Here is a 103,953-nt window from a genome sequence, read left to right as displayed (position 1 = left end):
TCCTGCTGCCTCGCCAGAGTGTGCCCAGAAATGGCTTTTTTCTCTTTTTTTGCCCTGGGGGGCGAGCGGCCGCCACCTGGCCAGAGCCTCCGGCTTCTCGGGAACGAGTCAAGCTCTGGGGCCGCCGGCCAAGCTGCGGTTCCCGTTGCAGTGATGGTCTCAAAGCTCGGGCAGCAGTGGAACGTCCCCGCTGCGGAACGACGCCTGCGTGAGCGTCTCACCACGCCTGCACGTGCCGCCGTTCCCCTTCTGCGGAATTGGCTTTTGGGGGAAAACACTTGCCTTTGTTTCAAAGAGCGGGCCCCGCTTTTTAAGGGGGGGGATCCCTTGCAAATTCAGGCAAATCGAAAAGGGCGTTAGAAGTTGATGTGGTTTATTTTTTTAAACAGAGGGATAAAACTGCGATACGAAGGATGTGTGTGTAATACGTGAGGTTAAGGTGAGGTGCCAGCGCCCTTTCCCTCGGGGATTCTCTGCGAGCAGCAGGGACCTTCTCGTGTCGCTGCGGCCTGCTGGCAGCTACCTCGAGCGCGCCCGCGCCGCGGCTTCCTCCCCGCGGCCCCTCTGTGCCGCGCGTTCCTCCGGCGGGGAAGGGAGAGTCTCGCTGCCCGGGGCGCCGCTGTAACCGTGTGTAAAGCGGGTGGGATCGCAGCGGTGATTGGGGTTTTTTATTAAATTACTGTGTTTTGTCAAGCCCGTGTGAGGCTCTTCCCTGCGTGGCGATGATGGGGGGGGCGGGGCCGCGTGGGGTGCCCCGCGTGGGCGGGGGGGAGGGCAGCGTGGGGCACCCTGCGCGTGCCCGCGGCGCCGCCCGTCAAAAGCGGTGGCGGTGCGGCACTACCGGCGCCCCCATGGCCGGCGAGGGCGAGGGCGAGCCCGGGCGCCGCAGGCACTGCCCGCAGGACGCGCTGGGTGAGCGCCGCGTTGCGCCACGCCGGGGGGGCCCGAGCATCGCGCCGGGGTCGGGGGGGTTCTCAGGCCTCGCCCTGGGCGGCAGGACGGAACTGGGCTGTGCACTGGGGCGGGGGGGGGGGGCGCGACAGGGTGACACTGAGTACTGTGGGGCCGGGGGGGGGGAGGGAGCGAAGGTCCCTCCTGAGTGTTGCACCCAAGGGGAGGGGTCCCAGGCATTGCACCGGGGGGGGGGGGCGGGTTGCAGGGTGGGGGAGTTGTCACTCCTGGGCACTGCACTGGAGGGGGGTGAAGGTCCCTCCTGGGTGTTGCACCGGGGGGGTCTTCATGGGGTGGGGGGTATCACTCCTGCGCTTTGCACTGGGGGGGCATTGCACCTGGGGGGCAGATTTGCCTGGTGTGGGGGGGATCCCTCCTAGACATTGCACAGTGTGGGGGGGGGGAGGGTCCCTGCTGGGTGTTGCACCCATTGGGAAGAGTCCAGGACATTGCATGGGGGAGGGGCTTTGCACGGGGGGAGGGTTTTTGCCAGGGCGGGGGCCCCTCCTGGGCTCTGCACTGGATGCGTGGGAAGGTCCCTTCGGGGTGCTGCACCCAATGGGAGGGGTTCTGAGCCTTGCAATGGGGGGGCTTTCCACGGGGGGGGGGGTGGGTCCCTCCTCAGCATTGCACAGGTGGGAGGGGAGGAAGGTCCCTTCTGGGTGTTGCACCCACGGGGAGGGATCCTGGACATTGCACCGGGAGGGGAGGACTTTCCATGGTGGGGGTGTTGCACCTGGGGGGCGATTTGCACAGTATGGGGGGGGGTCCCTCCTGGGTCGGGCTGCAGCGGGTGCTGGAGTGCATGAGCCTGGGAAAGGGGTGGGGTTTTTTTCGGGGGGGGGGGGGGAAGCAGGGGCTCCGGTGCGGCGCCAGGGCTGCAGGGGATCGAACGCGCGGTGCCTCCCAGGCCCGGCATGGCCCGGCTCAGCCTGGCCCGGCCCATCCTGGCCGCTGCCTCTCTTGCAGCCGCTGCCGGGGAGCCGGAGGTGCGGGGCGAGGGCCCGCGGTGGGGCTCGCTCTGCGACCGCCGCTGCGCCGCCATTAACGACCCGCATGGCGACCTGCCCTCGGCCTCCCACCCCCATGGCATCCTCGCCCCCCGCATCCTCGCCCTCCGCATCCTGCCCGGTAGGGAGCCCGGCGGCGGCAGCGGTGAGGGGGGTCCGCGCAGGGGGTCCCTGTGCCAGCGCCCACACCCGCTCGCCTCTCGCCCGCAGTCGTCACCCACCAGCAGCACTTGAACGAGGTGCCGGCGTGCGAGAGCTGCGGTTCAAAGACCACGCTGACGGCCGAGAGCGCGGTGGAGGCCAACAAGCTCTCCAACGACGACAAGGTGGGTCCGTACCCCCGCGGCCCATGCCCATCCTGCTGTGCGGGAGGGGAGGGGGTCTTTTCTTTGGCCGCGACCTTCTCCTCTCTGCAGTTCGGCTTCAAGAAGTGGAAGAGACACGCGACCGCCCGGCCCTGGGAGGACCGCTCGGAGATCAGGAAGGAGCTCTACTCCAACCTGAACGTCGTCCGCGGCTTTGGAGGTGGGCGGCCGCTGAGGCTCTAGGGTTCGCGGCAAAACCCTGTTGGGAGGAGGGAGCCCGGTTAACACCCCCCCTCCCCCGCTGTGCACGTGGCGAAGCGGCTGGTGGAGCAGCGGAGGGGCCGGTCGCTGTCTGCAGGCTCCACGGTGACGTTGGGCAGCGTCCTCTATGCGCTGCTCTTCGGCTGGTGGCTGGCGCTCCTCTACGTCCTGGTGGCCGCCGAGATGTTCCTCACCATCGTGGGGGCTCCTTACGGTGAGTCTTCCCCAGGTGCCCGTCCCCGGTGCGACCGGGCCGGGCTGTCGTGGTGGGAGACGGGACGTGCGCGTCGGGGTCCTGCCCCGCGTCCCGATGCCGCTGTCCCCGCAGGGCGGCTCTGCAGGGACCTGGGCAGCTACTTCCTCTGGCCCTTCAGCAAAGTGATCCAGCGGGTGGAGGTAACGGCCGGGTGCCGTCCGTACGTCCGTCCCCGCCAGCCCCTCCTCACTGTCCGCCAAGGTCCCGCCGCGGAGGCCGACGGCACCCGGGAGACCTCGGCCCTGCTCGGCGGCCCAGCGCCCGGCCGCTGGTGCCCCGCGGACCCTGGCTACCGGGTGAGCGCCCGGCGCAGGAGGTGCTGGACGGGGCCCGAGGGGCGGCTCTTTGGGAGCCCGGCTGCTCCCGTTCGGGTTTTTCTACCCTAAAAACCTGCCGCCACCGGGCCGTCCTTGCAGCAACGCGCTGCCGCCGCCGCCGCCGCGTGGCTCTGCCTGGGCTACCCGGCGCTGGCACTGGCCCACGGGCTCGTCTGCTTCGTCGCCTGGCTCCTCTTCTTCCTCATCCCCATCGCCAAGATGAGCACCCGCACGGCCCACCGGGTGCTGCTGCCGCCCCCGGAGCTGGTATGCATCCGGCGCCCGCGCATGGTGGGTGGCCCCTGGTGCTGGGGGTGGAGGGTCCCCTCTCGATGGGCTGGCTTTTGGCGGGGGGGACACCCAGACCAGTGTCACCCGCTTGGTTTCCATCGCCCCGCTGCCGCCGCCGCAGACGGACGTGCCGCTGGAGGCGGAGGTGATCAAGTGCTGCTACCGCGCCGTCAACGCCTAGTACTACAAGTACGCCGTGGACGGCATCAACGTCTTCGCTGTCAGTGTCCTTTTCCCCCCTGCTTCCTTTTTGTGTATAGGGGGGGACACGTCAACTGGGCACCACCTTGAGGTACCACCCCTCAAAAACCACCGCCCCCCCCAATTCGGAAATGTCCTTGATGGCCGCCGCAGACCTGCTGCTGCTGGTGGTGGTGACGCTGGTGCCGGGCTACGTGGACGGGCGCAACCAGCTGACGACCTCGCCCGTGAAGTTCGCCCTGGCGCTGCTCTCCATCATGCCCCTCTCCTACTACATCGGCATGGCCATCGCCAGGTGAGCAGCTGCCTGGTGCCGAGGCCGCCCCGCGGCGCTGCTTCCCGCCCCGTTGACCCTCTGCGCCTCCCCGCAGCATCTCGGCGCAGAGCAACGTCGCGGTGGGGGCGGTGGTGAACGCCACGTTCGGCTCCATCACAGAGCTCACCTTCTACATCAAGGCGCTCATCAAGGGCGCCCGCAAGTGCTACGAGGAGATCGTCAAGGCAGAGCTGATGGGCACCCTGGTGGGCTGCGTCCTCCTGGTCCCGGTGAGCCCGGCGGGGAGGAGGCGCTTGTGTCACGAAAGCCCCCGTCCTCCAGCGTGGGAGGAGGACAGGACCTCCTCGCCGGGGTCACACTGACAGCCATGTTCTCTCCGAGGGCTTGTGCACGGTCATAGGAGGCATCCGGCACCAGGAGCAGAGGTTCAACAGCCGCTCGGCGGGTGTCAGCTCGGCCCTGCTCTTCCTCTCCGTGGGAGGTGAGTGCCCCGGCGGCGGTGCCAGCGGGGGGAGGATGTCCCGCGCCGCGGCCTGGCGCCCACTTCCACCTCTCCTGCCAGCAGGCGTCTTCGCCCCGATGCTCTTCTCCAAGGTGTACGGGAGGCTGGTGTGTGGCGAGTGCCACAACGTCACCCAGAACGCGCTGGGCCACTACCTCTGCCAGAGCTGCCACTTCGACCTGGTAAGCCCCCAAACCGCGGCACCCACGGGCGCCCGTAGCCCGCCCGGCTCCTCGCCGGCGGCCCGCAAAGGGCGCTGCAGGGTGCCCAGGGCACGGCCATGGCGCTCGCCCCGCTGATGGGCTCTCCGTTGCAGGTGCAGAACAACGGCATGCTCTACTACAGCCACATCCAGTGAGTGTCCTGGGGTGGACCCGGTCCCCGTGTCGGGGGTGGCACTTCGTGGTTGGCTCACAGGTCCTCGGGGAGCTGCCTGGTCACGGGCAGGGCGTCCCCCCTCCTGGGGATGGCACCGCTGTGCCTGTCTGGTCCCAGGGCTGGACCATGCTGCGTCCATCTCCCTCTGTCCTGGGACAGCCGCCGGTGTTCTCAGCCCTGTGGGGTGCAGGGGAACGCCGGGGCCTCCAAAGGGCTCTCGCGTGGGGCTGAGCGCCGTGTCCCGCAGGCCCCTGGTGTACACAGTGTCCCTGCTGCTCCCTGCCGCCTACCTCATCGGCCTCTTCTACACCCTGAAAACTCACTCGCACATCTATGACATCCACATCAGCGACTGTCACGATGAGTGTCGCCCTGGCTTCGCTCGGCGAGTCCCCTGCTCCCCTTCCCACACTGGGAGGCTCACGTGGGGTTTCTGACTCCTCCCTGCTCCTTTCCCCCAGGGCCCAGCCACCACCACAGCGCCGTGGTCCACTGGTCTCGGTGGAGGGCACTGGTCATCCTCCTGCTGTCCACGCTTTGCATGTTGGGGGCACTAAAAACGACTCTGAGATACTTTCCTCTCTGGTAGTTTTCAGGCTCGCCGGGCACAAAGTACAAAAGCCACCGTTCTCCTCTTCCTCTGCTGAGGACAGGCAGTGACGACAGCTCTGAAAGTTGATACAGGGTAGATACCAGCAGAAGGGCAAGGCTGGAGAACAAAGCAGGGGCTTTGGATGGATTTATTGGTCAGAGCATTAAAAAAAAGAAAAAAAAAGAAAAAGAAAGCAAAGAACACTGGGCACACAAATACAAGCAAGTACAGCTCCTGCCCCCTTCTCCCTCCCCAGCCCTTCCTCGCTCCATGGGGAAGTCCTTCATCATAAAAAGCAAGGGAGGAAACGAAGCTCACATGTTGCAACATGCACACTGGATGCAAAAAGGACCCGCAGCAATCAGAGAAACAGGACAAGCTTTACAAACTAAAGGCAGGAAGGCAACAAGCAGCAGCCAGGGTCCCTCTGCCATGGCTCGAGCGAGGATATCGGCTCATTCATGAGTAAAGGTTTAGCAATTTCTTTTTCTTTTTTTTTTAAGCCTTACTTATTGATTTATTTTTCCCTCCCTCCCCTAGTATAGCAGCATTACGGACAATGCTGTTGTCTTTAATGCAGCTCTTCGTTTGGGAACATTCCTGTGCAGGTATCAAGAGCTGCCTGATGGCAGCAAGATAGCCTCAAGAGCACAGGGCAGTAGATAGCATTAATTAAAAAGGAGAAAAAAAGAAAATGGGGGTAGTGTGTGTGGCGGAGACACAGAGGAATGTGATAGCAGCTAAGCAGCTCATCTGAGGCGGAACAGGAAACATCTGCCTTGGGCTGAACTGGTGTGACAGAAAGCTAGGCTTCACTCTGGAAATGGAGCCAGCCTGAGTGCTTTAAAAAGAAGGGCGCTGGCAGCGCAGCGAGGAAGAGGAGGGGGTAGGGCTAATGCTGCACTTCAACACACCAGTGTCTGGCACTGCTGGGCGGCAAGATGAGTTGAGCAGCACCTGCAGGTGTCTACAGGGAGGGGAGCTCGGTGCTGCGCAGCTCCCTGATGCTCTGCAAGCCGCTCAGAGCAGAGCCAATTATGGGGCCAAGGTAGTAGCAGTAACTAGCAAAAGCCTCTTCTCCTCAGGAAACCAGCCCTGCTCTGGCAAAGGTAGCAACACGCTGACATCATGGAAGGTTTTCTTTTTAAAAGGCAGATTTGCTCTTACAAAGGAGAAACTAGTACTTTAAGACAGCCTTGTTTGAAGATGATGGAGCCAGGCCTCCAGCAACAGCAGTGGCAGCCGAAGCCAAGCAGGAGCCCGGGCAAGCAAAGCCTGGAGTAATTTATCCCCCTTCCAGCTATGTGGCAGAGCTAGGTCCCAAAGTGGTAAAGGTCACCCAGCTCGTGTGCGCCAGCAGGAACCTTGAATCATTCAAATAGTCAAGATGCACAAAAGCATTGCCTTACCTAGCAGCAAGCCCTCAAACCAGAGCTGCATGCTCTCCAGCGCTGCCTCTGAAAACAAGTCAGTTGTGGGGTGAAGCAGCAAGGCGCTTTACTCAGCCTTCAAACACTTGTCCCCATGCTGCAGCAGCCACCCCAGGGCTCTGGGAGGGGAGGGATGACCTGCCCCGCACGCAGGCTTAGAGGCTGCTGTGTGTTCATGCACACATGATTTTGGCTTTGCACTGTTAGCAGAACCCCACCACCACCGCCCTGAAGATGGCTGCAGCTTATTTTGGGGGATGCTTTTGAAGACAGAAAGGTGCCTCCCATCACTAGGAAAGATTTGTATCACCTTTTATCAGCAAAGCAAGTCACTGACTGTTGCTCTGTAACATTCGCAGCCCTGATGTGTAACACAGGCTATGACGCATGGCTAGAGCTCTGCCAGCAAAACACTTGAAGGCAGCAGGGTGGCTCTACTGAAGAGGTGAGCTATGAGCAGTTGATGGATGCACCAGCAGCTGCTGCTGGAGGAGAGGGCCACTCTCCAGGCTCACAGCACTTGCTGCCCATTAAAGCTCCAGCGAGCAGAAGAGGTTTGGGTGCAGGTAGATGGGTACCATGTCATGGTGAGCTAGAGGTAAATAGGTACCTTGCAAAGTCTTCCCCAAGACCTGGTCCCCTCCCACCTCTGCAACACTGAATATGGTGCAGTTCAAGTGTTGAAGACAGAATTAAGAAACTATGACAGAGGGAGAAAGCAGCCAGACATGTGCCCTGGAACCAGAATGAGACCCTGACACCTTTCCTCTCTGCTTTGATCCTGCCTTAACACAACAGCGGTGTGGCTGTATTCCAGCTTAGGCTGTCCCTTGTAGGATGACCTCGTAAGGCCACCGGACCAAGGAAGACAGGCAGCAAACCATTGCCCATCCTGGAACAGAGTCCCTGGGGCCGCAGAGCAGTGGCTAATGTAGTTGGCAGCACAGCACGTAATGCTGTGCCTTGGAGCCTGTCCTGGCAGATGACCCTGCTGCTCGCCTTCCTGCATGGAGAGAAATTTGTGCTCTGGTTCTGTCCAGAGCTCTACTTTGGGCATGACGTGCAGCCCTGGGTGTTTTGTTAGGGGGTGATGTCCATATCTGTGGATGTGACCCCAGTCAGTGGGACCCACGTGCTTCTGCTACAGAACTGCCTTCTGCGGCAGAAGCAGGTGCCCAACTTGTCCGGCTGAAATGGAGATCCTACTCCCCCTGTGCTCATGCCACCTCCCCGCGGTGTGTATTTGCAGTCCACGCCTAGGCACCCCAGAGTGCTCTGCCCAGAAGGCAGTGCCAGGCGGGAGGAAGCCATCTTCAGAAGCTGGAGCACCTACTGAGTGGCCTGGGAATGAAGTGGACGAGAATGCCAGAGCAGTAAGTGTCACTGCTGGGGGCCCTTCTTTTCCAGCGTGCTTCCTGCAAAAGCCTTGTGCTATGGGCGCTGGCTTCCCATGGGTTCACTGAGCCCTGCCCGACATCGCCCAGTCCTGCCTTCAAAGGCGCCGGTGGTGAATGTAGTTTTGGAATGCACACGCTGTTGCACCTTGCTCTCCGTGAACACACCAGCAGAGCCTCTGGGGCCCTCCTGCTGGTGGCACTGGAAGTGCTGGGCCTTTCTATGATAGAAAGTGAAGAGTTTCTGCTCAGCTCTATCATAATTCAGATGCTTGGTTCAAGCAGGAAAGGGATGTTCAGCCTTTCTGGGCTTCCCTTCAGGGTAAAAGGGTGCTGACAGGAAGGCTCCCAGGAAGGCTCAGAGCAAAGTCTGGGGAAGAACCTTCCCTTCTGGGAAAACAGAGCTGCCATAGCCCCCACTGCCCCCTCCTGTCCTCCCTAGCAGGACTGCCCTGCACATTGCCCTAGAGTTCAGTGAGCTGCCTTCCCCTGTGCTTGCCTGCCTTGACTCCTTCATGCTCTTCTGGATCAGCCTTTTGGCTCTTCCCTTGACAAAAGCCTGCCAGAACATTTAGCTCTTTGCCCATATTCCCCTGCAGCTGCTCTTGTGTGGAATGGAGGGGCTGCTGTGAGCAAGAGCAATGGGTTTTCCTGCAGTTCTGCGAGGCAGCTTCTTCTCTGGAGCATGGAAACATGGGCTGCCCTTGCCAGCAGCAAGAGCCTTTCCTTGGCAGCATCTCACCTCTCTTTCTCACCTTTGCAGATGAAAATACACAGGGATTCAATCCCGACAGCCACTAAAGCAGCTTTGATTGTGTCCCTTGAACCTCTTCCAAGTATTTTTCCAACGTGAGTACTTTCCCTTCCTTCTTTCCCCCTGCCTCACAAAGGCAGCAGCCTCTCCGCACAGGTTTGTTAGGGCTGCATTGCCAGGGCTGGGCCAAGTCTTCCCAGTGGCTGGGTCCCTCTTCTAGTTAGATTCCCGGGGGAAATATGCCCAGGTTGGCAAGCCGGCACAAACTCACTCACACACACACACACACAAACACTCTTTAGGAGCAAGCAGTTTATTAGTAGATACTTACGAACAGACCGACCCAATGGTAATCTCGAGGACCACCTCAATGCTTGTCCCAATCATCTGCATGATGAGAGAGCGAGAATCGGCAGGTACAATCTTTTCGGATGTCCCCGAGGAGGCAACGTGGTCCTCTGTTGTGTAGCAGCCTCTCTCTCCTTCAGAAAAACTCCGGTATTTATGATTACTTGTGGTAGGCGGGAGTCCCGGCACCTGGGGCCAGCAAGTGCAGGGAGTCTAGCCCAACTCCACCCCGGTTGCATAACCAGGCTATGATACTGCGCACGCGTGCAGACTTATTTCGGGGGCCACATTTGGCTTTGGGGGTCGCTATTTCACTACTCTTCAGCTTCTGACCTTCATGTTGACTGCTTCTCATGGTGATTCTGTAGCTGGAAGCCACCGAATCTACATGTAACCAACCACTGTTCTTTCTCACAGATTCCCAAGACCTTGTCAGTTACTTATTTGTATCCCGCTTAACACAGCGGTATTGTTCAGGCACTGAAAAGTTACAACACTAGACTATTCCCACCAAGTATCAGGTAGTACAGATACAAAAAGTTACAACACGGACCATTCCCATCAAGTGTCAGGTAGCAGGGATACAGTCGCAGTGACCTGCATGCATGCTCTGCCTACATGTGGGCTCTGAGGGTGGGGAGAGGGTTCTGCAGAACTCTGTGATGTCGTCCACCTGCTAAGGGCTTTGTGTGTAAATGCTTGATGCCTTTCTCCTTCTTTGACACTGGGTGCCCAGCAACAACCTATTGCCCACCCCTGAACACAGAGTCTTTGGGGCCACAGAGCAGTCTTGTGTAGTTGGCAGGACAGCAGGTAATGGTGTGTTTCAGAGCCTGTCCTGGCAGATGACCCTGCTGCTCTCCTCACTGCCTGGAGAGAGTCTCCCTTGGGCTCCTGGAGCTCTCCTTCAGGCATGACGTGCAGCCCCAGGTATTTGATGGGAGGTGATGCTCTGATGTGGCCCCAGTCAGTGGAAGCCCTGTGCTTCTGCTGCAGAATTGCCTTCTGCTGCAGGAGCAGGTGTGAAGCTGGTGAGGGCCAGGTGGGGACCCTACTCTCCCTGTGCTCATATCACCTCTCCGCGGTGTGTATTTGCAGGCCGGTGCCAGTCACCTCAGAGTGCTCTGCACAGAGTGCAGCAGCGGGCAGGAAGAAGGAACGGAGAGAAGCCCGAGCACTAGTGCATGTCCTCTGAGCGAGGACCATCAGAGGTCTGGAGTGGTATGTGCTCCTCATTGAGACCCTTCATGTGCCAGCCTGCTCTCTGCCCAGGCCTTGTGCTATGGGTGCTGGCTGTACAAGAGGCCTGCTGGGCCCTGGAAGGCTTTGCGCAGGGCTTTGTTTTCAGAGATGCCAGCTGTGCTCTACTTCTGCAATGTATCTGCCTCTCCAGCGCTCTCTGTGAGCAACCCAACAAAGCCTCTGGGGCTCTCTGCTTGGTGGCTGTGGAACTGCAGGGCGTTTCCACGCTAGAAGATGGAGAGTTTCTCTTCAGCTGTGTGATGAGTAAGATCTTTGGTGTGAACAAGCAAGGGATGTTCAGCCTTGCTGGGCTTCCCTTCAGGGCAGAAGGGTGCTGACAGGAAGGCTCACAGGAAGAGTTAGGGAACAGGCCTTTCCCTTGCAGGAAAAGAGACCGGCTCTGGCCCCCACTGCGCACCCCTGTCCTCCCTAGCAGGACGGCCTTGGCCTTTCTGCCGCAGGAGGGCACAGCCTGTTCCTTTCTGCCTCCTTCTCCAGGGGGAAGAAGAGCCATGGGCGGAGACAGGGACAAGCAGGAGAAAGAGCAGCAGCAGTGGCAGTGTCAGCGGCAGACCCGGTGGCAACAGAAGACAGAGCAGCAGTGGCAGGGGCAGTGGCAGCATCAGTGGCAGCCACAGTGCCGGCAGCAGCCCCACTGGCAGTCGCAGTGGGAGCCCCAGTGGCAGACACAGCGGCAGCCCCACCGGGAGCCCCAGTGGCACTGGGAAACCCACTGTCAGACAGAGCGACAGCCCCAGTGTCAGCAGCAGCCTCACTGGCAGTGGCAGTGGAAGCTCCAGCTGCAGGCACAGCGGCAGCTCCAGTGCCAGTGTCAGACAGAGCGGCAGCGGCAGTGGAAGCTCCAGCTGCAGGCACAGCAGCAGATCCACTGGCGGTGGCAGCAGCAGTGGAAGCCCCGGTGGCGGGCACAGCGGCAGCCCCAGGGGCAGGCGCAGTCGAAGACCACATGTCAGACAGAGGGGAAGCGGCAGTGGGAGCCCCGGGGGCAGCGGCGGTGGCCACAGCAGCAGCCACAATGGCGGCAGCGGCGGCAGCAGCAGCAGCAGCAGCAGCTCTGCTTGTGAGCCGCGCGAGCACCCAGGAAGTTCTTGTGTGCTGAATTAAACCAGCTGCCCCAGGCCGGGTGGCTCTTGGCGGGGTGTGCGGCGCGCTCGCCCGCCTGCAGCGCGGCAGCTCTGGGGAGGCCTGAGGAGCGGAGCGGAGCAGCCGGGGCTCGGGGCCAGGAAGGCTCCTCCTCACAGCGGCTGCTCCCGCGAGGCGCCAGGGAGGGGGCGGGGCTCGGCGGCCACGCTGCCTGCTGGGATTGCAGTTCCCGGCGCGGGGCGGCAGCGGCATCGCTGGGCCTGGGGGAGGGAAGGGGGCGCGGGGAGGGGCCCAGGCGTCCGAGCCGGCGCTCGGGTAACGGGGGGCGGGGGGAAGGGGGGGTACTCGGACACCTGGGCCCCTGGCGTGGGAAGGGATGGGGACTTCCTGGGCACGTGGAAGGAGGGGCCCAGACGCCTGGGCCCCTGGGGTAGGGGGAGGCAATGGGGTGTCCGGATGCCTGGGCCCTGGAGTCAGGGCGGGGCAGAGGGATGCCCGTACGCCTGGGCCGCTCGCGTAGTGGGCAGAAGAGAGGTGCCCGGACACCTGGGCCCCTCGGGTAGAGGCGGGCAGAAGAATGCCCAGATGCCTGGGCCCCTGGGGTGCAGGGGGGCAGAGGGGTGCCTGGACCCCTGGGGTGGGGGGGAGCAGGGGGGATGTTGCCCCAGTGGTCCCCATTGCGCTGCATATGTGTGTGCGTGGGGCTGCCGTGTGTGTGTCTTTGCCTGTGAAAGGCCCAGCTGTGTCGTTGGCATGTGCGTGTCGGCGTGTTTGTGGGGCAGCCATGTTGACGTGTGCATGGTTGCTGCAGAACAAACCAAGGGTGATGAGCTCAATTGAACGTATTTGCCATGACACTGTCTGAAATTAGCTTAAAACTCCAATGCAGTGAGTTCCCAGCAAGACATACAGGTTGAACCAGGTGATGGGATGTCTCCTCCCTGTCAGAGGTGCTCATCGTACATCATCCATAGCTCCAGCATTTCCCATGGCCAGTTCACACTGCGCAGCTGTGGTGGTCTCTGATAGGGCTGTAATTAGCTGTGCTGTCACTTGATGGCACTGGCTCAGTGGAGATGGGAGCAGCCATGAGAAAGGGTCACCAGCAAGGCTGGGAGGTGGCCTGGGAGTCCTAGTCCCCTAAGGGAAGGAGCCTCCTTTGGAAAGGTGTCTGCTCTGTCCTTCCCTTCTGCAGCACCCCATTGACCATGCAAGATTGGAGCTCCCTCCCATTGCTTCCCCTCTCATTTCTTTTCTGTTTTGCTCTCCCACAGGCTTTAGGGGCAGAGAACAAATCCCCAAAGAATCTGTTCAAATGTTGGCAGTGACAGGTGAGACTTTTGGGGGCAAAATGCCTCAAAACCAGGGGCAGGGGCTCAAACACCCACTCTAAAACACAGCATTGGCCCCGGCACAGCCCCAGTTTGAATTAGACCTTCACACGAGCCTCTGCTTTCGGCTAGATGCTGCCATCACCCACTAACAACAGAGAGGACTGGGTGCTCTGTGGTGCCGTTCATTTCCTCCTTGGGTCGTGCTAGCTCAGGCAAACCCCTCTCTGAAGTGGCTGCTGCTCCATGACCTGTGAAGCAGCTGAAAGAGCACCAGTGTGTCCACAGATGACTAACCCTTTGCTTCTGGCCTCCCCAGGGGAACACTTTGTTGATAGGCACCGAGTGGAGCTGGCTGAACGCGTTGTAGAAGTGAAAGGTGTCCTGGACCTCCTGCTCGGGGACATTCTGGACTTTGAGCAATACCAACGAATTCTGGCGGAGAAACCATCCCACACCATGATGCGTGAGCTGTTCAGGCTGATGCCGAGCTGGACTTCCTGGTGCAAGGATCGCCTGTACGAGGCCCTGAAGAAAAAGCCCCCACGCCTCGTTGAAGTCCTTGAGAAGTAATTTGCCGAGGCACTGACTGCTCTGTGATACAGAGGAGTTCTTCCATGGAGAAGCAAAGTTCCTCTAGGCAGCTCACAAGTGACTTCACAAATGGCAGCATCACCAAATCACTGAATCAACGCATTGCTGAAGTTGGAAAGCACCCCTGGAGAACATCTGCCTCCACCCTCTTTTCTTTTATACCTGGAGGTATACCTGGAGCATGCTGACTGAGACCGTGTCCAGTTGGGTTTTGAGCAGCAACAAGGATGGAGACTCACAGTCCTGCTGAGCAACTTGGTCCAGTCTTCCATCGCTCTTGCAGCAGAAAATCTTTTCTTACATTTCAATGGAATTTCTTGTATTTCTACATGTGCCTGTTGCCTCCCATCCTGCCACTGGCTGTCACAGAAGAATCTGTCTCTGTCTTCTTTATGCCATGTCCCCATCAGGTACTTCTGTACATTCAAATTGCCCTGAGCCTTCTCCCCTTACACACTGAACAGGCCCAGCTATCTCTGTCTCTCCTCATACAGGAGATGCTCCAGGCCCTTAGTCTTCTTTGTGGTTGGACACACTCCAGTAGGTCCATGTTTCTCTTGTGCTGGTGGACCAAGCTCTCCAGGTGCGGCCTCACCAGTGCTGAGCAGAGGGGAAGGATCACCTGCCTCCACCTGCTGGCAATGCTCTTCCTGATGCAGCCCAGGATACCATGGCTGCTCTTTGCCACCAGAGCACATTGCTGGTTCATGGTCAGCTTGGTGCCCACCACAGCCCCCAGGTCCTTCTCTGAAAATCTCCTTTCCAGCACAGCCAGGTATCAGCACCCCTCCCTGGTTACGCACCAAGTCCCTGCTTCATCAGGACATTGTTGAAGAAGCAATGGGAGACAGCGTGGAGCCCTCCTGGAGGCAGCTGCACAACACCTGCTGCTCTCCCCTCCGGCACTGAGCTTGCCAACACCCCTGCTGCCTCCCCAGGCTGGTTGCTCCCTCCCAGGCACTAACAGCAGCTTTGTGGCCACTGGTGGCCTCTCAGGTCTTGAGGCACAAGTGAGCTCACTAGCAGAAGCAGCAGCAAGGTTCCTCCTCCTGGCTTCCAGGTGGGTGGGGCTGGAATCACCTCCCTGTCAGCACTGACACCATTTTCCTGCTGCGAGGCTCCCGGGTGCAAGGCACAAGTGCCCTCACACTCAGCATCAAAGCCTTGTGCCTGCCAGTGGCCATGCTGGGCTGCACTGGAGGGTTTTCCAGTGCATGAGGACTGAAGTAGGGGTCACAGAACAGATCCAGGAGCAATGTGCTCAGTGCTAAGAGAACGCTGAAAATGCTACATGTCTGTAGCAGGAAGAGAATGGAAGGGAGCAGAGGGACTGCTGTGGCTAAAAGGCAGCACCTGACTTGAGCAAGACCACACGTGTGCTTCCATACAAAATACTTAGGCAGCTCCATCAAGCTGCAGAAGAAAGGTTAGCCAGTTGGTTACTCGCACGAGAAGGGACATGGACTTTACGGTGCCAGACATGCTCCGTATCCCTGCAGACTTGTTAGAGGGAAGTGCCATGTGCCTGGCAGTTTTTGAAACCCCTTGGAGTTTAGGTTCAGCCTGCGGCAAGGATTTCTCACAGCCAGACCACTTAGTGGGAAACCATTACCGTGCTGTGTAAAGCAAATATTTTTCACCAGCATTGCATTGTATTTTGTGCCGGTCACATCCTTTCTGCTCAGAATATCACAATGCCTCTGTATTGCCCTGGAAAGTGGCATTTGCTGCAGATCCTTCAGTAGATGCGTGGAGGCCAACACATGTACTTCCAACTTCACCTGCACCTGGGAGAGGAGGAAAAAAAAAACCCAGTGTTAGTTTTTCAGCACACGTAGCCCAAAGCGTTTGTGGAAATAAATAGTACATGGGACTGGAGAGTGCAAAAATGTAGAGAGAGGTAAAGCCCTCAGAGGAACTCAAAATGAAAGGGGCCCACACAGAGGAAGACATTTGATTTTTTGTGTTTGATTATCACTCAACGGGCTCTTGAAAGAGAGTGAAGGAAATTCCACTGGATATCCTCGTCAAAGGGATGGGGCCGAACTCTTTTCACTAGTGCCATGCAACAGGACAAGAGGCAACGGGCACAAACAGAACCAGCGGAAGCTCCGCCTCAATATGAGGAGGAATTTCTTTCCTGTGAGAGTGACCGAGCACTGGGAGAGGTTTCCCAGAGACATTGTAGAGTCTCCTCCTCTGGAGAGATTCAGACCCTGCCCGGATGCAACCCTGTCTAACATGGTCGAGGTGACCCTGCCTGAGCAGGGAGGTAGGACTAGATGATCCCCTGAGGTCCCTTCCAACCTTACCCATTCTGTGATTCTGTGATATGCACCACACGTTTTCAGAAAACCCACCGACCATATCTACTTACACCACTGCCCAACCTGGACTCCTGCAGGTTGGACTCCTGTCTCCAAGCATCCCATTTTCCTTCACAGCTCAGAAAGGCAGTTTTATGGAGGACAAATCTTTTAGCCGCTTTCTGCTGAGCCTTCTCGATGGAGATGTATATGCATACACAAACACACACACGGGTACCACTTGCCCTGTCGAAACTTCCTTTTTTCCAGGGAAGCTCCTCTACAGGACTATGTAAACCAACCAAGAAGACCCTCACTGTCTTCCTGCATCGAGCACAATCAGATAAAGTCTCAGAAGCCAATAAATGACATTGCTGCCAGTCAGCACGGATGACATTCAAAAATGCTAGTGTTAGGCAATAGGTTTGTGGACACGCCAGCAAATGTTGAAAGCTGTAGAGAAACAAATCACAGTGCTGGGTGAGGAAAAGATCCTGGAGCAAAAAGGACCTCTCTGATGAGCTCCGTGCTTTGAAATAGGTCCTGTCACAAAGCAGGGACTCCAGAGGAACCAGTTTGCCCTCCTCCTCCGCCCATCCCTTTCCTTTGTCAGAGCCTGGGAAGCACACTGCATACACGAGTGGAAGGCCCACATCTCCAGTGGATCTGAGGAGCTTTCCTTCTCTGACAATACCTATGCAGACTCTTCCTGGGCCCTTCTGCGAATGGAGCCATTAGGAGCCACAGTCATCTCAGTGTGGCCGGGGACACTGGTGGGGAGTTCTTGTTTTCTTCTTGAAATTGTATGAGTAAAGAGAAAAGCAAGAACTCAGCCCATCCAGGAGAGCTCCTGCTGAAGGTGGCAGCCCAGCATGCCAAGAGGCCCACTTGTGTTCTGAGGCCGTACTTGAAGACCAGGCTGAGAAAATTGTGGGCTTTCGCTGAGGACTTTGGCTCCCCAGTATGGCTTAAGGCCTTTGTGATGAGGAGTTCCCGCACCCTTTTCCGATCTAAATCATGCTCCCATACAGGCAGCTGACTCTCTGCTGTGACAAACGTGGTCTGGAGGAAAAATCCAGCCCAAGATGTCTTTCTGCCTTGCTTGCTTCTGGTAGGGATCAATCTTTTCAAACAAACCAAAACCAGAACCTCTCATTCCTCTCCATGTTATAGGCTCCCCAAATAAGAGCTACAGAAGGACCAAAGCACAGGGAATGGCTGGGCAATAAAGTGCCAGAGGGTATTTGCTGCAGGAGGAGTAAGGCCTCTTGGGGAGTAAATGACCACATCTGAACTTTGTATGCACCGGGGCAGGCTGTGAGCTAACAGCTCTTGGTCAGGAAGGAGAGGCAAGAGAGAGGTCGCTGAAAGCCGCATCTCCTTGCCGTGCGGAGGTGAGAAGATGCCCAGCAGAAGTGCTTTGAAGAGGAAGAGAGAAGCCAAGCAAGGAACCGCATCTGGCCATGCCACACATTGACGGTGTGCTTTCAGCCGAAGGTGGGGGTGCGCTTCTGGAAGGACCAAGCGGACAAAGGCTTTGTGTCTCCTGCCTCTGGCTGAGGAAGCTCCCAGGCCCCAGGCTGCTGGAAGAAGACCCTGTTGGGGCAATCAGTGCATTTTTGGCTGTTCTGCACCTACTTGCTGCTGTTCCAGCCTGTGCTAGAAACACTGTGCTGAAGCACCAGCAGCTCTTGGAACACTGACCTCAAGCACTTAGTGAGCTGCAGTTTGCAAGCAGAACCTCCGTGTACTTGCTGCTGCTCCAGCCTTTGCAAGAGAGGCCTAGGCTGGAGTAACATCTCATTGGAATCGGACTCTCTCCTAAGCCAGAGGTCTGTCTGCAGAGAAGGCAGTGCCTGGCCTGGCCCTGGGGCCTGTGGGGCAGAGGCTCTGCGGGCTGGCAGAGGCCATGTGGGGTTTTCTGGGAGGAAAACATCTGCACTGGAGGAGAAGAGAGCTAAATTCCCTAATTCTCCCTCCCACCACACTTCTGTTCTGCCTTCCTCCCCTTCTCGCACCATGGCTCCACCGCCTGCTGCTTTTCCTGCCAGCACCAAATGCCCTCTCCCATGTCTATTGCCTGCCTTAGCCAACACACACCAGCCCACTTCTGGGGCACTTGGCTGTGCCCCAGAGAGCCCTCCCGGCAGCAGGGCACTGCCTTGGGGCACCCACCTCTTGGCAGGTGCCAAGGAGCAGCTGCCACAAAGGCTCCTGGGGCCAGCAGAGCTGCTGCTGCTACTGCTGCTGTGCATGGGCAGAGCAGGGGCAAAAGCACTTTCTGAGCTTCCCCACAGACCTGCTGACCCCTCAGCAGCCTCCCCAGTCTCCAGCTCTTCTCCAGCCTTGGCACCTCCTTTTCCCTTCCCCCAAAACAACAGCGTGGAACAGAAAGCCAACACTCAGGAAACCTCCTTGCCTGTGGAGTCGTCCCTGCCTTGACTTTCCTCCGGGCAAGCTCCTGGGGCTGAGCAGCAGCTCTGAGCAGCCTTGCCCCACACAGCCTCTGATCTGGGACAGCAAGATCCTGCCCTTCTGTGGGCTGCTACTTCCCACCATGGCTTCTCCACGCAGCCCTGCAGGCAGTTGCCCAGGCGGGCTGAGTGCTGACCAAGGCAGGTGGCAGAGGCATGGCCCTGGGCACCCTGACCTCCCAGGACACTGCTCTCAGCCACAGCCCTGGGCACACCTGGCTGCACGCACGCCCTGCTCGCACAGCCCTGCCGCCCTCCCCGGTAGAAGGGAGCCGTGCCGCCCTGTCCCTCGGACACTGTGGCAGCAAGTCCCTGCCCTAAAGCACCAGCTGCTCCACCGAGAGAGCTCTCTGGAAAGATGGCCTCAACCATCACCTGCGCGAGGTCTCCAGGACACCGCGAGCAGCCCAGCAGCACTGCCCTGCAGCCAGAGACTTCCCACTGGAAGGGCTCTGCCCATTTCTGCCGCAAGGAGCTCTCAGCTGCTGCCTCCCTCCTGAGCGTCCGGAGCTTCCCTCCGTTTTGTCTCAGCTCAGCTCAGCACAGGCAGGCAGTGCCCTCAGCACTGCGGCTCCTGGCAGAGGAGCTGCTCCTGCACCCAGCAGGAAAGTCATTTCCCCAGGCTTCTAGCAGTAAGTGAGCTGAGTCAGCCTGGGCCCCTCATTTCTTTGGGGAGAAGCCCTCCAGGTGGTGGGGCAGACATCTCCATCCCATGCACGCCACTAACCCCCAGGACGGTTGTGGGATTCATCCTGCTTAAGCTGCCGTGTGCCCAAAAGAGGTGCACAGAAGTGTGCGAGCTCCTTGTCCCCCCTCCCATTTCCAGTCCAAGGTGGTGGAAGGTGGGAGTCAGCTGCTGCCGTGGAAACACTGGGTGACACCAGAGGTGCCAGAGGTGATCCAGGGCATGCGCAAGTGCCTGCGAGCTCTCCCTGGGCAATGTGGAGAGACACAGACCCGTGTGTGGCATCATCTGGGGGCTCTGAGGGACATTCCCAGAGGCAGGATGCACCAGCTGCCCACGCCTGGCAGGAGGAAACTTCTCCTTCGGCACTGAGCCAGGGCTTTGCTGCCTGCCAAGGCCTTGCTGGAGGTTTCCCTGCCATCGGTCCGTTCTCAGCACTTCCTTGCACCGGGGGCAGCAGGAGCCGCAGCCTGTGCTGTGTCGCCATGGGTGGAGGCTGGTGCAGTGCCCCACTGCCCCCCTCCCCTCGCAGCCAGGTTTCCCGCATGGGGCCATGGCCGGGCTGAGCGCAGCCGCAGCGCCCAGCCCAGCCGGTCCCCCGGTGGGGTTATCCCTGCCCCAGGACCTCCCAAGTGCGGGGGTCACGGCAGCCCCACAAGTGCCCCGTGCAGCCCCTCCCCACTGCAGGGCCAGCCCTGGCCGGGGCCCCGGGGGTCCCGGTCCCCTCTGTGACATGGGCTGGCGTCACAGGGGACATCCCTGCCGGGTCACAGCCACCGCTGCCCTCTCCCGCCCACCCACGCACCCTCCCCACTCGTCCCGCACAGCCCGCCGCAGCGCAGGCGCTGGGGCTGCTCTGGGCACCGCTGTGCTGCCAGGAGCTGACGAGCCCCAGCGGGAGCTGGCGACGGGAGCCCGGGGCAGCGCGGGGCTGCGCTGAAGGGCGCAGCAGGAGCAGCCGAGCGGCCAGGAAGCCTTTGCAGGGACCCTCCCGCTGCGCGGCCAAGCCAGAGCGCCCGGCACGGACATGGAGCTCCGGGACGCTGGCCGCGCCACGCAGCGTGAGCAGCGGGTGCCCGTCATCCCCCCGCGGGGTAAGGCCTTCGCGACCTCCTTGCCCAGGATTGCTGTCGAGAGGCTGAGCGCCAAGATGGGCTGTAGATGCCCGGGGGCTGTGGGGAGCCTGGGCAGGCTGGGGGTGCCCCAAGGGTCCTCCGCTGATGGTGCCTTGTGGTGCAGGGGGCATGACGTTTCTTTGCCTTGCTTTGCAGTGGCCGTGCCCATCTGGGAGGGTGTCTCCAACTACATCCAGGAGAAGCTGGTGCTGAACAAGGTGGATGTGCCATCCTCTCCCTCCCCTCCCATACCCATGCTGGAAGCAGCACTGACCCCTCGGGGCCATGGGCCGCAATAGTCCTGCCCCTCCTCTCCAAGCAGAAGCAACCTCCCTGCAGAAGCATGCTGCAAATGACAGCTGTGCCCCAGACCGACTTCTCCCAAAAGGGAGGTGCCCAATGTGCAGTGCAGCTGCGGTTGCTGGAAGGGTGGGAGGCTTTCTGGGCCCTCTCTGGAGATCCTGGCAGAGTGCAAGGCCAGAAAGGGAGCCGTTCTGGGAAAGCCTTTTCTTCGTGTGCTGGAGGGGCGGCAACGTTGCCTTTGGAGGCTGAGGAGGAGGGGGAGGAAACTATGGGGAATGGCCTTCTCAGGGAGTTCTCCAGGGCTTCCGCCAAGCTTTCCAGAAGGCTCTGTCTTGCCCCTTTGCATGCCAGCCATGGGCAGGGCACCTAGCACCGTGGCCATGCTTGGAGAACAACTCTCTCTTTGTCTGTCTCCCATGCTTCTAAGGCTTCTCTCTACTTCTCTGGCTGCAGGATGTGAGAATTATTCCCCTTGGCACCTTCAGTGTTGCTACAAAACAAGTCGTTGCTGGCAAGAACGGTCCTCTGACTGTTCAGAGACCCGCATTTCGCCTCTCAAGCAACCTTGTGGATCTTCATGGCCTCAGCCATGAGGAGGCCTCTGTTGCTGGTAAGAAGGCAGACTGAAACCTCGGCTTCCCCTGGGGACATCGCGGGGCTGTGGCTCTCTGCTGTTTCCCAGGGGCTGTTAGAAATTGAGACTTGCTGCCCCGGGTGCTGAGCAGAGCTTCAGGGTGTTTTGATTGTCACAACATTATAATGCAGAATCCAACGAGAGTCTCTCGGTGTGTCTCTCTCTTGCACTGGCTCGAACGCGTGGCTCCATAGTGGGGCTTTTGTGGCTGCTGCTTCCAGTGCCGTGTAGTTGCCACTGTTGTTCCCCGTTGATGCCACAGCAGCCGTCTGCTCAAAAGGACAAGTCCTTCCTATTGCTTCCTAACACCGATGGATTAAGAGGCAGCGTGGAAGGCTGTTGTGCAGCCCATGTGTTTTCCTCCTCCTTTGGAGCCAGCGTGACATGGCACAGCTAAGGCTCGTCAAAGCTGGCATGGCCTGAGTGCCGGCACCATTCCTCTGTGCACTGCCTTCTGCTGGCAGCTGGCCCCCTTGCTGCTCTGCTTGGCCTGCCCTCCTGCCTCCCGCTCCCAGGAGATGGTCAGGGCTCGCTCTTGGTGTCTGTGCAGGGAAGGAAGCCCTGCGGTAGCCTTGTCCGAGGAGGCTGCAGAGTGCTTTGAATTTGGGTCAGGGAGGGCTGACAGGAGCCTCCTGTGGGGGCTTTTGTGGGGGTTAAAGCAGAGAGCTCTGCAGCTCCGTGCTGCCGCAAGACCTTCAGGCGCCCAGCACTGTGTGGGAGCCTGCTGAAGGGCTCCGTCCGTGACTGTGCTGCTCTTTGCTTGTTGCCTAGGGCGCAGGAAAGCTGAGACCCTGAAGTATCCTCACGTAGCCGTGGCCATCTCCGTGCCTTGGAAAACAGTGGCGGCCTGCGTGGAGGAGACCGTGTACCTTCTGTCTTGCTGCCTGGCCAATGGGAAGAACGTGACCCTTCTTTTCAAGGGCATTGGCGTGCTTCTCATTGAAGGCAAAGAGGTGACAATGTGGTTTTACAGAGGCTTTCTGTGCAGGCTGAATGCCTCCCCACAGCTGCTCAAAGCTCTTCTGGATGTAAGTCTGCCTTTTTCCACAGCTCTCCTTCTCACCCCTTTGCAAGCCTGGCCAAGTCCAAAGCAACCGCTTTCCCCCCACTGCTGGGTCCTGGGAGTTCTTTCCTGCTAGGCTTCCTCCAGAAGTCTTCCAGAAAGTCAGCCTTTCCTTGGGGTCTTTGTGTTAGGATCCCATTTGTCTCCAGGCCTCCTCTGGCCATGTTTGGGATTGTGGGGCAGTGCGTCCAACAGCTGCTCCTCAAGTTGCAGAAGACTCTCGGGGTTTGTCACAGACAAAGTCATTGCAAGCCAGGGCCTTTGCCCAGGTCTCCAGTGCAGCCGTGTCATTCAGCCTGGGCTTTCTGGTGCAGAAGACCTCTGCTTGCCTCCCTTGACTTCTCCACTAGGCAACAACTGCTCTCCTGCATCAGCCTCTTGGCTCTTGCCCTTGACAGAAGCCTGCCAGTGTTTCTGGCCATCTGCCTGTATTATTCCGCACCTGCTGGTCTGTAGAATGGAGGTGGGGGTGGCTGTGAGCAAGAGCGAGGGGTGTTTCCCTCTTTCTGAGTGGCAGCTTCTTCTCTGATTAGTGGAAACATGGTCTGCCCTTGTGCACAGCAAGGTCCTTTTCTTCGTAGCATCTCACCCATGTCTCTGCCCTTTGCAGATGCCAGAGATGAGGCATTCAGTTCTCGCAAGCACCCAAACAGCGGCTTCCCTGATCCATTCTGGCTCTCTCATTGTCTTTCCAACGTGAGTACTTTGGTTTGCTCCTTTCCACCTGAGTTCCGGGCTCACCCAAAGAGCAGCTCCTCACTGCAGGTTTGGTCGAGGTGTGTTGCCAGAGCTAGTGAAGGCTGCTCAGAATGTGCTTGCAGAGCAAGTCTTCCGAGGAGTTGGATCCCCGTGTGCTGCAGCCATGCCCTGGCTTTGTTTGGGCTCTGTGTGGGGGTTCTGCTGAGCTCTGTGCTGGCTCCCACCTTGTGAAGGCCTTTGTTCCACTAGGGGCCCAGGAATGGAGGCTGTTCTTTGCAGATGCTCTGCCCTGAGCTTGGGAGGGATTGCAAGGGCTGTGGAGGTCTAGATTAGAATTTCCTAAGAGGGTGGAAAGCTGGAGGAAAGGGGCCTTGTCTGATGTGCCTGCACAGGAGCCTGCTCAGGAGCTGTCAGACAGGCTGCAGTGTTGACCTGGAGGGTTTGCTTTGGAAAGCTGAGAAGGAGCTCTCTCCCCAGGGGTAGAGGGAAGGCCTGGAGCAGTGTGAGGAGGAAGCTTGTGGGCCTGCAGGCAGGCATGCTGGGTCCCTGCACTTCCTGAGGGAGTCCTGCAGGAGATGAGACCTGTCCTGCATATTCCCCCTTTGGGAAAGGCTGCTCTTCCTAGCAGCTGGGCCATGTGTCTGTTTGCCCAGAATTCACAGAAGCAGCAAAGGACACGCGGGGCCCTTCCTTGCGAGTGGTGTCTTTCTGGTTTACAGGTATGTGCTTGAGAGTGCCCCTCCAAGACCGTCTGTGGGAGCTGTGAAGCCCACGTGGGAAGAGGAGAAGGGACTAGATGTTGCCAGCAGCAAGGAAGGTAATGGAGTGGCTGATGCCTGGCTGGGCTTTGCACCTTCTCTTTTGTTGGTCCTTGGCAGGGCATTGGAGCCAAGGCTGCAGCACCGTGGCTCGCCTAGCATGAGGCACTAGAGGCAAGGCAGCTCAGCCCTGATGGGGAGTCGACAATCTGCTCACTTGTGCCAAGACTTCCTTCCACCTTCAAAGCAATTTGTTCTGCCCTTGCCTTCTGTGTTTCTCCTACACATTCCCAAAGCACAGCCTTTGGCTTGACTGTGTGTTTTCTTCCCTTCTGATTGCAGAGCATGTATCTGGCCAGCGCCTCCTCCAGCGAGAGAGGCAGCCTGAATCCAAAGTGGTGGCTACCAATGTGGAGGAAGGCACGGTGGAGGAAGAGCCTCGAGGCAGGTGAGACACTTGGGGGAATGGCGGAGGGTGACCCTGTAGCCTTGTGTGTCTTGGAGGGTGATGTTTCCCTTGGACACAAGGTCCTGAGGAGCTCTGAATGCCTTTTAAGCTCTGCCACGAGGACTAGGCCTCCCTCGCTGGTTGGGCAGACAAGAGCAAGTGCCTGGCAGAGCCTGCTCTTGGCTTTCTGCCCCCGCTGCCTCTGCTTCCAGCTTCCAGACCTTTGGGCAACTCAATGTAATTGGTCCTTTGGGAAGAGGAGGGCCTTTTCCCCTAGCCCATAGATGAAAGTAAGGAGAATGCTGCTCATCTGTGGAGAGCAGGGCTGGGTGTCTCAGGGCAATTTTGGAGGCTGAGGAAGAGTCTGCATGCCCTTGTCAGGCCTTGTGAGGAGCTAAGTGGAAAAGCTCAACTGGTGCGAGGTGCAAGAGGGGTGTGCAGGGAATGCTGCTGGAGGGGAGGATGCCTTGGGTGAATATCTCCCCAAAGCTGTGGGGTTTCCCCTTGGGCAATGCCCTTCCTTTGACTGCCAGCAGCAAGGAGGAAGGAGGGTCATTTCCAGGCAGCAGTCAGGGGTGGCGAGCAGCAGGCTCGAGAGGGTGTGGCCATGGCTCAGGCAGCCCTTAGAGGCAAGGACGAGTTGTTTGGGCACTTTGAAGAGGATGGGAAGGAGGGACATGAGTGCCTGAAGACGGAAGGACTGCAAGGGACAGAGCAGTTATTCCCGGTTCCCTTTCTGAAGCTTCCAAGAAAGCTTGTCCTTGGGGGCCACACAGCAGAGGCTACTGGAGTGCTCAGGACAGTGGGTAATGGTGTGTGCTGGAGCCTGTCCTTGGAGCTGACCCTGCTGCTCTCCTTGGTGCCTGGAGAAAAAGTCCTACTGTGGGCACCCAGAGCTTTCCCTCGGGCACGCTGTGCAGCCCTGGGTGTTTGGGTGGTGGAGAGTCTCTGTGTCACACTTCCCCACGGTGTGTATTTGCAGCATGCTGCCAGCAATTCAGCCTAGCTCTGCAAAGGAGGATTTAGTGGGCTGGAGGAAGCAGCTGCCAGAGGCCAGAGCGGGAGCTGGCGGGCCTGAGATTGGCTATCAGAATTCAAGAGAGGTAGGTGCTCCTGATGGAGGTCCTTCTTTTGGCAGCTTGCTTTCTGCCAAAGCATCGTGGTGTGGGCGCTGGCTGGACAAGAGCCCTTCCCATGGGTTCCTCTGGGCCCTGCGTGACTGTCCCCGGGCTTTGCTGTCAAAGGCGCTGCTTGTGCTCCACTTCTGCAGTGCATCTCTCATGACTCCTTCACTCTCCATTAACGTCTCCCAGCAGAGCCTCTGGGGCCCTCGCTCTAGTGGCCGTGGAACTGCTGGGCCTTTCTGCTATAGCAGATGGAGAGATTCTGTTCAGCGGTGTGATTATTCAGATGCTTGGTTCAAACAGGAAAGGGATGTTCAGCCTTGCTGGGCTTCCCTTCAGGGTAAAAGAGCACTGACAGGGAAGGGTCAGAGCAGAGGCTGAGAAAGAACCTTCCCTTCTGGGAAAACAGAGCTGCCGTAACCCCCACTGCCCTCTCTCATCCTCCCTAGCAGGACTGCCCTGCACATTGCCCTAGAGTTTAGTGAGCTGCCTTCCCCTGCACTTGCCTGCCTTGACTTCCCAATGCTCTGCTGGATTAGCCTCTTTGTGCTTGCCCTGGACATAATCCTGCCAGAGCTTTTAGACTTTTGCCTATATTCTCCTACAGCTGGTCTTGTGTAGAATGGAGGGGCTGCTGTGAGCCACAATGATGGGTATTTCAGAGTTTCTGAGAGGCAGCTTCTTCTTTTCTGAGTAGTGGAAACTTTAGCTGCCTTTGCCAGCAGCAAGATTCTTTCCTTGGCAGCATCTCACCGGTGTTTCTCACCTTTGCAGATGCTGGAGATGAGGGACTCAGTCCTCAAAGCCAGCCAGAGGAGTGAGACTGAGGCCCCTTGTGCTCTTCCAAGTATTTTTCCAACGTGAGTACTTTGCCTTGCTTCTTTTCCCCTGACTGACAAAGGCAGCAGCCTCTCAGCACAGGTGTGATAGGGCTGCAGTGCCAGGGCTGGGGGAGGCTGCTCTGAAAGTGCTTTGGGAGCAAGACTTCCCAGCGGCTGCATCCCAGTGGCCTGCACGCATGCTCTGCCTTCATACAGGGTCTGTTGGAGGCCCTAAGCCAAGATTTATGCTGTCTCCCACCACGCAAGAGCTTTATTCTGGACTGCCTTGATGCCTTTCTCTGTCTTTGTCACTGGGTGCCCAGCAGCAATCCATTGCCCATCCCGGAACACAGAGTCCTTGGGGCCACGGGGCAGTGACTAATGTAGTCGGCAGCACAGCGCGTAATGCTGTGCCTGGGAGCCTGTCCTGCCAGATGACCCTGCTGCTCGCCTCCCTGCATGGAGAGAAAATTTCACTGTGGTTGTGTCCAGAGCTCTCCTTCAGGCATGACGTGCAGCCCTGGGTGTTTTGTTAGGGGGTGATCCCCGTTCCTGTGGATGTGACCCCAGTCAGTGGGACCCACGTGCTTCTGCTACAGAACTGCCTTCTGCGGTAGAAGCAGGTGCCCAACTTGTCAGGCTGAAATGGGGACCCTACTGACCCTGTGCTCATGCCACCTCCCCGCGGTGTGTATTTGCAGTCCACCCCTAGGCACCCCAGAGTGCTCTGCCCAGAAGGCAGTGCCAGGCAGGAGGAAGCCATCATCAGAAGGTGGAGCACCTACTGAGTGGCCTGGGAATGAAGTGGACGAGAATGCCAGAGCGGTAAGTGTCACTGCTGGGGGCCCTTCTTTTCCAGCGTGCTTCCTGCAAAAGCCTTGTGCTATGGGCGCTGGCTCACAAGAGCCCTTCCCATGGGTTCACTGAGCCCTGCCCGACATCGCCCAGTCCTGCCTTCAAAGGCATCGGTGGTGAATGTAGTTTTGGAATGCACACAGTGTTGCACCTTGCTCTCTGTGAACACACCAGCAGAGCCTCTGTGGCCCTCCTGCTGGTGGCACTGGAAGTGCTGGGCCTTTCTGTGATAGAAAGTAAAGAGCTTCTGCTCAGCTCTGTGATAATTCAGATGCTTGTTTCAAGCAGGAAAGGGATGTTCAGCCTTTCTGGGCTTCCCTTCAGGGAAAAAGGGTGCTGACAGGAAGGCTCCCGGGAAGGCTCAGAGCAGAGGCTGGGGAAGAACCTTCCCTACTGGAGAAGCTTCTGAGCTGGCTTCCCCTGCGCTTGCCTCCCTTGATGTCTCCGTTCTGTCCTGGATCAGCCTTTTGGCTCTTCCCTTGACAAAAGCCTGCCAGAACATTTAGCTCTTTGCCCATATTCCCCTGCAGCTGCTCTTGTGTGGAATGGAGGGGCTGCTGTGAGCAAGAGCAAAGGGTCAACGGCTGTTTCTGCAATTCTGAGAGGCAGCTTCTTCTCTGAAGCATGGAAACATGGGCTGCCCTTGCCAGCAGCAAGATCCTTTCCTTGGCAGCATCTCACCTCTCTTTCTCACCTTTGCAGATGAAAATACACAGGGATTCAATCCTGACAGCCACTAAAGCAGCTCCGATTGTGTCCCCTGCACCTCTTCCAAACATGTTCCTAAGGTGAGTACTTTCCCTTCCTTCTTTCCCCTCTCCCTGACAAAGGCAGCAGCCTCTCCACACAGGTTTGTTAGGGCTGCATTGCCAGGGCTGGGGCAGGCTGCTCTGAAAGTGCTTTGGGAGCAAAAATTCCAAGCGGCTGGGTCCCAGTGACCTGCATGCATGCTCTGCCTTCATCTGGGCTCTGTGGGTGGGGAGAGGGTTCTGCAGAGCTCTGTGCTGCCTCCCACTATGCAGGAGCTTAATGCTTGACTGTCTTGATGCCTTTGTCCTTCTTCAACACTGGGTGCCCAGCAACAACCTATTGCCCATCCCTGAACACAGAGTGTTCAGGTCTTATGTAGCTGACAGGACATCAGGTAATGCTGTGCCTTGGAGCCTGTCCTGGCAGATGACCCTGCTGCTCTCCTCACTGCCTGGAGAGAGTCTCCCTTGGGCTCCTGGAGCTCTCCTTCAGGCATGACGTGCAGCCCCAGGTGTTTTGGTGGGAGGTGGTGCTCTGATGTGGCCGCAGTCAGTGGGAGCCCTGTGCTTCTGCTGCAGAATTGCCTTCTGCTGCAGGAGCAGGTGTGAAGCTGGTGAGGGCCAGGTGGGGACCCTACTCTCCCTGTGCTCATATCACCTCTCCGCGGTGTGTATTTGCAGGCCAGTGCCAGTCACCTTAGAGTGCTTTGCACAGAGTGCAGCAGCAGCGGGCAGGAAGAAGGAACGGAGAGAAGCCCGAGCACTAGCTGCATGTCCTCTGAGCGAGGGCCGTCAGAGGTCTGGCGTGGTAAGTGCTCCTCATTGAGTCAGGCCCTTCATGTGCCAGCCTGCTCTCTGCCCAGGCCTTGTGCTATGGGCGCTGGCTGTACAAGAGCCCTTCCCATGGGCTCTGCTGAACCTTGCAAGACTTGGCCCGGGGCTTGCCTTCACAGGCACCGCTTGTGCTCCAGGTTTGCAATATAGCTCTTGCTGCTGCGCCCTCCTTGAACACACCAGCAGAGGCACCGGGGTCCCAGTTTTGGTTGCCTCTGAACTGCAGAGCCTTTCTGCGATAGAAAATTCAGTTTCTGCTCAGTTGTGTGATTATTGAGATGCTGGGTGCAAATGAGAACGGGATGTTCAGTGTGACTGGTCTTTCCTTCAGGGCAGTAGGGTGTTTGCAGGAAGGCGCATGGGAAGGGTCAGAGCAGAGGCTGAGAAATAATTTTCCCTTCTGGGAAAAGAGACCTGCTGCAGCCCCCACTGTACCCTCCTGTCCTCCCTAGCAGGACTGCCATGCACATTGCCCTTAATCTTCGTCAGCAGCCCTCCCCTGCGCTGCCCTCCCTCAGTCTCTCCCCTAGGCAAGAACTGCTCTCCTGGATCAGCCTCTTGGCTCTTGCCCTGGACAAAAGCCTGCCAGAGCTTTTCCCCATTTGCCTGTATGTCCAGGGAGCAGCTATTGTGTAGAATGGAGGGGTTGCAGTGAGCAAGAGAGAAGGTTGTTTCTGCTGTTCTGAGAGGCAGCTTCTTCTCTGAACAGTGCAAACATTGGCTGCCCTTGTGAGCAGCAAGATCCTCTTCTTGGCAGCATCTCACCTGTGTTTCTCCCCTGTGCAGATGCTGGAGATGAGAGACTCGATCCTTGCAGCCACCAAAGCCCTCGATGTCCAGGCCCGTACTCCCCGCCGCCATATGTTTCCAACGTGAGTATATTTGTTGGCTCCCTAGCCTCCAGTTTAGCAAGAGAGCATCTTCTCGGCGCAGGTTTGTTAGGGCTGCAGTGCCAGGGCTGGCGAAGGCTGCTCTGAAAGTGCTTTGGGAGCAAGACTTCCCAGCGACAGCGTCCCTGTGACCTACGGGCATGCTCTGCCTTCATGTGGGCTCTGTGGGGGGCTTTGGCCAACTCTGTGCTGGCTCCCACCACACAAGGGCTTTATTCTGGGCTGCCTTCATGCCTTTCTCCTTCTCTGTTGCTGGGTGCCCAGCAGCAATCCATTGCCCATCCCGGAACACCGAGTCCTTGGGGCCACGGAGCAGTGGCTAATGCAGTTGACAGGACACAGGTAATGGTGTGAGTTGGAGGCTGTCCTTGTAGGGGACCCTGCTGCTCTCCTTGCTGCCTGGAGAGAAAGTCTCGCTGTGGGCACCCGGAGCTCTCCAGCGGGCACATTGTGTAGCTGTGGGTGTTTTGGCGGGAGGTGATTTCCGTGTCTGTGGATGTGATCCCCGTCAGTGGAACCCCCGTGCTGCTGCTGCAGAACTGCCTTCTGCTGCAGAGGCAGGTGCCCCCCCTTGGGAGCGCTGCGTGGAGTCCAAACTCCCCAGCTTCCCCGGGCTCATGCCACCTCCCTGGTGCCTATTTGCAGGATGTTTTCCACCACCCCAGAGTGTTTTGCCAAACGGCCGGCCCCAGGCGCCTGGGAACAACCGCCACGCGCTAGAGTGCGAGCTGTGTGGGCTGTGAATGAAAGCGCTCCGAAGGCAAGACAGGTAGGTGCTCCTCCCTGAGCTCCTTTGTCTGCAGAAGCATTCTTCTCTGGGACAAGAGCCCTTCCCATGGGCTCTGCTGAGCCCTGGCTGACTTGGCCCAGGGCTTGCCTTCAAAGGCACTGCTTGGGCTCTAGTTTTGCAATATAGCTCTTGCTGCTGCGCCCTCCTCGAACACTCCAGCAGAGCCCCTGGGACCCTCTCTTTTTTTCTGGCCATGGTAGTGCTGGGGTTTTCAGTGAGAGACCATGGAGAGTTTCTGCTCAGCTGTGTGATTATTGAGATGCTTGGTGTGAATGAGAAGGGGATGTTCAGCATGGCTGGTCTTCCCTTCAGGGCAATAGGGTGCTGGCAGGAAGGCTCAGGAGAAGGTCACAAAGCCTGGGACATGTTGCGGTGCCCCTTGCTCTTCTGCTGCTGGGGTGGCAGCAGCCGTTGTCCGGCAGGGTGCCCCAGGCCAGGTCAGAGCCAGGGGCCTGGTGATTGCCAAGGTCCTGCAGTCCCTGGATGCTGGCGAGGAGCATGTGGAGAGCAGCGGAGTGGACTTGGAAGTTGGGCACATTGCACAGTGTGGAGTTGTCTTGCAGGTGCAGGAGGGTGCTGAGAATCTGGCTGAAGAAAAGCCCAGTATTCAGAAGATCGTCCAATACCAGCTGGGAGAAGACAAGCAAGTGACCCTGAAGGTCTACTTCTCCTGCCTAGAGGAAGAGGAGGAAGGGCTGGACAGTCAAGAGGGGCCTTGCAAGACAGGGCAGGTATGTGGCAGCTCCAGGAGAAGCCTGGCAGAACTGAGGGGCAGTGAGGCAGCAAGGGGTGCCACTTGTAATCCCGGAGCCACTGTGCTGCCTAGAGCGTGCTGTGACTTTTCCTGACATGGGCTTGATGTGGCTTAAAGCCTGTCACTAAGTCCCTCTCTGCAGCCCCCAGCAAAAGCCCAGCACTGCTGTGGAGCTGAAGGGCTGTTTCTGCAAATGGGAGCAGGGTTGAGGGAGTAGGGGAGGAGAGAAGCAGGAGGGCTCGGAGGCCGAGCGAGAGAGACAAGGTGCAACCCCATTGCCCCGTGAGCAAGCCACAGGGCTGGCCTGGGCTCAGCCTTGCCTTCCAGCCAAGGGGGCAGCTGTTGAGTGCTGAGAATGGCCTCCAACAGTGGCACCTGCAAGATCTGAGCAGCTGAGCGCAAAGGGATGCTTCCAGCGTTGGTGTGCCCCTTTGCAAAGCTCTCCCTGACCGCTGAAGCCAAGACGACACAGGTACCTGCCAGTCCTGGTACCAGCAGCCTCTGCCACGGGCTGATGAGCTGTGTCCAAACAAGCTCCCCTGTCCCATGACGGTGAGGCTGGCAACACCCTCAGAAGCTCCCGCAAACATCCCCGGCCCTCACGAGTCTGCAGTCTTACTGGGCTTTCTGGCAGGGCAGAACACAGCCTGTTCTTTCTGCCTCCTTGTGCAGGGGGAAGAAGAGCCGTGTGCAGAGACACAGGCAAGCAGAAGAAAGAGCAGCAGCAGTGGCAAAGAGCCCAGCAGAGCCAGTTTTAGCAGAAGACGCAGCAGCAGTGGCAGGGGCAGTATCAGCGGCAGTGTCAGCGGGAGACCCAGAGGCAGCGGCAGTGGAAGCCCCACTGCAAAAGAGAACGGCAGCCCCAGTGTCAGTAGCGGGCAGCGTGGCAGTGGCAGCGGGAGCCCCGGTGGCAGGCAGAGCGGCAGCCCCAGTGTCAGCGGCAGGGGCAGTGGAAGCCCCAGTGTCAGACCAAGCGGCAGCCCCAGTGCCAGTGCCGGACAGAGTGGCAGTGGCACTGGAAGCCCCACTGTCAGAGACAGCGGCAGCCCCAGTGTCAGCGGCAGGGGCAGTGGAAGCCCCACTGTCAGACCAAGTGGCAGCGGCAGTGGCAGTGCCGGACACATCGGCAGCGGAACTGGAAGCCCCAGTGGCAGACGCAGCAGCAGATCCACTGGCGGTGGCAGCGTCACTGGAAGCCCCAGTGGCGGGCACAGCGGCAGCCCAAGTGCCAGCGGCAAACACAGCGGCAGTGACAGTGGGAGCTGCAATGTTGGACACAGCGAGAAACCCGCTCATAGCAGCAGTGGCAGTGGAAGCTCCAAAGCTGGACACAACGGCAGCCCCACTGGCAGTGGCAGCGGCACACGAAGACCCAGTGTCAGACAGAGCATCAACGGCAGTGGGAGCCCCAGGGGCAGCGGCAGTGGCCACAGCAGCAGCCACAACGGAAGCAGCAGCAGCACTGCTTGTGAGCCACGCGAGCACCCAGGAAGTTCTCTGAAGCTGAATTAAACCAACTGCCCCAAGTCGGGTGGCTCTTGGCTGGGTGTGTGGTGAGCTCGTCCGTTTGCAGCGTGGGAGCTTTGGGGAGGCCTGAAGAGCAGAGCTGAGGAGTCAGGGCTCAGGGGCTGCTGCCAGGGCAGCTCGCCGCCGCGGTCGTCCTGTAGCTCTTTGGCTGCAGCTGCGGTGGCTGTGGCCTAGGGGTGTGCTGCGTCTTGTTGGTGCTGGAGAGAGGCGTGGAGAGGGCCATGCCATGGCCAACGCATGTCCTGGGGGCAGGGGGCCTGTGGGGAGAGGAGGAAAAAGCTGCTGTACGCCTCTGAGGGGAGGAAGTGCTTGAGCCTGGGCCCCCCTTGCTGGGGCCCAGTGCTGGCTGCGTGGTGGGAGGGAACTGCCAGCTCTTGTGTGTGTCTTGGGTGCCCTTGAGTGCTGGGCTTTTGCGGGTGTGAGGGGAAGAAAGCGGGTGCCCCAGGCCAGAAGGCGAAGCGGCCACCCCGGAGGCTTCGTGCCAGCAGAGTCCATGGCCACCTGGGCTGTAGCACCCAGGAACTAGTGGAGTTGCAGAGCCGGAGGGCAGGTAGGAAGGAGGGCAGCAGAGCCCAGAGGCTGGCCTTGAGGCGAGCAGGCTTCCCCTTCTGCAGAGACCTGCTAGGGGGACGACAGGGGAGGCAGCTCAGAAGGGCAAAGGAGCTCAAGAAAGCTGGCAGGCCTTTAAGCTGCTGAAGGAGAGCCTCCTCCAAGTGCCACTCTGCTCCACCTTGACACTCCAGCAAGCCCAAGTCAGGGCAAAGCCTATGGCCCCTCACTAGCAATGGCGATTCTGGAGGACCAGGCTTCATCGTTCCATCTGGTGCGTGCGCATCTGCAAATGCAGGAGCTTTGCTTGAGCGCCTGCTCAGGGAGACTTTCATCAGCACTTCATGAGCACGCAGTCCCCTTCTCTCTGCAGAGTGACAAGCCTCGGTAAGGATCCGCACCTCAGACCAGCTTCTAGCCTCTTTGTCCTCCACACATTTTCCATTACCCCCACAGCAGGAGCTGCGAGAGAAAGCGCCCATCACAGAATCATCGAAGGGTGGAGGTTGGAAGGTGCCTCTGGAGATCATCTCGTCCAGCCCCCCTGCTCAAGCAGGGTCACCTACAGCACACTGCACAGGATCACACCAGGCAGCCTCTGAATGTCTCCAGAGAAGGAAACTCCACTACCTCTCTGGACAACCTGTCCCAATGCTCGGTCACTCTCACCAGAAAGAAGTTTTTCCTCAGAGTCAGGTGGAGCTCCCTGTGTTCTTGTTCGTGTGCGCTGCCTCTTCTCCTAGCACTTGGCACCACAGAAAAGAGCCCGCTCCCATCCTCTTGACACCCTCCCTTGAGGTATTTGTAGACATGGGTAAGATCCCCTCTCAGGCTTCTCTTCTGGAGGCTAAACAAGCGCAGCCCTTACAGCCTTTCCTCCTTAGAGAGATGACCCAGCCTTCTAACCATCTTCATAGCAGTACATCAACTCTGGCAAGTCCCGTGGAGAAGACTGCAGACATCCAAGATGCCTGTGCCCATTTTCTCCACAAACACGGAGGTTCTGCTTGCAGACTGCGGCTCACGAAGTACTTGAGGCCAGGGTTCCGAGAGCTGCAGCCCGCAGTGGGAGAAGAGGCCTTTGCTGTCTTTGGGCTCATTCCTCAGCTCTGTGCTTGCGTCCTATTTTCTGCCAGATTCTGCTCTTGCACCTCCCATCCCTGAGGGGAAGACAAATGGAACAAGCCTGCCCTTCAAAGGTAGGACTCTGAGAGACAAAAAGAGGTTGCTCTTGCAAACTAAGCAGCAAGCGGAGGAAGCCAGAGCTCCTGTGCTGGGAAACACGAGGCATTAGACTGATCTCATCCGAAGCTGGCGTCTTTTGATGGCTTTGCCATGGATGCCGAGGGAGTGAAGAGGCTTAGGCCAACAGCTTTGCAGAGCAGGAGCAGAGAGCACTGGCTGCAGTCACATGGTGTTTCAGCACAGGCTGGAACAGCAGCAAGTAGGTGCAGAACAGCCAAAAATGCACTGATTGCCCCAACAGGGTCTTCTTCCAGCAGCCTGGGGCCTGGGAGCTTCGTCAGCCAGACGCAGGAGACACAAAGCCTTTGCCTGCTTGGTCCTTTTAGAAGCGCACCCCCACCTTGGGCTGAAAGCACACCGTCAACCTGTGGCAGGGCCAGATGCGGCTCCTTGCTTGGCTTCTCTCTTCCTCTTCAAAGCACTTCTGCTGGGCTTCTTCTCACCTCTGCAGGGCAAGGAGATGCGGCTTTCAGCGACCTCTCTCTTGCCTCTCCTTCTTGACCAAGAGCTGTTAGCTCACAGCCTGCCCCGGTGCATGCAAAGTTCAGATGTGGTCATTTACTCCCCAAGAGGCCTTACTCCTCCTGCAGCAAATACCCTCTGGCACTTTATTGCCCAGCCATTCCCTGTGCTTTGGTCCTTCTGTAGCTCTTATTTGGGGAGCCTATAACATGGAGAGGAATGAGAGGTTCTGGTTTTGGTTTGTTTGAAAAGATTGATCCCTACCAGAAGCAAGCAAGGCAGAAAGACATCTTGGGCTGGCTTTTTCCTCCAGACCTTGTTTGTCACAGCAGAGAGTCAGCTGCCTGTATGGGGCACGTATGGAGCATGATTTGGATCGGAAAAGGGCACGGGAACTCATCACAAAGGCCTTAAGTCATACTGGGGAGCCAAAGTCCTCAGCGAAAGCCCACAATTTCTCAGCCTGGTCTTCAAGTATGTCCTCAGAACGCAAGCGGGCCTCTTGGCATGCTGGGCTGCCACCTTCAGCAGGAGCTCTCCTGGAGGGACTGAGTTCTTGCTTTTCTCTTTACTCATACAATTTCAAGAAGAAAACAAGAACTCCCCACCAGTGTCCCCGGCCACACTGAGATGACTGTGGCTCCTAATGGCTCCATTCGCAGAAGGGCCCAGGAAGAGTCTGCATAGGTATTGTCAGAGAAGGAAAGCTCCTCAGATCCACTGGAGATATGGGCCTTCCACTCGTGTATGCAGTGTGCTTCCCAGGCTCTGACAAAGGAAAGGTATGGGCGGAGGAGGAGGGCAAACTGGTTCCTCTGGAGTCCCTGCTTTGTGACAGGACCTATTTCAAAGCACGGAGATCATCAGAGAGGTCCTTTTTGCTCCAGGATCTTTTTCTCACCCAGCACTGTGATTTGTTTCTCTACAGCTTTCAACACTTGCTGGCGTGTCCACAAACCTATTGCCTAACACTAGCATTTTTGAATGTCATCCTGTGCTGACTGGGAGCAGTGTCATTTATTGGCTTTTGAGACTTTATCTGATTGTGCTCGATGCAGGAAGACAGTGAGGGTCTTCTTGGTTGGTTTACATAGTCCTGTAGAGGAGCTTCCCTGGAAAAAAGGAAGTTTCGACAGGGCAAGTGGTACCCGTGTGTTTGTGTTTGTGTATGCATATACATCTCCATCGAGAAGGCTCAGCAGAAAGCGGCTAAAAGATTTGTCCTCCATAAAACTGCCTTTCTGAGCTGTGAAGGAAGATGGGATGCTTGGAGACAGAGAGACCTGCAGGAGTCCAGGTTGGGCAGTGGTGTAAGTAGATATGGTCGGTGGGTTTTCTGAAAACGTGTGGTGCATATCACAGAATCACAGAATGGGTGAGGTTGGAAGGGACCTCAGGAGATCATCTAGTCCAACCTCCCTGCTCAGGCAGGGTCACCTCGACCATGTTAGACAGGGTTGCATCCGGGCAGGGTCTGAATCTCTCCAGAGGAGGAGACTCTACAATGTCTCTGGGAAACCTCTCCCAGTGCTCGGTCACTCTCACAGGAAAGAAATTCCTCCTCATATTGAGGCGGAGCTTCCACTGGTTCAGTTTGTGCCCGTTGCCTCTTGTCCTGTTGCATGGCACTAGTGAAAAGAGTTCGGCCCCATCCCTTTGACGAGGATATCCAGTGGAATTTCCTTCACTCTCTTTCAAGAGCATGTTGAGTGATAATCAAACACAAAAAATCAAATGTCTTCCTCTGTGTGGGCCCCTTTCATTCTGATTTCCTCTGAAGGCTTTACATCTCTCTACATTTTTGCAATCTCCAGTCCCATGTACTATTTATTTCCACAAACGCTTTGGGCTACGTGTGCTGAAATACTAACACTGGATTTTTTTTTCCCCTCTCCCAGGTGCAGGTGAAGTTGGAAGTACATGTGTTGGCCTCCAGAATGAGGGGTCTTCTGAAGGATCTTCAGCAAATGCCACTTTCTAGGGCAATACAGAGCCATTGTGATATTCTGAGCAGAAAGGATGTGACCGGCACAAAATACTATGCAATGCTGGTGAAAAATATTTCCTTTACACAGCACGGTAATGGTTTCCCACTAAATGGTCTGGCTGTGAGAAATCCTTACTGCAGGCTGAACCTAAACTCCAAGGGTATTCAAAAACTGCCAGGCACACTGCACTTCCCTCTAACAAGCCGGCAGGGATACGGAGCATGTCTGGCACCGTAAAGTCCATGTCCCTTCTCGTGTGAGTAACCAACTGGCTAATTTTTCTTCTGCAGCTTGATGGAGCTGCCTAAGTATTTTGTATGGAAGCACATGTGTGGTCTTGCTCAAGTCAGGCGCTGCCTTTTAGCCAAAGCAGTCCCTCTGCTCCCTTCCATTCTCTTCCGGCTACAGACATGTAGCAATTTCAGCGTTCTCTTAGCACTGAGCACATTGCTCCTGGATCTGTTCTGTGTCCCCTACTTCAGTCCTCATGCACTGGAAAACCCTGTAGTGCAGCCCAGAATGGCCACTGGCGGGCACAAGGCTTTGATGCTGAGTGTGAGGGCACTTGTGCCTTGCACCTGGAAGCCTCGCAGCAGGAAAATGGTGTCAGTGCTGACAGGGAGGTGATTCCAGCCCCACCCACCTGGAAGCCAGGAGGAGGAACCTTGCTGCTGCTTCTGCTAGTGAGCTCACTTGCGCCTCAAGACCTGAGAGGCCACCAGTGGCCACAAGGCTGCTGTTAGTGCCTGGCGGGACACAACCAGCCTGAGGAATCAGCAGGGGTGTTGGTGTTAGAGAAATACTGTGGGGAAAACCTTGCAAATAGTTAACAAGACTCAAGGACACGGGGGAGAGAAAAACAGTACTGCAAAGGATAACCAGCTCCGGCTAAGTAACCTTGATGAAACCACAACGCTTTGAAGATTGCGAGGGGTAGATAAGAAAAACACAGCAGAATAACCCAGAAGTGACCTCAGGTTCATTAAGGCTTATTAACATATTGAACTTCACACCCCTAAATGAATAATGAGATGGAAATGACATGATAATGATGTTACCGCCTCTTCTTCACTTCCTATGCTAATTAACAAGAATGTGAAAGCGCAAGCGCAGAGCAATTACCTGAGTTAACGAAACTGTAACCAATAGGAAAACTTGCATGAAGTACTCTCTGAAAAGCGTGTATAAACAATGAGAGGGGGAGGAGGTGTGCTAGCTTTGTGGATCTACCACCTAGCCCCCATCTCTGCGCAGAAATGAAATAAACAAATACCTCGACCCTGTGTGTCTATTGGTTGCTTGCACATCGGGTAACAGAACCCAGATTTTGGGACAACAGTATTGCAGTTTTACCCCTCTGTTTAAAAAAATAAACCACATCAACTTCTAACGCCCTTTTTGATTTGCCTGAATTTGCAATGGTTTCCCCCCCTTTAAAAGCAGGGCCTGCTCTTTGAAACAAAGGCAAGTGTTTTCCCCCAAAAGCCAATTCCGCAGAAGGGGAACGGCGGCACGTGTGGGCGTGGTGAGACGCTCGCGCAGGCGTCGTTCCGCAGCGGGGACGTTCCACTGCTGCCCGAGCTTTGAGACCGTCACTGCCACGGGAACCGCAGCTTGGCCGGCGGCCCCAGAGCTTGACTCGTTCCCGAGAAGCCAGAGGCTCTGGCCAGGCGGCGGCCACTCGCCCCCCAGGGGAAAAAAAGAGAAAAAAGCCATTTCTGGGCACGCTCTGGCGAGGCAGCAGGAACTTCGGGGTGTTCCCTGAAGTTCCTGGGATGAGCCCACGCAGGTGTATCCACTCTGGTTTCATGCAGGGATGCTGAAGCCACATGCCAGTCTGCAAGGCCCTAAAAGTAAGGAGCTGCTAGCAGAAAAGCTAACGTGAGAAATAAAAGAATTTTTAAAAAATTAAAAAGCAAAGGCAGGGTAACGTTCTAGTCGTACTCAATCACCCACAACATCTTCTGTCTTGTAAGATGGTCACATTTGAATGGTATGGTTATTTTGTTTTGTTTTAAATCTATTTTAAAAATACCTACTGAAACCAGCAAGTCAAAAAATTTTCTCTTTCCCTTATATCTGCGGTGGAGACACCTGAAGCATCCAGAGAGGTCACAAAATCCAATTATTCCAATGAGCAGGGATAAAAGACAACGTCCTTTCAGATCGCATGTAATTAAATTAACCAAAAATCAGTGTAAGCGCTAACTTGGCGCCTGTTATGCCCGTCTGGAATCTCTTGGATCTTGTGAATCCGGCAGTTGGCCGCGTTGCAGTAACTGTCTTTTCAAGGGACTGCTCGCCAGCGAGCGGCTGGGTACAACTGCGGGAGACACGTCCCAGCTGCGCTGCTGCATTCCACCCTCAAATGTGGCAAGCGCGGGTTCATTGCTGAGCCCTGCGGTCAGTTAAGCTCTTTAGAGTGCTTGAAGAGTAAATGCAACAGAAATAGCAAGGGGGGTTTAAATACGATTTGTTAAGGTGAGGAGCCAAATAGAAAAGACCCGCCTGGAGTTCCTGTTTAGATACATTTCATCAGTAAAAAACAATACAACGTTTTACAGAGTATCCTCCCCAAAACTGTACAGAAATTACAAACATTTCCCCTCTGTCCATAAAGCAGAGTTTAAATTATCCCATTTCATAGTCCATATTCAAGGCAACAAGTGAAACGATGCTGCTCAGCTCGTCTTGTAGGAGAAGCAGGATCGTTCTTCTGAGCTGCAGTCCTGCTAGAGATGTTACTCTCCAAACACCCCTAGAACGTTGACTCCTGATGCACCAAAATTCACTTGCCTGCAAAAACAGCATTATAATGATAAGACACAAGTAAGTTAAAGCTCCTATTTAAAACAAATCTTCATTACAAGAAAAACTGCCAATCCCACACATCAGCATTTTAACATTTATGTAGGTATCGTGTTTCACCTCGAATTAAAGACAGCTCTTTCAGAACAAAAAAGTCCGGACATTGCTTTTATGTCAGTGCAGCTTTCACTGTGCACTCGAAACTCCTCTTGTTATGCCAAAACCAAGAGATTACAGCACTATGGCAGTGTCTGTCTCCTGTTTATAAATAGCACAGTACTTCTAGCAAGAAGGGAGCAACCTGGTTGTCTGGCCAAGGCCACTATTCCGCAGCATGGACTCCACAGGATTTTTCAGCCAGCACAAGACCAAAGAAAAGCACAAAACATTTCCTGCACGCTCATGGACACAAAACTGACATGATTTTGAAAAAAGGCTGCCATTACTTAAAATTAGAAGACCATTTTAATTCCATCAGTATCGTCCTATGATAGCAACTTCAGTTACGGTATTTCAAAACAGAAAGCTCCTGCTCGGATCTCGTGTGCAGCGCAATGATACGGAACGTCTGACACTTACCCAAGCATCCCAGATTCTTTTGTCTTTATGATGTACAGAAACATAAGCAATGTATGGAACATGTTGTTTCTGCCCTGAATACCACAGGAAGAGAAAAAAACTTGGAAATGAAATCACATGCAAACAACCATACTAATATCTTAGAATGTCTTATTTAAAACAACTGTCATCCCCTGTCCTGATCTTAGGTGGAGCAGCACAATTTTTCCTTCAAAACTTTTTGCAAGATACATATACTGCAGTGTGCGCCCTGTCGGCCTGTTATATCATCAGAGATGAAAAAAACTATAACAGAGACCTCGCGAAATGGTATTACAGCTTAGACTGCTGGGGTTTTGCCTCAATTCTTATCTTTCAATTAGGCAAACACCAGAAAAAGACCAAGCTTGTTTTCTAGATGGATTATCACCCTCAAATATTTTTAAATGCTTTTTAAAAGAGCTTTTCTGAAATCAGAAAATCAAGTCACAATCGGGGCTCAATAATAAAATCAAGATGTACAGGAAAAGTCTAGTATCTTGATATTGAGATTAGATGTTTCCCTCCAAAAATTCTTACAGACAGGCATCAGTCTTGTTGGCACTGAGGAATAGCAACTCACCTCAGAGCTTACATAAATTAGGATTTTAGAATAAATCATCAGAAAATAAACAACAAGAGGAAGCTGCTGCCTGGGCACTGATGTACCTAAGTTAGGCACTGAAGCTATCATTCAGCAGCAGACTAAATACCACACGATGGCCAAAGATCGTGGTAACATTTGCTTTCTGCACCGAGCCAGCCTACATATTCAATAGATGTGGCTAGTTCCAAAGGAAAAGGAAGAATGAAAAAGAAACAGATCAGGTCTGCTCAAGGTTTCCTGACAGCAGAAAAAACTAACGCGATCATACCTCGGGCAGATTGTAGACCTGGCGGTGGTAGATCAGCTCATAGTGGGGTGGATTGATGTTGCTTTGGTAGATGCAAAATACATTTTCATTTGTAATGTCTGTGAATTAAAGTTTTAAAATAAGATAAGGATTTTAAGAGCGCTGATGGGATCCAAGCAGGAAACAGCAGCTAAACAAGCAGTCCAAGAATGCCAATACCTGGTTTATCTGGTGTTTGAACAAAGTGTTGGGCAGTGAAGGTTCTGCCATCAGGGTATTTGGGGCTAGGGGGCAGTCTGGCATCGAGGTAAGTGCAGAATATGTGCATAAGGATCTGTGCAAACAAAAACAAATCTCATTTTAGTATCATTAAGAAGACTGACAGTACAGCAGCTTTCTTTCCATAATCTCAGACATTAGTTAGGGTATTTGAGAGTCTGTTGCTGCATCATGGACTTAATTAATCCCACTATGTTTAGAAGCCCAAGGCAGCTTAACACTTAGAGCACTGAATTCAATGGTCCAGGGCATGCGACAGACATCAAGACAAGTTTATTCTTCCTGTAAATGAAACCCTTTCAGTCACAACACGTTAAAAAGGTGCTGCATGTGAACTGAACTCCTGACATACAAGTAACTATCTTCACATCTCACAGAATTTGCAAAGTCACAGATCTGAATAGCATGTATAGGACAAACTACAAGATACCTGATTTCATGATGGTTTCTACGCTAGCTGCAAAGATTTGGCTTAGAGAGGCCGATCCGATCTAATGACAACTTTTCCAAACACTACACTTACCCAGCAAGTTGCTCCTCTCTTGTCAAAAATGGCAAAACAAAATCAATGGACAAACTTGAACTGCTCATGAATCTTACCAGCTCTCAACATTTTGGAAGAAAGCCCTAGAACAAGTATCTTCTTAGCTAACAGCGAGAAAATCGCAGTACTGCATGTTGTGTTTTAACTCTTACAGTAGACTTCTCAACATTCTTTGGGTGCAGCGTGACCAAATTACTCTGTAGTATGATACCTCCTGTGTTCAACATAGGATTTGTTTGGCAGACAGAAGAATTTCTATGGGCTAAATGCCCAAAGCCTCAAGAGGTCTAGCGGAAATTATTGCTTTAAGTTGCATGCAATGAGACTAACATTACCGTTAAAAACTCTTCATTTGGCACTTATTGTCTTAAGTTAATGCCAAAGCTTCGAGACAGTGTTCAATATTAATTTCATCTGTTATATCAGAACTTCTTTTAAAGAATCTTTACAAGTTTAGTACATTGTCCAACACTACCTCTCTTAGCTGGTTTCATTAAAAGACAATGAATTCAGGGTGTGATGGTCTGTGTTACGGTCTTTAATACTTTCAAACTGCTCAGCTTGCTCTCTACCAAGATAGCCAGAGCTGCTTCCCAGCTTGTCAGTCCCAAATATTTAGTCATCTTCACAACTAGAAAATTAAATCTTATTTCAAGACAGATTTTGCTCAGCTTTAGCTTCCAGCAATTCAATCTTGTTGCATCTTTGTCAGCAAGGTTGTAAAACTTGCATATGAATCTTCTTTCTGCTTCTCCCCAGGAACTGAACATCTATAGAGGGAATCAAATCACCTGAACTCTCCTTTCAAATACAGAGTTGAATTTTCAAGTCACTGTATTCACTGAAGTGCTTTCTCCTGACCTTTTGCATTAATTGGCTAAGCATGACTACAAGTCTGTTCTCAAGTAAGATAATGTAATCCCTGTGGATCTCTCAAGAAATATTACTGAATTAAATAAACATCAAGACACGCCACTTAATCCGTTCGTTCTTCTAACCATTACAGCACAGTAAAATTTTAAGGTTCGTCTTGCATGAGAAATTATGAGGTTTGGTTAAAGCAGACTTTTTTTCTTTTCTTTTTTTTTCTTTTTTTTTTTTTAATAAGGTAAGAATATTGCTCTAACAAATCCGCAACCTTCTGTCAGGTTGCTCCCAAAACAGTTACCTGACTGACATCTCAGATGAGTCTAAATAAGAGGCTGGCTTAAGACTAAGACATGAAATCGCATTTTTGTGATCTGCACAATGTCCAATCCCATTGGCATTATTCCTTGCATAATTTCACTGACTACAATGGGATTATAAGGATAGGGAGGCAAACAGGATTTTGACCATGTTCCTCAAAAGACTTAATTGCTACCACACACAAAAATCTACCCTGAAAGACACACTTTAGGAAGTTATATTAAGCCTTCTTTGAAAACTTACAGCACAGTCAGTGGGCAAGTCAGCATCCCACTTACGGCCCTTGAAATCTCCTCCTCTGTTCCATCGGAATGAGCTCATGTATCCTCCCTGAGAAAGCTCTGAAAAAACAAAATTTATTCAGCTACTGGAGGTTGAAGGTGCAAGGAGGACATATTTGACACTAGCTTCAAGAACACTGCATGTATTTTCAGTGCACAAAATAGGAAAAATTAAACTAAGGAATATATAAAGTTAGGGGAGTGGAGTTTACAAGGTATTTTTTATTGGTAATTAATGAAGGGATTAAATAGGACACTTCACACCCCAAACTGAGAGAAGAAATAAAAACTTCCATGCCAAGTCCCACATCATTACATTGGTCTGAAAAGAGGAAGTTGCAAAAACTACCTCTGCTACTTGAAAAGCAGCTCTTCTCCCTGCTGTGACTGTAGTTCAAACCTCTTAATTGATGGGGTATCTGACACCACCAACACTTGACCCAGCTAACGGAAACGTTTTAAAGTCAGTATGGTTGACCACATACCTTTGACCCTTTCAACCAAATACTCTTGGTTCGCTGCAATATCCAAATACTGCATTATAGCGTACAGAGTTGGCATGACTGGAGCTTTAACAAGCGCTGCTTGTTTCAGATTGCTGATGCTGGCTTCTGCATGCGACAAGAGCCAGCACGACATCTGCATCCACGACAGAAATTTGAACATTCTCCCTTACAAGGCGTTAACAAATGCAATGTTACAAGGAGGAACTGGCTTTTTTGTCTCACTGTTTACTAAGGTAACTTACTAAGATAATTTACTAAGATTTATACAAAGTTAACAGCTTATCCAATACTCCAAATGTTTGTTTCCAATCCCAGTGAAGTACTAGCTGTCTCCCTTAAACCACACAACATAAACGCTATGCAGCACTGTGCGGTCGCAAAAGACGACAGTTCCTTATCTGAAGGGCTTGCATTCCAAAAGAAAACAGAAACCTATAGTGTGAAAAAGGGAAGAAGTAACATCCATTTTACAGAGCAGTAGGAGGGCAGCAAGGTGGAGATGAGGTCAGTAAGTGATCAGTTTTTCACAGGCACCACAACAGATGCAGATCTTGAGGACAGACTACAAACAGGCCAAAAAAAAAAAAAAAAGTAGGCTTTGTTTAAATGAAGCCTATCAAATCCTGCTCTTGATTGAGGGGGATATGCATGTGATAGAGCAACGGAAGGAGTTCCTTCAGAGTTGCACTATGAAATTTTAGCTAGAATTCTAGCTCATCAAAATGCTTAAAAAGGAGGGGGGGAACCCCAAAACAGCAAAAATCAACTGCCCCAACCAAAAGATCTTTTCTTCTAATGCCCATAGCTCTCCAAAATCCACCTGAGATTATCCTCCCCAGCCCCACTTAGTGCTACACCTAGTACTTAAATAATCTTTAATGTATCTTAACCTTAAAATGATCTTAGATCTTAAATGCAAACGATTAATAGCCTATCTCTGATAACAGAACTATTCTAAGTTAAAATAAATAAATAAATAAACTTTAATGTATCTTAACCTTAAAATGATCTTAGATCTTAAATGCAAACGATTAATCGCCTGTGATAACAGAATTAATTTAAGTTAAAATAAATAAATAAATAAATACTTCCTAGGTCTATAGATTTATTATTATCACAGTCATAAGATGACTTCTCAGTTCTTAAACACTATTTGGATACAATGTATCACATCTAAGTTTTCATAAAACTTTTTGTGGCCTGTTTGCTTTCAGACAAGATAGCAGGTAACAATTTAAGGAAGTAACAGCAATAGGTTTTTCAGGAAGTAGCTGATTTTAAGGAAGTTTGGAAAGACACATACTAACGTAGACAGAGAGGGCTGACAGGCAACCATCCTTGCAACGTGTGATAGTTTTCTGACAGTTTAAGATACAAGGATGTTAATCTGAGCCTTTAACTCTCCAGGAATGAATTCAGAGGAAACAAGAGGCTTAAGAATTTTATGCTATTGCAGCATCAGCATGCCTTTATCAGTATTTCCAGAAATCCTATGAAGAATCCTTCCAGTTTAGTAAAATGCATTACATGAAGCAAAGATCACACCAATACAAACAAGAAATGGAACTGTAATTCTTAGCAGACTTGTTTTCTATACTACCTATGCAGTGCCCTGCTATGGGGTGGCCTGCTACCAACCACCACAGCGAACCCCCCAGTTACTCTATCATCATACCTCCAACCTGCATTTCTGGGTACCCCATTCTTCTCAGCTGACTGCTCACAGACTCAATCTCTTGTACAAGTGGCACTAAAATAGTCTCATTAATCCACTAGGAAAGAGAAATGCAAAAATTAAAAAGCTTAGAAGCAACATGAATGTGACAAAAATGTTAGTTTACTCTCTAGTCAGCATCACTGTTACAATCACAAAGGAGTTTAACAACAGGAACTTTGAAGTCAACCAAGGAGGAAAACTAATTAAGAGCTCCAATTTAGATAGGGGTGATTGGCTCTATGAAGACCCTCTAAAATGCCAAAAATTCACTATAGAGGACTTGGGAAAACAAATCTCCAGAAAGCAGTGATACTGATAAAGCTTTCCTGAACAATGAGAAAAGGGGTATTCTGAGGCACTGCACGACACTCATAGTGGTAATTTAAACTTTCATGGGTCCACTCCCTCTCAAAACCCTTTCAGGAAATAAAGGGCCTGATAAACACAATATGTGACACTTGTATGTGACACGATTTGGGAACTGAAGCCAAGCTGCCTGTAGGTTTATGAACAGATGCTTAGGAATCTGGTACAGAACAGTCATAACCCCACATCTCATAGAAATCTTTTACTTTTCACTCATCCCACTACTTAGAAGAACTACATACGTGATAGTTGCTGACTGAAGGGGTAATTCAAAGTTAGGCTTACAAATTATTTTGTCATCATATGTGATTGTATTTCCTTTGCCAAAGCAATTGCCTAAGACCAAAATTTTCTTTTTGTTTTCAAATTACACTCCTCAAGGCTGTTGGAAAAAGTCAACGGGCTGGCATTTCCCATGATTTATTTGAGTGAGAAGGAGTTTGAAATAGAGGAGAAAAAAAAAACAGAAAAAATTCAGAAATTTGGGTTGTAGAAAGAAAAAACAAGTCTTTTCACATCCACTGTGTGTTAAGATGCACATGTCTTCATTCAAAGGTGGGTGAACTTTACAGCTGTGAAGTTTTCAGAACAGAAAACACCTAGGTCAGTAAGTGCCGAAGTTCAAGTTGAAAATGTGTCTTAATACTTCTTTGTTACAAGCATGCTGTTGACCACATCTGGGCTAGGAAAGCCCACAATTTTCTCAGCCTGGTCTTCAAGTATGGCCTCAGAACACAAGTGGGCCTCTTGGCATGCTGGGCTGCCACCTTCAGCAGGAGCTCTCCTGGAGGGGCTGAGTTCTTGCTTTTCTCTTTACTCATACAATTTCAAGAAGAAAACAAGAACTCCCTGGCAGTGTCCCCGGCCACACTGAGACAACTGTGGCTCCTATGGGCACCATTTGCACAACCGCCCAGGAAGAGTCTGCATAGGTATTGTCAGAGAAGGAAAGCTCCTCAGATCCACTGGAGATGTGGGCCTTCCACTCGTGTATGCAGTGTGCTTCCCAGGCTCCGACAAAGGAAAGGTATGGGCGGGGGAGGAGGGCAAACTGGTTCCTCTGGAGTCCCTGCTTTGTGACAGGACCTATTTCAAAGCACAGAGCTCATCAGAGAGGTCCTTTTTGCTCCAGGATCTTTTCCTCACCCAGCACTGTGATTTGTTTCTCTACAGCTTTCAACATTTGCTGGCGTGTCCACAAACCTATTGCCTAACACTAGCATTTTTGAATGTCATCCCGTGCTGACTGGCAGCAATGTCATTTATTGGCATCTGAGACTTTATCTGATTGTGCTCGATGCAGGAAGACAGTGAGGGTCTTCTTGGTTGGTTTACATAGTCCTGTAGAGGAGCTTCCCTGGAAAAAAGGAAGTTTCGACAGGGCAAGGGGTACCCGTGTGTGTGTTTGTGTATGCATATACATCTCCATCGAGAAGGCTCAGCAGAAAGCGGCTAAAAGATTTGTCCTCCATAAAACTGCCTTTCTGAGCTGTGAAGGAAGATGGGACGCTTGGAGACAGGAGTCCAACATGCAGGGGTCCAGGTTGGGCAGTGGTGTAAGTAGATATGGTCGGTGGGTTTTCTGAAAACGTGTGGTGCATATCACAGAATCACAGAATGGGTAAGGTTGGAAGGGACCTCAGGGGATCATCTAGTCCAACCTCCCTGCTCAGGCAGGGTCACCTCGACCATGTTAGACAGGGTTGCATCCGGGCAGGGTCTGAATCTCTCCAGAGGAGGAGACTCTACAATGTCTCTGGGAAACCTCTCCCAGTGCTCGGTCACTCTCACAGGAAAGAAATTCCTCCTCATATTGAGGCGGAGCTTCCACTGGTTCAGTTTGTGCCCGTTGCCTCTTGTCCTGTTGCGTGGCACTAGTGAAAAGAGTTCGGCCCCATCCCTTTGATGGGGATATCCAGTGGAATTTCCTTCACTCTCTTTCAAGAGCCCGTTGAGTGATAATCAAACACAAAAAATCAAATGTCTTCCTCTGTGTGGGCCCCTTTCATTTTGAGTTCCTCTGAGGGCTTTACATCTCTCTACATTTTTGCACTCTCCATTCCCATGTACTATTTATTTCCACAAACGCTTTGGGCTACATGTGCTGAAATACTAACACTGGATTTTTTTTTTCCCCCTCTCCCAGGTGCAGGTGAAGTTGGAAGTACATGTGTTGGCCTCCACGCATCTACTGAAGGATCTGCAGCAAATGCCACTTTCCAGGGCAATACAGAGGCATTGTGATATTCTGAGCAGAAAGGATGTGACCGGCACAAAATACAAAGCAAAGCTGGTGAAAAATATTTGCTTTACACAGCACGGTAATGGTTTCCCACTAAGTGGTCTGGCTGTGAGAAATCCTTGCCGCAGGCTGAACCTAAACTCCAAGGGGTTTCAAAAACTGCCAGGCACATGGCACTTCCCTCTAACAAGCCTGCAGGGATACGGAGCATGTCTGGCACCGTAAAGTCCATGTCCCTTCTCGTGCGAGTAACCAACTGGCTAACCTTTCTTCTGCAGCTTGATGGAGCTGCCTAAGTATTTTGTATGGAAGCACACGTGTGGTCTTGCTCAAGTCAGGTGCTGCCTTTTAGCCAAAGCAGTCCCTCTGCTCCCTTCCATTCTCTTCCTGCTACAGACATGTAGCATTTTCAGCGTTCTCTTAGCACTGAGCACATTGCTCCTGGATCTGTTCTGTGTCCCCTACTTCAGTCCTCCTGCAGTGGAAAACCCTGTAGTGCTGCCCCGCATGGCCACTGGCCGGCACAAGGCTTTGATGCTGAGTGTGAGGGCACTTGTGCCTTGCACCCAGGAGCGTCGCGGCAGGAAAATGGTGTCAGTGCTGACAGGGAGGTGATTCCAGCCACACCCACCTGGAAGCCAGGAGGAAGAACCTTGCTGCTGCTTCTGCTAGTGAGCACACTTGCGCCTCAAGACCTGAGAGGCCACCAGTGGCCACAAAGCTGCTGTTAGTGCCTGGGAGGGAGCAACCAGCCTGGGGAGGCAGCAGGGGTGTTGGCAAGCTCAGTGCCGGAGGGGAGAGCAGCAGGTGTTGTGCAGCTGCCTCCAGGAGGGCTCCACGCTGTCTCCCATTGCTTCTTCAACAATGTCCTGATGAAGCAGGGACTTGGTGTGTAACCAGGGAGGGGTGCTGATACCTGGCTGTGCTGGAAAGGAGCTTTTCAGAGAAGGACCTGGGGGCTGTGGTGGGCACCAAGCTGACCATGAACCAGCAAAGTGCTCTGGTGGCAAAGAGCAGCCATGGTATCCTGGGCTGCATCAGGAAGAGCATTGCCAGCAGGTGGAGGCAGGTGATCCTTCCCCTCTGCTCAGCACTGGTGAGGCTGCACCTGGAGAGGTTGGTCCACCAGCACAAGAGAAACATGGACCTACTGGAGTGAGTCCAACCACAAAGAAGACTAAGGGCCTGGAGCATCTCCTGTATGAGGAGAGACAGAGATAGCTGGGCCTGTTCAGTGTGTAAGGGGAGAAGGCTCAGGGCAATTTGAATGTACAGAAGTACCTGATGGGGACATGGCATAAAGAAGACAGAGACAGATTCTTCTGTGACAGCCAGTGGCAGGATGGGAGGCAACAGGCACATGTAGAAATACAAGAAATTCCATTGAAATGTAAGAAAAGACTTTCTACTGCAAGAGCGATGGAAGACTGGACCAAGTTGCTCAGCAGGACTGTGAGTCTCCATCCTTGCTGCTGCTCAAAACCCAACTGGACACAGTCTCAGTCAGCATGCTCCAGGTATACCTCCAGGTATAAAAGAAAAGAGGGTGGAAGCAGATGTTCTCCAGGGGTGCTTTCCAACTTCAGCAATGCGTTGATTCAGTGATTTGGTGATGCTGCCATTTGTGAAGTCACTTGTGAGCTGCCTAGAGGAACTTTGCTTCTCCATGGAAGAACTCCTCTGTATCACAGAGCAGTCAGTGCCTCTGCAAATTACTTCTCAAGGGCTTCAACGAGGGGTGGGGGCTTTTTCTTCAGGGCCTCGTACAGGCGATCCTTGCACCAGGAAGTCCAGCTCGGCATCAGCCTGAACAGCTCACGCATCATGGTGTGGGATGTTTTCTCCGCCAGAATTCTTTGGTATTGCTCAAAGTCCAGAATGTCCCCGAGCAGGAGGTCCAGGACACCTTTCACTTCAACAACACGTTCAATCAGCACCACTCGGTGCCTATCAACAAAGTGTTCCCCTGGGGAGGCCAGAAGCAAAGGGTTAGTCATCTGTGGACACACTGGTGCTCCTTCAGCTGCTTCACAGGTCATGGAGCAGCAGCCACTTCACAGCGGGGTTTGCCTCAGACCCAAGCACGACCCAAGGAGGAAATGAACGGCACCACGGAGCACCCAGTCCTCTCTGTTGTTAGTGGGTGATGGCAGCATCTAGCCGAAAGCAGAGGCTCGTGTGAAGGTCTAATTCAAACTGGGGCTGTGCCGGGGCCAATGCTGTGTTTTAGAGTGGGTGTTTGAGCCCCTGCCCCTGGTTTTGAGGCATTTTGCCCCCAAAAGTCTCACCTGTCACTGCCAACATTTGAACAGATTCTTTGGGGATTTGTTCTCTGCCCCTAAAGCCTGTGGGACAGCAAAACAGAAAAGAAATGAGAGGGGAAGCAATGGGAGGGAGCTCCAATCTTGCATGGTCAATGGGGCGCTGCAGAAGGGAAGGACAGAGCAGACACCTTTCCAAAGGAGGCTCCTTCCCTTAGGGGACTAGGACTCCCAGGCCACCTCCCAGCCTTGCTGGTGACCCTCTCTCATGGCTGCTCCCATCTCCACTGAGCCAGTGCCATCAAGTGACAGCACAGCTAATTACAGCCCTATCAGAGACCACCACAGCTGCGCAGTGTGAACTGGCCATGGGAAATGCTGGAGCTATGGATGATGTACGATGAGCACCTCTGACAGGGAGGAGACATCCCATCACCTGGTTCAACCCGTATGTCTTGCTGGGAACTCACTGCATTGGAGTTTTAAGCTAATTTCAGACAGTGTCATGGCAAATACGTTCAATTGTGCTCATCACCCTTGGTTTGTTCTGCAGCAACCATGCACACGTCAACATGGCTGCCCCACAAACACGCCGACACGCACATGCCAACGACACAGCTGGGCCTTTCACAGGCAAAGACACGCACACGGCAGCCCCACGCACACACATATGCAGCGCAATGGGGACCACTGGGGCAACATCCCCCCTGCTCCCCCCCACCCCAGGGGTCCAGGCACCCCTCTGCCCCCCTGCACCCCAGGGGCCCAGGCATCTGGGCACTCTCCTGCCCGCCTCTACCCGAGGGGCCCAGGTGTCCGGGCACCTCTCTTCTGCCCACTACGCGAGCGGCCCAGGCGTACGGGCATCCCTCTGCCCCGCCCTGACTCCAGGGCCCAGGCATCCGGACACCCCATTGCCTCCCCCTACCCCAGGGGCCCAGGCGTCTGGGCCCCTCCTTCCACGTGCCCAGGAAGTCCCCATCCCTTCCCACGTCAGGGGCCCAGGCGTCCCAGCACCCTCCCCCCACCCCCGTTACCTGAGCGCCGGCTCGGACGCCTGGGCCCCTCCCCGCGCCCCCTCCCTCCCCCAGGCCCAGCGATGCCGCTGCCGCCCCGCGCCGGGAACTGCAATCCCAGCAGGCAGCGCGGCCGCCGAGCCCCGCCCCCTCCCTGGCGCCTCGCGGGAGCAGCCGCTGTGAGGAGGAGCCTTCCTGGCCCCGAGCCCCGGCTGCTCCGCTCCGCTCCTCAGGCCTCCCCAGAGCTGCCGCGCTGCAGGCGGGCGAGCGCGCCGCACACCCCGCCAAGAGCCACCCGGCCTGGGGCAGCTGGTTTAATTCAGCACACAAGAACTTCCTGGGTGCTCGCGCGGCTCACAAGCAGAGCTGCCGCTGCCGCCGTTGTGGCTGCTGCTGTGGCCACCGCCGCTGCCCCCGGGGCTCCCACTGCCGCTTCCCCTCTGTCTGACATGTGGTCTTCGACTGCGCCTGCCCCTGGGGCTGCCGCTGTGCCCGCCACCGGGGCTTCCACTGCTGCTGCCACCGCCAGTGGATCTGCTGTTGTCCCCGCCACTGGAGCTTCCACTGCCGCTGCCGCTCTGTCTGACACTGGCACTGGAGCTGCTGCTGTGCCTGCAGCTGGAGCTTCCACTGCCACTGCCAGTGAGGCTGCTGCTGACACTGGGGCTGTCGCTCTGTCTGACAGTGGGTTTCCCAGTGCCACTGGGGCTCCCGGTGGGGCTGCCGCTGTGTCTGCCACTGGGGCTCCCACTGCCACTGCCAGTGGGGCTGCTGCCGGCACTGATGCTGCCACTGATGCTGCCACTGCCCCTGCCACTGCTGCTCTGTCTTCTGTTGCCACCGGGTCTGCCGCTGACACTGACACTGCTGCTGCTCTTTCTCCTGCTTGTCCCTGTCTCCGCCCATGGCTCTTCTTCCCCCTGGAGAAGGAGGCAGAAAGGAACAGGCTGTGCCCTCCTGCGGCAGAAAGGCCAAGGCCGTCCTGCTAGGGAGGACAGGGGTGCGCAGTGGGGGCCAGAGCCGGTCTCTTTTCCCGCAAGGGAAAGGCCTGTTCCCTAACTCTTCCTGTGAGCCTTCCTGTCAGCACCCTTCTGCCCTGAAGGGAAGCCCAGCAAGGCTGAACATCCCTTGCTTGTTCACACCAAAGATCTTACTCATCACACAGCTGAAGAGAAACTCTCCATCTTCTAGCGTGGAAACGCCCTGCAGTTCCACAGCCACCAAGCAGAGAGCCCCAGAGGCTTTGTTGGGTTGCTCACAGAGAGCGCTGGAGAGGCAGATACATTGCAGAAGTAGAGCACAGCTGGCATCTCTGAAAACAAAGCCCTGCGCAAAGCCTTCCAGGGCCCAGCAGGGCTCTTGTACAACCAGCACCCATAGCACAAGGCCTGGGCAGAGAGCAGGCTGGCACATGAAGGGCCTCAATGAGGAGCACTTACCACTCCAGACCTCTGACGGTCTCACTCAGAGGACATGCACTAGTGCTCGGGCTTCTCTCCGTTCCTTCTTCCTGCCCGCTGCTGCACTCTGTGCAGAGCACTCTGAGGTGACTGGCACCAGCCTGCAAATACACACCGCGGAGAGGTGATATGAGCACAGGGGGAGTAGGGTCCCCACCTGGCCCTCACCAGCTTCACACCTGCTCCTGCAGCAGAAGGCAATTCTGCAGCAGAAGCACAGGGCTTCCACTGACTGGGGCCACATCAGTGCATCACCTCCCATCAAAACACCTGGGGCTGCACGTCATGCCTGAAGGAGAGCTCCAGGAGCCCAAGGGAGACTCTCTCCAGGCAGTGAGGAGAGCAGCAGGGTCATCTGCCAGGACAGGCTCTGAAACACATCATTACCTGCTGTCCTGCCAACTACACAAGACTGCTCTGTGGCCCCAAAGACTCTGTGTTCAGGGGTGGGCAATAGGTTGTTGCTGGGCACCCAGTGTCAAAGAAGGAGAAAGGCATCAAGCATTTACACACAAAGCCCTTAGCAGGTGGACGACATCACAGAGTTCTGCAGAACCCTCTCCCCACCCTCAGAGCCCAGATGTAGGCAGAGCATGCATGCAGGTCACTGCGACTGTATCCCTGCTACCTGACACTTGATGGGAATGGTCCGTGTTGTAACTTTTTGTATCTGTACTACCTGATACTTGGTGGGAATAGTCTAGTGTTGTAACTTTTCAGTGCCTGAACAATACCGCTGTGTTAAGCGGGATACAAATAAGTAACTGACAAGGTCTTGGGAATCTGTGAGAAAGAACAGTGGTTGGTTACATGTAGATTCGGTGGCTTCCAGCTACAGAATCACCATGAGAAGCAGTCAACATGAAGGTCAGAAGCTGAAGAGTAGTGAAATAGCGACCCCCAAAGCCAAATGTGGCCCCCGAAATAAGTCTGCACGCGTGCGCAGTATCATAGCCTGGTTATGCAACCGGGGTGGAGTTGGGCTAGACTCCCTGCACTTGCTGGCCCCAGGTGCTGGGACTCCCGCCTACCACAAGTAATCATAAATACCGGAGTTTTTCTGAAGGAGAGAGAGGCTGCTACACAACAGAGGACCACGTTGCCTCCTCGGGGACATCCGAAAAGATTGTACCTGCCGATTCTCGCTCTCTCATCATGCAGATGATTGGGACAAGCATTGAGGTGGTCCTCGAGATTACCATTGGGTCGGTCTGTTCGTAAGTATCTACTAATAAACTGCTTGCTCCTAAAGAGTGTTTGTGTGTGTGTGTGTGTGTGAGTGAGTTTGTGCCGGCTTGCCAACCTGGGCATATGGCCCCCGGGAATCTAACTATAAGAGGGACCCAGCCGCTGGGAAGACTTGTTCCCAAAGCACTTTCAGAGCAGCCTCCCCCAGCCCTGGCACTGCAGCCCTAACAAACCTGTGCGGAGAGGCTGCTGCCTTTCTGAGGCAGGGGGAAAGAAGGAAGGCAAAGTACTCACGTTGGAAAAATACTTGGAAGAGGTTCAAGGGACACAATCGAAGCTGCTTTAGTGGCTGTCGGGATTGAATCCCTGCGTATTTTCATCTGCAAAGGTGAGAAAGAGAGGTGAGATGCTGCCAAGTAAAGGCTCTTGCTCCTGGCAAGGGCAGCCCATGTTTCCATGCTCTGGAGAAGAAGCTGCCTCTCAGAACTGCAGAAACACCCATTGCTTTTGCTCACAGCAGCCCCTCCATTCCACACAAGAGCAGCTGCAGGGGAATATGGGCAAAGAGCTAAATGTTCTGGCAGGCTTTTGTCAAGGGAAGAGCCAAAAGGCTGATCCAGAAGAGCATGGAGTCAAGGGAGGCAAGCACAGGGGAAGGCAGCTCACTAAACTCTAGGGCAATGTGCAGGGCAGTCCTGCTAGGGAGGACAGGAGGGGGTAGGGGGGGGCTATGGCAGCTCCATTTTGCAGAAGGGAAGGTTCTTCCCCAGCCTCTGCTCTGAGCCTTCCCGGGAGCCTTCCTGTCAGCACCCTTTTACCCTGAAGGGAAGCCCAGAAAGGCTGAACATCCCATTCTCTTTGAACCAGGCATCTGAATTATGACAGAGCTGAGCAGAAACTCTTCACTTTCTATCACAGAAAGGCCCAGCACTTCCAGTGCCACCAGCAGGAGGGCCCCAGAGGCTCTGCTGGTGTGTTCACGGAGAGCAAGGTGCAACAGCGTGTGTATTCCAAAACTACATTCACCACTGCTGCCTTTGAAGGCAGGACTGGGCGATGTCGGGCAGGGCTCAGTGAACCCATGGGAAGGGCTCTTGTGAGCCAGCGCCCATAGCACAAGGCTTTTGCAGGATGCACACCGGCAGAAGAAGGGCCTCCAACAGTGACACTTACTGCTCTGGCATTCTCGTCCACTTCATTCCCAAGCCACTCAGTAGGTGCTCCAGCTTCTGAAGATGGCTTCCTCCTGCCTGGCAATGCCTTCTGGGCAGAGCACTCTGGGGTGCCTAGGAATGGACTGCAAATACACACCGCGGGGAGGTGGCATGAGCACAGGGGGAGTAGGGTCCCCATTTCAGCCTGACAAGTTGGGCACCTGCTTCTGCCACAGAAGGCAGTTCTGTAGCAGAAGCACATGGGTCCCACTGACTGGGGTCACATCCACAGGAACGGGGATCACCCCCTAACAAAACACCCAGGGCTGCAGATCATGCCCGAAGGAGAGCTCTGGAAACAACCACAGTGAAAATTTCTCTCCATGCAGGAAGGCGAGCAGCAGGGTCATATGGCAGGATAGGCTCCGAGGCACAGCATTACACACTGTGCTGCCAGCTACATTAGCCACTGCTCTGTGGCCCCAGGTACTCTGTTCCAGGATGGGCAATGGTTTGCTGCCTGTCTTCCTTGGTCCGGTGGCCTTACGAGGTCATCCTACAAGGGACAGCCTAAGCTGGAATACAGCCACACCGCTGTTGTGTTAAGGCAGGATCAAAGCAGAGAGGAAAGGTGTTAGGTTCTCACTCTGTTGCCAGGGCACATGTCTGGCTGCTTTCTCCCTCTGTCATAGTTTCTTAATTCTGTCTTCAACACTTGAACTGCACCATATTCAGTGTTGCAGAGGTGGGAGGGGACCAGGTCTTGGGGAAGACTTTGCAAGGTACCTATTTACCACTAGCTCACCATGACATGGTACCCACCTACCTGCACCCAAACCTCTTCTGCTCGCTGGAGCTTTAATGGGCAGCAAGTGCTGTGAGCCTGGAGAGTGGCCCTCTCCAGCAGTGGCACTGACCGGCAACGGCGCAACTGCCTGACAACGGCGGCAACGGCAGCAGCAGCACTGCTTGTGAGCCATGCGAGCACACAGGAAGTTCTCTGATGCTGAATTAAACCAACTGCCCCAAGTCGGGTGGCTCTTGGCTGGGTGTGCAGTGAGATCATCCGTTTGCAGCATGGGAACTTTGGGGAGGCCTGAAGAGCAGAGCTGAGGAGTCAGGGCTCAGGGGCTGCTGCCAGGGCAGCTCTCCGCCACGGTCGTGCTGTAGCTCTTTGGCTGCAGCTGTGGTGGCTGTGGCCTAGGGGTGTGCTGCGTCTTGTTGGTGCTGGGGAGAGGCGTGGAGAGGGCCCTGCCATGGCCAACGCATGTCCTGGGGCCAGGGGGCCTGTGGGGAGAGGAGGAAAAAGCTGCTGTACGCCTCTGAGGGGAGGAAGTGCTTGAGCCTGGGCCCCCCTTGCTGGGGCCCAGTGCTGGCGTCGTGGTGGGAGGGAACTGCCAGCTCTTGTGTGTGTCTTGGGTGCCCTTGAGTGCTGGGCTTTTGCGGGCGTGAGGGGAAGAAGGCGGGTGCCCATGGCCAGAAGGGGACACGGCCACCCCGGAGGCTTGGTGCCAGCAGAGTCCATGGCCACCTGGGCTGTAGCACCCGGGAACTAGTAGAGTTGCAGAGACCGAGGGCAGGTAGGAAGGAGAGCAGCAGAGCCCAGAGCTGGCCTTGAGGCGAGCAGGCTCAGCAGAATCACAGAATCAGGAAGGTTGGAAGGGACCTGTGGAGATCATCTAGTGCAACCTCCCTGCTCAGGCAGGGTCACCTAGACCATCGTAGACAGGACTGCATCCAGAGAGGCCTTGAATCTCTCCAGGGAAGGAGACTCCTCCACCTCTCTGGGTAACCTCTCCCAGTGCTCGGTCACTGTCACTGTGAAGAAATTCCTCCTCATATTGAGGCGGAGCGTCCGCTGGTTCAGTTTGTGCCCGCTGCCTCTAGTCCTGTCGCACGGCACTACTGAAAAGAGTTTGGCCCCGTCCCCTTGACACCCTCCCTTCAGGTACTTAGACACACTGATAAGATCCCCCTCAGGCTTCTCCTCCGCAGGCTAAACAGCCCCAGCTCTCGCAGCCGTTCCTCGGAGGGCAGCTGCTCCAGCCCCCGACCCCCTTCGCAGCCCCACGCCGCCCTCTCTCCAGCAGCTCCGTGTCTCTCTCGTCCCCTCTGTCAGGGCTCGAGGAGGCGCCAGGGAGGGGGCGGGGCTCGGCGGCCGCGCTGCCTGCTGGGATTGCAGTTCCCGGCGCGGGGCGGCAGCGGCATCGCTGGGCCTGGGGGAGGGAAGGGGCGCGGCGAGGGGCCCAGGCGTCCGAGCCGGCACTCGGGTAACGGGGGGCGGGGGGAAGGGGCGGTGCTCGGACGCCTGGGCCCCTGGCGTGGGAAGGGATGGGGATTTCCTGGGCACGTGGAAGGAGGGGCCCGGACGCCTGGACCCCTCGTGTGGGGGGGGCAGAGGGGTGTCGGGAGGCCTGGACACCTGGTGTGGGGGGAGGCAGTGGGGTGTCCGGATGCTGGGTCCCTGGGGTGGTGGGGCCCAGCGGGGTCTTGGATGCCCCCCAGGGTGGGGGGCTGAGGGGTGCCTGGACGCCTGGGCCCCCGGGGTGTAAGGGGGGCAGGGGGGATGTTGTCCCACTGGTCCCAATTGCCCTGCACATGGGTGTGCGTGGGGCTGCCGTGTGCGTGGGGCTGCCGTGTCCATGTCTTTGCCTGTGAAAGGGGCAGCCGTGTCGTTGGCGTGTGTGTGTCATTGGCGTGTTATTGGGGCAGCCATGTTGGCATGTGTGTGGTTGCTGCAGAACAAACCAAGGGTGATGAGCTCGATTGACTGTTTTTGCCATGACACTGTCTGAAATTAGCTTAAAACTCCAATGCAGTGAGTTCCCAGCAAGACATACGGGTTGAACCAGGTGATGGGATGTCTCCTCCCTGTCAGAGGTGCTCATGGAACATCATCCGTAGCTCCAGCATTTCCCATGGCCAGTTCACACCGCGCGGTGGTGGTCTCTGATAGGGCTGCAGTTAGCTGTGCTGTCACTTGATGGCACTGGCTCGATGGGGATGGGAGCAGCCGTGAGAGAGGGTCACCAGCAAGGCTGGGAGGTGGCCTGGCAGTCCTGGTCTCCTAAGGGAAGGAGCATCCTTTGGAAAGGTGTCTGCTCTGTCCTTCCCTTCTGCAGTGCCCCGTCGACTGTGCAAGATTGGAGCTCCCTCCCATTGCTTCCCCTCTCATTTCTTTTCTGTTTTGCTGTCCCACAGGCTTTAGGGGCAGAGAACAAATCCCCAAATCTGCTCAAATGTTGCAGTGACAGGTGAGACTTTTGGGGGCGAAACGCCTCAAAACCAGGGGCTGGGGCTCAAACACCTACTCTAAAACACAGCATTGGCCCCGGCACAGCCCCAGTTTGAATTAGACATTCACACTAGAATGCTTTCGGCTTTCGGCTAGACAGTGCCATCACCCACTAATAGCAGAGAGGACTGGGTGCTCCGTGGTGCCGTTCATTTCCTCCTTGGGTCGTGCTAGCTCAGGCAAACCCCGCTGTGAAGTGGCTGCTGCTCCATGACCTGTGAAGCAGCTGAAGGAGCACCAGTGTGTCCACAGATGACTAACCCTTTGCTTCTGTCTTCCCCAGGGGAACACTTTGTTGATAGGCACCGAGTGGAGCTGATTGAACGTGTTGTTGAAGTGAAAGATGTCCTGGACCTCCTGCTCGGGGACATTCTGGACTTTGAGCAATACCAAAGAATTCTGGCGGAGAAAACATCCCACACCATGATGCGTGAGCTGTTCAGGCTGATGCCGAGCTGGACTTCCTGGTGCAAGGATCGCCTGTACGAGGCCCTGAAGAAAAAGCCCCCACCCCTCGTTGAAGCCCTTGAGAAGTAATTTGCAGAGGCACTGACTGCTCTGTGATACAGAGGAGTTCTTCCATGGAGAAGCAAAGTTCCTCTAGGCAGCTCACAAGTGACTTCACAAATGGCAGCATCACCAAATCACTGAATCAACGCATTGCTGAAGTTGGAAAGCACCCCTGGAGAACATCTGCCTCCACCCTCTTTTCTTTTATACCTGGAGGTATACCTGGAGCATGCTGACTGAGACTGTGTCCAGTTGGGTTTTGAGCAACAGCAAGGATGGAGACTCACAGTCCTGCTGAGCAACTTGGTCCAGTCTTCCATCGCTCTTGCAGTAGAAAGTCTTTTCTTATATTTCAATGGAATTTCTTGTATTTCTACATGTGCCTGTTGCCTCCCATCCTGCCACTGGCTGTCACAGAAGAATCTGTCTCTGTCTTCTTTATGCCATGTCCCCATCAGGTACTTCTGTACATTCAAATTGCCCTGAGCCTTCTCCCCTTACACACTGAACAGGCCCAGCTATCTCTGTCTCTCCTCATACAGGAGATGCTCCAGGCCCTTAGTCTTCTTTGTGGTTGGACTCACTCCAGTAGGTCCATGTTTCTCTTGTGCTGGTGGACCAAGCTCTCCAGGTGCGGCCTCACCAGTGCTGAGCAGAGGGGAAGGATCACCTGCCTCCACCTGCTGGCAATGCTCTTCCTGATGCAGCCCAGGATACCATGGCTGCTCTTTGCCACCAGAGCACATTGCTGGTTCATGGTCAGCTTGGTGCCCACCACAACCCCCAGGTCCTTCTCTGAAAAGCTCCTCTCCAGCACAGCCAGGTATCAGCACCCCTCCCTGGTTACTCACCAAGTCCCTGCTTCATCAGGACATTGTTGAAGAAGCAATGGGAGACAGCGTGGAGCCCTCCTGGAGGCAGCTGCACAACACCTGCTGCTCTCCCCTCCGGCACTGAGCTTGCCAACACCCCTGCTGCCTCCCCAGGCTGGTTGCTCCTTCCCAGGCACTAACAGCAGCCTTGTGGCCACTGGTGGCCTCTCAGGTCTTGAGGCGCAAGTGAGCTCACTAGCAGAAGCAGCAGCAAGGTTCCTCCTCCTGGCTTCCAGGTGGGTGGGGCTGGAATCACCTCCCTGTCAGCACTGACACCATTTTCCTGCTGCGAGGCTCCCGGGTGCAAGGCACAAGTGCCCTCACACTCAGCATCAAAGCCTTCTGCCTGCCACTGGTCTCTCCGGGCCTGAGGGAGTAGTGGCCTCGCAGTCAGCACTGCCATCCTGGGCCTGCCACTGACCTGTCAGGTCCTGAGGCAGAAGTGACCTCCTGAAGTGGAGCAGCAGCAGTGGGCCTGCTCCTGGCCTACCAGAAGTGACCTCGGAAGCTCCCAAAGGGGCACTGGGCCTGGTGCTGGTGGTTCTTCGGGAGAAGTGGCATCAGAACCAGGAGGAAATCCACGTGCCTGCTGCTGGCCTAGGAGCTGATGAGGCGCAAGTCACCTCCCAAGCACCGCTGAAGCCAGGTGACGGCTCCTGCCTCTCAGGGACTGAGAAATCCTAGGTAGAAGAGAATTTCCGAGCTCTTTCTTCCCCGCAGTACAACCGCTCTTCCTCAGCAGCCCTTGGAAGGAACTTCGCCTGTCCCAGCAGCCTGGGATCACTGCCCTCCAAGGGGCATGCGTGCAGCTGTGGGATGACAAATGCAGGTGTTCGATGACGGCAGAGAACTCACTGAGAAACTCGTGTTACTGAGACACCCTTTACTCTGCCCTTCAGCAGGGCTACAGCTCTGGCGTGACCAGCAAGTCACAGTAACTGAAAGCTTGGCTAATCTGTCAGGCCAGCTTCTAGAAAGGATTGAGGAATGAGGAGGCGGGGACAGACACACCTGTATCTTAACATCCCTGGACTTCTCAGAGGAAGTGTCCCCGGAGTGGCAGCGTGGTTAGTCTAGTGCCTGAAAGCCTCTAGAGCTGCAACATTAAGGTATCTCCAAACCAACGTGGCGTAGTGAAACTCATATAACAAAACCACACTGTAGTTGTCTTGGCACTCCTCTCACTCGACCGTGCTTTTACAGCCACCTCCAGAGGCGCACGGAAGCAGCAGCAATCTGTAGTGCCCAGCGCTGCCGGCTGAGCCCTCGGAAAGCTTTCGGCTTCACTACAGGGTTTTCCACTGCAGGAGGACTGAAGTAGGGGACACAGAACAGATCCAAGAGCAATGTGCTCAGTGCTAAGAGAACGTTGAAAACGCTACATGTCTGTAGCAGGACGAGAATGGAAGGGAGCAGAGGGACTGCTGTGGCTAAAAGGCAGCACCTGACTTGAGCAAGACCACACATGTGCTTCCATACAAAATACTTAGGCAGCTCCATCAAGCTGCAGAAGAAAGGTTAGCCAGTTGGTTACTCGCACGAGAAGGGACATGGACTTTACGGTGCCAGACAAGCTCCATATCCCTGCAGGCTTGTTAGAGGGAAGTGCAGTGTGCCTGGCAACTTTTGAAACCCCTTGGAGTTTAGGTTCAGCCTGCAGCAAGGATTTCTCACAGCCAGACCACTTAGTGGGAAACCATTACCGTGCTGTGTAAAGCAAATATTTTTCACCAGCTTTGCATAGTCTTTTGTGCAAGCCACATCCTTTCTGCTCAGAATATCACGATTCCTCTGTATTGCCCTGGAAAGTGGAGTCCTGGGGTACATCTGCATTTGCTGCAGATCCTTCAGTAGATACGTGGAGGCCAACACATGCACTTCCAACTTCACCTGCACCTGGGAGAGGGGAAAAAGATCCAATGTTAGTTTTACAGCACACACAGCCCAAAACGTTTGTGGAAATAAATAGTACTTGGGAGTGGATGGTGCAAAAATGTAGAGAGATGTAAAGCCCTCAGAGGAACTCAAAATGAAAGGGGCCCACACAGAGGAAGACATTTGATTTTTTGTGTTTGATTATCACTCAATGGGCTCTTGAGTGAAGGAAATTCCACTGGATATGCACCACACATTTTGTTTAAACCCAGAGACAACATCTTCTTACGCCGTTGGTCAGCTTAGAACACACACACATAACTTGCCCTGTCGAAACAGCCTTGCTTCCAGGAAAGCTCATCTACAGGAGTATTTAAACCAACCACGAAGACCCTCACTGTCTTCCTCCATCCTACATGATCTGATAAATTCTCAGAGGCCAATAAATGACACTGCATGGGATGACATTCAAAAATGCCAGCGTTAGGCAATAGGTTTGTGGACATTCCAGCAACTGGCAAAAGCTGTAGAAGAACAGCTCAGTGCTGGGCAAGCAAAAGATCCTGGAGCAAAAAGCACTGCTCTGATGAGCTCGCTGCTTTGAAATAGTCCTGTCCCAAAGCAGGGACTGCAGAGGAGCAATTGTTGTGAAAGAGGTTGAATTAGTCTCTGGAGAAATGACCTTTGAATGATGAATTTCCATCTACAAGAGCCTGCAGTATCTGAAGATGTCCAAGGGGGCTGGCAGTGCTTAAGGACTGCTCGGCTTTTCTTCAAGAAAGCCCACCTTCTGGCCTGGTCAGTACTGCTCGTGCTTAGCAATGGATAAGAGCTGTGGCAAACATCAAGCACTATCATATTCACAGAACGTGCCTGTGCTATGCTTTCCTGCTGTCTATGCCCTACGGGTAGGCAGGGAGAGCTGAGGCCCCTGTGGCTGAGACCGCCGCTGCTGGCAGCTCCTGCCCCGGGCTGGGATGCAGCTGTGCCAGGCGCAGCGCTGGAGCCAGCTGCAGCTGGGCTTCCTGCCGCGGGAAGCAGCCTGACCTGCTCCAGCACCTCGGGAACAGACATCTCTGGCTGGAGCCCCAGGAGACTAAAGCCCCGCGAGCTCTGCAAACGCAGCCACGTCTTTCCCCAGCTGGAGCGTGCGGAGCCCCGGGGGCTGGGAGAGCGGCTGCTGCCGGCGCTGCTGCCAGGCCAGGAGCTGCCGTGTGACCGTGCTGAGGGGAAGGCGGCCGAGCTGCAGCCCCGGTGCCTGGGGCGAGATCCCTGCCCCGAGGCAGGGCAGGGACAGCTGGGTTGATGGTGAACATGAAGGTGTCAGGTGCACGCTGGACAAGGGTCTACGCCTGGCCCCAGTGGCAGGACAGCACCTGAGCAGCCTGCAATGACCCAGGCTGCAGCCCTGCTCTACCTGGGCTAAGCCTGGGCTGAAGTCTCACCTCAACCTCATCTACAGGTGGACACAGCAACCTGACCAGGCCATCAAGCAGCCCAAACACCTGCACAGAGCCTCCACAAAGGCTCTCTCTGCTTTCCATCCCACGCAGCATGTGAGCAGAAGCTGCAGTGATGCCAGGGCCATGGCAAGACTCAGCCAGCCCTGGCATGACAGGAGCTCTCCCTGCACGGCCCTGTGCAGGACATGGCCTCAGCTCTCAGAACCACAGAATCACAGAGCTCTTTGAGGTTGGAAGGGACCTGGAGAGCCTCTAGTGCACCTGCCCTGCTCACGCAGGGTCACCTAGGGCAGCTTGCCTAGGACCCTGTCCAGACGGCTTCTGACTGTCTCCGGGCATGGAGACTCCACAGCCTCTCTGGGCAACCTGTTCCAGTGCTCTGTCACTCCTCCCAGGGAAAAGGCTTATTCCTTTGTCTTCAGATGGACCTTCCTGGGTTTCACTCTGGCCTGTTGCCTCTCATCCTATCGCTGGGCTCCACTGAACAGAGTCTGGCCCCATCCTCTCGACACCCACCCTGCAGATACTTATACACATTGCTGAGATTCCCCCCCTCAGCCTTCTCTGCCCCAGGCTGAACAGGCCCAGCTCTCTCCACCGTTCCCTGTGGGAGAGATGCTGCACTCCCTTCCTGATCTTAGTAGCCCTTCTGGGGCAGGACTCCACCTGGTAGCTCCACGTCTCTCTTGTGTTGTGGAGCCCAGAATTGGACACAGCCTGGAGGAGGAACTCCGGGACTCCAAAGAAGCTTTCTTTGATTTCCCTCTTACTTCTGGGAGCCTCTGGCATGGGGTTCTCCTAGACAGCTGCCTGTAGAGGCCAAAGTCTGCTCTGCTGCAGTCTAGTGTTGGCATCCCACATTTTGTGCTCTTCCATCCTCTCAGGATCCTCAGCTCCACACTCTCACGGCCACTGCAGCCAAGGTTGCTGCCAGTCTTGATATCCGCATGCAGCCTTCCCTTCTTTTTAAGTAGGAGGTCCAGCAGAGCCCGTCTGCTTGCTGGCCCTGCTGTGTTGTCTCTCCAGGAGCTCTCAGGGTGCATAAAGTCTGCCTTTCCTTTGTCGGAGCCTGGGAAGCACACTGCATACACAAGCGGAAGGCCCACATCTCCAGTGGATCTGAGGAGCTTTCCTTCTCTGACAATACCTATGCAGACTCTTCCTGGGTGGTTGTGCAAATGGAGCCCGTAGGAGCCACAGTTATCTCAGTGTGGCAGGGGACAAGGCCGGGGAGTTCTTGTTTTCTTCTTGAAACTGTATGAGTAAAGAGAAAAGCAAGAATTCAACCCCTTCAGGAGCGCTCCTGCTGAAGGTGGCAGCCCAGCATGCCAAGAGGCCCACTTGCCTTCTGAGGCCATACTTGAAGACCGGGCTGAGAAAATTGTGGGCTTTCCCTGAGGGCTTTGGCTCCCCAGTATGGCTTAAGGCCTTTGTGATGAGGAGATCCCGTGCCCTTTTCCGATCCAAATCATGCTCCCATACAGGCAGCTGACTCTCTGCTGCGACAATCGTGGTCTGGAGGAAAACGCCAGCCCAAGATGTCTTTCTGCCTTGCTTGCTTCTGGTAGGGATCAACCTTTTCAAACAAACCAAAACCAGAACCACTCATTCCTCTCCATGTTTTAGGCTCCCCAAATAAGAGCTACAGAAGGACCAAAGCACAGGGAATGGCTGGGCAATAAAGTGCCAGAGGGTATTTGCTGCAGGAGGAGTGAGGCCTGTTGGGGAGAAAATGACCACATCTGAACTTTGCATAGACCGGGGCAGGCTGTGAGCGAACAGCTCTTGGTCAGGAAGGAGAGGCAAGAGAGAGGTCGCTGAAAGCCGAATCTCCTTGCCCTGCAGAGGTGAGAAGAAGCCCAGCAGAAGTGCTTTGAAGAGGAAGAGAGAAGCCAAGCAAGGAGGCGCATGTGACCCTGCCACAGGTTGACGGTGTGCTTTCAGCCCAAGGTGGGGGTGTGCTTCTGGAAGGACCAAGCGGACAAAGGCTTCGTGAGTCCTGCGTCTGGCTGAGGAAGCTCCCAGGCCCCAGGCTGCTGGAAGAAGACCCTGTTGGGGCAATCACTGCATTCTTTGCGGTTCTGCATTTACTTGCTGCTGTTCCAGCCTGTGCTAGAAAGACTGTGCTGAAGCACCAGCAGCTCTCGCAACACTGGCCTCAAGCACTTAGTGAGCTGCAGTCTGCAAGCAGAACCTCCGTGTACTTGCTGCTGCTCCAGCCTTTGCAAGAGAGGCCTAGGCTGGAGTAACATCTCGTTGGAGTCAGACCCTCTCCTCAGCCAGAGGTCTGTCTGCAGAGAAGGTAGTGCCTGCCCTGGGGTCTGTGGGGCAGAGGCTCTGCGGGCTGGCAGAGGCCATGTGGGGTTTTCTGGGAAGAAAACGTCTGCACTGGAGGGGAAGAGAGCTAAATTCCCTAACTCTCCCTCCCACCGCACTTCTGCTCTACCTTCCTCCCCTTCTCGCACCATGGCTCCACTGCCTGCAGCTTTTCCTGACAGCACCAAATGCCCTCTCCTGCGTCCATTGCCTGCCTTAGCCAACAGACCCCAGCCCACTTCTGGGGCACTTGTCTGTGCCCCAGAGATCCCTCCCAGCAGCAGGGCACTGCTTCGGGGCACGCACCTCTTGGCAGGTGCCAAGGAGCAGCTCCAAAAAGGCTCCTGGGGCCAGCAGAGCTGCTGCTGCTGCTGCTGTGCATGGGCAGAGCAGGGGCAAAAGCACTTTCTGAGCTTCCTCACAGACCTGCTGACCCCTCAGCAGCCTCCCCAGTCTCCAGCTCTTCTCCAGCCTTGGCACCTCCTTTTCCCTTCCCCCCAAAAAACAGCGTGGAACAGAAAGCCAACACTGGGGAAACCTCTTTCCCTGTGGAGTCGTCCCTGCCTTGACTTTCCTCCGGGCAAGCTCCTGGGGCTGAGCAGCAGCTCTGAGCAGCCTTGCCCCACACAGCCTCTGATCTGGGGCACTGTGATCCTGCCCTTTTGTGGGCTGCTCCTTCCCCCCACGGCTTCTCCCTACAGCCCTGCAGGCAGTTGCCCAGGCGGGCTGAGTGCTGACCATCGCAGGTGGCAGAGGCATGGCCCTGGGCACCCTGACCTCCCAGGACACTGCTCTCAGGCACAGCCCTGGGCACACCTGGCTGCACGCACACCCTGCTCACACAGCCCTGCCGCCCTCCCCGGCAGAAGGGAGCCGTGCCGCCTGAATGCCTTTTAAACTCTGCCATGAGGACTAGGCCTCTCTTGCTGGCTGGGCAGCCCGGAGCAAGTGCCTGTCAGAGCCTGCTCTTGGCTTCTTTCCGCTGCTGCTTCTGCTTTCAGCTTCCAGACCTTTGGGAAAGTCAATGTAAGTGGTCCTTTTGGAAGAGGAGGGCCTTTTCTCCTAGCGCGTAGGTGAAATAAATGTGGATGCTGCTCATTTGCGGAGAGCAGTGCTGGGTGTCTCAGGGCAATTTTGGAGGCTGAGGAAAAGTCTGCATGCTCTTGTCAAGCCTTGTGAAGAGGGAGGTGTTGGTGTGAGCTTTGCCGCAGGGTGTGCGTTGTTTGCTCAGACCTGTGAGTATGCAGTTAGGCAGGAGGAAAGGCGGAGGATGTCTTTTGTGGCCAGGACAGGATCGAGCTTTGTATGTCAAAGTGAAATCGGAGCCCTGCTGGCAGCAAGGCCAAGGAGCAGAGGCTGTTTGCAGAGTTGTGGATGAATTTTGGGAGCTAGGAGCCCTTTTCTTCCTTTGAAGTCCCCTCTGGTGGCTGGCACCAACAGAGTGTGACTACACCCCACTGGCTGGCATCTCTGTGTGTCACTGAAGCATGACACACACTTGTGCAGAGTTGGTGGATGTGAATGCAAAGGGGAGTCTATGTGTGTGCACATACATGCAGGGCCTGGAAGAGGCAGGAGGGCCCTGTTTCAGGTGAGAGAGAGCCTCTGTGCCTGCTGCCACAGAATCCTTTGCCAACAATGTCTCCAGGCATGTAGAGCTGTGGTGAGCAGCCTAGTAGAGAGGAGTGAGGTGGAAGAGAGGGCTGCAAGGAATGCTGCTGGAGGGGAGGATGCCTTGGGTGAATATCTCCCCAAAGCTGTGGTGTTTCCCCTTGGGCAATGCCCTTCCTTTGACTGCCAGCAGCAAGGAGGAAGGAAGGTCATTTCCAGGCAGCAGTCAGGGGTGGCGAGCAGCAGGCTCGAGAGGATGTGCCCTTGGCTCAGGCAGCCCTTAGAGGCAAGGACAGGTTGTTTGGGCTCTTTGAAGAGGATGGGAAGGAGGGACATAAGTGCCTGAAGAGAGAAGGACTGCAAGGGACGGAGCAGTTATTCCCGGTTCCATTTCTGAAGCTTCCAAGAAAGCTTGTCCTTGGGGGCTACACAGCAGTGGCTACTGGAGTGCTCAGGACAGTGGGTAATGGTGTGTGCTGGAGCCTGTCCTTGGAGCTGACGCTGCTGCTCTCCTTGGTGCCTGGAGAAAAAGTCTCAACTGTGGGCTCCTCGAGTTTTCTTTTGGGCATGTTGTGCAGTCCTGAGTGTCCTGTGGCACACATCCCCGCGGTGTGTATTTGCAGCATGCTTCCAGGAATTCACTCACATTCTGCGAAGAAGGAATTACTGGGCAGGAGGACGCAAATGCCAGAAGCTCGAGCAGCAGCTGCGTGGCCTGTACATGGCCATCAGAAGTCAACAGAGGTAGGTGCTCCTGATGGAGGTCCTTCTTTTGCCAGCTTGCTTTCTGCCAAAGCATTGTGCTCTGGGCACTGGCTGTAGAAGGGCCCTTCCCATGGGTTCTGCTTAGCCTTGTCGGACTTTCCCTGGGGCTTTGCTTTCAGAAATGCCACTTGTGCACTAGTTTTACAATATATCTGTAACTCCTGCACTCTCCATGAACACACTGCTCTTTCTGGTGGCCATGGAAGCACTGAGCCTTTCTGTAATACGAGATGGAGAGTTTTTGCTCAGCTGTGTGATTATTCAGATGCTTGGTCTGAACAAGAAAGGGATGTTCAGCCTTGCTCAACTGCCTTTCAGAGCAAAAGGGTGCTGACAGGAAGGTTTAGGGAAAGGATGAGCGCAGGGACTGAGAAAAACGTTTCCTCCTGGTAAAACAGATGTATTGCAGCCCCCACTGCTCTCTCTCATCCTCCCTAGCAGGCTGACCGACACATTTCCCTAGAGTTTAGTGAGCTGCCTTCCCCTGGGCTTCCCTCCCTTGAATTCTCTATAGGCAGGAACTGCTCTCTTAACTCAGACTCTCGGCTCTTGCCCTCGACAAAAGCCTGCCAGAGCTTTTAGCCATTCTCCCCTATTCCCCCACAGCTGTTGTTGTGTAGAATGGAGGGGCTGCAGAGCAAGAGCAAGGGTTGTTTCTGCAATTCTGAGAGGCAGCTTCTTCTCTGAAGCATGGAAACATGGGCTGCCCTTGTGAGCAGCAAGATCCTTTCCTTGGCAGCATCTCACCTCTCTTTCTCACCTTTGCAGATGAAGGTGATGAGGGAATCAATGTTCACAGCCACTAGAGCGGCTCCTCTTTTGTCCTCTACTCCTCTTCCAAGTATTTTTCCAACGTGAGTACTTTGCCTTGCTTCTTCCCCCCCTGCCTGATGAAGGGAGCAGCCACCCAGCACAGGTTGGTTAGGGCTGCATTGCCAGGGCTGGGGCAGGCTGCTCTGAAAGTGCTTTGGGAGCAAGGCTTCCCAGCGGCTGAGTCCCAGTGACCTGCACGCATGCTCCGCCTTCATATGGGCTCTGTCTGTGGGGAAGGGTTCTTCAGAGCTCTGTGCTGGCTCCCACCTGCTCAGAGCTTTGTGCTTGACTGCCTTGATGCCTTTCTCCTTCTTTGACACTGGGAGCCCAGCAACCATCCATTGCCCATCCCTGAACACAGAGTCTTTGGGGCCATGGAGCAGTGGTTAATGCATGTGGCAGGACAGGGGTAGTGGTATGAGTTGGAGCCTGTCCTGTAGATGACCCTGCTTCTATCCTCACTGCATGGAGAGAAAGTCATGCTGTGGGCGAGCTTAGAGCTCTCTTTCGGGCATGATGTGCAGCCCTGAGTGTTTTATTTGGGGGTAGTCTTCACAGCTGTTGATGTACCTGCAGTCAGTGGAACCCCTGTGCTTCTGCTGCAGCACTGCCTTCTGCTGCAGAAGCAGGTGCCCAGCTTGTGAGGGGGGAGTGGAGATCCTACTCCCCCTGTGCTCATACCACCTCCCCGTGTGTATATTTGCAGTCCATTCCCAGTCTCCTCACAGTGCTCTGCACAGAATGCAGCAGCAGGTGGAAAGAAACCACGTCCAGAAGCTAGGGTACGTGCTACACAGCCTGTGAATGTAGGCCATCAGAACACAGGAGTGGTAAGTGTTCCTGACTGGGGTCCTTCTTGTGCTAGCCTGCATTCTGCAAATGCATTGTCCTGTGGTTGCTGGTTGTACAAGAGCCCTTCCAGTGCCCTTCTTTGAGCCCTGGCTGACTTTGTCCAGGGCTTTGAGTTCAAAGGCGGTGCTCTAGTTTTACAATGCATCTCTCAGTGCTGCACTCTCCATGAACACGCCTGTAGAGCCACTGGGGTCCTCTTTCTGGTGGCAGTGGAATTTCTGGTTCTTTCTGTGATAGAAGATGGGCAGTTTCTGCTTAGCTGCGTGATTATTGAGATGCTTGGTGCAAACAAGAAAGGGATATTCAGCCTTGTTCAGCTTTCCTTTGGGGCAAAAGGATGCTGACAGGAAGGTTCAAAACAAGGTTCAAAGGAGAGTGTAAGTAACCTTCCCTTCAAGAAAACCACCATGCTGAAGCCCGCACTTGCTGCTCCTGGAAGTGACAATGCCCTCCACAATTTATTTGGCAGCAGGAGACATCGGAGACTGATCCCATGGGAAAGGCAGGGAACCCTGCTCAGGCTGTGATGTAGCTGGGGAATGTTGTGGAGCCCCTTGCTCTTCTGCAGCTGGGGCTGCAGAGTCCCTGCCTGCAGCAGCCGTTGTCCGGCGGGGGGCCCAGGCCAAGCCAGAGCCAGGGGCCTGGTGATTGCCGAGGTCCTGCAGTCTCCAGATGCTGATGAGGAACATGTGGAGAGCAGCGGAGTGGACTTGGAAGTGGGGCACATTGCACAGTGTGGAGTTGTCTTGCAGGTGCAGGAGGGTGCTGAGAATCTGGCTGAAGAAAAGCCCAGTATTCAAAAGATCATCCAATACCAGCTGGGAGAAGACAAGCAAGTGACCCTGAAGGTCTACTTCTCCTGCCTAGAGGAAGAGGAGGAAGGACTGGACAGTCAAGAGGGGCCTTGCAAGACAGGGCAGGTATGTGGCAGCTCCAGGAGAAGCCTGGCAGAACTGAGGGGCAGTGAGGCAGCAAGGGGTGCCACTTGTAATCCCGGAGCCACTGTGCTGCCTAGAGCGTGCTGTGACTTTTCCTGACATGGGCTTGATGTGGCTTAAAGCCTGTCACTAAGTCCCTCTCCGCAGCCCCCAGCAAAAGCCCAGCACTGCTGTGGAGCTGAAGGGCTGTTTCTGCAAATGGGAGCAGGGTTGAGGGAGTAGGGGAGGAGAGAAGCAGGAGGGCTCTGAGGCCGAGCGAGAGAGACAAGGTGCAACCCCATTGCCCCATGAGCAAGCCACAGGGCTGGCCTGGGCTCAGCCTTGCCTTCCAGCCAAGGGGGCAGCTGTTGAGTGCTGAGAATGGCCTTCAACAGTGGCACCTGCAAAATCTGAGTAGCTGAGCGCAAAGGAATGCTTCCAGTGTTGGTGTGCCCCTTTGCAAAGCTCTCCTTGACTGCTGAATACTGGACACAGGTACCCCCCAGTCTTGGTTCACAACAGATTAGCAGTGTCCAAACAAGGTCTCAAGTCCCATGACAGTCAATATAGCAAAACCATCAGCGAACACTAGCCTGCACTACTCTGCAGACTTTCTCAGCCTTTCTAGTGGGGCAGAACACAGCCTGTTCATTTCTACCTTCTTCCCAGGGGTTAGAAGAGCTGTGTGCAGAGACACAGCCAAGTAGCAGCAGGAGCAGCAGCAGCAGCACCACCACTACTTGTGAGCCACGCGAGCACCCAGGAAGTTCTCTGAAGCTGAATTAAACCAACTGCCCCAAGTCGGGTGGCTCTTGGCTGGGTGTGCAGTGAGATCATCCGTTTGCAGCATGGGAACTTTGGAGAGGCCTGAAGAGCAGAGCTGAGGAGTCAGGGCTTGGGGGCTGCTGCCAGGGCAGCTCTCTGCCGCGGTCATGCTGTAGCTCTTTGGCTGCAGCTGTGGTGGCTGTGGCCTAGGGGTGTGCTGCGTCTTGTTGGTGCCGGAGAGAGGCGTGGAGAGGGCCGTGCCATGGCCAACGCATGTCCTGGGGCCAGGGGGCCTGTCGGGAGAGGAGGAAAAAGCTGCTGTACGCCTCTGAGGGGAGGAAGTGCTTGAGCCTGGGCCCCCCTTGCTGGGGCCCAGTGCTGGCGTCGTGGTGGGAGGGAACTGCCAGCTCTTGTGTGTGTCTTGGGTGCCCTTGAGTGCTGGGCTTTTGCAGGTGTGAGGGGAAGAAGGCGGGTGCCCAGGGCCAGAAGGGGAAGCGGCCACCCCAGAGGCTTGGTGCCAGCAGCATCCATGGCCACCTGGGCTGTAGCACCCGGGAACTAGTGGAGTTGCAGAGACCGAGGGCAGGTAGGAAGGAGAGCAGCAGAGCCCAGAGGCTGGCCTTGAGGCGAGCAGGCTTCCCCTTCTGCAGAGACCTGCTAGGGGGACGCCAGGGGAGGCACCTCAGAAGGGCAAAGGAGCTCAAGAAAGCTGGCAGGCCTTTAAGCTGCTGAAGGAGAGCCTCCTCCAAGTGCCACTCTGCTGCACCTTGACACTCCAGCAAGCCCAAGTCAGGGCAAAGCCTGCGGCCCCTCACTAGCAATGGCGATTCTGGAGGACCAGGCTTCATCGTTCCATCTGGTGCGTGCGCATCTGCAAATGCAGGAGCTTTGCTTGAGAGCCTGCTCAGGGAGACTTTCATCAGCACTACATGAGGATTGAGTCCCCTTCTCTCTGCAGACTGACAAGCCTCGGTAAGGATCTGCACCTCAGACCAGCTTCTAGCCTCTTTGTCCTCCACACATTTTCCATTCCCCCCACAGCAGGAGAAAAAGCGAGAGAAAGCGCCCATCACAGAATCATCGAAGGGTGGAGGTTGGAAGGGGCCTCTGGAGATCATCTCGTCCAACCCCCCCTGCTCAAGCAGGGTCACCTACAGCACACTGCACAGAGTGGCCAAGCATTAGACACTGTGTTTATCGATAACTGTGCGGTCTAGGCTTGTAGTTAATCTCCTTTTTTAGGCTTTCTTACTTTCAGGTTGGTGCTTGGGATCTGAGGCAAAGGCAGGAAGGGTTTTGGAGCAGCTGAGGTTGTCCGCTGGCCCGCGCTCACAGAGCGGTCTGCTGTAACTCGTTGTGCTCCCTTTCAGCGGCCAGCGGTGCTTTTATTCCTCCCTGCTCTTCGTGGTGAGGTTTGCAGGCAGGAGCAACACATTTGGCCAGGCTCTGGCGTGGGGCAGCCGGGGGGTGTGCCCGCACGCGGCCGTAGTGGGAGCCGAGCAGGGGAAGGGTACGGCCGGGTGTGGGCACGGCCGGTGGCGGCCAAGGCGGGCAGCAGGGTGCGGGGGGCGTCGCGGCTGCCGCGCTGGGGCCGCCATGGCGCCTGGCGCCGCTTGCGGCCGGGTCGGGCAGGCGCCATCGGCCGGGGCGTCCGGGGCGGCTGCGCGAGCGTCCCCCTGGCAACGGCGTCCCCCTGGCAACGGCGTCCCCGCCCCCGCGGAACTGCCTCCAGTGACGTCACGGGTCCGCGCGACCAATCGTTGGAGGCGGCTGCGGTGAGGGCGGCTGCGGCGAGGTCGGAAGGCGGAGCCAGGGCCTGGGGCGGGGCCTGGGCGCCCTCGGGGGCGGAGCGGAGCGGAGCGGCGGTGTCGCCGCCCTCCCGGGGCGCCTGCTAGTTGCGGGGCCGAGTCTGCTTGTGGTCGGCGGGGTTTGGCTGCGGGGGAGCCGGGGCGTGCGCGCTCAGCGCCTGTCAACGAGGCCTGGGAGCGCGGCGGGCCGCTGGCAGGTGACAAGTGTCCGTGCGTGTCGTGGTGTGTGCCAGAGTGGGGGGGGTGTGGGGAAGGGTCTAGGGTGGTGGAGGTGGGAGAGGGCTGTGCGTGTGAAATCCTGTCATTTCAGTTAAACCGCGTGTTCTCTGAGGTAACTCTTGTATGTTTGTGTTCAGCGAGGAAGTAGCTGAGAGGTTTTGAAGCCTGTGGCCGGGGGAGGCGTGGCAGTTTCCTGCGCTGATGGGAGGAGCAGGGAAAGTGGCCAGTGTTACTGCTGTTGTGTGCGGCATTTTGTGGCGTAAAGGCGGGGGGGTGTGCGGAGGGTCTGGAGACGGACACGGGCGGGGGTTTTCAGTAGGAAAGCGGCCGGGCTGTGCACGGGCGAACGTTGTTTTTCAAAAGCGGAGTCGTCTCCCCCGCCCCCCTCCCCCCCCCGCCGTTAACGGCATCTCCCCGGCAACGGCGTTCCCCCCCCCGCAGAACTGCTCCAGTGACGTCACGTCCGCGCGACCAATCGTTGGAGGCGGCTGCGGTGGGGGCGGCGGGCGGGGCCTGGGCCTGGGCCTGGGCCGCGGCGCCCTCGGGGGCGGAGCGGAGCGGAGCGGCGGTGTCGCTGCCGACTCAGGGCCTGGCAGCGAGGCCTGGGAGTGCGGCGGGCTGCCGGCGGGTGACAAGCGCGCCCGCGCGTGTGTGTGTGTGTGTGTGGCATGGTGTGTGCTAGAGTGATGAGAGGAGTAGAATATGTAGGAAGCGTTATTTCTGTTACATAGGGCATTTTGTGGTGTAAAGGGGGGACGGTGTGGGGAGGGTACAGAGCTGTCCTGAGCTGACAGAAGGAGATAGGTGGGTGTTTTCAGTAGGAAAACTGCCAGGTTGTGCAAGATGTTTTCTTGGTCTGTTTTCCTTGCTTGGAGAAGGCAGTGTTGCCTCAGCATTCCGAAAAATGCTATTTCTCAAAAACGCTGTTGGAATCTGGCTCTCTTTTCTGTCCTCTGTACCTCAGTGGAGAAAATGGAAACTGTTTCACTGTGAAGAGGTGACAGTGCTTATGCAGTTTATAAGAGGAATATTGTTTTGGGTTTTTTGTTTTTGTTTTTTGTTTTTTGTTTTTAAACCACTGAAGCTCATTCTTAACACTACACACGATTTGGTACCTCAATGTGAAGTCCTTTTATGTAATTTCTTTTTGCTTTTTTACTTTTTTAAAGGTCTTGTACAGAGTGAGAATCTAACTGTATATAAATTTTCAATCTTTAACTTTCTTTGTGTGCTTCCTGTTGCAGACAATGGCGGCAGAACAGATTTCTGCAGCTTCGCTCCTTGACAGGACTGTGAAGATTAGGAGGGAGGCTGAAGAGCGGAAAGTGGTCTGGGCCTGGGGCCTCCTTAATATGTCTGTTGGGGGGATGATATATACTGACATGTATGTTGATTGTTATATCTGACTCAACTAAGTAAAGCATTCTACTTTGTATATGCTTAAATATTTCATAGGACCCAGTTACTGTTAAATTGATCGCTTCTTCCTTTTCTTTTTAGGACTGGAAAACTTATAAGTTCCTATTACAACATCGCATTTTGGCCGCTCTGGTATATTGGTGAGTTGTCACAGCATGTGAATTAGTTTTAGGGAGGAGGGAAGGTTTCAGCCTTCATTCTTCTTGCTGGGGAAAGCATTTTTAAGGTTTGGGGTTTTTCGTTGTTGTTGTTGTTTTTTAATAACCAAGCTTCATTTTGTTTTCCTTTATCCCTTTTGGTGCTGTTGGAATTTCATCATTTTAGTGACAAGTAAGAAAGAGTGTGAAGAACAGGTTTCCTACCTTAAATGTGTTTAATGTGTGCAATAAGGCTTTGGGGAATAGTTGAAATAATAGCGTTGTGTTGTATTGTAGGGCTGCAGGACATTTCCAAATAATCAAATTTGGTTTCAAATGAGTAGGCTCAAAAGTAGTTGTATCTAATACTATTAGCGGATGAAAAGGAAGAAGAGTGAGAGCAATGTCAGGTAACGAGTGACAGAAGGTTTGGCAGAAGACACTTGATAAATAGCATGAAACTTCATTGCAGTGCTTTGTATCCTGTCTGGAAAATACCTTTCGCTTTTACAAATACATATTGTAGCAACAGAAATGAATTTCAATATAGAAAGGAAATTTATCTCTAATGGTTCTTGCATGAAAAGGAGAAGTTGTCTTACGTCCGTGCTCAGACTGGCAGTTATTGGTAGCCCTAACAATAAACTATTCTTGATTTGTGTATAAACTTGTTTTCTCAGATCATTTACTGTTACTCCTGTTTATGGTGCCTAGCATGATAAAAACCTTTGTGTTTGTTCTAGAGCTTGCGCTTGTATCCCTGTTCAGTCTGAATGCCTTATTTGATTTTTGGATGTACTTCAAGTACACAATGGCACCAACTACCTTGGTCATGACTCGTAGACAGCAGATCCTTCTAGGGATGCAGAATGCAGGTAGGTGTTATAAATTATAAATACTTTTTTTAAAGATGATATCTTTCTCAAGCCCACGAATCTTTAGTGAAGTGAGTTCTCAGTTACCTCATCTGACAAGAGCAGTAAGATGAACTAACTGCAGCCTATAAAAATTCAAAATAAAAGTGATAAATTGATGAGCAATTAAGGGGAGAAGTGGAGAGGAAACAACCAATACAAAAGGAGAAAAGGAGAGTGGGCTGTTAAAGGGCAGTGAGAGAGACTTAAACTTTATGAAGCTGGACAAGGAATTTGTAACCTATAAATGGGATTGAGAACAAGGCAGAGTGTATAGGTTTGAATTTAAATTTGGTATCCTACTATCATCATACTGACTGGAGAGCGCCAAATTAGAAAGAGAAAAGAGACCTTAGTGTGCAGTCTGAAAATGACAGGCTAGAGAGCAGTTGCTCTGAAAAGTTCTGAATGTCTAAGTGATGTTGTAAAATATAGAAAAACTTGGCAGAGTTTGAAAATACAGCAAAAGCAAGGTGCTAGTACAATGTGTTACATACTACTAGGCTGCCTCCAGAGAAAGAGCGGCAGATACGGGAGTAGGGTTATATCACTGCAGCTGAGGAGTGTAATATCTGGGTTTGCACAGGTAAATGAGACATTAGATGTGCTAAAGACACATGAAGCAGGCAGGTAGAGTAGCTGACCAAATAAGTTAAATAATTGCCTCGGGCTATGCAAAGGTGCTTGGTAGAATTTAACTGAAATTTTAAATTGTAGAATTTGTATTGAATTATGATCACGTGTCCCAGTTTTCTGATTTTTATGTCTTTGGGGTTGACTGCTGAATCCTGTAGGGGTCAGACTAGAATAGTCTTTTTAGTGTCCTAGAATTTCCTTAAGGGAAGAGAGTTGTGTATGTGTGTTTTGCTGTGTATTTAAAGTGAGGAGGAGAGTTCTGGGCTGCTGCATGTACAGTGCTGATTGTGGTTTTTTTTGCTTATTGCAGCGGTACAAATAATTCCAGCACATGAGCTGGCAGCGAAGAAAGTCCCTTCTTCTACGCCTTCTCCTAGAGTCCAGGGTCAAACTGTGCTGAGTTACAGTCCATCCCGGCCCTTCAGGGCCAGTCCAAAGTTTACTTCTGGTTGTATCTCAGGGTACAGCCCTCAGCGGCAGGCTCTGTCAAGCAACAGCGCTTCTTATAGCAGTGCTTTAACCTATTCACCAAGCAGCAGCTACAGTAAGGTAATGACCAAGGTGGCTTCAAGGGGAACGGTTTGGCTTTGCTTATCGTGTCCTTGTGTTGTGCTGTAAGCCATTGGAGGTGTGCGGCGGGCAGTGGAGGGTCCTGTGTGTGTGTTCGCTTTGTTTGCAAAGCAGATGAAATTTGTCTTGTCAGTATTCATCCTCTTACCCTGGTGTTAATTTATTTGTTTTAGAGTAGCTAGATTCTTTCAGAGCACAGCAAAAATAAGAAACTAGAATGTAACTACAAAATAGCAAAAACCTTCCCCCAAACGAGAGCATATTTTATAGCAGCAATCAGCAGAGTAATCAATTCTTATGCTGAGTCGATCTATTCATTTAGTTTATAAAGTCAAAATGGAACTCTCACTTTCCTCATGTGACACAACTGTTTGCTTTTGTTTCCCAAAGCTTTCCAGCTTCAGCTCTTCTCCTACTGGTTCTCCATATGCCTCAAGTGTTGGGCCAGTGGAAAGCACCGGGCTAAGGTCTCGTTGCCACTTTTCACCAATGCGGTATAATTCCCGTATGAGTCAAGATGATGAAATCACAGACCGCAAGTCACTGCAAAAGTACCTTCGAAGCGAAGAAGAGAAACAGCGTAGACTTCAATTGGGTACATAAATAACTTCATGTAGCCTGAAAAGCTTGGCAAGGAGGGGATGTTGGTTTTATTGATGAGGAGTGGATGAGAAAAGTTGGAAAAGATTCCTGCACAGAAAGAGAGCTGCTGAAGTACTAGTCTATATTATAGATATACTAATAATCTCTGTAGCATTTGTTGTGTATAGTGGACTACAATGAGTTGAAGGGCTTTATCACCTCGATGAGAGGGATATTTTGTGGAGAAGGCAGTTTAGCTAAAGGTGGTGAATTACGTGCAGGCAGTTTTTGTCTGGGATAGGGACAGTGCCTTATTAATATAAAGATGAAATCAGTGTTTATGCAGACAGATTTTGGTGTATGTATTTATGATAATTCATGAGCACATCTCTCCTGTCAAAGCCTTAATATAGTGACCTATTGCCTGCAGTGTTGCTTCTGTGATTACTTGGTGATAATTTTATGGCTGTTCAATGTCATTTCAGCAAGTTCATGTTCCAGCTCTCCTTCCAGCAGCCCAACCTTTTGGAACTACAGCCGTTCCTTAGTAGAGCAAGCACAGGTGCTGAGAAAGTACCAGTATCAGGTGGCTTGCATGCCCCAAGCTCCGTCAGCACACAAGGACGAAGCTCGTCTGAGCTCTCCACTGACTGCAGAAGAAGTAAGCTCAGCACCAAAGGAGCCAAGAGAGAAAAACAGGGCTCTAAAATATGTGGCTCCATCCAAATGTGAACTCCGTCAACGGTGCTAGAAAGGGAGAAATCCTATAGCATTTAACCATCTTCATACAGCTTGTAAGACTTTTTGCCACAAGGGGTATACATTTCAAATTCCGGACTGTAAAATTTTACAATTGTAAAATTGTAAAATGATTTCTTCCTTGGTGAACAAGGTACCTGTGTTTAGGTGGAAAAGTGACTCCTGAGAGAATTTCAGGTTTCATGCTTTGTGGTCTTTGTAATTAACTAATACTCACCGTGTAGGCCACGGTGGAAAGCTGGAAACTTCTGTTGGTTTGGCCAACTCTTCAGAATTATTTTATCTGAAGTTGTTTAATATTACTGTGTGTCTGAGAACAGACAGACTTCGAGTTCAACTCAAGAATGGTGGTTGCGGAACTTTTTTTTACCATTTTGTACTCTGGATAAAATAAACTTGTGACATAAAAAATGACTGGAAACTGACCTGTACCTAATGTAGTGAAATAGTTGAAGGTGTGTAAAATTGTTCTCCTTTACATTTGTGTCTGGAATAAGTCTGATTCAAAAGAATGTCATTAACGTAGCTTTTAATTAAATTTGATCTGTTTTCTTTATGTCGTACATTAACTTAGTCTACCCTGCAACTTGGACCAATTTTATCCTAACAGAGCAGGGAATGCAAAACTGTGCGTTTGGACTCACGGGAGATTTAGTGTACTGTGAACAGAGAGTAGGAGAGTAGTATGGTAAGCTACTGTAGAATTCACATGATACAGCCATTAGATGAGAGTTCTGGAACAAATGCAATTTGAATTATGTGCTGTGGCTGCGGTCAGAAAACATCTTAGGGCCTAAAAACTCTTTAGTATTCTGTTAGGTTGCTGTATGTAGGTAATAATGTTCTTTCCATAGGTTTGGGCAAGGGTGATCGTGAATCGACGACAGCTTGATTACCTGGATTCCTGGACCGCTAGGTTCAGAAGTGTAAGTCCGGTCCCTATGAACTGCCTGTTCTTGCTGTTAGAATAGGTACAGCAGAATGAAAAAGTACCTCAGTGCTCCCTGTATACCTAAGGAAGTGAGAAGAATTACATATTTGAGTCTATTTGAGGATTAGGGTGGGCTTGGACATGGAGACTAAAACAGCATGCTTGTAACAAAGAAGTATTAAGACACATTTTCAACCTGAACTTTTGCATTTGCTGGCCTAGGTATTTTCTGTTCTGAAAACTTCACAGTTGTAAAGTTCACCCACCTTTGAATGAAGACACGTGCATCTTAACACACAGTGGATGTGAAAAGACTTGTTTTTTCTTTCTACGACCCAAATTTCTGAATTTTTTCTGGTTTTTTTCTCCTGTATTTCAAACTCCTTCTGGACTCAAATAAATCATGGGAAATGCCAGCCCGTTGACTTTTTCCAACAGCCTTGAGGAGTGTAATAAGAAAACAAAGAGAAAATTTTGGTCTTAGGCAATTGCTTTGGCAAAGGAAATACAATCACATACTATGACAAAATAATTTGTAAGCCTAACTTTGAATTACCCCTTCAGTCAGCAACTATCACATATGTAGTTCTTCTAAGTAGTGGGACGAGTGAAAAGTAAAAGATTTCTATGAGATGTGGGGTTATGACTGTTCTGTACCAGATTCCTAAGCATCTGTTCATAAACCTACAGGCAGCTTGGCTTCAGTTCCCAAACTGTGTCACATACAAGTGTCACATACTGTGTTTATCAGGCTCTTCATTTCCTGAAAGGGTTTTGAGAGGGAGTGGACCCATGAAAGTTTAAATTACCACTATGAGTGTCGTGCAGTGCCTCAGAATACCCCTTTTCTCATTGTTCAGGAAAGCTTTATCAGTATCACTGCTTTCTGGAGATTTGTTTTCCCAAGTCCTCTATAGTGAATTTTTGGCATTTTAGAGGGTGTTTCTAGAGCCAATCACCCCTATCTAAATTGATACTCTTTAATTACTTTTCCTCCTTGGTTGACTTCAAAGTTCCTGTTGTTAAACTCCTTTGTGATTGTAACAGTGATGCTGACTAGAGAGTAAACTAACATTTTTGTCACATTCATGTTGCTTCTAAGCTTTTTAATTTTTGCATTTCTCTTTCCTAGTGGATTAATGAGACTATTTTAGTGCCACTTGTACAAGAGATTGAGTCTGTGAGCAGTCAGCTGAGAAGAATGGGGTACCCAGAAATGCAGGTTGGAGGTATGATGATAGAGTAACTGGGGGGTTCGCTGTGGTGGTTGGTAGCAGGCCACCCCATAGCAGGGCACTGCATAGGTAGTATAGAAAACAAGTCTGCTAAGAATTACAGTTCCATTTCCTGTTTGTATTGGTGTGATCTTTGCTTCATGTAATGCATTTTACTAAACTGGAAGGATTCTTCATAGGATTTCTGGAAATACTGATAAAGGCATGCTGATGCTGCAATAGCATAAAATTCTTAAGCCTCTTGTTTCCTCTGAATTCATTCCTGGAGAGTTAAAGGCTCAGATTAACATCCTTGTATCTTAAACTGTCAGAAAACTATCACACGTTGCAAGGATGGTTGCCTGTCAGCCCTCTCTGTCTACGTTAGTATGTGTCTTTCCAAACTTCCTTAAAATCAGCTACTTCCTGAAAAACCTATTGCTGTTCCTTCCTTAAATTGTTACCTGCTATCTTGTCTGAAAGCAAACAGGCCACAAAAAGTTTTATGAAAACTTAGATGTGATACATTGTATCCAAATAGTGTTTAAGAACTGAGAAGTCATCTTATGACTGTGATAATAATAAATCTATAGACCTAGGAAGTATTTATTTATTTATGTATTTTAACTTAAATTAATTCTGTTATCACAGGCGATTAATCGTTTGCATTTAAGATCTAAGATCATTTTAAGGTTAAGATACATTAAAGTTTATTTATTTATTTATTTTAACTTAGAATAGTTCTGTTATCAGAGATAGGCTATTAATCGTTTGCATTTAAGATCTAAGATCATTTTAAGGTTAAGATACATTAAAGATTATTTAAGTACTAGGAGTAGCACTAAGTGGGGTTGGGGAGGATAATCTCAGGTGTATTTTGGAGAGCTATGGGCATTAGAAGAAAAGATCTTTTGGTTGGGGCAGTTGGTTTTTGCTGTTTTGGGGTTCCCCCCCCTCCTTTTTAAGCATTTTGATGAGCTAGAATTCTAGCTAAAATTTCATAGTGCAACTCTGAAGGAACTCCTTCCATTGCCTTATCACATGCATATCCTCCTCAATCAAGAGCAGGATTTGATAGGCTTCATTTAAACAAAGCCTACTTTTTTTTTTTTTTTTTTTTTTTTTTGGTGGGGGCCTGTTTGTAGTCTGTCCTCAAGATCTGCATCTTATCACTTACTGACCTCATCTCCACCTTGCTGCTCTCCTACTGCTCTTTAAAATGGATGTTACTTCTTCCCTTTTTCACACCATATGTTTCTGTTTTCTTATGGAATGCAAGCCCTTCAGATAAGGGTCTGTCGTCTTTTGCGACCGCACAGTGCTGCATAGCGTTTATGTTCTGTGGTTTAAGGGAGACAGCTAGTACTTCACTGGGATTGGAAACAAACATTTGGAGTATTGGATAAGCTGTTAACTTTGTATAAATCTTAGTAAATTATCTTAGTAAGTTACCTTAGTAAATAGTGAGACAAAAAAGCCAGTTCCTCCTTGTAACATTGCATTTGTTAATGCCTTGTAAGGGAGAATGTTCAAATTTCTGTCGTGGATGCAGATGTCGTGCTGGCTCTTGTCGCATGCTGAAGCCAGCATCAGCAATCTGAAACAAGCAGCGCTTGTTAAAGCTCCAGTCATGCCAACTCTGTACGCTGTAATGCAGTATTTGGATATTGCAGCGAACCAAGAGTATTTGGTGGAAAGGGTCAAAGGTATGTGGTCAACCATACTGACTTTAAAACGTTTCCGTTAGCTGGGTCAAGCGTCGGCGGTGTCAGATACCCCGTCAATTAAGAGGTTTGAACTACAGTCACAGCGGGGAGAAGAGCTGCTTTTCAAGTAGCAGAGGTAGTTTTTGCAACTTCCTCTTTTCAGACCAATGTAATGATGTGGGACTTGGCATGGAAGTTTTTATTTCTTCTCTCAGTTTGGGGTGTGAAGTGTCCTATTTAATCCCTTCATTAATTACCAATAAAAAATACCTTGTAAACTCCACTCCCCTAACTTTATAAGCACTTCCTTAGTTTAATTTTTCCTATTTTGTGCACTGAAAATACATGCAGTGTTCTTGAAGCTAGTGTCAAATATGTCCTCCTTGCACCTTCAACCTCCAGTAGCTGAATAAATTTTGTTTTTTCAGAGCTTTCTCAGGGAGGATACATGAGCTCATTCCGATGGAACAGAGGAGGAGATTTCAAGGGCCGTAAGTGGGATGCTGACTTGCCCACTGACTGTGCTGTAAGTTTTCAAAGAAGGCTTAATATAACTTCCTAAAGTGTGTCTTTCAGGGTAGATTTTTGTGTGTGGTAGCAATTAAGTCTTTTGAGGAACATGGTCAAAATCCTGTTTGCCTCCCTATCCTTATAATCCCATTGTAGTCAGTGAAATTATGCAAGGAATAATGCCAATGGGATTGGACATTGTGCAGATCACAAAAATGCGATTTCATGTCTTAGTCTTAAGCCGGCCTCTTATTTAGACTCATCTGAGATGTCAGTCAGGTAACTGTTTTGGGAGCAACCTGACAGAAGGTAGTGGATTTGTTAGAGCAATATTCTACCTTATTAAAAAAAAAAAAAAAAAGAAAAAAAAAAAGAAAAGAAAAAAAGTCTGCTTTAACCAAACCTCATAATTTCTCATGCAAGATGAACCTTAAAATTTTCCTTTGCTGTAATGGTTAGAAGAACGAACGGATTAAGTGGCGTGTCTTGATGTTTATTTAATTCAGTAATATTTCTTGAGAGATCCACAGGGATTACATTATCTTACTTGAGAACAGACTTGTAGTCATGCTTAGCCAATTAATGCAAAAGGTCAGGAGAAAGCACTTCAGTGAATACAGTGACTTGAAAATTCAACTGAAATAGTTAAAAGAAAGGCCACAAGATAATCCAGGGAGTGGAGAACAAGCTTCATGTGTGACTCTTCAGTTGAACTCTGTATTTGAAAGGAGAGTTCAGGTGATTTGATTCCCTCTATAGATGTTCAGTTACTGGGGAGAAGCAGAAAGAAGATTCATATGCAAGTTTTACAACCTTGCTGACAAAGATGCAACAAGATTGAATTGCTGGAAGCTAAAGCTGAGCAAAATCTGTCTTGAAATAAGATTTGATTTTCTAGTTGTGAAGATGACTAAATATTTGGGACTGACAAGCTGGGAAGCAGCTCTGGCTATCTTGGTAGACAGCAAGCTGAGCAGTTTGAAAGTATTAAAGACTGTAACACAGACCATCACTCCCTGAATTCATTGTCTTTTAATGAAACCAGCTAAGAGAGATAGTACTGCACAATGTACTAAACTTGTAAAGATTCTGGGAAAGAAGTTCTGATATAACAGATGAAATTAATATTGAACACTTGTCTCGAAGCTTTGGCATTAACTTAAGACAATAAGTGCCAAATGAAGAGTTTTTAACTGTAATGTTAGTCTCATTGCATGCAACTTAAAGCAATAATTTCCGCTAGACCTCTTGAGGCTTTGGGCATTTAGCCCATAGAAATTCTTCTGTCTGCCAAACAAATCCTATGTTGAACACAGGAGGTATCATACTACAGAGTAATTTGGTCACGCTGCACCCAAAGAATGTTGAGAAGTCTACTGTAAGAGTTAAAACACAACATGCAGTACTGCGATTTTCTCGCTGTTAGCTAAGAAGATACTTGTTCTAGGACTTTCTTCCAAAATGTTGAGAGCTGGTAAGATTCATGAGCAGTCCAAGTTTGTCCATTGATTTTGTTTTGCCATTTTTGACAAGAGAGGAGCAACTTGCTGGGTAAGTGTAGTGTTTGGAAAAGTTGTCATTAGATCGGATCGGCCTCTCTAAGCCAAATCTTTGCAGCTAGCGTAGAAACCGTCATGAAATCAGGTATCTTGTAGTTTGTCCTACATATGCTATTCAGATCTGTGACTCTGCAAATTCTGTGAGATGTGAAGATAGTTACTTGTATGTCAGGAGTTCAGTTCACATGCAGCACCTTTTTAACGTGTTGTGACTGAAAGGGTTTCATTTACAGGAAGAATAAACTTGTCTTGACATCTGTGGCGTGCCCTGGACCATTGAATTCAGTGCTCTAAGTGTTAAGCTGCCTTGGGCTTCTAAACATAGTGGGATTAATTAAGTCCATGATGCAGCAACAGACTCTCAAACACCCTAACTAATGTCTGAGATTATGGAAAGAAAGCTGCTGTCCTGTCAGTCTTCTTAATGATACTAAAATGAGATTTGTTTTTGTTTGCACAGATCCTTATGCACATATTCTGCACTTACCTCGATGCCAGACTGCCCCCTAGCCCCAAATACCCTGATGGCAGAACCTTCACTGCCCAACACTTTGTTCAAACACCAGATAAACCAGGTATTGGCATTCTTGGACTGCTTGTTTAGCTGCTGTTTACTGCTTGGATCCCATCAGCGCTCTTAAAATCCCTATCTTATTTTAAAACTTTAATTCACAGACATTACAAATGAAAATGTATTTTGCATCTACCAAAGCAACATCAATCCACCCCACTATGAGCTGATCTACCACCGCCAGGTCTACAATCTGCCCGAGGTATGATCGCGTTAGTTTTTTCTGCTGTCAGGAAACCTTGAGCAGACCTGATCTGTTTCTTTTTCATTCTTCCTTTTCCTTTGGAACTAGCCACATCTATTGAATATGTAGGCTGGCTCGGTGCAGAAAGCAAATGTTACCACGATCTTTGACCATCGTGTGGTATTTAGTCTGCTGCTGAACGATAGCTTCAGTGCCTAACTTAGGTACATCAGTGCCCAGGCAGCAGCTTCCTCTTGTTGTTTATTTTCTGATGATTTATTCTAAAATCCTAATTTATGTAAGCTCTGAGGTGTGTTGCTATTCCTCAGTGCCAACGAGACTGATGCTTGTCTGTAAGAGTTTTTGGAGGGAAACATCTAATCTCAATATCAAAATACTAGACTTTTCCTGTACATCTTGATTTTATGATTGAGCCCCGATTGTGACTTGATTTTCTGATTTCAGAAAAGCTCTTTTAAAAAGCATTTAAAAATATTTGAGGGTGATAATCCATCTAGAAAACAAGCTTGGTCTTTTTCTGGTGTTTGCCTAATTGAAAGATAAGAATTGAGGCAAAACCCCAGCAGTCTAAGCTGTAATACCATTTCGCGAGGTCTCTGTTATAGTTTTTTCTCATCTCTGATGATATAACAGGCCGACAGGGCGCACACTGCAGTATATGTATCTTGCAAAAAGTTTTGAAGGAAAAATTGTGCTGCTCCACCTAAGATCAGGACAGGGGATGACAGTTGTTTTAAATAAGACATTCTAAGATATTAGTATGTTTGTTTGCATGTGATTTCATTTCCAAGTTTTTTTCTCTTCCCGTGGTATTCAGGGCAGAAACAACATGTTCCATACATTGCTTATGTTTCTGTACATCATAAAGACAAAAGAATCTGGGATGCTTGGGTAAGTGTCAAACGTTCCGTATCATTGCGCTGCGCATGAGATCTGAGCAGGAGCTTTCTGTTTTGAAATACCGTAACTGAAGTTGCTATCATAGGACGATACTGATGGAATTAAAATGCTCTTCTCATTTTAAGTAATGGCTGCCTTTTTACAAAATCATGTAAGTTTTGTGTGCACGAGCATGCAGGAAATGTTTTGTGCTTTTCTTTGGTCTTGTGCTGGCTGAAAAATCCTGTGGAGTCCATGCTGCGGAATAGTGGCCTTGGCCAGACAACCAGGTTGCTACCTTCTTGCTAGAAGTACTGTGCTATTTATAAACAGGAGACAGACACTGCCATAGTGCTGTAATCTCTTGGTTTTGGCATAACAAGAGCAGTTTCGAGTGCACAGTGAAAGCTGCACTGACATAAAAGCAATGTCCGGACTTTTTTGTTCTGAAAGAGCTGTCTTTAATTCGAGGTGAAACACGATACCTACATAAATGTTAAAATGCTGATGTGTGGGATTGGCAGTTTTTCTTGTAATGAAGATTTGTTTTAAATAGGAGCTTTAACTTACTTGTGTCTTATCGTTATAATGCTGTTTTTGCAGGCGAGTGAATTTTGGTGCATCAGGAGTCAACGTTCTAGGGGTGTTTGGAGAGTAACATCTCTAGCAGGACTGCAGTTCAGAAGAACGATCCTGCTTCTCCTACAAGACGAACTGAGCAGCATCGTTTCACTTGTTGCCTTGAATATGGACTATGAAATGGGATAATTTAAACTCTGCTTTATGGACAGAGGGGAAATGTTTGTAATTTCTGTACAGTTTTGGGGAGGATACTCTGTAAAACGTTGTATTGTTTTTTACTGATGAAATGTATCTAAACAGGAACTCCAGGCAGGTCTTTTCTATTTGGCTCCTCACCTTAACAAATCATATTTAAAACCCCCTTGCTATTTCTCTTGCATTTACTCTTCAAGCACTCTAAAGAGCTTAACTGCCCGCAGGGCTCAGCAATGAACCCGCGCTTGCCGCGTTTGGGGGTGGAATGCAACAGCGCAGCTGGGACGTGTCTCCCGCAGTTGTACCCAGCCGCTCGCTGGCGAGCAGTCCCTTGAAAAGACAGTTACTGCAACGCGGCCAACTGCCGGATTCACAAGATCCAAGAGATTCCAGACGGGCATAACAGGCGCCAAGTTAGCGCTTACACCGATTTTTGGTTAATTTAATTAGATGCGATCTGAAAGGACGTTGTCTTTTATCCCTGCTCATTGGAATAATTGGATTTTGTGACCTCTCTGGATGCTTCAGGTGTCTCCACCGCAGATATAAGGGAAAGAGAAAATTTTTTGACTTGCTGGTTTCAGTAGGTATTTTTAAAATAGATTTAAAACAAAACAAAATAAGCATACCATTCAAATGTGACCATCTTACAAGACAGAAGATGTTGTGGGTGATTGAGTACGACTAGAACATTACCCTGCCTTTGCTTTTTAATTTTTTAAAAATTCTTTTATTTCTCACGTTAGCTTTTCTGCTAGCAGCTCCTTACTTTTAGGGCCTTGCAGACTGGCATGTGGCTTCAGCATCCCTGCATGAAACCAGAGTGGATACACCTGCGTGGGCTCATCCCAGGAACTTAGGGGAACATCCCGAAGTTCCTGCTGCCTTGCCAGAGCGTGCCCAGAAATGGCTTTTTTCTCTTTTTTTCCCCTGGGGGCGAGCGGCCGCCGCCTGGCCAGAGCCTCCAGCTTCTCGGGAACGAGTCAAGGTCTGGGGCCGCCGGCCAAGCTGCGGTTCCCGTTGCAGTGACAGTCTCAAAGCTCGGGCAGCAGTGGAACGTCCCCGCTGCGGAACGACGCCTGTGCGAGCGTCTCACCATGCCTGCGCCTGCCGCCGTTCCCCTTCTGCGGAATTGTCTTTTGGGGGAAAACACTTGCCTTTGTTTCAAAGAGCGGGCCCTGCTTTTTAAGGGGGGGGGATATTTCTCTAAGAATTCCCCCCTCTGAGACTTGTTAATATCACTTATCTAGCAAGTCTCATTTAAACAACTTCAATTATTCTTACATGAATGTTAAGTTAATTCTAAGTATTTCCCATGGCATGGGTAATCCAGGAGATTTGGGGAATAGAGAAGCAAGCAGTAATCTGAGTCACTTTTTCTGAAGGCCCGTATAAGCTACAAAATCAGGTTAGCTGTACCAATGAGCGTGCATAACAAAGTTAACAATGTCCTCATTTTCCATCTTAACTCTATAGCAAACAAATTAAATTAAACAAATCAATATTCTTGTAAATCAGCTCTATCTATAATTAACAATACTATCAGAATGCAAAATAACACCTAATAACACTTAAGAGCACTCTATTTCCATATAAAAGAGTTCAATTTTCCAAGTGCAGTTCATCACTTTTGTAACTTCTGTGTTCTTCTCTTGGGAGCTATCTTGTGGGTGTGGCAGTCCACGAGTCATTCAAAGGTGCCTTCTGTATTCGGGAATAGTGGGTCCAGGAATTTATTCCCTCCACCTTTACTGCAGTAGGAGTTTTCAGAAGCACCAGGTAAGGTCCTTTCCACTTTTCTCTTAGTGGTTCTTCTTTCCATGTCCGAATATAAACTAGATGCCCAGGCTTGAAGTCATGCACAGGGGAATCCAATGGAAGGGGGGTACGTTGATTAAGGTACCTATGTAAAGATGTTAGTACCCGAGACAAAGACAATAAATACTCTCTCAACATTTCTTCCCCTCTTACATGCATTTGATCACTTCGTCCCCCTATTTCATTAATTGGGTAAGGTTTCCCGTAAAGTGTTTCAAAAGGGCTTACTCCCTCTTTTATTCTTGGGGTTATTCTTATTCTCATCAAGGCCATTGGTAATACATCTACCCATTTAAGATGGGTTTCCTGACACAGTCTTGAAATATGTCTTTTAAGTGTTTGGTTCATTCTTTCTACCTTACCGCTAGACTGGGGTCTGCATGGAGTGTGTAATTCCCATTTCATCTGTAAAAATCTGGATGTTCCTTGAACCACCTCTGAAATAAAATGAGGTCCATTATCTGAGGATATACCTTCAGGAATCACAAATCGAGGAACTATCTCTTTTAGTAAAATCTTAATTACCTCTTTTGCACGATTGGTGGAGCATGGGAAGGCTTCTGGCCAACCAGAAAATGTATCTACCAAAACAAGTAAATATTTAAACCGACCACATTTAGGCAATTGAGAGAAATCGATGTGCCAGTGTTCCCCTGGGGTTAATCCTCTTAGTTCTCCCATAGGTGGTTTCTTCTGAATTTTGGGGTTAGTTGCACAACAGGTGGGGCATCTCCTTACAATAAGGTCAGCATTTGATAGCATCTTTGATCCCACAGCGTATCTTTTTTACGCTGCTTATCATAGCATCTGCTCCCATGTGAGTTTCTTCATGCATTTTTTGTACATTTTAGCCTTTCTGCCAATTGATTGTCTGAATATTCAGGAGGTCTCATTTGCATTTTTCTACTGGGTAATAAAGCCCCAATCACCTGTCCTGCTAGTGCTGCCTTTTTGGCTGCCATATCTGCTCTCCTGTTTCCTTGTGCCACTTCACTATTTCCCTTCTGGTGGGCTTTGCAATGCATTATAGCTACTTCTTTGGGTTCCATTATTGCTTTGAACAATCTTAATATCTCTTGTCCATACTTGATATTACTTCCTTGAGAATTTAAGAGCCCTCGTTCTTTCCAAATCGCTCCATGAGTGTGAACTACCCCAAAAGCATACTTTGAGTCAGTATCTATATTTACTCTTTGGCCCTTTCCGATTTCAAGGGCTCGTAAAAGGGCAATGATTTCAGCCTTTCTTGCTGAGGTGTTTTGTGGCAATGGTTTAGCTTCTACTTCTTTCCACTGAGTCACTACTGCATATCCAGCCTTTCTCTCTCCATTCTGTACAAAGCTGCTACCCACAGTCAATTTGCGGGCCTCTTGTATTAATAAAGACAGTGGCTGCTATAGCCCGGAGGCAGGCCGGCCATCCTTTACTTACTTTGTCTAATTGTTTAGAAAGATATGCCACCGGTCTTTTCCGGCTCCCAAGCATTTGGGTCATTACTCCCGAGGCCACCTGCTGCCGCTCATGCACATACAATTGAAAGGGTTTAGCCATATCTGGGAGTCCCAGTGCTGGAGCTTCCATCAATTTCTTTTTTATTTCATCGAAACTAGCACGGCATTCTAGGGTCCACTCTAACCATTCTCCCGGACCCTTTAGGGCTGCATATAAAGGTTTAGTTATCAGCACAAAATTAGGGATCCATATACGGCAAAATCCTGCCATTCCCAAGAATCCCCTCAGCTGTCTTTTTGTGCAGGGTCCTGCAATTCGGCATATAGCCTCTTTTCTTTCCGCTCCTAGTGCACGTTGTCCTTTTGATATTTTAAATCCAAGATATTGGACTTCCTTCTTCGCAATCTGAGCCTTTTTCTTTGAAACACGATACCTGGCAAGTCCCAAAAAATAGAACAGACTCACTGTCGCCTCTAAACATATTTGCTCTGAATCTGCTCCACTCAAAATGTCATCCACGTACTGTAAAAGAGTGACATTTTTGTTACCTTCCTGCCATTGGGCTAGTTCTTTGGCCAAGATCTCACCAAACACGGTAGGGCTGTCCTTGAATCCTTGAGGAAGAACCGTCCAGCATAACTGCTCCATCCTCCTCGTAGTGGGACTTTCCCATTCAAAGGTGAAAATTGTCTGGCTTTGTTCTTCTATAGGAATACAGAAAAAGGCATCTTTTAAATCTAGCACTGTAAAACAACTGTTAGTCTCAGGCACCGAGGCTAAAAGAGTATATGGGTTTGGCACGCTTGGATGGATATCTTTTGTTATTTGGTTCACTGCCCTCAGGTCCTGGACCAGTCGATATTCTTGGGAGCACGGTTTCCTTACCGGCAGGATTGGTGTATTGAATTCAGACTGACACTCTCTAAGCAAGCCATATTGCAAGAAGGCATTAATTAGGGGTTCCAATCCTCTACGTGCTTCTAGCTTGATAGGGTACTGATGCACCCTAACTGGCTTCGCTCCTGGTTGCAGCTCTATTTTGACCGGAGTTGCGTTTTTTGCTTTGCCTGGCTTTGTTGAGGCCCAAACCAAGGGAATCACCGCATCCAATACACTTGAAGGGATACTTGCACTGTTATCGTCTGGAGCCGATCCCATCAAAAGGCAGATTTGTGCTCTCCATGCCGATTCTGGAGGGCTGTGGAGCTGCACGGAACTCTCAGAAAAGGTCACCTGCGCATTCAGTTTGCATAGTAAATCCCATCCTAATAAAGGGAGGGGACACTCTGGCTTATAGAGAAATTCATGAGTCAATTTAGTACCTCCAGTCGTGCACTCCATTGGTTGCAAAAATGGCCTCAAAGCTTTCCTTCCCGTAGCCCCAACAATGGTGGTAGCAGTCTTACTTAAGGGTCCTTTACAACTAGTTATCATGAATGAGTGGCTCCACTATCTAATAAAAAATCTATAGTTTCATTCCCCAGCTTTACTGGAACCAGGGGATCAGCTGAGGAAATTCTGATTTTCTCCCCCGGTCCCCTTCATTCCATATCTGACTCCTCTCACATAATTAGGTCGGTGCTTGCTGGGCTCTGTAGCTTTGCTATCCTTCTTCGATTTGGACATTCATCTTTCCAGTGCCCTTCCTGCCTACAAACTGCACATTGATTTGGACCCAAAGCGGGTCTAGGGAGGCCTCCTCCTGGCCTCCCTCCCCTTCCACCTCTTCCTCCTCTGTTACCTCTCCTGCTTCCCCTGCCCCTGCCTTGGAATTCATTCCTCTGGACAGCTGCCAGGAGAGAAGCCTGCAGTTTCATTCGATTTCTCTTGTTCTCTTTTCATCTCGATTATTCTGTACCTTATACGCTATTTCTATCAGCTGTGGAATAGACATTCCCCCAGCTCCATCTACCTTCTGCTGCTTCTTTCTAATATCCTGAGCTGACTGGCCAATAAAGAGCATATTAAACAGCCTTTGATTTGCTTCCTCATTTGGATCCAGGTCTGTCCATTTTCTGGCTCTTTCGCATAATCTTTCATAAAAGGCCGAGGGATTTTCTTCAGGCCCTTGCTTTACTTCATACAATTTTGACACAGTCTTTGGTTTTGGAACCCCGTACTGAACCTTATATAAAAATAGCTATTGATACTGCTTCAATAGCTCCCTACCCTCGCTCCTATTTGGATCCCACTCTGGATCCTTTCTGGTGCGTAAATAGACCTCAGGATCCCCCTTTCTGTCCCTTCTCTCACCCTCTTCTTTTGCCTTAGCAATTACCAGCCTCCTTTCTTCTCCCGTCAGGAAAGCATTCAACAGCGCCTGCACATCTCCCCAGTTAGGATTATGAGTTATCATAATAGTCTCCAAAAGCTGATGCAGCTTCTCAGGATTTTCCCTATATGATCCAACAGAATGCTTCCAGTTTAGTAAATCCAAGGTTGTAAAAGGAACATGTACAAATACTGGCAGCCCTTCTGGTCCCACCGCTTGTCTCAAAGGAGCCTGTAGAACAGGTTGTTTCCGTCTCCTAGTTTGACCAGAAATAGGGCTGGACTCTTGGCTTTCTAGCGGGGGGGCCGATGCTTCAACTGCGGTGGAATCGTTTCCACAAGAGGGGGGCACTGTCAGTAGTTGTACATCCTCCTGCTCCTCTCCATTCGGAATTTGTCTGTTAGCACAATACCCGCTCTCTTCCTTCTTTCCTACTGCAACCATTACAGATTCCTCCTTACTTATAAGTTCACATTCCCTCTGAATTTCTGCTTCCCTATATAGTGACACAAAAGCCTCCATATAGGGTATCTCATCCCACTTCCCCTTCCGGCAACAAAACAGCAGTAACTGTAATATAGTGTTATAGTTCAAGGTCCCATATTTTGGCCATTTCTCATCACATTCCAGATTATACACTGGCCACCATTGATTACAACACCTTTTCATTCTTTTTTTTTTGTCATCCGATCTCCTCCAAAAATATTCCAGTGTTTCAAAATACAACCCAAAGGGCTACAGGGAGGAATCATGGATTGGCTTGATCCCATGTTAATTACCTAGAAATACCAACCTTATTACCTAGAAATACCTTTTTTCCCGTACCTTTGTGTGCACTCCGCTCTGACCCCTCTGGTCAATTTAAGGCAACCTTTGCCGAAGGTCTACGTGTGACATAATTCAACATAGTCTTCTGCGGAAGTAAGTAAATTTGATACTCACCAATCCAAAGATTCACCCCCCTTTCGCCCTGGCACAAATATCTCTGGTCGGCGTTGCACCTTTGAGCCTCTTGTCATCCCAACTTCGGAGGGAGGTCGGAGGACTCCCCGATCAACAGGTCGGTGCATCCTGGAGCTCGATCCGATCCAGTCTGCTGTCGGGAATGGCAAGATGATCCGGGCAAGGCCTTCTGGCAAGTCCCATCTGGGTCGCCAAACTGTTGTCCCAAAATCTGGGTTCTGTTACCCGCTGTGCAAGCAACCAATAGACACACAGCGTCGAGATATTTGTTGATTTCATTTCTGCGCAGAGATGGGGGCTAGCTGGTAAATCCACAGAGCTAGCACACTTTCTCCCCTTCTCGTTCTTTTTTTATACACGCTTTTCAAAGAGTACTTCATGCAAGTTTTCCTGTTGTTTACAGTTTCATTACCTCAGGTAATTGCTCTGCGCTTGCACTTTCACATTCTTGTTAATTAGCATAGGAAGCAAAGAAGAGGCAGTAACATCATTATCATGTCATTTCCATCTCATTATTCATTTAGGGGTGTGAAGTTTAGTATGTTAATAAGCCTTAATGAACCTCAGGTCACTTCTGGGTTATTCTGCTGTTTTTGTCTTACCTACTCCTCGCAATCTTTACAGCGCTGTGGTTTCATCAAGGTTACTCAGCCGGAGCTGGTTATCCTTTGCAGTACTGTTTTTCTCTCCCCCGTGTCCTTGAGTCTTGTTAACTATTTGCAAAGTTTTTCCCACAGTATTTCTCTAACACCAACACCCCTGCTGCTTCCTCAGGCTGGTTGTGTCCCGCCAGGCACTAACAGCAGCCTTGTGGCCACTGGTGGCCTCTCAGGTCTTGAGGCCAAAGTGAGCTCACTAGCAGAAGCAGCAGCAAGGTTCCTCCTCCTGGCTTCCAGGTGGGTGGGGCTGGAATCACCTCCCTGTCAGCACTGACACCATTTTCCTGCTGCGAGGCTTCCAGGTGCAAGGCACAAGTGCCCTCACACTCAGCATCAAAGCCTTGTGCCTGCCAGTGGCCATGCTGGGCTGCACTGGAGGGTTTTCCAGTGCATGAGGACTGAAGTAGGGGACACAGAACAGATCCAAGAGCAATGTGCTCAGTGCTAAGAGAACGCTGAAAACGCTACATGTCTGTAGCCGGAAGAGAATGGAAGGGAGCAGAGGGACTGCTGTGGCTAAAAGGCAGCACCTGACTTGAGCAAGACCACACATGCGCTTCCATACAAAATACTTAGGCAGCTCCATCAAGCTGCAGAAGAAAGGTTAGCCAGTTGGTTACTCACAGTAGAAGGGACATGGACTTTACGGTGCCAGACAAGCTCTGTATCCCTGCAGGCTTGTTAGAGGGAAGTGCAGTGTGCCTGGCAACTTTTGAAACCCCTTGGAGTTTAGGTTCAGCCTGCAGCAAGGATTTCTCACAGCCAGACCATTTAGTGGGAAACCATTACCGTGCTGTGTAAAGCAAATATTTTTCATCAGCTTTGCATAGTGTTTTGTGCCGGTCACATCCTTTTTGCTCAGAGTATCACAATGCCTCTGTATTACCCTAGGATGTGGCATTTGCTGCAGATCCTTCAGTAGATGCCTGGAGGCCAACACATGTACTTCCAACTTCACCTGCACCTGGGAGAGGGGGAAAAAAAATCCAGTTAGTATTCCAGAACACGTAGCCCAAAGTGTTTGTGGAAATAAATAGTACATGAGACTGGACAGTGCAAAAATGTAGAGAGATGTAAAGCCCTCAGAGGAAATCAAAATGAAAGGGGCCCACACAGAGGAAGACATTTGATTTTTTGTGTTTGATTATCACTCAACATGCTCTTGAAAGAGAGTGAAGGAAATTCCACTGGATATCCTCGTCAAAGGGATGGGGCCGAACTCTTTTCACTAGTGCCACGCAACAGGACAAGAGGCAACGGGCACAAACTGAACCAGTGGAAGCTCCGCCTCAATATGAGGAGGAATTTCTTTCCTGTGAGAGTGACCGAGCACTGGGAGAGGTTTCCCAGAGACATTGTAGAGTCTCCTTCTCTGGGGAGATTCAGACCCTGCCCGGATGCAACCCTGTCTAACATGGTCTAGGTGACCCTGCTTGAGCAGGGAGGTAGGACTAGATGATCTCCTGAGGTCCCTTCCAACGTTACCCATTCTGTGATTCTGTGATATGCCCCACACGTTTTCAGAAAACCCACCGACCATATCTACTTACACCATTGGCCAACCTGGACCCCTGCAGGTCTCTCTGTCTCCGAGCATCCCATCTTCCTTCACAGCTCAGAAAGGCATTTTTATGGAGGACAAATCTTTTAGCCACTTTCTGCTGAGCCTTCTCGATGGAGATGTATATGCATACACAAACACACACACAGGTTCCACTTGCCCTGTCGAAACTTCCTTTTTTCCAGGGAAGCTCCTCTACAGGACTATGTAAACCAACCAAGAAGACCCTCACTCTCTTCCTGCATCGAGCACAATCAGATAAAGTCTCAGAAGCCAATAAATGACATTGCTGCCAGTCAGTACGGGATGACATTCAAAAATGCTAGTGTTAGGCAAGAGGTTTGTGGACATGCCAGCAAATGTTAAAAGCTGTAGAGAAACAAATCACAGGGCTGGGTGAGGAAAACATCGTGGAGCAAAAAGGACCTCTCTGATGAGCTCCGTGCTTTGAAATAGGTCCTGTCACAAAGCAGGGACTCCAGAGGAACCAGTTTGCCCTCCTCCCCCACCCATACCTTTCCTTTGTCAGAGCCTGGGAAGCACACTGCATACACGAGTGGAAGGCCCACATCTCCAGTGGATCTGAGGAGCTTTCCTTCTCTGACAATCCCTATGCAGACTCTTCCTGGGCCCTTCTGCAAATGGTGCCCTTAGGAGTCACAGTTGTCTCAGTGTGGCCAGGGACACTGGTGGGGAGTTCTAGTTTTCTTCTTGAAATTGTATGAGTAAAGAGAAAAGCAAGAACTCAGTCCGTCCAGGAGAGCTCCTGCTGAAGGTGGCAGCCCAGCATGCCAAGAGGCCCACTTGCCTTCTGAGGACATACTTGAAGACCAGGCTGAGAAAATTGTTGGCTTTCCCTGAGGGCTTTGGCTCCCCAGTATGGCTTAAGGCCTTTGTGATGAGGAGTTCCCGCACCCTTTTCCAATCCAAATCATGCTCCCATACGGGCAGCTGACTCTCTGCTGTGACAAACAAGGTCTGGAGGAAAAGGCCAGCCCAGAATGTCTTTCTGCCTTGCTTGTTTCTGGTAAGGATCAATCTTTTCAAACAAACCAAAACCAGAACCACTCATTCCTCTCCATGTTATAGGCTCCCCAAATAAGAGCTACAGAAGGATCAATGCACAGGGAATGGCTGGGCAATAAAGTGCCAGAGGGTATTTGCTGCAGGAGGAGTGAGGCCTGTTGGGGAGTAAATGACCACATCTGAACTTTGCATGCACCGGGGCAGGCTGTGAGCTAACAGCTCTTGGTCGGGAAGGAGAGGCAAGAGAGAGGTCGCTGAAAGCCGAATCTCCTTGCCCTGCAGAGGTGAGAAGAAGCCCAGCAGAAGTGCTTTGAAGAGGAAGAGAGAAGGCAAGCAAGGAGCCGCATCTGGCCCTGCCACACATTGACGGTGTGCTTTCAGCCCAAGGTGGGGGTGCGCTTCTGGAAGGACCAAGCAGGCAAAGGCTTTGTGTCTCCTGCCTCTGGCTGAGGAAGCTCCCAGGCCCCAGGCTGCTGGAAGAAGACCCTGTTGGGGCAATCAGTGCATTCTTTGCTGTTCTGTGCCTACTTGCTGCTGCTGCAGCCTGTGCTGAAACACCATGTGACTGCAGCCAGTGCTCTCTGCTCCTGCTCTGCAAAGCTGTTGGCCTAAGCCTCTTCACTCCCTCGGCATCCATGGCAAAGCCATCAAAGGACACCAGCTTCGGATGAGATCTGTCTAATGCCTCGTGTTTCCCAGCACAGGAGCTCTGGCTTCCTCCGCTTGCTGCTTAGTTTGCAAGAGCAACCTCTTTTTGTCTCTCAGAGTCCTACCTTTGAAGGGCAGGCTTGTTCCATTTGTCTTCCCCTCAGGGATGGGAGGTGCAAGAGCAGAATCTGGCAGAAAGTAGGAAACAAGCACAGAGCTGAGGAATGAGCCCAAAGACAGCAAAGGCCTCTTCTCCCACTGCGGGCTGCAGCTCTCGGAACCCTGGCCTCAAGTACTGCGTGAGCTGCAGTCTGCAAGCAGAACCTCCGTGTTTGTGGAGAAAATGGGCACAGGCATCTTGGATGTCTGCAGCATATTCCACAGGACTTGCCAGAGTTGATGTACTGCTATGAAGATGGTTAGAAGACTGGGTCATCTCTCTAAGGAGGAAAGGCTGTAAGGGCTGTGCTTGTTTAGCCTCCAGAAGAGAAGCCTGAGAGGGGATCTTACCCATGTCTACAAATACCTCAAGGGAGGGTGTCAAGAGGATGGGAGCGGGCTCTTTTCTGTGGTGCCAAGTGCTAGGAGAAGCGGCAGTGGGCACGAACAAGAACACAGGGAGCTCCACCTGACTCTGAGGAAAAACGTCTTTCTGGTGAGAGTGACCGAGCATTGGAAAGGTTGTCCAGAGAGGCAGTGGAGTTTCCTTCTCTGGAGACATTCAGAGGCTGCCTGGTGGTGATCCTGTGCAGTGTGCTGTAGGTGACCCTGCTTGAGCAGGGGGGTTGGACGAGATGATCTCCAGAGGCCCCTTCCAACCTCCATCCTTCGATGATTCTGTGATGGGCGCTTTCTCTCGCAGCTCCTGCTGTGGGGGAAATGGAAAATGTGTGGAGGACAAAGAGGCTAGAAGCTGGTCTGAGGTGCGGATCCTTACTGAGGCTTGTCAGCCGGCAGAGAGAAGGGGACTGCGTGCTCATGAAGTGCTGATGAAAGTCTCCCTGAGCAGGCGCTCAAGCAAAGCTCCTGCATTTGCAGATGCGCACGTACCAGATGGAACGATGAAGCCTGGTCCTCCAGAATCGCCATTGCTAGTGAGGGGCCATAGGCTTTGCCCTGACTTGGGCTTGCTAGAGTGTCAAGGTGGAGCAGAGTGGCACTTGGAGGAGGCTCTCCTTCAGCAGCTTAAAGGCCTGCCAGCTTTCCTGAGCTCCTTTGCCCTTCTGAGCTGCCTCCCCTGGCATCCCCCTAGCAGGTCTCTGCAGAAGGGGAAGCCTGCTCGCCTCAAGGCCAGCCTCTGGGCTCTGCTGCTCTCCTTCCTACCTGCCCTCCGGCTCTGCAACTCCACTAGTTCCTGGGTGCTACAGCCCAGGTGGCCATGGACTCTGTTGGCACGAAGCCTCCGGGGTGGCCACTTCGCCTTCTGGCCTGGGGCACCCGCTTTCTTCCCCTCACACCCACAAAAGCCCAGCACTCAAGGGCACCCAAGACACACACAAGAGCTGGCAGTTCCCTCCCACCACGCAGCCAGCACTGGGCCCCAGCAAGGGGGCCCAGGCTCAAGCACTTCCTCCCCTCAGAGGCATACAGCAGCTTTTTCCTCCTCTCCCCACAGGCCCCCTGGCCCCAGGACATGCGTTGGCCATGGCACGGCCCTCTCCACGCCTCTCTCCAGCACCAACAAGACGCAGCACACCCCTAGGCCACAGCCACCGCAGCTGCAGCCAAAGAGCCACAGCACGACCGCGGCGGCGAGCTGCCCTGGCAGCAGCCCCTGAGCCCTGACTCCTCAGCTCTGCTCTTCAGGCCTCCCCAAAGCTCCCACGCTGCAAACGGACGAGCTCACCACACACCCAGCCAAGAGCCACCCGAGTTGGGGCAGTTGGTTTAATTCAGCTTCAGAGAACTTCCTGGGTGCTCGCGTGGCTCACAAGCAGTGCTGCTGCTGCTTCCGTTGTGGCTGCTGCTGTGGCCACTGCCGCTGCCCCTGAGGCTCCCACTGCCGTTGATGCTCTGTCTGACACTGGGTCTTCGTGTGCCGCTGCCACTGCCAGTGGGGCTGCCGTTGTGTCCAGCATTGGAGCTTCCACTGCCACTGCTGCTACGAGCGGGTTTCTCGCTGTGTCCAACATTGCAGCTCCCACTGTCACTGCCGCTGTGTTTGCCGCTGGCACTTGGGCTGCCGCTGTGCCCGCCACTGGGGCTTCCAGTGACGCTGCCACCGCCAGTGGATCTGCTGCTGCGTCTGCCACTGGGGCTTCCAGTTCCACTGCCGCTGTGTCCGGCACCGCCACTGCCGCTGCCACTTGGTCTGACAGTGGGGCTTCCAGTGCCACTGCCGCTGCCACTGGGGCTGCCGCTGTCTCTGGCAGTGGGGCTTCCACTGCCCCTGCTGCTGCCACTGGGGCTGCCGCTGTCTCTGACAGTGGGGCTTCCAGTGCCACTGCCACTCTGTCCGGCACTGGCACTTGGGCTGCCGCTTGGTCTGACAGTGGGGCTTCCACTGCCCCTGCCGCTGACACTGGGGCTGCCGCTCTGCCTGCCACCGGGGCTCCCGCTGCCACTGCCACGCTGCCTGCTACTGACACTGGGGCTGCCGTTCTCTTTTGCAGTGGGGCTTCCACTGCCGCTGCCTCTGGGTCTCCCGCTGACACTGCCGCTGATACTGCCCCTGCCACTGCTGCTGCGTCTTCTGCTGAAACTGGCTCTGCTGGGCTCTTTGCCACTGCTGCTGCGTCTTCTGCTAAAACTGGCTCTGCTGGTCTCTTTGCCACTGCTGCTGCTCTTTCTTCTGCCTGCCTGTGTCTCTGAACACGGCTCTTCTTCCCCCTGCACAAGGAGGCAGAAAGAACAGGCTGTGTTCTGCCCTGCCAGAAAGCCCAGGAAGACTGCAGACTCGTGAGGGCCAGGGATGTTTGCGGGAGCTTCTGAGGGTGTTGCCAGCCTCACCGTCATGGGACAGGGGAGCTTGTTTGGACACAGCTCATCAGCCCGTGGCGGAGGCTGCTGGTACCAGGACTGGCAGGTACCTGTGTCGTCTTGGCTTCAGCAGTCAGGGAGAGCTTTGCAAAGGGGCACACCAATGCTGGAAGCATCCCTTTGCGCTCAGCTGCTCAGATCTTGCAGGTGCCACTGTTGGAGGCCATTCTCAGCACTCAACAGCTGCCCCTTGGCTGGAAGGCAAGGCTGAGCCCAGGCCAGCCCTGTGGCTTGCTCATGGGGCAATGGGGCTGCAGCCGCACTGACACCTTGTCTCTCTCACTCGGCCTCAGAGCCCTCCTGCTTATCTCCTCCTCTACTCCCTCAACCCTGCTCCCATTTGCAGCCACAGCCCTTCAGCTCCACAGCAGTGCTGGGCATTTGCTGAGTGCTGCAAGGAGGGACTTAGTGACAAGCTTTAAGCCACATAAATCTCATGTCAGAAAAAGTCACAGCACGCTCTAGGCAGCACAGTGGCTCCGGGATTACAAGTGGCACCCCTTGCTGCCTCACTGCCCCTCAGTTCTGCCAGGCTTCTCCTGGAGCTGCCACATACCTGCCCTGTCTTGCAAGGCCCCTCTTGACTGTCCAGCCCTTCCTCCTCTTCCTCTAGGCAGGAGAAGTAGACCTTCAGGGTCACTTGCTTGTCTTCTCCCAGCTGGTATTGGACAATCTTCTGAATACTGGGCTTTTCTTCAGCCAGATTCTCAGCACCCTGCTGCACCTGCAAGACAACTCCACACTGTGCAATGTGCCCCACTTCCAAGTCCACTCCGCTGCTCTCCACATGCTCCTTGCCAGCATCCAGGGACTGCAGGACCTCGGCAATCACCAGGCCCCTGGCTCTGACCTGGCCTGGGGCACCCCGCCGGACAACGGCTGCTGCCGCCCCAGCAGCAGAAGAGCAAGGGGCACCGCAACATGTCCCAGGCTTTGTGACCTTCTCCTGAGCCTTCCTGCCAGCACCCTATTGCCCTGAAGCGAAGACCAGCCATGCTGAACATCCCCTTCTCATTCGCACCAAGCATCTCAATAATCACACAGCTGAGCAGAAACTCTCCATGGTCTCTCAATGAAAACCCCAGCACTACCATGGCCAGAAAAAAAGAGAGGCCCCCAGGGGCTCTGCTGGAGTGTTCGAGGAGGGCGCAGCAGCAAGAGCTATATTGCAAAACTAGAGCCCAAGCAGTGCCTTTGAAGGCAAGCCCTGGGCCAAGTCAGCCAGGGCTCAGCAGAGCCCATGGGAAGGGCTCTTGTCCCAGAGAAGAATGCTTCTGCAGACAAAGGAGCTCAGGGAGGAGCACCTACCTGTCTTGCCTTCGGAGCGCTTTCATTCACAGCCCACACAGCTCGCACTCTAGCGCGTGGCGGTTGTTGCCAGGAGCCTGGGGCCGGCCATTTGGCAAAACACTCTGGGGTGGTGGAAAACATCCTGCGAATAGGCACCAGGGAGGTGGCATGAGCCCGGGGAAGCTGGGGAGTTTGGACTCCACGCAGCGCTCCCAAGGGGGGCACCTGCCTCTGCAGCAGAAGGCAGTTCTGCAGCAGCAGCATGGGGGTTCCACTGACGGGGATCACATCCACAGACACGGAAATCACCTCCCGCCAAAACACCCACAGCTACACAATGTGCCCGCTGGAGAGCTCCGGGTGCCCACAGCGAGACTTTCTCTCCAGGCAGCAAGGAGAGCAGCAGGGTCCCCTACAAGGACAGCCTCCAACTCACACCATTACCTGTGTCCTGTCAACTGCATTAGCCACTGCTCCGTGGCCCCAAGGACTCGGTGTTCCGGGATGGGCAATGGATTGCTGCTGGGCACCCAGCAACAGAGAAGGAGAAAGGCATGAAGGCAGCCCAGAATAAAGCCCTTGTGTGGTGGGAGCCAGCACAGAGTTGGCCAAAGCCCCCCACAGAGCCCACATGAAGGCAGAGCATGCCTGGAGGTCACAGGGACACTGTCGCTGGGAAGTCTTGCTCCCAAAGCACTTTCAGAGCAGCCTTCGCCAGCCCTGGCACTGCAGCCCTAACAAACCTGCGCCGAGAAGATGCTCCCTTGCTAAACTGGAGGCTAGGGAGCCAACAAATATACTCACGTTGGAAACATATGGCGGCGGGGAGTACGGGCCTGGACATCGAGGGCTTTGGTGGCTGCAAGGATCGAGTCTCTCATCTCCAGCATCTGAACAGGGGAGAAACACAGGTGAGATGCTGCCAAGAAGAGGATCTTGCTGCTCACAAGGGCAGCCAATGTTTGCACTGTTCAGAGAAGAAGCTGCCTCTCAGAACAGCAGAAACAACCTTCTCTCTTGCTCACTGCAACCCCTCCATTCTACACAATAGCTGCTCCCTGGACATACAGGCAAATGGGGAAAAGCTCTGGCAGGCTTTTGTCCAGGGCAAGAGCCAAGAGGCTGATCCAGGAGAGCAGTTCTTGCCTAGGTGAGAGACTGAGGGAGGGCAGCACAGGGGAGGGCCGCTGACTAAGATTAAGGGCAATGTGCAGGGCAGTCCTGCTAGGGAGGACAGGAGGGGGCAGTGGGGGCTACAGCAGGTCTCTTTTCCCAGAAGGGAAAATTATTTCTCAGGCTCTGCTCTGACCCTTCCCATGCGCCTTCCTGCAAACACCCTACTGCCCTGAAGGAAAGACCAGTCACACTGAACATCCCGTTCTCATTTGCACCCAGCATCTCAATAATCACTCAACTGAGCAGAAACTGAATTTTCTATCGCAGAAAGGCTCTGCAGTTCAGAGGCAATCAAAAACGGGACCCCGGTGCCTCTGCTGGTGTGTTCAAGGACGGCGCAGCAGCAAGTGCTATATTGCAAACCTGGAGCACAAGCGGTGCCTGTGAAGGCAAGCCCCGGGCCAAGTCTTGCAAGGTTCAGCAGAGCCCATGGGAAGGGCTCTTGTACAGACAGCGCCCATAGCACAAGGCCTGGGCAGAAAGCAGGCTGGCACATGAAGGGCCTGACTCAATGAGGAGCACTTACCACGCCAGACCTCTGACGGCCCTCGCTCAGAGGACATGCAGCTAGTGCTCGGGCTTCTCTCCGTTCCTTCTTCCTGCCCGCTGCTGCTGCACTCTGTGCAAAGCACTCTAAGGTGACTGGCACTGGCCTGCAAATACACACCGCGGAGAGGTGATATGAGCACAGGGAGAGTAGGGTCCCCACCTGGCCCTCACCAGCTTCACACCTGCTCCTGCAGCAGAAGGCAATTCTGCAGCAGAAGCACAGGGCTCCCACTGACTGCGGCCACATCAGAGCACCACCTCCCACCAAAACACCTGGGGCTGCACGTCATGCCTGAAGGAGAGCTCCAGGAGCCCAAGGGAGACTCTCTCCAGGCAGTGAGGAGAGCAGCAGGGTCATCTGCCAGGACAGGCTCCAAGGCACAGCATTACCTGCTGTCCTGTCAGCTACATAAGACCTGAACACTCTGTGTTCAGGGGTGGGCAATAGGTTGTTGCTGGGCACCCAGTGTTGAAGAAGGACAAAGGCATCAAGACCGTCAAGCATTAAGCTCCTGCATAGTGGGAGGCAGCACAGAGCTCTGCAGAACCCTCTCCCCACCCACAGAGCCCAGATGAAGGCAGAGCATGCATGCAGGTCACTGGGACCCAGCTGCTTGGAATTTTTGCACCCAAAGCACTTTCAGAGCAGCCTCCCCCAGCCCTGGCAATGCAGCCCTAACAAACCTGTGCGGAGAGGCTGCTGCCTTTGTCAGGGAGAGGGGAAAGAAGGAAGGGAAAGTACTCACCTTAGGAACATGTGTTTGGAAGAGGTGCAGGGGACACAATCGGAGCTGCTTTAGTGGCTGTCAGGATTGAATCCCTGTGTATTTTCATCTGCAAAGGTGAGAAAGAGAGGTGAGATGCTGCCAAGGAAAGGATCTTGCTGCTGGCAAGGGCAGCCCATGTTTCCATGCTTCAGAGAAGAAGCTGCCTCTCAGAATTGCAGAAACAGCCGTTGACCCTTTGCTCTTGCTCACAGCAGCCCCTCCATTCCACACAAGAGCAGCTGCAGGGGAATATGGGCAAAGAGCTAAATGT

The 103,953-nt window shown here is 52.7% G+C and overlaps 1 protein-coding gene and 1 pseudogene across 1 annotated transcript; both read left to right on the top strand.

The window, feature by feature from the left end:
* Positions 1–1,868: 1,868 nt before the first annotated feature.
* LOC134154694 (uncharacterized) lies at positions 1,869–5,338 on the top strand (annotated as a pseudogene).
* A 14,692-nt stretch (positions 5,339–20,030) lies between these two features.
* On the top strand, positions 20,031–86,403 carry LOC134154693 (transmembrane protein 209-like). Its single transcript, XM_062601376.1, has 18 exons — positions 20,031–20,097; positions 23,918–24,023; positions 72,497–72,533; positions 73,595–73,646; positions 74,411–74,537; positions 74,654–74,712; positions 75,453–75,584; positions 76,570–76,808; positions 77,220–77,424; positions 77,897–78,072; positions 79,025–79,096; positions 80,234–80,330; positions 81,899–82,021; positions 82,450–82,547; positions 84,551–84,665; positions 84,766–84,863; positions 85,684–85,757; positions 86,349–86,403. The coding sequence occupies exons 1-18, from the start codon at positions 20,031–20,033 to the stop codon at positions 86,401–86,403; spliced, it is 1,932 nt and encodes a 643-aa protein (XP_062457360.1).
* Positions 86,404–103,953: the final 17,550 nt, after the last annotated feature.

The sequence above is a fragment of the Rhea pennata genome, unplaced genomic scaffold, assembly GCF_028389875.1.
Source record: "Rhea pennata isolate bPtePen1 unplaced genomic scaffold, bPtePen1.pri scaffold_33, whole genome shotgun sequence".
Classification (NCBI taxonomy): domain Eukaryota; kingdom Metazoa; phylum Chordata; class Aves; order Rheiformes; family Rheidae; genus Rhea; species Rhea pennata.
This window is presented reverse-complemented; position numbering and strand designations above follow the sequence as displayed.

What these genes read in the sequence shown, in the direction of transcription:
- LOC134154693 (XM_062601376.1), top strand. Translation starts at nt 20,031, where the DNA reads ATGGAGCTCCGGGACGCTGGCCGCGCCACGCAGCGTGAGCAGCGGGTG. An exon ending in ATTCCTCCCTGCTCTTCGTG is followed by an intron (nt 72,534 to 73,594) that starts GTGAGGTTTGCA and finishes CCCCCCCCGCAG; the next exon opens with AACTGCTCCAGTGACGTCAC. An exon ending in TTTGGTGGAAAGGGTCAAAG is followed by an intron (nt 82,022 to 82,449) that starts GTATGTGGTCAA and finishes TTGTTTTTTCAG; the next exon opens with AGCTTTCTCAGGGAGGATAC.